Here is a 142,870-nt window from a genome sequence, read left to right on the forward strand (position 1 = left end):
TTTGGGGTCCTTGCCCTGCCTGGCCTGTTTCTATTTCCTGTTCTCATTACTGTACTTTTGAATTGTTAATAGAGGAATATTCAACAAACAGCAGTAAGTCTGTACGGAGTCTTATCTCATACCTTACCCGTTGTTTTTCTGCCTTTGGCCTTTAACTAATAGTCAACACTATTTTGCAATTTCGTTAGAATTTCATGTTAATTTCTTGTTTCTTTTACTAGAAGAAATTCCCTCAGAGTGTGGCAATTGTATCTGTGAAATCCACAAAGTACAGGTCAACAGATATAATACATTGTAAGCCACACATGCTAATTGATAAGTTTGAGGTCAATTATGCTTGAAAAGAAGTTGCATTTAAAATGAAATTTTAATTTAACATTGAACAATTAATTTTGTGTGTATGTATGTGTGCATGTTTATGTGTATGTGCACCTGTGGGGTGGGGAGTTGGGTGCATGTGTGTATGGAAGCCAGAGGTCAACCCTGGGTGCCATCCTTCAGGAGCCATCAACCTTTATTTTTGAGACAAGGTCTCTTGCTGAACTTGGGTTAGCTCCCCAGTTAGGCTCGGTTGACTCGCCCAGGCGTGCTCCTAGGATCCTCGTATTCACACCTCCTCAGCAATGGTGTTAAAAGAAAAATCCTGCTGCCATTCATGACTCTTCACTTGGGTTCTGAGGTTGGGATTCAGGTCCTCAGGAACACTTTACTGAGGGAACCATCATTCAGCCCCTGAGAAAGAATGTAATGCTTTATGGTATATTTGGGCCCTTTGATTCAATCAGGGATCATTCAATATCAGAACATATATTTGTAGACACAGTGATAAAATGCCCCCCATTGCCTACATAGGAATGCACAGAGAATGCTTGATTCTTGTTGCAGAATCTTTTTTGATGAGCTAGATTTACAGCCTTGAGCTAAGAACTCCATACATGTGTTCTTATACAAAGATCAACAGCCTAACCCTTAATATACTTTTCCCAAGTTGAGTTCAATGTGACTCAGGAGGAGATGTTTACTGCCAAGCAGTTTACTGCTCAGCTTGCTTCTTGGTGACCACTCTTTTCCAATAACTGAGAAGAGAAAATTTACTTTCACAGTAAAGCAGAATGTGATGGTTTAGAGGTGTTTCTTCAATGGTGCCCCAAACTGGAAATGATCCAAATATAAAGGAGTAGATGGCTACTTGTAAGTGCAAGGAGCCCAACTGTGAAGCATACATGCTTTTATGGCAACAGCATAGACGTGACTCAAACACTGTGCTAAGCGGAAGAAGCTATCATCCAAAGGCTGAGTGCAGAAAGAGCTTCGGGAACAGAAAATAATGGTTGCCCCGGGGTTGTGGTTAGGGGAGGAGTTGACTCCAGTTGTGGGGTGGGTATGTGCCTGTATGCATTTGTAAAAATGCCCCGAACAGTACAGTACAAAGGAAAAATGTGATATGTACACTATACCTTAAGATAAAGAGATTATTCAAGTGTATAGACTGGAGGTAACTACTGACCGCTGTGAATGTGGTGATCTATAAGAAAGTCCCTTTAGCTAAGAGAGCAAAGGTTAGGAGAATCATGTGAACCTTTTGAGTGAGCAGAAGCAGAGAGAGGCAGGATGGCAGGGAGAGTTTTCAGCGAGCTCCAACGGTATTTGTTTCCTGTTCTAGGGAGGCAGAGAGAGAGCCTCCTCATGGAGGCTCTCCTCCCCCACAAGTTAGTTGTGTGAGGGGAAGGGAGCAGGCCCTTCTGAATCAACTTGGCAGAGTGAAGGAGGCACTCTCCACACAAACAGGAAAAGGGCAGTGGTGACTTTCTAGGCAAGGAACTGGTTACATTTTGTTTATTTGAAGGTGAAGAGTCGTGACATTCTGGGAAATAGGCAAGATGGCCGTTTCCCCTAAGCTACAACCAGCCATGCAGACCTCCTTGCAGGGGCCTGGCTATCTACACTGGAACCAGAAAGGCACGCCCTGCTTTAGCCTCAGGCAGAACGATAATAACAGCGTGCTAGCTCAGTAGTCTGTGTGCTGGAAGGGTTTATGAGGAGGAAGTCCGCAATTACATATTTCTGGGCAAACATTAACCAAGATTGAAACCTAGATTTGAAGAGAAGTAGCAGGCTGGGATCTTGAGCTGCCCTTGGTAGCTGTTCTGCGGATTGTGAACTGTGGTTAGACACTCCTCTGATTCTGAGAGCTAGACGGAAGAGAGGGCAGCACCTACAAGCTGGCAAGAAAATTTTGTCACACTTGTCCCCAGCATGTGGCTGGAATACACTGCCACCGTTGATGAAGGATTATGGGAAACTCTTGCTACTTCCATAACCACGGCGAAGGCGCCACACAGGGCCCATTGTTGCCCTCACACCGATGAGCGAATCCATTCATCCCTGTGGCTTCCCAGCTGCCACTGTGCGCTTGAGAGGCCTCTTCCTGGCAATGTCACCAAGAGCATCTCAATCGCTTCCTACCATCATCTGAACAATTTTGGTTCAACACTGTGGTTTTGTGAATTCTATTTTTAAAACTTCTTAGACCAAACCCTGATGTGCCCAGTCGGGCTAGGCCAACTTAAAAAGAAGCCATGGAGCTAAAGTTAGCTCCAAATCAAGATGGTACAAGTGCATGTGCTTCCTATTTCAGGCAGACCACAGTCATTATATGGAAGGCATCCTGTGTCTTGTTCCCTACCACACACTTTAGGGAGCAGAAGGGCCAGGGGGTGGGGGCAGCCATCAAATAAAGAAGCCAGTGTCTTTCCAGACAAATGGCTCTAACTCCTCTTAGCTTAAGCCGGTGCAGGGGATGGCTTGGGAACTGCCATTGATCCTGAGTCCTGACCAGCTTGATCAAGGGGGATAGGATTTTCGCTCAGGGCTTAGTGGTCTAGAGTTTGACTTCTGATACCACCGCAAAGCCTCCTTTTAGTGTTTCTTCACCAAGAACTCATCTGTGGATGAATCTGATAAGGAAGAAAAACCCGACTTGTGGAGATGTGGTGAAGAAAGTTTGACGAGGGAAGAAGATCAGAGTTCTAATCGAGTTTCAGTCTGTAGCTGGCTGTGTGCTTGGGCCTAATTTCACCTACTGAATTCAGAGAATTGAAGTCAGATTCTCCCAACTCAAAGTTCTGGTATTGTCAACTCTTCTGAGGGAAGAGAGAGAACTATCATCATTCTCATTGTGCACCAAGTAGAAAGAAAGCCTAGTCAGGACCTCAGAGAATCTATAGTTTGGCTTTTTTCAATTCTAGAGTGTTACGAGTAAAATTGCTCTGGGGAATAAGGAGACTTCTGAGACACACCTTCAGGGTACTTGACTTTGAACTTGCAGGCCATAGAGTTTAGGATGTTTTGCCCATTGATGTTAAAAATTCCCAGAGAAAGACATAAAGAACATCTATCCAGAAGCCCTCAGGTCTCAGTGACAAAGGATGACAAGATTCCACCAGAGTTCACACTGGGGGAACATGTGAATTTATTGGGCTTTTTCACAGTGCACAGTTGAGGAATTGCTTACATAAATGTGGCTGCTCATTTGCTAAAAGGCTGCACCTGCAAAGTCTTTACCCAGCAGGGATGAGAGCTTCCTTGTAGCCATTACAGATTGAGCCTCTACCCCCAACCTTCCCTGTCTTATGTACTCTAGGCCTTCCTATAGTTCATGTGAAATTAAGGTAGAGTTGCATACATTTGGTGGATGCGAGCACCTGGGTACTCAGGTGAGGCTCTTAGAACCCTCCCCAGTCCTCCATAAGCGGTTGTAAACAGTCAATAAGTCCATCTGGGGACAATTCTCTTGCAAGGGAACACAACTAAATTCCCCAAGCTGGTGGCTTTTATTTGGCTCAGATATTCACACACACTGTTAACCCTTCATTAGCGTCACTGAGATGATAGGGGATGGGCACAAGACAAGTCTATTTGATGTCAGGCTGTACAGTGGCCTTTAGGTGTGTCATGGGGAGCAGCTCCATGGGTTATGTCATCTAAACTGGCAACACAAAGGTCCTTACAGTCCCTGCTGCTGACTTCCAGGTATGTCATCATACACTTTTATTATTGTTTTCCCCAGAGTATTCATTATTGTGTACACTAGAAAAGGGGTACCTGTAGAGACAGTGGTCAGAGTTATTTTTTTCTGGATGACCTGTTTATTGGTGATGATGGGGGTTGAGAAGTGGGTTGTTGAGAGTGAAACTTCAGGACAAGTCAGAGCTGAATTCTTTGAATTTCCCCAGTGTCTGTTGTAATGTCTCCCTTTTCATCTCCAATTTTATCAACTTGGATTTTCCCTCTCTCCTTTTTGATTAATTTGGCTAGAAGTTTGTCAATCTTGTTGATTTTTTTTTTCAAAAGACCAATTCTGTGTTTCACTGATGTGTGTGTGTGTGTGTGTGTTGTTTCTATTTTACTGAGTTTGATTATGCCTCCCCTTTTGGGGCATTATTCTTGTTTTTGTGGAGCTTTCAGGTATGTGCCTAAGTTATGAAAATGAGATCTCTCCAGTCTTTTGATGTGACACTTAGTGTTGTGAACTTGTCTCTTAGAACTACTTTCACTGGGCTTCATGGGCTTGGATATGTTGTGTTCTCATTTTCATTCAATTCCAGAAAGCTTAAAATTTCCATCTTAATCCCATTTCATTCAGTAGTGAGTTGTTCAGTTTCTGTGAGTTTGTATACTTTTAGCTTTTTTTTTTTGTTGTTGTTGTTGTTGGTTTTTCGAGACAGAGTTTCTCTGTGTAGTTCTGGCTGTCCTGGAACTCACTCTGTAGACCAGGCTGGACTCGAACTCAGAAATCCGCCTGCCTCTGCCTCCCAAGTGCTGGAATTAAAGGTGTGTGCCACTGACGCCTGGCAATACTTTTAGCTTTAATCCATGGTGGGCAGATAGGAGGAACTAGGAGGCATATTGTCTCGGTTGTTTATGTTTGTATTTTGTGGTTGTGATATAGGCATTTGGAATTAGGATATTTGAAGTGTTTCTTGGTGTAGAGATCTGGTCTTGCCTTTATTTCATTCCTTGACTGCTGTTGCCCATTCTGGGCCCAGTCAAGTGTGGTAACTATACTTGTTCTTCAGACCCACCTATGTGGGATGACTGTGAGTCTCTAGTACAGATCTGATCTGTGGGTGGGGAGTCACAAAGGAATGGAAATGGGAAGGGATGGCTAAAATGGAGAGCAAAGAAAAACTAGGAGGCCATGGGTGCTGGGTTTGCACTGAGAGAAGTTCCTTGAATTCTCTCTCTCTCTCTCTCTCTCTCTCTCTCTCTCTCTCTGTATGGGATGAACAAGCCAGAGGTCAGTCTTAGGTGTCATTCTCCAGGTGCAATCCACCTTGTTTTTGAGACAGTGTCTCTTACTGTCCTGTACCAGCTGACCAAGCAAGCCCCAGGTTCCTGGAATCAAACTCAGGTCCTCACCAAATGAGCTATCTCCCAGCCTTAATTATAGTTTAATAACATCAGGCTCAAAGCCAGTAATGTTTCTTATGTTATTTCTAGTTTCTTTTTTTTTTTTTTTGGTCTTGATTTATGGTCAACATTTTATAAACACACCACAAATTCCTGTAGAGCAGGTGTGGCAAGCTCTGCAGGTCTCTGACATCAGAGCTCATCAGTTAACCAAAGCCCAAATTTCACTCATCACTTGCTCACCAGAGTTGTCGCTAATATGTGTCCAGTTGATTTTTACTTTTAAAAACGTGTGCTCATTCGTTCATTTGTTGGTTGGTTGGTTGTGCTTTATTGGGGGAGGTGTGTGTCTGTGGGAGGGAGCTCTTATGCTCTGTTGTGAACTTGGAGGCCATGGGACAACTTGAAAGACTTTATTCTTTCCCTTTACCACGAGGGTCCTGAAGACTAAACCCAGGTGCAGCCTCAGTGGCAGTCACCTTTACCTGCTGCACTGTCTCTTTAGCCTCAGCTGAGCTTTTACATGCTAAAGTTATGGCAGTAAATCTTCTGGTCTTTTACTCCGTATGTCCATACTGTCTGAGCATTGTAGATTTTAGTCTACAATGAACTATTTTGTTCATCAAGGTAGGTATAACCTTATTATGGTTTTCTTTTTCCTCCATTCTTTTCCCTTTCTCTTTACCTCCTTTTCCTTTCACTCCTTCTCATCCCCTTCTCCTCACCCCCATCCCCCCACCCGCTTCACTTCCAACTCTCCAGTGCTGGACTCAAAGTCAGGATCAAACATATTCTCCAAGAGCTCTGTCACTCAGCCACACCCTCAGCTCAAGTATGGCATTCATTCTCCAAAAGTTTCCTATTTGTTTTGTTTAGTAATTTTGCACTTCCAATAATAACATGGTGACAAACATTTTTTTGATAATGTTAGGGACAATAATTATAAGTTAGATGGGCAAAGAGAAATGGTACCATCCATAAAACATCCTCTTCATGCTCCTTTGGTTCTCTCTCTCTCTCTCTCTCTCTCTCTCTCTCTCTCTCTCTCTCTCTCTCTCTCTCTTTCTCTCTCTCTCTCACCTCTGAGGCCAGTTTTCAACAAAAGCTATTTCTGAGATAGGAAGGCAGGAGGCTGTACTCTGGGCTCAGTCCTGGCATCCCAGTGGCTTCTGGATTGAACTCTGGTGTTCAGATTGCCTCCCTTCCTGGCATGGCTTAAGCTGACTGTGCTCTATGAGTTGGCTGACCTGGCACCTAGGGACCTATGTCCTCTTTCCTCCATGGTGTCTGTGTCTACAAGTCTGTGGTCTCCTATGTCCTGGCCTTCTGTCAAGAGCTGTGTATATTTTGAGGTCTCTGTCTTTTCTGATGCCAGGTCTCTGTGTTCCATTAGCCTTCCTAGGTCTTTTGGATCCTCCATAGGGTCCAAAGTTCTTCTGGGACCTCAAGTTCATGGGCCTAGCCCTTTCCCTTGGTCAACTCATGTTGCCCATTCCCTTCACCCCCAGGGCATGTGACCTAGGCCTAAAGGGATGAGAATGATCCGTGAGAGTTTGAGCCTCTGCAGGCTGAGGCCCATCCCAGACCATGATGCTCTCAGGTTCCTCTCTGCTGCCTGGGCTATCCTCTGGCTCTGGCTCTTTCTATGTTCATTTAAACACTGGGACTTTGGTAGTTAATTTGTACCTTAAGTAGGAGATGAGTCTAAACCTAGTGTTAAAGCATGATGTCATCCTAACACCTTCCTTCGCTAAGTGCTTCCTGCAGTTACCTGGGCTGCTGATCGCCAGCACATCCTGTTGATTTTATCTTTAGGAATATGTTCTGGCCCTGTCTGCTTTTTGTCTCCGCCCTTCCCTTCTTAACAGGAGCTAGCTGCCTGCTTGCTCAGTTTGTTTTGTTTGGATTTCTACAGGACTTTCCAGATTTATCTCCCAGATGCCTATCTTCATGGCAGCTGAGTGATTATTTTAAAATGTAAATGAGATCATGTATGTTTGCAAGACCCAACAAAGGTGCCTCTTCACGTGTGAGGTAAGGTTGGCACTGTCTCCTGGCCTCTGCTTCTCAGCCAGCACTGTCCTTCTCAGGGTCTCTTCCTTTCTCTCTGTGAGCAGTCAGACCACACTGACATCCTCTTTGCTCAGGGACAATGCACATGTTGAAGTAGGTTATTGTGTAGCCTAGGCTAGCTTACAGTTTTCTGTGTAGACAAGGATGGCCTTCTGCCGCCATCTTCTAAGTACTAGAATGATAGTCACTTTCACCACAACTGGTGGTTTATAGAACTGGGGATCAGACCTAGGGCCTTGTGCATGTTAAGCAAGCACTCTACCAACTGAGTCACACCCCCAGCAGTCACAACCTTTTCTGTTTCGACCATAGCACACATTATTTCCTGATTAATCATGTTACTATATTTGTTTGTCTCTGCTTGAGAATGATGAATAAGGTGCACATATGTTTACATATGCTGCTAAGCGTGTGCAAATATGTAAATATGCTTAAGCTTACTATGCTTTTTAATTATAGTCATAGTTACCATGGTAACATAATGTAACTCCATTCCTTGGTTCCTGGCCTGTGGCCTTCTCATGGGTAAGGTCTTTAATCTTCATGGCAGTCCTATGAGGTCAGGACTGTTATCCATATTTTATTGTTGACAGAATCAAGGTACAAAGAATTGCAATGACTTTTCCAAGGCCCAAACCAGCTATTAGGTGGTAAAGGATTTGTGTTCAGGCAAACTAATGTCGGGCACTTGAGGGCCCCACTCACAGACTGAGCAAGGCAAGACTCTCCATAGTTAGCTCAAATGTTTAACTGTTAGGGAAAGAGGGAAGTGAAAGAAAAGTCACATCCAAGTAGGAGAAAGGGTTATCAGAACAAAGAAACAGGGAAACCTACGTACATTATTAAAAGAATCTCTTGCTACTAAAGTGTGTTAGAAAATACTGATATGGTCTTCACATTTGCTGAGATGGCTGCTTTTGCTCAGATGAATATTTGGCATCATTTCTGTGGAAAGTAGGGAGCAAGCAGGCAAAATGCTTCAATTATAAAACACACTGATGGTTGGAGATGTGGCTCAGTTGGTAGAGCGCTTACCTAGAACAAAGTCCCAGTGTCTTAGTCACTCTTTATTGTTGTGAAGAGACGCCATGATCACAGCAATTCTTATAAAAGAAAACATTTAACTGGGGCTTGCTGACAGTTTCAGAGGGTTAGCCTCTTATCATGGTGAGGAACATGGTGGCAGGCAGACAGGCAGACATGGTGTTGGAGCAATCTACAGGCAGCAGGCAAAGGGTGACACTGGACTTGGCTTGGGTGTTTGAAAGCCCACAGCTCACTACCAGTGACACACTTTCTCCAGCAAGGCCACACATACTCCAGTAATGCCACAGCTCCCACTCCTTCTCATCCAGTGCTATTCTCTGATGACTAAACATTCACATGTCTGAGCCTAGGGAGGTCATTCAGTAATCACGAGAAAGAATAGTTAAAGGTGGTTTGTGGGAGACTGAAAAATGAACCCACAGTGATCTGTCAACTTTAAAAACTCACTTTGAAATATTTGGCCACGTGGTGTCAGAGCTTGGGATCCACATAGCCACAGTTATCCGTCTGATCCCAGGTCCACCAAGCCACTGTGACACACCATGTGAAAACAGATCAGTAGTCAAGACTGTAAATCAGATACTGGCTGCGATTCCATCCTCCTCGCCCCTCCAGGCTGGTGATGTGGTTTTCTTCCTGGTGAATTTAACTCAGGAAACTTGAGGACCAGATGATTAGTGATCACCAAAGCTGATCACCGAAGTGATCACCGAGTCCTTTATCTCACACAGGAGGAGGAAAATGACTCACGGACAAGAAGCGAGCAGAGTGAGTGTAGGTCTGTTAAAGAAAATAGGGAACAGGGGGATTCCTAGGAAGGGATTCCAGTGTGCTGCCTGCCAGGGGTCTTTTATGGGGCTTTTGGTGGGTGCTGGATAGAGATTGGGATTGTTATTTTAAGATTTATTTGTGTGTGTGGTGGGGTGTGTGTATGCTTATATGTGTGAAGGTACCTCCAGAGGCCAGACGAAGGCATTGGATTGTCTGGATCTGGAGATACAGTGGGTTCTGGGAACTGAACTCAGGTCTTCTGGAAGGCAGCCACACCTGTCAAGCACTGAGTTATCTATCCACCCTCAGGACTGGTCATTTTTGAGTATACTGTGGGCTGGGTCAGTAAATGACCTATAGCCCCTTGCCTGACCCCTCCACTGAGCCAAGGAAGCAATCATCTGCTACCCATCCAATCAGGAGCATGCTCATGCACTGTGCTTACCTTGGCCCACTTTCTCCCAACATGTATTGCTCATTTCATAGGCCATTGATTGAGCCACCTTCTATACCACTAGCTCATGATCTAACACAGGTCCTGCCTTCTCTTCCTGGGAGCTACCTTCTGTTTCACTAGAAGTCAGCCTAAAACTTCCAGAGATTATCGTGTTCCATGGTGAATACCATGGGAAATTACCCAACTCTATTTTAGTAACTCAAGGCCAAGACACCCCAGCTAACTTACCTTAGCTTTGTTAAACTGTCTGCTTGTACCAAATTCTTCTCCAGCTAACTGCTTATCTTAGCTTCTGTTAAACTGCTTGCTTTTGTCACACCTCCCATACCCCTCCTCAGCTGCCTAGTGAGATACTAGCATGCAGTTTTTTGCCTTTAAAAACGTCTTATCCCAAACACTTGGTGCTACATGTGGGTCTCAAATACCTGAGTGTAGTCCCAGCAAGCTGGAATAAAGACATTTGATTGGCTATAAACTGTCTGAGTGGTCATCTCTGGTGGGTTTTTAGTCTCATTAGTAAAATAATTCAAGAATGGACTCAAATGAAAACTTGAAGGATAATCTATTACAGAGTTTTTAAAACCTCAGGGTGGGCAAGCTGTAAATCTTGCATCTAATAGGAAGAGAATGGAGAAAAGAAGGACAAAACTCTTGCTGTTTGCTGTTTGGTTTCAGACCCTGGGATAAGGCACTCAGGTGCATATTTAACATATCAAAGCAGTCCTGGCCTCCAGGTTCTCCCAAAATCATTTAGTCTCTACTTGGCTTACCTTGTCCCTAACCCTGAACTTTTCCAGCCCAGGGGCTAGGCTGCCCTCCCCCCAAAGGCTCTTCAGTATATAATGCAGACATTTTGGTGTCCCAGCTCTCTCTCCTCTCTTTTACTCTCTGCATGTACACTTTCTTTCTCTTCCCCATCTCCTCTCTCTCCCTTCCTATGGCAACTTCCCTGGGGCCACAGAGTGTTCAATACAATCTAATGTGGCTTGAATTGGCTCATTTTACCAGCAGAGAATGTCATTTATGTTAAGAGAGCATGGTAGCTTGCAGCTATGTCGTGGGGAGGAACTTTAAAGAAAAAGTAAGGATGTCCAAAGAGCCAGAAAAAGCACCGTTAGGTTCTGGAGAACATTTTAAAAAATGACAGAAAAAAGAAAAAGGAAAAGATATGGCTCTCAGAGTCAGAAAGGTGGGCAGACCCATGGAGGTTTGTAAAGACTGCACTAGGGAACTCTGGGAAGGAAAACATATTATCTCATTAAAGGCTGATTATTCCACTCATCTAGCATGGCTTAAGGTGAGCCGACCTTCCTAGGGGTCCCTTAGCCAGGTCATTGGAGTAAAAACTGGTCTCCCTGTAACACCCAGTCATTGCTGCTGTGTCATTTACCCCGCCCTCCCAACTCTCCCCCACCACCCCCACCCGCCCCAGGAGGTGATCCTTCAATCATTCAGGAGATGGGGTGAAACTGGGGAATCGATAGAATCCTTTTTGTTTTTTCCATGAAAGCCTAGAGTCCTAAGTTGTAAGTCTGTCCACCAGAAAGTTCTCAGTGTCTGGCAGAAGTTCTGCTCTGCTCTCCACCTAGAGGACGAAGAGGAGGAGAATTAGGAAGAGGAGGAGGAGGGGGGGGGGAGGAGGAGGAGGAGGAGGAGGAGGAGGAGGAGGAGGAGGAGGAGGAGGAGGAGGAGGAGGAGGAGGAGGAGGAGGAAAACCAGACCCCCTCCACCATTCTGGCCAGAGAAACAAAGACGTGGTGGGAACTGCTGCTTTGGGGTCCCTGCCCCTCCTGCCAGTCCAGTTTCTTTCTCCTGTTCTCTTCTTATGTGCTTCCATTGTGATAATATGCTTATAATGTAGAGTCATCTGGCATTTATAGGGTCCAGGATGTGTTCTGGACACTCTACTACAGCATCCAGGTGTCGTCACTGTATCTCTTTATGGAGGAGACAAATGGCTTGAGACACACACTCTTGTCAGTGGCTTGAGGAAGCCCTTGTTGTTGCAATTTTCTGGACAGAAAAAAAGGGTCATTTTAAAGTCTCTTTTTCCTCCCCTGGGCTGGGAGTATACAAGCGGGAATCAGATTTTATTTTTAACCGAATAATAAAAAATATGCTCTCTAATTTTAAAATGGTTTTCTTTGGGAGGGAGATGGTTTGAGGTTGTATTTGTGAGGTATTTCTCCGAAGGGTCTGAAGGACTACTCTGGTTAATTCTGGATGTTTCCTCTTCCCATCTTTCTGTCTTCGGATCTCAGGACAGCCCCCATTAGCCTGTGTCTCTGGAAGGACTGAGTGGGGGGCAGGGTGTTGGGTCTCTGGGAAACTCATTTGCATACCTCTTGTTACAGAGGCGACCACATCCTGGTTAAGACAATGTACTGTCTGATAAACAGACCAAATCTCCGGCGGCGGCGCTGCTGGGCCTGCGCCAGTGTGTGGCCGCCTTTGATACAGGTGCTGTTTATTCTGCCTGGAAGTCCAAGGACGGGACAAACTGTTACAGGGCCTAGGGTCACAGCTTGTGCCCCAGTGAACCAGGTTTGGCAACCCGTCCTTAATACACCAACTGGAAAAGCCAAATTAATAACGAAAGCCAGAAAAAGGAGATTTATTCAACGTAGCTACACAGGGAAGAAGGACAGAAAGATCCAGTGCCACAGTTTCCTCAAATCCATCTTTGGAGTCCGTCCCGACAGGAGGATATGTTTTAAATAGAAAGCAAGAGACCCACAAATCTAAGTAGTCGGACCAAGGTGTGGTTGTCATTGTCTCTGCTCCAAGTCTCTCCTCTTTCTTAGGGAGACAAGCTTCCCTTGGCTGTCCATAGCTTCAGTATCCCCACCCCCGCAGGAGGAGACTCCTGGGACGCTGGGGCGACTCCTCTGGGTCCAATGGAAGGGACACAGGCAGGTGGTCACACAATCAGCCTCCTCCCTTCTCTGGCAGAGATTTCTTGTGCCAAAAAACGTTTCTTAATGTTGTGTTTACGGGGAAGCATTGGAATTCCCCACACATGCTGCCTGGGCTTGGTGAAGAAGTGATAAACAGAAAGGTTTGTCTTCTCTAGCTATAAATATCTTGGGGTTCAGGGAAATCAGGAAAGCACAGTGCAAGGGAGAAATACTAGTCAAGGTTTGCCAAGCTTTTGTTGATAAATATTTATTTTCACATCTGCTTTCTGCATGTCCTCGCTCCTCCTCTCTCCCTGTCCTACACACACACAGATAAGAGGAAAGGAAGTTTAAACAATTAGCTTCGGGCTGTAAGACTTGCTGCAGCTTCAGAGTCATCTGGATAAAGCAGACTGGAGAGATGACTCAGCCATGAAGAGAACCTCTTGCAGAGGACCAGGGTTCGGTTCCCAGCACCAACATGGTCTCTAACTCCATTTTCAGAGGATCCAATGCCTTCTTCTGACCTGTGAGGGAACGAGGCATACATCAGCTGCAGATAGATGCAGGGCAAACCCCAGGCCCATAAAAGAAAAATATGTTGTACTAAGGATCTGGGTAATCTCTTCTCCCTACTCTGAGATGCCATGCGTTTGTGGCAGTTAAGGTAAGAGATCCCTCAATTTCCTGTCCTGTTCAAAAGACATTCAAATCTAAATGTGATCAAAAATGTTACCAGTGCCTGTCACCACTGAAAGAAAGGGTTTCGGTGACTCACAGATTATTTTATCTTGTTCAGGCAATATTTTTCACAAACCTGCATTTCCTCCAGGGAACAGAGGTGCAGTTTCTTCCTGTCTGCACTTACAGTGACCCAGGGAACAGTCCAATCACCTGAGTCCGATTGTGCGGGAGCAGGGGGACCGCTGGGGCTGTCAGAACCTGCTGCCACTGAAGCTGCTGTGGAGGGCACCAATTCACATTCTAAAGGGCCACTGAGGACCTCTGAAAAGTCTCCTGACCTGTGGCTGCTGAGGATCAGTGATGGGACAGAAATGGAGCACTCTGGGACTTAGCTGCTAAGCTGTGGGAATGAGGGGATGTAAGGGTGAAGAGAGTTTAGCTATTGTCAGACTAAACTCTTCACCCCAAGGTGGTCCTAGTTGGCATTATGGGGGCATGTGACTTGTGAGCAGATCTGAGAATATTGACGAGCATTCAATTGGATATGAGATGTGGGGACACATTATATGAAAACCCCTTGCTTTCTCACCTAGGTCTTGCTTTGAGGAGGCTCTCAAGGGTCTCTTTCCTTCAGTGGGAGAGCCCTTCACATTTGGTGACAGCGTTGTATAAATAAAAGGAAAGGAAATCCATCAAATTATCTAAAAAAGGCTGACATCATTTGACAGACAGCAGCCTCTCTGTCAGAAAAGCAAATCCTGCATGTGTACCATGTATTGACTATCTGCGGAAGCTGGGGTCTGCAGCAGGACCATATACATTATCTGTCTCATGATACGAATCAAGTGGTGATGTTCTCCATCTACTCCAGAGACAGCTAGCAGACTGTCTTAGTTACTTTTCTGTTGCTGTAATGTGACCAAACACCATGACCAAGAAAACTTACAGACAGAAGAGTTCACTTGGGGCTCACAGTTCCAGAAGGTCAGAGTCCATTATCATTGTGGCAGGGAACATGGCGGCAGGCAGGCATGGTATAGGAGCAGCAGCCGAGAGCTTATAGTAGGTCCACAAATAGGAAGTAGAAAGAGTACACTGGGAATAATGGGAAGCAAGGCCACACCTCCTAATCCTTCCCAAACAGCCACCAGCTAGGAACCAACTTTCAAATGAAGAGACTCACCTGAAATACTGCACAATGATGGTTATCTGAACTCCATCCCTTACTACCTCATTGGAGGTTGTAGGTCTGCTTTAATCCAGTATCCTGGTGTGCTCTTTACGGTATTCTATTTCAAAGGTCTCTGAGAATGAAGAGCTGGGCGTTTTATCACCATCTAATATGCAGTGCTACGCCGCACTCCCCCACCCTACTCCCCTCAGTGCTTCAAGCCCCTCTACAGTTGTACCCCGGCTGCTCTTGTGGGAAGCCAACTTCCTATTCTCTGCTGTCTCTTGATTGTCTGAAGAGAGCAGCATGTCAGCTGCTTGGAGCCACCATCTCACAGCAAAGGCATGATATAAAGTGCAGAACTCAACCAGGGTGGGTTGCTCCTTGACGGCATCTCTGCTCAATGACTGCATCGGAGGAGAAGGAAGGTGAAGCCCAGGGTTTCCACAGCCGCTTGGCCCATTTCCCAAAGGTTTACTAGCAGGCTTTTGAAGACAGGAAGTAAGTGGCTAGGGTGTGGCTCAGACCTGGGCTTGTCTCTCTCTTCAAAGACGCTGGGAAGAAATTTGTAGGTCTTTGTAGGTCATTCACCTATTGGGAAGAACCCTGGCATTCGTGCTGGGTTTGCAGGCCAGACACGTTTCTGAGGTGAGACACAGCACCTGATTGGCTGTTTAGGGATATTGTTATCTAAGTTCCTTGACATTCAGGAACTGGGACAAAAGTACCTAGTTTTGGTTTGGCTTTCTGTGGCTCTCCAGCTGGGCTTTTTAAAAATTTATTTCTTTTCTTTTTCCTCTTCTTCCTCTTTACAGGTACTTGAAAGTTTAGATTTTCTTTTTTACTGCTGGGTCTTTTGGGGGAGGGGTGCGTTTATTTATTTATTTTTCTGTCATTTAGATTCCAGGTAGGGATGGTCTAATTCTTTTAAGTACTGAAGAGAGAGATGTCTGAATGAAACGTGGGAATTTACTGACACAGTTGACTAGAGTTTTTGAAGTTATTGGTAAACTTTAAAAAATACTACAGGGCATGTAAACATACTACTACAGGACTTGCCAACATGCGTACTTTATGAACCAGCCGTGGCAGGGTCCATGAAACCCTTTGGATAGGTCTTTCTCGGGAGGGATTCTAATTAATAAGGACAGTTTCTGGTCTCCGTCCTGCATGCTTTGTTAATAACAATGTTCCTAATCAGATGGAATCTCTTCCTTTGTGACTTACGTCTCTCCACCTTCTGTCTCTCAATAGCCAATTTGATTGCAGTTACCTTTCATAAAAGCTGTGGTTAGCGGATGATAGCAAACAACTGACATGGCAGAGATAAGAGTGGTTGGACCCTGAGAGTTTTCCAGATGTTCTTACGTCCTTTTATAACAAATTCAGTGAAAATGAATTACAGAGAAACCTCATTAAAGGACATTTGTTTAGTCAAAAGGAATTCTGTAATTTAGAGGACACACTCTTCACCTCATGAATGAGGCCCCCTCTTACTTATTTTTGCAATGAGGATATTGAATAGCTGGCCTGGCTACTCAGAACAATTTATTTATTTATTTATTTCTGTCATTTAAATTCCAGGTTGGGATGGTTAATTCTTTTAAGTACTGAAGAGAGAGATGTCTGAATGAAACGTGGGAATTTACTGACACAGATGACTGGGTTAGTGGTGGTGGTGGGGGGATAAAATTTTGTATTCACGAAGCATGGTGACTTGGCTCCTGATTCTTGACGGTGTCAAAGACCAGTAGGGGAGCCAGGGGTGTGGTAAGGGGTGTGTGAGCCTCTTGGTGCCCATGTGCTGGCACTTCTCACTTGAGACTGGGGACTTATCTCAGGAAGCACTAAGTCAATGACTCACTTCCCTAATTATCTTGATATCAACTGATGACTTAAATAAATATGCATTAAGCTGCCGATATGTCTTGAAGCTATTCTCTGCTGTTGCCTGGAAATTAAGCCACCCTTGGCCCTTTAAGAAAGATATACATTTGCATGAGTGTTGCAGGGGGCTGGGGGGTGAAGATGTGGTGGTGCTGGTGCTTAGTACTCTGTACTTTTGACAGAACCCAGAATCACCTAAGAACCTAGCCTCTGGGCAGCTTGTGGGGAGTTGTCTAGATAAGGCTAGCCCTTGGCCGTGGCTGTTGGGGAGTATCTTGATTCTGTTAACTGATGGGGCAGCCTGACCGGGCAGGGACATTCCCAGGGCAGGAGATTCTGGACTCCACAGAACAGATGAGGTGAGCCAAGCAGCAAGTCCTTACTTGTCTCTCTCTGCCCTTGACTGAGGATCCGTGAAACCAGCTCCCTCCCGCTCCCACTGTTCGGGCTCCTCTCTGTGATGACCGTGATGGCTGAGCCAGAGCAAACCCCTTCTCTTTTGAGTTGCTCCTGTCACAGAAACAGGAGAAGCAACCAAGACCATTACTTCCGATACATCACATTTCCTGAAAGTCTACATTGGCAAAGAATGTAGAGATAAGTTTATTTTGTAAGGATGACCTATTGCTACTAAAAGACATATTGCATCAACTTACGTTCTATGTAATGATAAACACATAACATAGAAACAACATAGAATATTTTCTGTGTATGTTCCTGAGGATTTACCAGCAGTCAACCTGCCCTAGGTCTCTGGCGAGTGAGCGCCAGTGCCTGCCAGCATGGGTGTTCCCCCATGGAAGGACTCTTCCTGGCAGTGGCTGTTTGGAAACTTTGAGAGTAGGCCTGGCTGGAAGAAGTGGATTATTGTGAGTGGGTTTTGAGACTTCTAGTCTCACCCACTTGTTTCTCACTGTCCTGTTTCTGCTTTGTGATCTGTGGAAGTGTAACAAGCAATGTCAGTGTACCAGGCTTTGTTCCTGCCCACCACAGAGTCTACCCTCAAACAATTCTTCCTTTGAGTTGCTTCTTGTAGGTACTGGCTGCAGTGATACAGGCACTAACACGGTTTCTATTGACTGCTGTGGAATCTCACCCTGGTACACCTCTATCTAGGTCTGGATCCACTGTCAAACAGGCTGCTTATGTCTCCACCCCTGTGCCAGTTGACCATTAGCATTCAAGCCCTCCTCTCAGCCAAAAGCTGCTCCTGCCTGCTTACATGTTGTTCTGGTTAACACTGACAGCTCGACACAGCGTAAAATCCAGGAGACAAAGTCTCAGTTGAGTAATGGCCTTTTGTCAGGCTGGTCTGTGGCTGTGTCAATAAGGGGTTGTCTTGATTGTCTTCTTTGATGCAGAAGGGTCCAGCCTACTTACGTGGTATCATATCATTTCCTGGGAAGGTGGTCCTAGGCTCTCTAAGAAAGCTAGCTAAAGGGCCTGGAGAAATGTTTTAGCAAGCAATAGAAGGGGTTAATAGTCCATTCTGCTTTAGCAGAGGACTAGGGTTCAATTCTCAGCACCCAGATTGGATGTTTATAGCTCCAGCTCTCCGGAATCTAACATCTTTCTTCTGGACTCTGTGGTGAGTACCTGAGTGCATATGTGTGCAAGCCTACATGCACACACAGGTACCCATAATTAAAAATAAAATTGAAAGAAAGAAAGCTAGCAGGGCACAAGCCTATGAATGAGCAATGAGTTAAAAAGCAGTGTTTCTGCATGGTTTTTGCCTTAAGTCTAGCCCTGAATTCTCCAAATGATGGGTTGTTAAGTGAGTTTGGTTTGGGGTTAGACAGTATTTCCAAGAATTTCTTAAATGGCCCTAAAAACACTTTTGAAATTTTATGCTATTTATTTATGTGAAACAGTGTTGCCAACATTAATGAATATAAAATCAAATTATTGATCAGCTCTGAAAAACATCAACGATGTTCTGTGTCCTGTAGTATCAAAATCCAGCCAGACTTTATTCTTCGTGGATAAAAAACACACTGGTCTCATTGTTGAATAAACTCACTTTTGTCTCCAATAAGTGGTAAAGTTGTGGACCAAAGAATCATTTTGAAATAAATTTCTTTATGGCTTATGAAATTAGATAAATGTTTAATCTGTATGTCTATTTTACACATCTACATACCCTCAATCATGGAAAGACTTTGCAGGTCAAAAGAGGTTTCAAGGTGAAAACAGAAAAGAAACCCTAGTCTAAAAACATCTGGCTATAAACAGTTATGGCAAGATGTCACAAAAACAGGTTTGACCTTTAACTTGTGTTCTGTGTGACTTTGGACACTGTCTAGGTTCATCGCCCTCCCCCCCGCCCCATCATATAAGGCTCAGTTCTCTGGTATTTAGAGTGAGACATAGCTCTCCCCATAGCCACCAAGGACAGCTTCTCTCCTTCATCAGGACTCAGTTCCTTGAGCTTCTATGAGAGTGACTCCTATGACAGAATGGTTGCATTAGGATTAGATTGGGGTATTGATGCAATGAACACAAACCCTCAAATCTTCCCATCTTGAAGCTAGAAAAGTTTATTTCTTGCTCACACAGCCTGTCCCCTTTGTCTGGTTGGAACACAGATCCACAATGTTCACTCCCAAGGGCTTTGTTTTTATCATCTGATAAAGCAGCCCCTTGGGGCAGGAAGGTAGAGGTGGTGTTAATGAGAGTAAGACTACTACCACAATTTTTGAGCCAAATTTGAAGCAAGCTTTATTAAACACTGTCCAGGACCATGGACACTGTCTAGGTTCATGCCCAGGATTCCCAAAGTTTGGTGTCCAATTACAATAGATAGGGGCTTATGAAGGCAAATCCCATAGGGCTATACCCAACTTTTGTCCAATCCGTGGCAAGCATACATCCTGAGCTTCTTCCTGACCACATATCTCACACCTCTGTGAGGTCCCGCACATCCTGTGCAATTGGGGCAACCATGCTTGTTTACAGAAGTGAAAACACTGGGCTTGTTATCTTACATGAACAGCCATCAGCATCCCAGGAAGTTATCTGTCCTTGGGCAAATGGGACTTACAAGGGTTAGAGGCATTTTGGGGGTGGGGGTTTATAGATCTGTTAAGCATAGTAATTTAAGGCAGGCAGATTTCTGAGTTCGAGGTCAGCCTGGTCTACAGAGTGAGTTCCAGGTCAGCCAAGGGCTACACAGAGAAACCCTGTCTTGAAAAAAACCAAAAAACTCTTAAGCTGAAGCATAAACCTAAAATGTAGCTTTAGCCATCACAGTGGACCAAAGAGAGCCAGCCCAACAGAGTCCTCTGCGTATAGGGTGGCACCAATGGAAGCCACACCACATCCTGTGTCCCCTACTGTGTCATATGCTGCCTAGCTCTGCCCCCTGTAGTCAATCCTGTTTTCACTCTTCTCCTTGCCCCATAGAATACACACAGGTCTCCAGTAAGTGTTTTCCTGAGTAGGAGGATGGCTCATCACCATATATTCCAGTTCTGTTTCTGTTGCTGTGACAGATACCCTGTCCAGAAAGCAACTTAGAAAAGGTCCATTCGTTGTACAGTTTCAGGTTACAGCCCATCACGGAAGGGAAGGATGCCAAAGCAGGAACTGGAGCAGCTATAGCCAGTTTAATGTCAAGGCTCTGTACCCACTGTCAAGGCAGACAGAGACAAAGTGCGTCCTTGCTGTTGCTCGATCACAGGTTCAGACTCCAGCCCTGAAGTGTTGCTGCCTTCCTTCAGGGCGGGTCTTTCCACCTCAGTTGACAATGAAGATGCTCCCAAACCAACCTGCTCTACATAATCCCTCTATCCAGACACCCTCCTCAAATTATTCTGTCTTGTGACAAAGTGACATTTGCATCTAACCACCACACCTGGTCATTTCCTCTTGGTGCTGAGGACAGCTCAGGTTTCCAGCTCCAGGGCTTGTATTTTGCTCTGGAAGATCATAGATAGAATGCATCTAATGGATCAAAAAACCAGGGTGAGGTGAGGTGTGTGAGAGGACTCCCCCTCTTCATATCCCTGGAAACGGACACTGTGAACTCAGGGATACTAGAAAAACCTGGGGTTATTTATTTATTATGCATCTTCTTTGAGACAAACTCTCACTGTGTAACACAGAATAGCCTTTCTCAATCCTCCTGCCTTGGCTTTCTGAATGTTAGGATAGCAGGCAGGTACTACTGTGCTGAGCCAGGAATGCACTCTTTAAAAGTTTCAACTGTTCTTTTGTAGGTATACAGTGAAGATTTATTTCTCATTGGACATAACCAACAGCGTGTAGCCGGGGAGACTGGAGTGGAACACTTGGGAGCTCAGCCCTGCCCAGCCTGAGAAATGGGCCTGGACTATGCCTCTCTGGCTTGTCAGCGAGTGCTGGAGGGGGCTTTTGCTATGGACTGGTTTTCAGCCGAGAATCACAGAGTGTTAGTCCTGATTCCAGCTTCTTACCTGCTTTTTCTTTTTATGTTAGATCCTTACATGGTTTTGATAGTGAAATTAGCAAACATAGGTGGACAGAAAGGAAAAAGAAAAGCACCATAAAAGGAAAATTACCCAGGAGAAAGCATCGTGTTCCCCACTCGGGTTAACAGCTTTTAAGACTGCCAGACACTCTTTCAGGGCTGAGCGGATGTCCCTTGGAGCATAGATCAATTAGCACACTATGTTATACTTTCTGTCGCTACTTTGTAAATTTACAGATAGTAAATTTACATCATAAGCTTGGCCTGATGTTTTCAAAGAAATTCCTCCCTATTAAACAAATTTTAAACAATACATAACAACTGTCTTTCTCTGACTTAGAATTACAAACCCCAGATGCACGCCCGGCTTTTTAAGCATCAGGAAAACAAATCTTTAAGTAAACACCATGAAGTGGGCCACAAGTGAAGCCTTCCCTTGAGGCAGGAAGGGAAAGAGACGTTCCTGAAAGCCGAGAGAAAACTGGGCTGAGGGGATCCTGACGGGTGCCAGTTCTGCTGCTGCTCAAGCATCCCACGGTCCAGGGAGCCACACCATCACCTTTCTGCATCTTGTGTTTTGGTTTGTTTGATTCTTGCAATGCTAAGCTCTGACCCTAGAGCCTCACAGATGCTTGGCAAGTACTACACCAGGGAGCTACATCATACCCCAGTGTGGAACGAGCCAGCTGTGGGCAGATGAGGTACCAACCAGCCACCTCCTGGGACTTTCCATCTGCTTTGGGCTACCTGTGGACGGCAAGGGCTAGGGTAAAGAGCTTCTAGCAAATGTTGTGTATTCATTTCATCAAGCTTTCCTCCCCCCACCCCTAACCCCTTCAGTACTTTCCAGAGTGAAAATTAAGATGTGGATAAAATCAGGCTGTCTACATCTTAATCGTGTTGATCAAACCCTTAGCAAAAAGGAAACTAAATGCTGGTAGCTTTGAGAACCTGCCTTCCCTGAGCACACTCTCTTCTACAGCACAGCGGCATCAGCCCTGGTTTGCAACTGAACATGTGTGTTTCATACAGCATCTGCTGCTTAAGTATTAATCTCTCTAGGTCTGTCTTGAGGAGAGCCCAGGTATGGGGTATACAGATGGTCAGACCAACTGTCTAGGGAAAGGCTGGAATCCGGCTTTAAGTGGTTCCCTTTGGAGGCTGGAATCTCTAGCTCAGAACACAGATTAATAAAATCAGAGGAATGATTTCCCACACCACCACTTGCCCAGAGTCGGGGGAGATGAGCTTGCTATTGGCTAACTGCCTTCTAGCAGCTGCTGTCCATAAGTGAGGGTCAGATGTTATGGGGAAGGGTGAGAGAGGCCAGGATAGGCGGGGTACCTCTCCTGTAGATCAGAGTTCATTATCTATCATGTCTTCCTTTACACACGTCAGCTCATAGGCTAGACATACTTCTGTTGATTTGGGTTTGCACATAGCTCCATCCCTCGCTTCCACAGACCTCATTCCTACTTGACAAGGGGGGTGTGCTTTGTGCCAAGCGCCTCATCTTACAGTAACTCATTATTACATGAGGATGGAGACAGATCTGTGGATGAAAGTACATTGCCTGTTTATGAGCCTGGATCGGAGGGATCCTGTTGAAAGAGCGATTGTTCTTGCTTTATATTAGTGATCCAAATTTAATTTCTTTAGACTCTTCCTGGGTTGTCTTTTCCAGAGGCTCCAACTTGTATGTGTAAGTTCCATAGGGTGGATTTCTTCCTCAGGAGAGAAAGAATACATAGGTACCTTCTGCCTCTATGCCCTGTCTAGAGGGAAAAAACAAACTTCAGAAATTAAAATAGTAGTCCATTTTACAAGGCGATGAATATAGGAGTATCGCCAGTAACTCTGAGGGGTTGAATTCCGTGCTGAAGGAAATGAAGTCCGTTTTCCAGAGATAGGTATCATCCACTTTTAAAGCACGATACAGTTTGTGTGTCCCTGCTTTCCTTTCTTAAGTTAGAGGTTGTTTATTAGGTTATTGCCTTTAAAGTACTTACTGCCTGCATAACAAAACCCCAAACAAAACTAGGAGAAAAACGAACAAGGACAAGTGCGCGACACTGAAATTATTATTTTCTTGAGCTCGGTGGACAAGAAAGAAGATGGTAAATAGCGATTACTGGCTGCTGCGAAAGATGCTGCGTTGTAAATTGAGATGAGGATTTCCCCAGGAAGGTCCCTTTCCTTCTCTTTAAAAAAAGGGAGGCTAGCGAGGGCTTTCCGGGCTCCTGCAGCCTGAGCGGAATGGCTAAGGGCTCCTCTCTGCGCCACAAGCTTGACACCAGGCTTCATTTTACTGAGCCAAAAAAGGGTCCTTTTGTTGGTGATTTTTTTTTCCTTTCTTTCCTTTCCTCCCTAGTGTCATCTCTCATGGTTGCCTGGGTAACCAGTGTGTATCCTTTCAGCATAGGTTACTGGGCCCCAGGAAGGAAGTGCTCCAGCGCTGGCCTGCTATTTTTATAGAACTGTTACATAATACAGTCTATTAGAGCTTCCTCTTGGTGTTTTATTGCACAAAGGGGAAATTAAGTTTGATGACGCCTAAATGTTGGATGGAGGATGTCAGGTGACTCTGGGATTGTTTGGCTTAGGCCATATAGCAACAATGTTCCCATAAGCAGTTCTAGGAGAACTGACATTCAATCGAGCCCTTGGCAACGATCCCACCAGAGGAAGCAGGCTCTCTCTGTGATAGTGTAGCCACAGACAGGCAGGCTCTCTTCCCAGCTGAGGCAGAGGGACGTTTTTAAAGATGCAGCTCATACACTTTTCTGAGACTGGGTGGTTGCTGGCAAACGGAAAAGTTCAAAGACAGGGCTAGGCTGCCTCCCTGACTGCTGCTGAGGTATATGGTCTGGTGGCTAGGTTTGCCTCTGGGCAGCTCTGAAGTGGTCCTGGGGAGGTAGGACTTATGAGGGGGACAGATGAAATAAGTAACCTCTAGCAGACTCACAGGTCTTTGTCACAATATCTAAGGTTTGATTCAATAGGAAATAACAAGCTCTTAGCTTGTTTCTCCCCATTGGACTGCCTATAGTTGGTTACCAAGTTGAAATAATGAGGGTACATATATGTACGGCAGATCAGAAGTTCTGTCCCAACATAGACACAAGCCTCTGTCCACAGGGAGACATAAGTCTACAAGGGTCTGGAACACTCTCATTTCCATAACCTCTGTCATCTTGGGCCCTCCCAGCATGCACTGGGGCTGCCAGGACTTTTCTGTGCTCTGCTGCTTGGTAGAGGTCCTTTGTCTATGAATGACTCTGCCTCTCAACAGACTACAAAACTCCTTTTTCTTGTGTTCTTCCTCAACAGTGTTCACACCGAAGTTTTGAAGGTTTTTTTTTTTTTTTTTCATATCAACCATTTCTCAGCAGACAGGTGGGTGACAGGTATCTTATAGTATAGACTGGGTCTGACATTAGGAGATGGAGGGTACCTTTGGTGAAGGTCTCAATCTCCCATGCTAAGGTCCGGTTCTAAGTGATATGTCCTGGTTTAGCCACAGCTTCTGTCTAATCTTGCTACAGATCAGGTTTCCAAGCTCAGGATGGCTGGAAGAATGCTAAAATCTTTCCAGGAGGGGTTTCTATCTCAAGCAAATACTTACCAGAATGGGCATCTATCTCAAGCACTATCCATTTCTAAAACTTACCTCATTCAGGTAAACTTAGGTGGAGCTGCACGGGGCTTCTTATGATGGTATATGAGCAGCTAGGTAAAGAGGTACATGGAAGTCCAGAGCATCCCAGGGCCAGTGGCTTCTGTTCTTGCAGCAGTTGATGACTGAAGCACAAAGTGTTCATTAAACTCGAAGCCCTGTGAAGCCCTTCCTGTGAAGTGGTATTGTTCATGTACACACGATTTAATCACTGGAGTTGGTCATCAGGTCAACCTTGACATCAGCTGCCCCTCTAAGGAGCCCCGGGTAAGCCTGATGTTTCCCATTCTCTAAGCAGGCTTTCTGTGGTTAAAAGGAGCTTGCTGGGAGGAACTTATAGCTTGGGAACTGAGGCAGGCATGGTGCTGGAGGAGCTGAGAGTTCTACATCATGTTCCAAAGGCAAACAAGAAGATTGGCCTCCAGGCAGTTAGAAGGAAGCTCTCTCAAATCCCACCCCCACAGTGACACACTTCCTTCAACAAGGCCACACCCATTCTAACAAGGCCACACCTATTCTAACAAGGCCACACCTCCTAATAGTGCCACTCTCTGGGCCAAGGATATTCAAACCACAAGTATCTACTAGAGAAGTCTGCTTGGACTTGGGTTTAAGCCAATAGAAAGTCTTTATTAGCAAGCTAGCAACTACACAAGCCTTTTTCAGGGTGGGCTTTTAAACACAAAAACCCCATATCCCGGGTTAGCATACTTCAGTTAACAAGAACAGCTAGCCAGAAATGATGCACAGAAACCGAAAGGCAAGGTTAATACATTTAGAGACTTTCCCAGGACTGTGGACTTTAATGGATTAGGTATTTCTCATTTCAGCCAGTGGTGCTGTTTATTGCTGAGAGTTACAGCCTGCATGGCGCTTCCGTCATGGAGTCAGGTATGTTAAAGTCTGGGGTCCTGCTACATTACTGTCTCACCAACCTTTTTCTCACTACCTGCTGTAATCCAGCCTTCTCTCTCATCTCCACCTACCGCAGCAATTGAGGATCTTCTTTTTCCTGAGTGTAGATTAGCCTAGTTTCCCAGCTAATTGTTTCTCTCAGCGTTGACTTCTGGAAGCAATACTGTATTTCGCCTTTGGAATAAATTTATAGTGTTATCATGTCAGCTTTGATTGTCATACTATTTTAAAGCTTGAATTTCACACTCCATAACCTGATCCCTTATCAATCTTTCTCTCTTTCTTTTTCTTTCTTTCTTTCTTTCTTTCTTTCTTTCTTTCTTTCTTTCTTTCTTTCTTTCTTTCTTTCTTTCTTTCTTTCTTTCTTTCCATCTAACTGTTTTTATGTGTGCCTGTTCATATGTGAGCAGGTGTGCTAGGAGAGGCCAGAGGACAACCTCAGCCATCATTCTTCAGGGGTTGTCTGTCTACCCGATTTTTGACACAGGTCTCTCTTCCTGGATTGGAACTCATCAAGCAGGCTAGATGGGCTGGCCAGCAAGCCACAGGGGTCCACATGCCTTCACCTGTTCTGTGCTGGGATTAACAAGAGCAAGCTACCATGCCCAGAGGTTTGTTTTTTTTTTTTTTCTTTCCACACATTTGTTCATTTTGTGTGCATGTGGATATGAGTGCCTGTGCACATGTGTGCGTGTGTGTCCATGTCTCCATATCACTGTGGAGGTCAGAAAAACAACAATTTTCTGTTTCTACCATTTGGGTCCCAGGGTTTGTGTCTAGTTACCCTGGCTAACCCCTTTTTTCTATTTATTTATTTATTGAGACTGATGCTGTTTACAGAACAAGAATGATGGAGAGGGACTGTTGTACCAGGAATTAACACTTTAGCATCTGAATTGAGGATCATACTTCGTTGCCTGTTACAATGGACAATGGCCCCTCTTGTGGAGGTCTTATCCAAACATGGTTGCATGGCCATTTGCAAACCACTTTTATCTGTAAAGCAAAGTCACCTGTTTTTTATTTCAAAGAAATCATAAAAATAAAGGCAGAGTGTGCACACAGCCTTACTCTGATCAACAAATCCTTTAAAAAAAAATCACATTGTAGAGTCAGGAAGTAATAACTTTGATATTTGTGGTCCAGATTGGACATAAGAAAAGCTGAGTTTAACAATAACTGTTCTCTATGGGGTGGCTTGGTCCTCCACTGGAAACAGCCGAACACTGAGCACATGGGGTCTTGGGCTCTTAGTTACAGGCTTCATTAGGTTTTCTTCCAGAAAGTAGCAATAAAGGAGGACAGTCATCCAGCCATGCTGGGGAACTGCGAGGATTTCCATGGGTGACTTTAGGTTCCTGAAGGGGGAGCATTGGTGGAGTAACAGGCAGCGGTGGGAGGGGCGGGCAGCGGTGGGAGGGGCGGGCAGCGGTGGGAGGGGCGGGCAGCGGTGGGAGGGGCGGGCAGCGGTGGGAGGGACTTCCTGGAAGGAAAGAGTGGGAACTTCTTCCTTCCTTTTTAAAATGTGGGTTCTGGAGTACTGAGCGCCTAACCTCATACTCAAAGATCAAGAACGTTAATTACTAGATACGGTCCTCTTTAATTTTTGCCTCAGACAGGAAACAGCCCCAGCCCTCATCCTATAGAACCTCCAGAAAGAGCAAAGCCATAAGGAGTAAGCCATAAGGAGTTGATGGGATAGTGTGAACATTCCATGAAGATTTGCCCTCTGAGCATCACATCGCATATTTCTGTCACGCTCATGTGGCAAACAACAGAGGAGACAGTTCTTGCTGTCTTAGAATTTATTAAGTGTCAGAAGGAGGTGCCATATAAATATTACATAGCTATTAAAAGTGTAACTGTACAAAAGACCAACTTATCACTAGCTTGAAGGGCTGTGAAACAGAAAAGGCTCACGAGAGCAGTGGGGTGTGGAGATGAGAGTGGGACTCAGTACAGACGAGGAGGTAGGGTAGACGTTCCTTAGCCTCCTAGGCTCACAATCTAAGGGTACAGCCCATAATGGTGGGGAGAGCAGGTGGCTGGGGTCACATTTTCTGGTGACAGAAGCTGGTAGCAGCTGGCTCCTGGTGGTGTAGACAGGTAGCAGATGCCTGGGTAGGAACATGCTGGCTATGATCCTCGAGGCTTGCTCTCGTGGCTCACTCCATCCTCCCAAAACAGTGTCACCAGCTGCACCACGGCAAGTGCTTACACTCATACCCACGCCACATCTTCACAATGCGTATACAATTAAAGAAGTAGTTATTTTCTTAAGTGTGTGTCTATGTGAGTGAACGAGGGTGCCCAGGGAAGTCATTGAAGCCCCTGGAGTCGAGTTATAGGTAGTTGTGAGTGATCTACCTGACATGCGTGCTGGGAACCGAACTTGGGTTCTCTGGAAGAACAGGAAATGCTTTTAATAAAAGGCGGCAGATTTATATGATCTGAAGAGAAACCAGAGTATCAGCAAATGTTCTTAATTGATGAGTCCCTCTCTAGTCCCTGCATGTGTGCCTTTTTTAAAAACCCTCTTAAAAGAAGGCCACTGGGGTGGTACCCCATGTTTCTGCCAGCGTCTCTGTTTTTCTTCCACTCTGTCCCATTCTCAGGTCAGCTTCGTGTGTGTGTGTGTTCCTGTGTTCTTCCTATACACTAGCCTTGGCAAGAGCTGTGCCCTCCTCTCTTTCTTTTTATTTTTAGAACATTCCTCTTTCCCGCTTTCCTTTTTCAGAGTCGAGGGTAAGGCGAGGGCCTGTCATCATCCCGGGAGGCAGTGCTGGGCAGCTGACCTGGTGCTTATGAAGGAGGATCATCCCCCCCCCCCCCCCGTGGACGTGAGACGTGAGACTTCCTTTTACAGTAGCGAGAGGTGCGAGAGGTACTTCTCCCTTCGTCAGCCTGAGAAAAGACCCCCCTGGTCCTTCTTCGGTTCTACCAATTACTCTCTATGCATCGAATTTTTAGCTAAGTGCTGAACGTCATCCTAGGGTGTGAAGTCACTGAGGTTTTTTTTTTTTAATAAACAAAACAACATATTAATTTTTAAAGGCTTTGGGATTTTGAAGGGGGAATTTGTCAGGTTGGACCAAACTGAGGTATCTGGTAGTACTTGTTTTCAAGGAGCAAGAGGAGTAATGTGACTTACCTACCCTGGTACACATTAAGTGAAAGAACCCTCCTAACCCTCCTCCCCCAAACACAATTGCTTGCTTTTATTGGAAGAAGAAAGAGCTTTGTACTGGGGTCCAATTCTCTATGTGAGGGGAAGACTTTCTCCCTTGAGGCCAACAGAGCAGAACCCACACGTCCACTCTTCAGAATAGAAAAGGCAAGGTTCTGGGATTCTGACACTAAGGGGGTACCTGAACGTCCAGGGGCTTGGACTTGTCTTTTGCAGCCTCCTGGCTGGAGGGTGGCTGCTGCGAAGAGTGAGGCGTGCTCGCAGCTGCCTCCGTTCTCTGAGGCCTCGGAGTGTCAGGAGAGCCATTGCAGTAGACCTGGGAGGTGCCATATAGTGAATGTTCTGAGTACCAGGGCTGAAGAGCAATTTCTTCTTTTTTCTTGACAGAAATATGAGGGGGATTTCACATTCCGGTGACAGGTATCATGCCTCTGGCTTCTGCTGTCTGGACAGATATAGATTCACAGATATATGGCATCAGATCTAGAAATACAGCTGCCATTTGGGTTCATTGTGTTTTAAAAATGGATGCTTCTCATACAAGAAAAAGCTTAGACTGTGCACTGAGTTCATATAGCTAGAGCCAGTGTGTTCATGCGTACCTTTGGACAATAAAGTCCTAAGGCTTTCTCTCTCTCTCTCTCTCTCTCTCTCTCTCTCTCTCTCTCTCTCTCTCTCTCTCTCTCTGTGTGTGTGTGTGTGTGTGGTGTGTCTATCCAGGTGCATATCCATATATCCATATGTATGGAGACTAGAGGTCAGCCTTGGGTCACTTCTTAGGAGCCATCTACCTTGTCTTTTGAGGCAGGCAGGAACCTGGGACCAAGGACCTCTTGTATGACTGCTGGCATCACTGCCTCCCCAGTGGGTGGATCACAAGTGTGTTCCTTGCTTTTCACATAGGAGCTTGGGATCAAATTCAGGTCATCTTGTTCCCATGGCGATTACTTTATTGACGAGGCCATCTCTCTAGCCCTGACATTATATACTTTCTCTCTGACTGCCTCTTTGTAGATTGCTTAAGACAAATACTTCCACAGATTTTTTTGGGGGGGAGGGGGCTTTATTATTCACTAAAATCTGTGACTGACAAACATTTCCAAGACCAGCAATTAACTTCTCAGAGCCTCTTAAAGTTTTACAGAGTATGATTATTGGTGCTCTTGTATGCTAGCCAATCAAGATGATACAGGGATGGTACCCATCTTTAATTCCAGCCAAATCCACAGCTTCTAAGAAGTTAATGCTTAATTCTGGATCTGTGAAACCTTCTGATTAATTCCTACTTTTCTCTATTTTATTCTCTTTAACTATAATGCTCTTTAATGATGACTTTAAAAAATTCCCTAAAAGAAAGAAAGAAAGAAAGAAAGAAAAGAAAGAAAGAAAGAAAGAAAGAAAGAAAGAAAGAAAGAAAGACTCACCCATTCTTCAGGAGGTACTTAATATTCAGTATCATAATAAAAGGTTGCTATGAAGAAAATCTTTTGGTAAAGTTGATTCTTAGATGTTAGTTTGCCAAAATAGCCCAAGAAATATTGTGGGGATTTGCACTGCGGCAGTGCCTTTGAAGTTTGGTTGCCTGCCTTTAATTTTGCAGTGAGCCCTAATCTCATTAGATTTCATATAGTCAGTGTTTGTACTGGCACAAAAGCTGTCCAAACAAAGCCAAAATGTTGACACCACCGTCCTCTGATGGCGTTTAGAATGAATACATTAAACACACTTGAGATAGCATTGCATTAAGCTAAGGAATAAATTTTGAACTTTGAACTCAGCATGATTTTTTTTTTTTTCAAAAAAGAGCTTCGCTCAATAACTGAGCAACAGTGTGGTGGAGTTGTAGAAGAATTCACTGTCCTGCTGCAAAAGCCCAAACAGGCAAACATTCTCTGCATGCAGTAGGTGCTGTGTGATTAAAGAATTCAAGCATCGTTAGACCGTAAATCCATTTGTGAGAGGCCCTCAATGGCAGGTAACGTAAAATTCCCAGAATAAACTTGATTGAATTCATTCCTAGCAAGCTGAAAGCATACTTCCTAGATAGTGTGTGACGCCGGGTCTATCTTCAACATACACCCCTGGTTCACATGTTTAGACAATTTTTGCTACAAACCTGGCAGTCATCTTCCTACTGATGGGGTGAACGTTCACAATGGACTAGATCAGTTGGTGAGATTTTCCATGAAAGGAAGGCAGCTACAGTTCTGAAACTGGAAAATGAACGTAATCATGGTTAGGACCATTCATCGCCCCTACATGGGTTCTATATAAAACAAAAGATTTACCCTATAAAATGAGCACTGACCTACACACTTGGGACATGACTATTAGGAAGCCTGTACTGATAGCATTCCATGGGATAAACGCTGACCAAAACCCTATGTGCATGGTCCCTTTGAGCTCCTTGTGACCCTCAGCCCACCACTTTCACTTGTTTGATGCTGGTAGCCTGCACTTTGCTTTCAGCTTGCCCCAAAGGCTTCTCTTTGGAATCTGTCACACCAGCAATAGTCAAAATGGCACCAAGGGCACCATCTAAGTAGTCCCTTTTTAAAATGACTGCATTGAAGAGTACTCTTTTAGGTCTTCATGTCAAGAATGTTAAGAGTGGTAGGTTTTTTTCTTTTTTTTCTCTGAATAGCTGGCTTGTTTTTATTTACACACTATTATCCTGTGACTAATTGGCAACCTCTCCATCTTTCTGTTTTTTTTTTTTTTTTTGCGGGGGGGGGGGCGAGAGTGCTATTTCCTAATGTTAGTAATTAAAAAGACCTATGGGGATGAATTCTATGTATATTATTTCCCTGTGGCTATTTGTCTATTTTTATGCTCTCCCCGGAAATCAGCATCTTTTTAGTTGTATAATGTTTTCAAGCTGCCTTTAACCCTTTGTGGGGTGGGCTAGAGATACCCATGTCCATGAATTCATGTAAACACACCTCAATTCATGCTTGCTCATCAAATGAATGGGTGTATGCTTAGCTATATGGCCCACTTGTTCATAAATTCATACAAACATCCCCCAGTTCATGGGGGTGCGTGGCATGAATGAGTGCATGCTAGACTAGGGATACCCACATGTATACATTCACACATAAATGCACCCCAACTCATGCTCGCACATGGCGTGAATAAGTGTTCTCTAGCACCACAGTAAATGAGAAGTCACAAATCAAGAGTGTGGTGTTGACTAAAGAAGGGACAATGAGAATGTCATCTGACACTACAATGAGGTGGCTTCACTGAGGACCTTGGGAGCTATCACAGAGGGAAGTGAGTGTGTGATCACAGCAAGCACAGCTGCCCAACGCCATGTCAAACAGGGCCAAGGAACCTTTCTCATCTCTGTAAGCAAAGATTTGACAACTGACCGCAAGACTTCAGTATTCTGGATACGTCAGAAATGTGACGGGTCCACAATCCTCCACAGGCTTGTCCAGGAGGATGCGTTCTGCTTATTATCAGGTAAAGCGATGTACGTCCCCCAAATTCAACTCCAGACACCAGAACACCAGGTTGGCAATAAAAACCCTTACTTCTCAGCAAGGCTGGCTTAATGTCCTTATGAAAATAATGGGTTTGGATTGCCATCTTGCTTCTGAAAAGCTGCCGTGATGGGCATGGTCAGATGACAGACACCTGAGCTCAGCTGGTGTCAAGGTCTACAGCAGGACCCTAAGGGCATGAATACGATGTGTCCTCCATGAACAGAGGGCTATCGGTAGTAGACTGAGTGGAAATTTGGCTCACAATAAGTGATACTGTAATTTAAGTGATGGGAAACTAATGTTCTCTTTCTTTCCACTGGCCTTGGCCTTCATGAGGTGAATGAATCACGAGGTGATTTATTTGATTCTTGCTTGTGAGTGACCTCGTAGACAATGGAACCCTTACCTGAGCTAGCATGGCACATAGCCTAAAGGCGAAGACCCAGTATAAATTCTTTTCCTCTCCCTCTCATGTTCTCCTGTCTCAGACCCCAAGCCCAGGAACCCAAACTCCGACGATCTCTCTTCTGTCCAGCTACAGGCTGTAGCATCTTTATTCACCAATCAGGGAGATCTTATATCTTGAGGGGCAAGGTTACACATAGCAGTTGTACTAAGGATCTCCTCCCTGGGGCATCCAGGGCCACTCTTCAGCATTACAGTACATAACAACAGACCAAACCTCAACAGCAAGACACGAATCTGTTTCTCCTAAACTCTTCCACTTATGTATTTTAGGATGTGTGAAAATACCAGAATAAGGCTACTCAGAAACAATACATTCGCAAATTAAATGTTATGTAACGATAAGTTTAACACAATATCAAGAAAATGAGTGGGGCATGAAGAAGGCACTGACTTCATCCATGGCTAGTCCAAGATAGACTCTTGAGTTGAAAATGTTGGGATGGTGGAAACTTCCGGAGCTGTAGCTTCATTGGAGGAAGTAGGCACCTGGGGGTGTTAACCTGTCTGTTTCTCATCTTCCTGCACTTCTGAGCCTCTTTGCTCCACCAGGTCTTCTCTGCTCTAAGGTTCTTTCTCTCCACAAGGTACAGGAAGGAAGGATCATGTCACGGGCTGAGCTATGAGCTCAAATTAAATTGCCTTTCTCAAGTATTTTGCCACTAATTTTTAAAAAGTACCCAACCACGCCCACTTCTCCTTGTTCACTGCAAAAGTGGCATCAGTTCTGAGGGATTCTTTATTTATTCACAGGGTTAGCTTTGCCAGTTTATCTTGGGATTTTTATTTAAAATGTGGCTAATATTCAACTTTAAAAAAAGAATTATTTTGTAATTTTGCTGCCCCAACCCCAGCTGAGAACTGAACCCAGAGGTAGTGCTGTACCACTGTTGGAGAGCTCCAGCATAAAGGAAAATTTATTTTGTTTTGACGTGTGTGTGTGTGTGTGTGTGTGTTGTACAAGTGTTTGGGTACCTGTGGAGGGTAGAAGAAGTCCTTCAGATTCCCTGGAGCTGGAGCACAGGAGGTTGTGAGCCACTCTATAAATGGGTGCTGGGAACTTAATCTATGTCCACCCAGAGAGCAGTGAGAGCTCTTAAGTGCTGAGCCATCTCTCCAGTTCCTGAAGTTCGACCTATATACCCAGGGGCAGGGATTTTTGTTGGTGTTGTCCTGTTCTAAAATGAGAAGAATGCTCACTTGTTCTAGCTTTGTATTTCGTGGGGTAAATTGATTTAGTCTTCTCAGTTGCTGGATGTTTGCTTTGCTTCACCGTACATTCCATCTTGTCACTTTTGCTTCTGTGAGCAGAGTCTCCTGAAGGTCCCTCATGGATGCCAGTGTAAGTAAGGACCAGCCTTCAACAGCATCAGGTATCGCAGAAATGCCCTGTCCTTCTATTTAATACTTCCCTGCAATTTGAATAATCTTTTCTTTCATTTGTTCTTTCCTCTTTATGTGTAGAGTTGGCTCTGCCAGCAAGGCCTTTCTGCACACAGGGTAAGTTTCTATTGTTCTGGACGTGCAGGGAGGATCCTCTGAGGCAGCTTTGTGCAAGGCTTCCTGACTCACTCCTTCGAGCTCAGTAATCCATCTTTTCCCTCTATGATTCATTCTGAGCTTAGCGGTTAATCTTCTAGTTCTAGTTTTATGTCTGTTCCTCCCCCTCGCCTGGGTCTGAGACATCCTTTCCCTCAACCATTCAAATGTCCCAGCTATTCATTTTCTCCGTCGGTTTCCCCGTTGGTTCCGAGAGCTTTAGTTGTCAACTCTTGTTTCCTTGTTAGCAACCATTTTTATTCTTACTGGCTTAGTCAGGCTGTTGGCCTTGGCTTTCTTTACAAGTGTTCTTTTGTAGAATCTTTGCCTCCTAGGGAGCCCACTGTCACATAGCACAATTAAGTGACAATGTATGAGGTGCTGCGTCTTTATGAGCAGTTAATGAATGACTGCGTGGACGATTTATGAGCAAGAGATGAAATCGGAGAAAACCAAATGCTAACGTTCTGTAATTGATAATAGTAATAGAAATAGTAATAGAAATAGTGATAGCAATAGTAATAGTTTAGTGTAGCAGTAGTGATACTGTTCAAGGTATTGTTTGACAGTCACTTGAAGCACAGTGCATGGACATGGGCATGGCGGCAGCTGTGTGCTGTCCAGCACAGTTCCATCTGTGCCTGGCATTTCCCTTCCTGATGTCTTCTGAAAGCCTCCGATAACCTTGTTCAGCCTGCTGCCATCTAGCCCTGCTCTGATTCTTCTTTTGTCTCCTTCACAGTCTCCACAGGAGTGAGGTCAAAGTCTGGCTCCTTGTATATGAAATCAAAAAGCAAGCTACAGCAAGGAGCATAGGGGATGTCTGTCCCAGGAACCTTGGGATTGCGGGGAGATTTCAGTTTTGGAATTCCCACCCATCTGACTCTTGGTGATTAGATGTAATGTCCTTATGTGGACAGAAAGGAAAAATTAGAGCTGATGTGAAAAGGAATTACTCCACAAGCAAATACAGAAGCCCACAGCAACTTCCCCAGTCTATGATAGATTCGGGCCACAGGACAACACAAGTCACAGAGTGTTCTGGTGATGTTGGCTGCAAGCAGTGGGTTTTATAGCCAGAAATGGAGTCATCTGAATTCCTCTTCTTTGTATCTTATGTTCAAGGTTTGTTTTTCATTTCCTTAGAGCTCAGAAATAGGTATGTAGAAAGTTATACTTTTAAAAAAAATGTACAGTTAAATTGGTTCTCTGTATACAGAACTCTGGAATATATTTTTCTCTTCAAGAACTTATCTCCACTCCTCCCTGGTTAAATGTAAAGAGACTTAAGCATCCACAGTAGATTAGCAAAAGAGTTTTATGATTATGAGTCCATTGCTCCCACAGGCTATATCAGATCAGTCATGGTGAATAAAACTGACTAGGGAATGGGATGATATACAGCTCTTCTAGAGTGTTCTAGATTGCCCCTTCCCTCCAGAACCCAGGGTTTAGCACTTAATAGACAAGTACTTTACATTAAATGTGTGTGTGTGTGTGTGTGTGTGTGTGAGAGAGAGAGAGAGAGAGAGAGAGAGAGAGAGAGAGAGAGAGAGAGAGAGAGAGAGAGAGAGGATGAGTGTGGGTGAAGCCTGCAACTTCACTACCTAGATCAGACCAGCTGGCCAACAGGCTTTCAGAGGCTTGCCAGTCTCTGACTATATCTTGCCATGGTTGAGATTTCAGGCACGACATCTTCGTGTAAAAGTATCTCCTGTTGCTAAATTTATCACTTGTTTCCTTTAAACACTTTTTATGATCAACACCTGGCTTCAATGGTCCACAGTAGTTATTTCTTAGATTTCCGGATTAAATGATGTACACACTGAAAAAGAGACACTTATAATGACAAGTACTCTACACTAGACAACATGTCACCAGAAATTATGGGGACACCAATCCTTGTGGATATTCAGCAACATGAAGCATATTCAAATTCTTTGTCAACTTAATGGGACAAAAAAAGGTTTATGTATTTTTTTTAGAATATTCTCTCTCTCTATCTCTATCTCTCTCCCTCCCTCCCTCCCTCCATCCCTCCCTCCCTCCCTCCCTCCCTCCCTCCCTCCCGTCCTCCCTCCCTCTTTTTCTTTTGAGATGGGATTTCATGTAACCCAGCCTGGACTCAAGCATCAAACTTGATATGTAGCTGAAGATGACCCTAAATTTCTGATCCTTCATTATCTCCTAAGTGCTGCTGTCATGTCAGTCTTGTAGTAGTAGTAGTAGTAGTAGTAGTAGTAGTAGTAGTAGTAGTAGTAGTAGTATGTGTGTGTGTGTGTGTGTGTGTGTGTGTGTATGTGTTTGAAAGTAACATATGTGCACACATGCATACACATACTTGTGGAGGCCAGAAGTTGACATTGAGGTGTCTTCCTTAATTACTTCTCTACTGTATGTTTTGAGGCAGTGTTTCTCCCTGACTCTGGAGCCTGCTATTTCTGCTAAACTAGCTGTCCACTGAGCTCCTGGGCTCCCTGTCTCTGCCCTCCAGTCCCAGGGTTACAGACATGTAATGTTCATTCTGGCTTTCATGTGGATGCTGGGCACAGGAATTCAGATTCTCACACCCACATAGCAAATGCCCATGGAGCCAGCCCCCCGGTCACTTGACTTAAGTCTTAAGTTAGAACTCAGTGCCCTGAATGAAGTTGCCTTCTCCTAGCATGAGATCACACTAATTCCTACAGAATTCAAGGAAGATTTTGCCATTTCACAATGCTTAAATTATTGAAATATATGAATACGTAAAACTATCACTCCACCTAACAGAATGCCATCACTTCTGGTCTGGAGAGTTCTTCTTGATTGCCCACATTTCTGGACATCTTTTAAATATTTTTTTTGGGAAATGTTTTTATGAAGAAGTATATGAGTTTTACTCAGTCCTTCATTTAAAAATCTTTGATTTCACTGATAAGTGGATATTAGCCCAGAAGTTTGGAATACCAAGAATACAATTCACAGACCACATGAAGCTGAAGAAGAAGGAAGACCGCAGTGTGGATACTTCGGTCCTTCTCAGAAAGGGGATCAAAATACCCATGGGAGGAGATACAGAGACAAAATTTGGAGCAGAAACTGAAGGAAAGGATACCTAGACTGTCCCACCTGGAGATCCATCCCATACAGTCACCAAACCCAGACACTATTGTGAATGCCAAGCAGTGCTTGCTGACAGGAGCCTGATATAGCTGTCTCCTGAGAGGCTCTGACAAATACAGAGGTGGATGCTCTCAGCCATCCATTGGACTGAACACAGGTTCTCCAGTGGAGGAGCTAAAGAAAGGACCAAGGGAGCAGAAGGTGTTTGCAACCCCATAGGAGGAACAATATGAACCAACCAGTACCCATAGAGCTCCTAGGGACTAAACCACCAATCAAAGAGTACACATGGAGGGACTCAAGGCTTCAGCTGCATATGTAGCAGAGGATGGCCTTGTGGGTCATCAATGAGAGAAGATGCCCTTGGTCTTGTGAAGGCTTGATGCCCCAGTGTAGGGGAATTCCAGGACAGGCAAGTGGGAGTGAGTGGGTTAAAATGTGCTTTGGTTATATCTGCCCCCATTACCGCCTCTTGTGCCCGTTTGTTCTTGCTAGATCCCTTCCTCTGTCTAACTAGTTCCCATCTTTCTTCTTTGATTGCTTCTCCTCTGCTGCACATTGACTCAGTGTCTTAGTTAGGGTTTTACTGCTGTGAACAGACACCATGACCAAGGTAACTCTTATAAGGGCAACATTTAATTGGGGCTGACTTATTGGTTCAGAGGTTCAGACCATTATCATCAAGGCCGGGACATGGCAGCATCCAGGCAGGCATGGTACAGGAGGAGCTGAGAGTTCTACATCTTCATCTGAAGGCTGCTAGCAGAATACTGGCTTTCAGGCAGCTAGGATGAGGGTCTTAAAGTCCATGATCACAGTAACACACCTACTGCAAGAGGGCCATACCTCCAAATAGTGCTACTTCCTGGGCCGAGCATATACAAATCATGACACTCAGAGTGTGGATCAGTTGCTAAGTAACTTGAAATCTTATGGGGTCAGGCTGGTGAAGAACAGGGCACCGGGTGGTAATACACAGACAGAAAGTGACCGAGACACATGAAAAAAGTAGATCCTCCATCAAGGCAATGGAATGCACAGCAATTTGCAGCTTTGAACAATGTTCTGGCTTAAATAATTATTTTAAGAACTATCAACTTATGATGATGTATTTTCAATATCTAAGGCTCTCTGTCCTTTTGTCTGCCACTCTCTCCATCTGCACAGATTGATTTGAGATTATAGAACACTAGTAGCAATTGGAGTCCTGGATCTATTAACCATGTTGCCCATAATTACCCACTGTGCTACTATTGACTACAGCGCTAGTGCCATTGTCTCTGGGTGAGAGGCCCAGCAGAAATGGCTTATGGGAGGGAGAATTTAGTCTGCTCATGTTTATAGATTGCACTTGCATGCGCACACATGCACAGACCCACACATACACATACATGCATGTACACACATGCACATACACATGCACACACACACTCATACATATACATGTACATGTATGCACACACAAATGCACACATGAGCGTACACGCACATAGATGCCCTTTACTACTATTCCAGGCATGTCTCAAAGCATTTCAATTAGCAATGAAGACCATCGCGATGTTCTTACAGCAGGCTTGACTTGGGAATGGGGAAAAACAACAATTGTGGTTTGGGAAGAACATGCTGAGTAGGGGCTTGTGCCCTCAAGGACAAATGTTTGGTTTTCCTCTCCAGGTAAACCTGATGGACCAGTGGAAGTGCTGGCTGTGTGTGTGTGTGTGTGTGTGTGTGTGTGTGTGTGTAGTTTGCAGTGAGTGTAAGAGGGAGCAGAGATGAGTATTTTGTGTCTCAGTTGCACCTGTTGTAGTTGGTGAATTCTTTTCTATTGTATACTTTACCCCTCAAACTTGTGACCAGCCACCATCTTGAAGAAGGCATGGCAGAACAGAGTGACCTCACTGTGACATGAATGGATTAGTTTAGCTGTCCCTGTTGTTTTTCCCAGCTCTTTGCACCCTTGACTAAGGCTCTGAGGTCTTCTGCTCCTAACAGCCTGTACTGCAGACATCCTACGATATCTGCTAAGGCTGGGAGAATTGTTCTGTCCTTAAACATAGCTGGTCAGAGAGTTTGTGTCTCCTGGTGTGGACTGGGCTGGGCAGATTGCTTGAAAGTTCAGCTTCTTTGCTGTCACTTGAAATAAACCCTGAGATATAATTGTGTTCTGGAGTTTTTTGGGTTTTTGCTTATTTGTTTGTTTTTGTTTTTTGTTTTTGTAATAGGAACAAGGGAAGGCCTGTGTATGAAATTGTACTTCTGTTTGGCTTGTTCTTCTCTCCGACCTCATTCATCCTGTGTTGGAGTCTTCATATGTGATTTCTTAGTAAATTACATACAGAAAAATTACTGTCTTGGCCTGGTGTGGTGGCTCACACTTTTGATCCCAGCAACTGGAGACAAAGGCAGGTGGATCTCTGATTTCAGGTTAGCCTGGTCTACAGAGAAAGGTCCAAGCCAGCCAGGGCTACATAGTGTCTCAAATACGTACATTGGCTTAGGGTCAGAGATAACATCGGTTGGCATAGTGGTTGCCAACTACACAGAACCCTGCATCATCCCCAACATCACATAAACCCCAGCACGTGTCTGTAGTCCCACTGACTAGGAAGTGGAGACAGGAGAATCAGGAGTTCAAGGTCGTCCTGGGCTTCACAGTTGGAGGCCAGCCCGAGTTATATGAGACCCTGTCGCAAAAACAACAACAAAAAACCAAAGGACGAAAAGTGTGTCCAGACCCTAATCGAAGTTTTGAAAGATTCCAGAGATCAGAGGACTATGTTAGCATCCACTGAGTGGCTAGATCTGATGGAGGACCTTCATGGCTGAGCATCGATTGTTTGTAAGAGACAATTTACTTTCATGTATATTCAGAATAGTTGCCAAAGGAACCTCCTAGGTTAAATATGTTTTTTTTTTCAGTGGAGGAAGGTCCTGGTTCTTTTGGAGCTAAAAGAGCCAGAGGCAAACAGGTGGAATTAGTTTATAGTGGGGTATCGAGCTTGAACCATGGCAGAGAAATTTTACCTAAATACACACACACACACACACACACACACACACACACACACACACACACACACACACATATATATACACATATATATACATATATATATGTATATATACACACACATATATACACATATATATGTATGTATATATTACATGTACATATATAATTTTTATAATTTTAAGAGTTTCATACATGTATCATGTGTATTTTGATCATATTTGCTGCCCATACTTCCTCCTAACTTTTCCCAGATCCACCTCCTACCCACTCCCAACTTGACGTCATTATTTATTTATTTATTTATTTATTTATTTATTTATTATAACCAAGGCGATTCTCACAACAGAAAGGAAAGTGTACACGGAAGCTCAGCTCTAAGCGAAGGCCTTTGCTCCCTGATTTCTGAAAAGACCAGGCACAGAGAAGTGACCTGCGCACATCAGGACCCCCGGGGAAGTTTAGCTGAAGAGCCAAGTCAGCTCTTGAGGAGCCTGGTGGTTTGAATGAAAGATGTCCCCTAGGGGCTTAGGTGTACTTGTTCTTGTTTGGTGGCTGTTTGGGGTGGTTTAGGAGGTGCGGTCATGCTGGAGGAAGTATATCACTGGAGGAGAGGTCTGAGTGCTCTTAGCCTTGAGAGCATTCCATTCTCTTGATTCCTTCTGCTGCTGGTCAGACTGCTTGCCTGCTGGACTCCAGTGTCCCTGGAATGTATGTCAAAACAAACTCTTCCTTCCTTTTTTTTTTTATTACATATTTTCCTCAATCACATTTCCAATGCTATCCCAAAAGTCCCCCATACCCTCCCCCCCACTTCCCTACCCACCCATTCCCATTTTTTTGGCCCTGGTGTTCCCCTGTACTGGGGCATATAAAGTTTGCGTGTCCAATGGGCCTCTCTTTCCAGTGATGGCTGAAAACTCTTCCTTTCTTAAGTTGCTTTTGGTCACAGTGTTTTGTCCCAAAAACAGAAAAGTTGCTACTGCAGTGAGAAAAGCAAAGTCACTGTTAGCAGGAGCTATAGCAAATAGTGGTATCATTTCTCGGGAGACATGGGTAATAGAGCCGAGACCCGATCCTGTCACCCTGAGACCTGATTCTGTCACTCAGAGATCTGATCTTGTTACCCTGAGACCTGTTTCTGTCATCCCGAGACTGCCCCTCTCACCCTGAGATCTGTCCTGTCACCTTGAGACTGCCCCTGTCACTCTAAGATCTGTCCCTGTCACCCTGAGACTGCTCTGTTACCCTGAGATCTGTCCCTGTCACCCAGAGACTGCCCTGTCACCCTGAGACCTGATCTTATCATCTTGAGATCTGCTCCTGTCACCCTGAGACTGCACCTGTCATCCAGAGACTGCCCCTGTTACTCTGAGATCTGCCCCTGTCACTCCGAGATCTGCCCCTGTCGCCCTGAGACATGATCTTCTCACCCTGAGACCTGCCCCTGTTACCCTGAGACCCTCTCCTGTCATCCTAAGCCATGATCCTGTCATCCCAAGAATTGTAAGCAGATCCTGTCCCCTGTCCTGCACGGATCCTGTTTCGTGAGCCTTTGTTGCTGGAATGTTCGCAGTGAGCACAGAGAAGCACACGTACCTTTAGTCCTCACATTAGACAAAGAAAAGATGCTGTTGTAAAGTTCTTTTATATTCGGTGTGACCTGTTATTAAGGAATATGTGGCTTTGCCTTTATGAGCACATGTAGGAATAGAGAAGAGGGAAGGAGCAAAGATGAGGGAAGGAAGTTAGAAAGGGGAGGAGAAAGGGACAGACAGAAGGAGGGAAGGAAGAAGCACAGGAGGAAAGAGGAAGGCGAAAAGAAGAAAAAACAGGGATGAAAGGAAGAGGGAGAGATGAAGTGGGGAAGGAGGAAGGAAGAGGGAGAGGAGGAGGGAAAGAAATAGAACGAAGTTGGGAAGTTTGGAAGGAAGGAAGAAAGGAGGAAAGAGGAAGACAGGGAGGAAGCAGTAAGGAAGAACAGCGTGAGCTCTCTGCTGTGTTCTGTTCCTGCTTGGTGTTTTCTTAGCCCGGATCTGGGATTGAAATGTGGTAGTTCATGGCACCAGAGGCTGAGCCTGTGGTTTTTATTTCCTGCTCCAGCTGGAACCCAGACTTCCCTAAAGCGGCTGTTTGGGATCTGGAACACAGCCTCCCTGTAGAAGAGCTTTGGACTGCAGGGTCTGCTTGCATGTAGCTATTTTCATAGACTAAGTGGCAAGCTCTCAGAATAATCATGTCTGTGAGGTGTTTCTGGGACATTTCCACTTCCAGCTTCACGTTAATTGCAGAGGCTGAGGATGCTGTGAATGTCGAACTCCTCGGCCGGGCTCCGGAGATGTGGAGCATACGGTGTGGTGGGTGCAGGAAGGGTTTCTCCGGCCCTTTCCTCCCAGCGTTTAATTTCCTCTTCTACCACCTGAGAGGCATTACAACACACTGGATCTCCCGTATCCAGCACAGTTTTAAAATACACATGGAGGTCTGGGGTTAGTTCAGTTGTTGAAGTGTTTTCAGTGTAAGTCTGAGGACCGGATGATCTCGAACCCACTTTAAAAAAGCCACACGTGGTGGTCCTTCCTGCCTATAACCTCAGCATCAGAGAGCTTGGCACAGGGGGATCTCCAGGTCACCGTGGCCAGCTAACCTAGCCTGAGTTGAGGCCCCAGTGAGAGCCCAGGTCCCAGTGAAAACACCCTGCTTCATTAAACATGGTGGATTGTGCTTGGTGAAGGACACATGAAGTTGACCTCTGACTTCCACGTGCGTCACACACACACACACACACACACACACACACACACACACACACACACACTCCACATGGAGTATGAAGTTGTGGTTGGAATTTGGTTATAGTCTTTTGGGTTCACTATAACTTGCTCGGTATATTTGGTGAATCTCCTAACATAAAGAGGATCCTGCTGGCAGCTGTCCTGCCCTGGCCAAGCAGCCTGGTTGCCCACTGCGTTTGCTGGCTTCACACCTTTCCCGACTCACAGGCACTGGCTGCTCAGACCCCTGAGTTCCCTCGTCCCTCACTCCATTTTAATGCAAGCCAGGGGTGCAAAGTCCCCAGCTTAGCCTGTTAGAACTTGATAGTTCTGTAAACACTGAAGTTCTTGTTGCCATAACACCAGGAAAAATAATATGGGATCCTGCGTATAAATATAGCGGGGGCCCTGAGGGGGATGGGAACAGTTCTACATGACTTGAAGCCCGTGCCACAGCCTAATCTCTTAGAAATAGGTGTCAGCGGAGTTCCTGAAATCACAGCGGGTTTTTTGCCGGACTGTGGCGCTCTGCTTCCTAGAGAACAGTTATGCCTTGGGATTATCTTTTACCTTAGTGTAGTAATCTGTCCTGTTTGTTTTCTTTTTTTATTATTCACATAAGCCTTGGGAAACGACAAGCATCTTACTTCGGCCACAGGGGCCTGGGAATGATTAGCTCCTGTTTGTGGGTGGGGACTCTGCATAGCCAACCCCTTGGCTCACATCCCTTTGGCTCAGCAACAGCAGCCCAGGGCTCGGGACCAGTTCTCCCCTCGGAGGTGGGGTGAGAATTATCGAGGTACACATGGTATTGGCATGGTACATGCAGGCTGCTGTCTCTGTTGCCCACTCCTGGTGTTCTCCACGTGGCTGACTGCGATTCTCTTTGTGCAGATGTGCTTGGCTGGCCTTTGCTTTTATATTTATCCTTGCTTCTTGAGTACATTTGAGAATCCAAGTTAGACTTGGCCATAGCCATGGCTGAATCTGGCTTGTGCCACCAGATTTTATGTGTTTCTCCCTTATACCGAGAGAAACCGGGCAAACCTTGGCACATTCCATATTGAAAAATTGGAGTCAATAGGCAGCTCCATTAATGGCCCAAGTTTTAATTATAACTCAATTCAAATTGTGTTGGTAAATCTCAGCGATCCTGGGGTGATATGCTTAAAGCATTAAATAAAAGAGAGAAACCCTACCAGGCCTGATGAGAACATAGATTTTTGTGAGTTTGAGGCCAGCCTGGTCTACAAAGTGAGTTTGAGGCCAGCCAGGGCTACAAAGTGAGACTCTGTCTCAACCCCTTCTCCCCTCAAAGACCCCACCAAACCAAACCAAACCAAACCAAACCAAACCAAACCAAACCAAACCAAACCAAACCAAACCAACAACAGCAATCCCCCAAAGTTAGAAAAAGTGTGGTAAGGATATGAGCCCAGTTAGAACAAGAGTATGCCGAGGGCCCATATATAAGTAGAAGAAATGAAATCAATACCAATTCGTATATTGTTGCTTCTTAAACATCTGTGTAATAAGATCTGTTTTTGTAAAGAACAGGATGAGTTAAAAATGGCAGAAGAAATGAAGGCAAGCTAAGGACACAGGGACAGTGCGGTTGTAGGAAAATGTACCCTAGCTTTGATTGATTGAGCCAGGAGGGCACTTAAATTTAAGTTCAAGTCAATCCAGATGTTCACTTATTAATAATGTCCCCAGTGTTATAGAACCCCAAATCCCAGGAGCCCCGCTTGGACTATAAAGACAATGCATGGTCTTTCTTCTTTTCCGGCTGTCTTAATTCCAGGGGTTTTCTGTAGTAGTGATGTTCCTGTAAATATGTTCAAAAACAGGCAGGCACTCCCCATGCCTTGCAGGTCTGCTCTAAGCTTTCCCTTCTTACCGGTTCTCTTCTTGCTGCCATGGCAATACAGAAAGAAACTTGGCATCAGGGTTTAATCTCTCCAGCATGCTTCTCCTCTGCAGACCTAAGCTTCTGCCATCCCACCCAAGACTTAGAATTGGGGCTGGCACAGAAGAGCTGTCTGTTGACAGGTTTATTCCGGTAGTAACCAATGACAAAACTATTTCAGCTGAGCACCGTCGGCTGCTCTCCAAACCCTCACACTGCCTGGGTCATCCCCAAGAAGCAACTTTTGAGGAAGGGATGAAGGCCCGGTGTTCCGTATAGTTTTTGACACGCTGTGTGTTTGTGAAGTTGAAAGCTTTTCATATTGTTTTCTCTAGGTTGGATGCCTTTGGAGGCAAGGAGGGGTTGCAAACCCCAAAGCTGTGTAACTCTGACACAGAAGCTCAGCAGGGGGAGGCTGGCGGCTGCATGTGGGATGAACCTCCCTACACCAGCATCTGTGGCTCAATTCCGCTTATTGATACCACGTGGGAGTGGAGCACCCACAGTGCCAGGGATCCTGACTTGTCAATAACGTTTCCAATCTTGCTATTTATATGACTTTTAAATGTTGGCGATTAAGACAAGTTAAAGTCAAAACATCTGGAAGGCTGGTCCGGACATGCTCTGGTGTAAAGGCTGTCAGGGCCCAAACCCTAGGCTGGTTCCCACTTCATGTTTCTCAGTTGACGGGTTCTAAAACCGTCAAGTGTCATGTACACCTCCCTCATTACCATGTCTTGAAAGTTCGATGCCTTGATGGTAGGTGAACTTTTCAGAGCTGGATAGGGAGGCCTTCAGTTCTTTGGGAGAGTGGCCTTGAAGGAGGGGCACAGTGGAACCCTGGTTCTTTCTCCATTTTGTTTTTGTTTTGTTTCATGTCCCTGAAGGGACCAGCTTTGTGCCATCCCTTGCTTCCCACCACAGTGTTCAGTCTGACTGCAGGCACTAAACAACAGGGCTTGTCTATCACAGACAGAACCCTCCAGAGCTAGGGGCCAAAATAAACATTTTCACTTTTCAAAAGTTGATTATATCAATTATTTGTCACAAGGATGAAAGCTGGCTGACACGTGACATAATCTATCCATTTCATTTCTATTCTGGTGAGATTCCATGGAAAGTGTGGGTGTTTTAGAGTCAGGGAGGTGTCAGCTTTAGCAACTCGTGCTAGCAGCAGCCCTGATGCTCATCACCCACAGAGGCAGGACGAAGGTTACAGTCTTCTTGTCTATTTCTGTGGGATTATTGACCTTGGAATTGAATAGGTGAACAATATTGAAAATATTTCAATTCTGCTTTGAGAGACTTCTTCTCTCCTAGCTGTGTAGGAAGAGGACATTCTGCCAGTCGCACAGGTGCATAGGGTGGGTCTGAAAGATCACCTGGTGTTTCCTATTTGCTTTCTGTTCAAAGTTTAAGTAACATATTTTTATTCAAAAGAGCCCCCTCCCCCTTCTTCTTTGCCTCCTTTCCTTTCCCTTTCTTAGAAATAGTACTCTGGGTTTGGACCCTTTCAAACATGGCAGGAGGCTATCTTGCCACCAGATCATGCAGACTTTCAGATTAAATGTGGGTTGTTTCTTGAAAACTATTCCTAGAGGCTATTCAGTATCTACTTCCTTCATTTGCCCCCAGGCACTTCTTTGAAAAATTTATTCGATTTATTCATTTTATTTTATGTATAAATGTTTTGCTTTCATGCATGTATGTGCACACATGCATACTTGGTGCCTGCAGAGGTCAAAGGGAACATTGGCTCCCTGGAACTGGAAATATTGATGGCTGTAAACCATCATGTAGGCGCTGGGAATCCAGTTCTGGTACACTGCAAGAACAACGAGTGTTCTTAGCTGTGGCGATCTCTTCAGCCTCAGCCAGTGTTTGTTAATAGCACTTATCTACTGAGCAGGCAACCTTGCAGAGTTGTTTTAGAATTTGTAACATTGTTTTACAGTTTATTTGAACTGGCTTTCAGTAAGGGCTATGAATTCTAATTGTTTGATATATTAAATCTTTGGAATGATCAAATTTTCCCTTTCAATTGGGTTGTTTAGAAGATACTCATTATTTCCATTTTGTTAAGTTTTTCCCCAACTTGCCTTCGGCTCTATGGGACCCCATGGTGATGTGAAACACCCTCCCCTCTCCTCCATGTTTCCTATAAGCTGGAATTAGATCCAGAGGCTTTGCTTTATTCAAGTCAGATTCCTTTTCTTGGCAAAGAGGTATATACTTTCACACCCAACATTTGGTGGGAGCTGACACTTGCTGTGGGGGTAGACTGTCCTGCAGAGATCTCCATGGTGACATGGCTGCTCCAACAAGGCCACTGCTAGCCTGCTGAGCTGCTAAGAACTTGGAAGGTGGATAGGATCCTCAAGAGACCAATTTCTTTCTAAAAAAAAAAAGAGTTATTTTATGTATATGAGTGCTTTGCTTGAATGCATGTCAGGGTCATATGTATCCTGTTACTGGATTTATGGACAGTGGTGAACCACCATGTGGATGCTGGGAATTGAATCCAGGTCTTCTGCAAGAACAACTACTCTTAACTCCTGGGCCACCTCTCCAACTCCAGAGACTTTCTTAATGTAAAACTTTCTAATTACTTTACATTTAAGGAACTGTATATGACTATTGGCTACCTGTTTGACAGTGGGCTCCAGACCATGGATCCAGAAAAGGCACAAAAACCATCACTGTTATTTTTCTTTCCAAATCAGACCCTTCTTGTTATGAACTGTTTATTTATTTACTTATTTACTATGAGGTTCAGTTCCTATAAGAAAGTCAGAATGCACACAAACCATGCACCCTGAGTGCTGGGTTGCTGGTGTGTACCACTGTTTTTGGCATTTAGGTGATCACCTGCTCCTGGCAGGTTACCAGGGCTCCTCATGTTGAACTTTCCAGCAGAAGATTTTGAGGATGCTCATTCCTCTTCTATTCAGAAGTTTTCATCTCAGAGTTTCAATGTGTTATTAGTCGTTGGAGTGATGTTTCTATGCACCGTGTGAAGATGATCCTTGTATTAGTCAACAAATGCTAATCTCTGTGCCACCAGAGAACTGATTATAGGCAAGACTTTGGCACTGTCATTATTATAAAGTGTATCCTGCCTTACTATTTTGTAAACATTGATCTCTGTGCCCTTCTGAGCAGTCAAATAAAGAGCTGAATGGCCAGTAGCTGGACTGGAGAATTAAAGCAGAGTCCCAGACTGAGAGAGAGGGTCTCAGGGTAGGAACTGGAGGCATGGTCACCAGCTGGATGTGGATGAAGAGGCAGGTGCCAGGATGAGACTTAGATGGTCAGGTAATAGACATATAGCAGGTAATGGCAGGACATAGGCCAGGCTCTATTGTCGGGTTAGAATAGCTGGGAATCTGCCCAGCTACAATGCCCAAAGCTTATAATAAATATAATAAGTCTCTGTGTCATTATTCAGAGCTGGGGCAGGCACAGAAAGGCCGAACAGCTACAATTAGCCCCTAGCAGAACATAATGGGATCCTATCCTCCAGGCCTCCAGGGTTGTCATCTTCCTCTGATCTCACTTACAGAAGTCAGGGCTGTGGGCTTTCTGTCATGAGAGGATGCTGAGAGGGCTGCTTTTCTGCTGTGGAGACTGGGTGTGCCACATAAGAAATCTTTAGCAATATTGGGCCACAGCTGCTTGTAAGGGGTAGAATCCAGGGCTTCACCTGTTATTGTAAGAAATGTGTGTATGTGTGTGTGTGTGTGTGTGTGTGTGTGTGTGTGTGTGTGTGTGTCTGTCTGTCTGTCTGTCTGTCTGTCTGTCTGTCTGAGACTGAGCTGGTCTTAAACCAGGAAGAAGAATGACAGTACTTTAGACCAAGGATGGATAAATTTTTCCTATAAAGAAGTAGATAGTAAATATATTGACTGTGGGAGGCTAAACCATCTCTTCTCAACTCTGAATCATAAGACAAAAGCAACCATAAAAAAAAAAGTTCCTCTTTCCACCAGGTGAACAAACCCGTAACTGTGACTCAATGATACCTAATTTCCAAAATGAAGTAGTGGGTTGAATTTAGCCCATGGTCCCTGCTTAGCATGCCTCTACTCTAGACCTTCTGCCTCTTGCTTTGGAATTTCTAGTGTGAACTGGGTGTTGGGGGGACGAGAAATCAACAGCTCTTTGGAAGGCCTGAAGTCAACATACTCGTATGCTAGTGAATTTAGATTAGAGTAAAAACAGGCTATTTTTATTTCCCAGGGCACTGAGAATGTTCAGTTATTCTCATGAGTCCTGTTCAGAAAGCCTACTGTGTGATAGGTCTCAGCAATACTAAGATGAAAGATCCTCAAGATATCTTCCTGTAGGAGAGATAACATTGGGTCACAGCGCACTAGCCCAGGATGGAAGAAGTGGGCATTTGGGTTTGGATAACGTAGGTTCAGAACACAAGGCAGGTGGCATACATGTGATGGGAGCAAGCCTAGGAAGAAATGTTGTCTCTTCTTTTCACTTCTTACAGATGACAGGTCTTGAAGGTTTGTTTTCAAAACCTTCATGTAGTTGCTATGGGGATTTGCTTGTCTTTTTAAAAAATATGTCCCTTAAAAGTTGTTGGGAATTGGCCATGTGTATCAGTGGGTATCAAAACTTGCTGACAAACCTGAAGACCTGAGTTGGTTCACTGGGACCCACATGGTTAAGGGAGAGTATCAAGTTGTCCCCGACTTCCACTCAGGTGTCATGGCATGAGCTAAGAAAAAGTTGTTGATGTCACCTGCCTCATTAAAGCACATGGTGCCTTTGACAGGTCTGACAACACACCTGGGTATGAAAAGAAGGATTTAAAGGACTTTAGCTGGGGTCTAACATGGCTGGAGAAGAAACAATGGAGATGTTCTACTGCTCTCAACCTCAGATCGTAGAGACCTCAAGATGTCCAGCTTGTGTGTTAGGACTGACATTTGGACATCACATGTTCACTACCTCTCCCCACACCTGGCTCCTGAGGGTGGCATGTAAGACAGGCCTCTGCAGGAGAGGGAAAGCGGGCTCAGTAAGGAAACTCGGGCACCTACATGGAATCAAGAGATCTGGCCTTTTAAGAAAACATCAAGTTCAACTCACGTGTGTGGAAGATACTTATATCTTTCTAAGGGGCTGCACTCTTAGCACACAAGCAGCAGGTATAAACTCAGTCTGAGTTTGCATTTTTCCACACTCAGAGATCTGGCCATGGGAAGACAGACCAGACTAAACAGTGAAGTCGTACCATGAAGGCAAGGAGCTCAAGAATGGGTTGTTGTGGGGTTGGCTAGTCCTTATTAATACATCCTTTTTTAAACCATGGGGTATCATCCTTCCTATGGAGACTATTCTCTTACTTTGAGTCTTTGTAATATTAACTTGTGATATGGACTTGTATATTTCAGACAGTTAATATCTATTAAGCATTAAAACTGCTTGCTAAATGCTAATTTTAACGATCTATTATATATAAATTACATGAATTCCTTGAGTTTTAATTTAAGTTTTTAGAGTTTTGTGAGACTGAGATTAGAAAGACCTGAATGAGGTTGGACACAGGATCAAAGAGATCTTCAAAAACGTGGTTAGAAAAACCCTAATGAAGCAACTTAGAGAAACACCGAAAAGAACAAAGAAACTTCACAATGAGCATCATAGCAAAAGTTTAAGGAAGACAGCATGGTAGGGTGGAAAGAGAAGAGAGTCCAGGAGCTGTACCAAGGGAAAGGGACCCCCCACCGGGGGGTCTCTAGGAAGCCTCTGGCTAGCTGAGAGTCAGAATCCTAGCACAATGAACAAGAAGCACTGTGACAGGGTCAACGTATAGACAGTACTCCTTTAGTAAAGGAATACTTTCCAAGGAGGATTAAGATGGCAGAGCAGGTTTAAGGTCTGCGAGAGAACAGCCTTGACCATGGCCCTGCTCTTCTCTCAATATTCTCTGGGAACTTGGTGAAGAAGATGAGTTACTTTTCACAGTGAAAACTCCCTAACCCTCTGACCCCTGGTTTCACCTTATTGGCTGCAATCCTGCCCTGCACCTCAAGAGCCATCCCATAATCTCCCTTAGATTCCTAAGCAACCCATTGAAGCTGTGACTTCAGAACTCACCCAAATCTCATAGGCAACTGCTATGAAGGGAAGGAAGCATGCTTCTCGCTGGAGAAGCCCACACCCTTTCTCCTCTGTGTTTTATTCTCTGGATTTTTTTTTTCTAGCAACTGCACACAAATATATGTTAAAATGTTTCCTTATGATAAGGCCCATCTCTCCTTCATACTGGCTCAGCCTACAGTTCTTTCTCTGACCAAGTCAAGAATCCAGGCTTCCCCTGAGTTAAGGTCTCTGAAAGGAAGGCTGGTTGCTGCAGCATGGGGCTGTGTCTGTCCTGTGTCCTGTAGCCACTGGCAACACCATCAGACTTTGCAATGGAATATCCCTGCTTCACTCACTTGGCTCTGGTTCTTTAAAACTTTATTTTCAAAGCAAGCAGCTTGGGCCAGCAAGATGGCTGAGAGGTTTATGGAACTTGCTGCCAAGCTGGCTGACTTGAGTTCAATCCCTGGGACCATCCATCATGGTGGAAGGAGAAAAAGATACTGCAAGTTGTCCTCTGACCTCTGCATGTGTGCAGTGGCACCCATGTGCCCTCCTACGTGTAGATACACATTTGTTTTGTGTTTATGCATGTGTGTACTCATGCGCTCCAACATATGGAAGTCAGAGGACATTTTCTGGAGTTTGTTTTCTCCTTCGACCATGTGGGTCCTGGAGATAAAAATCAGATTCCGGTCATCTTGGCAGAAAAAACCTTTTGCCCTCTGAGCCATCTCACAGCCCCTAACTCATATTTTAAATGAACCAACCCTTATGATGTAGCGGTTCATTCATGATAGCAGAGTCCTCATAACCTAACCAACTGAAGAATGTCTTACCTCCCCACACTGTGGACTGAAGACTAAACTTGTAAGACATGAACCCTTGGGACACATACTGTAGCTTCTGTTTGTATCTTCTACCACATTCTTTTGTAAAAACCATCCATTCTAAACCAATAGTCTCCAATCTTAACTTGTTTCAGAGTCAACTGAAATGTCCAGATACCAGACTCTAGGCGAAGTCAGACTTGGGAGACACTCAAGCATGATTCACTGAAGCATGGTTATTCTCCAGCTGTGAGCTTGTGAGATCAAAGCAAAGTCCATTGCTCGAAAAATACAACATTGGGTCAGGCACCGGACAGACACAGCAGGTATAGGAGAGGCTCCAGGCAAGACCAAACCTCAACAAGGCAAACATTAAATCTTAGGACCCCAGAAAGATTTTTTCCAACCCACAAGCTACAAGGTATATACACTGGGAGAAGGGATTGGGTTCCAGACCTCAAGAAGCTCCAAATTCATAGTTTTCCTGACCTTGCTGTATGATTCAGCTCTGGGGCTGGGGCCTCATGCCTTCCACTTGCCCAGCCATTGCAAACTGGTGGTTTTATAGTTCTGGGATCTTGGCATACTCCTACTGCGATTGTTCCACTAGGTATTGTTACAGGAGCCGTAAAGACCATTGAGGATGAATCCCCCTCTAATAGAATCTACCCCTGGCCCTGGGTAGAGACATGGCATTCTGATCTTCTCCAAAGATTAGAACACTACATATCATTGTGTCTTCCATTAAGAGTTAATCTACCTGGGCCAATCAATCACCTGGCAAGAGACCATCCCTCAAGGAGACTGTCATTCAAAGGAGGGAGGAATAATTATCCCCTTAATGAGATGTACCTTTCCTATCCTGACATGGTGAAGTGGTGTACTGAGTTTCCATCACGTAGTGCCATGTGCCTTGCCCACTTTCCTGAGTCCCAACTTAGAGAAGTATAATTTCCCATTTCTTTTTCTTTCTTTCCTAAGCATACTTTCCTGAACACTTTGGACTTCCGTGCTCTTTCTCCCTCTTCTTTTCTGCCATGTAGGTGCTTACCAAAGGATATGACTTCAAGATTTTCAGTTGGCCTTCCTTGTTCCCTCTGAATCCATAGTTAACAAGACTAAGAACACAAAAGAGGGAACCCAGTTTCCCCGTGCTGCCTTAATGGGGACTTGCTGTTGCAGCTGGCACTGTAGCACTTTCTGCCTAAACTCCTAGGCTCTCTGCAATATTCTGACATGAGGGTAGAGCCCTTTGTGGCCCCCATCACTTACAAGTTCTGTGTTCCTGCAGAATTAGTGTTAGATGGTTACCTCCAAGGTCTACCATTTGCTCTGTTTAGAACAATGGCCAGAGCAACACTATTTGAACTACAGTTGGGCAATGCTGTGACAGATGGTGGGTCAGACGATGATACACAGTCACACACGCTGGTGCTTGGTCTCGTGTCTTGGATAAGTGTGTGTGTGTGTATCTTTCTGTCTTGCATCTGTATCTCTCTGTTTATCGGTTTGTCTGTGTCTGTGTGTGTAGGTGTGCACTTCTGTACCTGTTTTTGAGTTTTTGATGAGAGTTCTGAAGACCAGTCTCTGGTCCTCATTGCTGATGCAGCAGTTTTCTGACTGGGTCACAGTTTCAGCTCCTCTTATAACCTCATGAGCTTTAGACAAGTGATTTTTACTGTCAGTCTGTGTCTCTATGACATCCCAATTCTGAGTTAATCCAATGGAAAAAAAACCCAAACAAACCAAAAACCAAAAATAGTGGAAAGAGAAATGAACCCTTCTCCTGTGACCAAAGCCCATTTGTATGGCACCAGGTAGATAACTGGGTGCCTAACTGCCTGGCTCTTTTCTTCCCTTTAAGCAATCAGTTTGTGGTTATGTGTAGATCCAGAATAATCTTGCTAATGTTCCAGAAGCATTAATCCTCTTCAGAGGAAGTTGCTGAATTAATCAGTGATAATTGGATCAACCCACGAAAGACAGTGCACCATGCAACCAGCAATTGTGAAACCAGGGGTCAGGATTTCTGCCGTGTGGGAAGAAGATAAGAACCCAGTGTTAGCAGCACACAGCCCTGGGGAGGGGAACAGGAGGGAGGAGCTGGGATGGTGGGGAGCTGTATGTTATTCTGGTTGGACTGAGGGAGATTTGGAGTTCTGTGCATCAGCTCACGTTACTCTTGCTCCCATCGGCTTTGACTCGCGTGGATTCAGTTTCAAAACTTTACAGAGTAAAACAAAGCAGTTGAAAATGCTGACAAGTACTGGAGCCATTGCTAAAATCTTGTTAAGGGTCCAGTCCACCATGGCTGTTGGTGGCAGCGGGCATGCTCCTCTATGGTCGGCAAGCAGAGAGAAATGATCGCTGATGCTCAGCTGGCTTCTTGCCTTCCAGGTCCCTGGTCCGTGAGCCGCCCACGTTCAGAGTGGGTCTGCCATCCCCAGTTAAGCCTCTCTGTAAATACCTGGGTGATTCTAAAGCGAGCTGAGTTGACAGTGAGAACTAATTGCCACATAGGGACAACATAACTTTAACCCTTTGACTTACTGGTCATCAAATTCCATTAAAAATCTTTTTATTGGTTCTTTGTGAATTTCCCATCATGCACCCCAATCCTACTCACCTCCCCCTCCATTCATACCCATTCTTCACCCTTGCAAACCCCCCCCCCCAACAGAGGGGGAAAATCCTCACTGTGGAAGCTGTAGTGTACCACAGTATGTGTCCCACAGTACACCCTTTTGTCCACACTTCTTTGCTTGCAAAGTTTATTGCAATGACTTGTTGGTCTGGTGCAAGGCTTCTGACTTTTGTTACTCTATCAATACTGGAACCTCACTGGGACTCCTCTTGGATATCCTGTTGTTACCCTGTGCCATGAAGATTCTGTACTTTTGAATCTGTAGGACCAGCACCTTCATGCACTCCAGCAGTTCATTGATGGGGTAGATGTTGGGGTGGGCCAATTCAAAATCCTGGATCTGGGCCTGAGAGGTATCTGAGCTCGTCAGTCCACTGTTTCTTTTTGCTTTCATGCCCTTTGGGGACTGGTCACCAGCAACCCCCTAAACCAGGGCAAGCTCTGTTGTGCTGTGCAGCTTGTTCTCTTGAGTGCTGCACCAGAGAGAGCTGTAAGGTGGCAAGAGGCAGGCTGGACAAAGGCATCTCTCCACATGATCACACAGCAGACAAGTTTTGGGGTCAGCTTTCCCATGCTCACACCCTCAGGACGGTTCACCTCCCCGCTCCCTCCAATCAGGGTCAGCGCTACTGTGATGTGCATGATGAGGTACAGAGACTGCTGTCTCAAGTGCTGCAGGTGGTGAGGGGCAGGGGCAGCTCTCCTGCTCTCATGACGTGGTCAGGGCCAGCTTTCCCATCCACTGCAGGTGGTGTGGCCAAAAGGAGAGGAGGTGAGCTCTCCCTTGCCAATGCTGTTACACAATGGACAAGAGTCAGAGCCAGCTTTCCCATGCTCACACCCTGGGGGCAGACTGACCCACAACCCCTATACCAGGGGCAGATCTACTTGCTGCCTAGGTGAGGTGTAGGGCCAGCTCTCCTCAGTGTTGCCGCTGATGAGGGGCAGGGGCAGCTCTCCTGCTCTCATGAGTCCAGGGCCTTGTCTCCTATCTGCCACAGGTGCTGAAGGCAGAGGGAGGAGGAAGCTCTCTCTTTCTCATCCTTGCCAACACATAGGAGATGAGTGGCAGGGCCAACTCTCCCACACTCATATCCTTGGGGCCTGATCACCCACAGCTCCTGCAATATTCAGGGCTAACTCTTCTAAGTACTGCAGCTAGTTAGGGGTGGGGCAGCTCTTCTCCTCTCACAACCTCAGGTCCAGCTCTCCCATGATGCCCATGTGAGGGGTGGAGCCAGTTTTGCACAGGCTTCAGAGGCCTAGGGTGGCAGCATTGTCTGGGCTGGCCTTTGGCGGTAGCACACCCCTGCTGTTGCAGGGCCATGGACACAGATGTGGTCCCCAGTGACATCACAGGCCAGGGACCCACTATGGTTCCAGGTGGTATCACTGGCTACTCATATCAGGCTGTTCCTCACTACCTTTGAGTCTCCAGTTCTGCCTCTCTTCATTGTGCCCACATCCTTCTGTTTCTCTTTCTCTTCCATTTCTCCTCCACTTACTTGTTCCTCTGAGTGGCACCTAGAGTTTCTGAGAGTCTGGGGTTGTCCCAGGAGTGGTCTCAGGAGTACTATGCCCCACTCATACATTATGGAGCTGGGCAGGGGTCATCTTGGGCATCTTTCTCCTTTCCTTCTCCCCTGCAGGCCTAAGAGACACCAGATTGGTGTTCATCTCAGGCTAGCTCCCTGTCCAGCCCTCGGTGCTGGTCTGGTAAGGTTATCTAGAACTCGATCCTCACTCAGGCCTGCCTGAGTGGCCGCCTCATGCAAGAGTTGTTTGTCTTGGGCTCCCTCCTGCCTGGGGCGGGTGAACCCACCTGAGGTTCTTCTAGTCTCTGTCTTGATCCCCTCCCTCCGAGTCAGTCAGACCTTTGAAGTGCTGGACTGGGTGGTTGCTTTTGTCAGGGAGTGTTAGGCTACTACTCATTCAGATGTTGACACAGCCTCTCTCCTCTCTGTCACCTTCTGATGTGCAGGTGATGCAGCAGCCACACCTGTAACTCCTCTAGGGGGAGGTAGCTAATTTGATTTGTAACCCCAGCTAATCACCTGCATCATTGGTACTAACTTGTAGTAGATATTGGCTCCTTTAGTGTCCACAGTGTGCTGTGCTCGGGGCATTTGTGGGATGTTTTAGGAAAGGAAAGTAAGAGCATTCCTCTGACATCAGCTTATATTGGGGTTTGGTGGCACCTTGGCAGTATTCCAGGTTCTTAGTTCCCCAAGCAAGGGGTTGAACAGAGATGCACGGTTATATCAGCGTCAGAGATGGTGCATTAGGAAGAAACATGTGCCTGAGGGAGTAAGCAGTTTGGAGGAAAGAGAGGCAGCTTAGCATCAGAATTGGTCCATAGTACAATGAGTTGGGGCTTATTATGTCACATAGGGGAAGCTTTTGGGTCATTTGCAAAACTCTGTCTCTCTTGCTTTGTCTGTTACATGCAGTTCTACATACATGTTCTTAGCATCTTAAACTTCCACCCAGGGATGTGTGTTTGAATATTATAATAAGTACAGGTCACCTTCAGACACCAAAGGACCTCTGTGCCTATGCTCTGTATGGACTTCCAGCAGGAGGCCCCAACACAATTGTAAATATACATATGTAAAATGTATGTATATCTGTCGAAGACAGACTGGTCCCGCACTGACGCCAGCAAAGAACAATTTAGTTGGCCCTGTGTGGCCTTAGTGTGGTGTGGGGGAGAGGGGTTGTTGGGTTCCTGCCTTTTGCTGCCTCTAGGGTTCTGGGCTCTCCTTAGCCCACTCTCCCCTGGTTTTCTTCATGTAAAAACCACCTTGGAGGAGAGAAGGTAGTCTCTAGGTTCGGAGAATGAGGTGTTAGGTCCCTCTCTTTCTGGTCCACAAAGCCCTTCTTTGCCTTTCTCCCACCGAACCCCTTTCTGGAGGTTCCCTCACAACCTCCCTTCCTCTTTACTCCCCGGTTTACTGTTGTCTGCCTTCCCTCATCATTCCTAGGCTTGCATTTCTGGCCTACCCATCTTCTCACTTCTTAAGGGCTCAGATACCAGACTCACGGCAGATGAACCTGCCAGGACCTCTAAAGTACGTCATCTTACGTAAAATATGGCTTTCATTTTCCCTTCCTTCCTTCCTTCCTTCCTTCCTTCCTTCCTTCCTTCCTTCCTTCCTTCCTTCCTTCCTTCCTTCCTTCCTTTCCCCCCCCCCCCAAAACAGGGTTTTTCTGTGTAGCCCTGGTTATCCTGGAACTCACTCTGTAGACCAGGTTGGCCTCGAACTCAGAAATCCACCTGCTTCTGCCTCCCAAGTGCTGGGATTAAAGGCTTTCATTTTCATCAGTAGGTCCCCTGTGTTCATAAGGACAATGTGGGGGTTCAGTCGCCACTTTCCGTGTGCCTCCGCAGAACATCCCATACTCATTTGTAAAGCTGTCTGCCCAGAAGTTGGTCACGTGACTCACTGAGGCCAAGGGACCTTTTAAAGGATTCACAGTTGAATTTCAAACCATGCTATATTCTCATGTTTGCTTAAAAGTTCTTGGGGGCATAAATTTTAAGTGCAGTCTTTACTTAAAACAGGCAAAGGCACTCTGTTTCGTGGTGTGAGCATCTCTACATTGTATGTCCAGTTCCTTCCGGTAAGAATCCGGCCTCCCATCTGATGCTGCAGTCTATTTACTCTGTCAACTCAGCAGTGCTCACATAACCCAAGATGGAGAGAGAAGAGCTGGGTTTTAGACCAAATGGGGCCATCTACCCTCCCCCATCCACCTGCAGGAAGTAATTCTGAGCCATGTTCAGTGTCTTGAACTGCCCCGTGGTTTTTGCCCACAGCCCAGTGCAGTACTGAGGGAAGGGTCCTGGAAGCACCAGGCCACACCGAGATCCGTCCTGGCTTGCAAAGTTGGCTCTACTCCAAACCTTCTTCCTTTCATGCTCCACAGGAACGTGTTTTATAGTCACAGACTCTGACTTCACATTTGGAAGCATGGTTAGAAAGGGATACTAGGCTGACTGGTTGGCTCAAGTGGGTAAAGCAGTTGCTGCTCAAGGCTGATTGTGACCTGAGTTCGATTCCTGGAAACAGGTGGGAAAAAGGTGGGAAGAAAGAACTGAGTCACTCCACAAAGTGGTTCTCTGACTCCCACTTTGTTACATGCACATCAGCATTTACACATCTCACACAGCACACACACATATACAGTCACACACACATCCACAGACACACATACATCCACACACATTCATACACACACACACACATACATACTCACACACAAACTCACACACACATACTCATACATACACACTCACACTTAGAAATACACAAATTCACACACATACACACGCTCACACATACTCACACAAACACACACTAATACACACACACACACACACACACACTAACACACACACACTAACAAAACTAAACCAATGCTTTACAAAGGATCCTGCTTATTGTAAATGAGCATGCTGTTGTGTCTGTAAGGAGAACCGGAGGGGGATGGTATCCCACGCACCACCTGGATTTACACTTCTGCTCAAGTAAAATTTAATTGCTCTTTCAAAGGCAGGAAAATATTCCATTGCCGGGAAATATGGCATAAAGGGTTTCTGCAAGCTTCCTCTGGGTTTTTCTTACAAATTCTAAATGAGAATTTTCTGCCAATTTCGGGGCAGCAGCAGAGGGGCTGAACAGTTTTGACCATGGTTTTGATTATGATTGTCTATACGGCATCAATAAAAATAACAAGAGCTGGGTCTGATGGGCACTGAGGTTTCTTAAAAAGCTAATAAAAATTACAGGCAGCGGGAATACATCTTAGGTTTTAGCTGTTTTTCTTATACTGCATATGGAAAGTCTATTTCTCAATATTTTAGTGCTAGGAGCACAATAACTGGAGAAGGCTATGTTCTCTTCAAAGTGCCAATAAGAATTCAAAATGTCAGTTTTCCAGCACAACCCAGGCTGAAATCAACCTGTTTTATGGCAATTCTGGGCTCTGGCAGCGGAACACAGCAGAGGTTTAGAGGACTGGGTGAACTGATCAGGTCCCACCCTCCTGAGATGAGCAACACATGGGGTGGCTTGTGTGACTTGTAAGCAGAGAGTCTGCATTTCTGTGGTGTGTGTCTGCTGCCACCACCACAACAGCGCTTGTGGAAGATCTGCAGGTGGACATTCCTCAGGAGGTTGTATGGTGGGAGTTAGTGAGTAGTGCCTTACACTGAGGCGGTCCTGCTGTCTCTGGGAAGGGAAACCCACATCCATTGCTCATAACCACTGTGGCATCAGGCGAGGAGATGCAGGAAGATGACATGCCACATGGCAGTGACAGGAAGCAGCTGTCCCAGCCAAGAGAAACACTCCGTTTTCACCTGCTTCCCCTTCTCTGTAACCAGAGCCCCTTACGACACAGGTGTCTTGGCATGGGGCTGCCGTAGATGGCTATTAAGTGTGTCACAAGAGGAGAGAATAAAAGAATTTAAATCCTTCTGTGGTCATGTGTCTCATATTATAGACGCAGATGGAGTAGTGGCCAAATCTTCTTAAGTTCCATTTCTTTTTTTTTAAATCTAAATTTAGTAGTGGCAAAACCATCAAAGACACTGAGCCAGTAGCTAAGACATTTTCCTACAAGGAAAACTTAAGGAATAGATTATTTTAACTGAAGAATCTTCCAAACATTGAAGTTATTATACAGATCGGGCACATTTTACTCCAAAACATACAAAGAGGAAAATCAGCTACTCACTTTGTGTTTCTGAAATCGTTGATTAATCAAAACAAAACTAAACAACAAACAAACAAAATTAAAAAAAACTGAAAGTGAACAACAAAAACAAAATAAAAACCTTCCCAAATGGACATATTTAAAGTTCAAAAATTCAGATGACACATTTTTAGAATTAATAATTAAATCAAATTCAACAATATATTTTTAAAAATTGTGGCCACGTTGAATTTCTGTTTTTCTGATTTCAGGTCAAAGCCAAGAGCCATCAATTCAAAAAGAAAGGCCTTTGATGAACTTCAGAATCCAGTCATGGCAAGAGCACTTAGTGATTTATAAATTAAAGGCATAATATTGATAAAGGGTATTTGAGGAAAAAAACCTCACTAACTATAACATTGAATTGTGAAATATTGACGACAACCCCAAAGCTACTTAGAATAAGAAAATGATTACTTTAACATTGCTTTATAATCTTAATACAATGGATCCAACCCAGGGCCTTGTGCTCGCTAAGAGATATCCCTCATCTAAGAACTGCAATTTGTAGAGGTTGGAAGGAGGTAAAAATGAGCTGCGCTTGGAAAATGCTTTGGTTGCATGAGTTAGGAAAATCTAGGAGTCCACAGATAATCATTTCAAGATTGCTGGATACCACATGGAGTGGAGGTGTACACAGGCCTGCCCAGGAACCTCAGGCAGAGGATGGCTTCTAGGGGAAAAAGACTCAGCTCTCCCTCTCCCCCCTCCCCCTCCCCTCCCCCTCCCCCTCCCTCTCTCCAGACAGGGTCTCATTAGGTAGCTCTGTCTTAGAACTCTCTATGTAGACCAAATGTGTGTAGAGCTGACAAGATCAAGATCCCCCTGCCTCCACCCACTACGGCTGGGATAAAAAGCATTTGCTGCCATATCTGGAGACAGGTTTGTTTGTTTGTTTGTTTGTTTGTTTGTTTGTTTGTTTGTTTTTTGATGTGCCTCCTGATAGGTGGATCTCCAGGGATACCCTTACATGCATGTGTCTATGGACAATGTATAGGCAGCACAAACTGGACTCTGTGGGTTACAGCATGGGAGGAGGAGCTGGTGAATATGAGCCAAACAGGTTGTACACATGCACCAAATCCCAAAGTATTAACAAAGTATTATGCAAAAAGATAGCTGGATAGAAAATCCTTTAAGAAATTAATTGTTTGTTGGGAGGCCTGGAAGATGGCTCAGTTGGTAAAGAACTTGATGTACAAGCATGAGGAGCCTAGTTCACATCTCTAACACTCCTAAAAGCCCGAGTGTGGTGTGTGCTCCTGTAATCGCAGCCTTGGGGAGGGAGAGGCAGCTGGGGCTTGCTGACTGCTTTCTCTCCCTAAATTGGGAACTACTAGGTTTTCTGAGAGACTCTGTTTCAAAAAAACAAAACAAAACAAAACAAACAACAACAACAACAACAACAACCCCCCCCCAAACATTAAGGTTGAGAAAGACTGAGGAAGATGCTCGATGTGGACTCCTGGCCTCCACAGGTACACACACACACGTACACACACATGTACACACACACATGTACACACACACACATGTACACACACAATAAAATATGTAACAACTCAACCAAGGGTGAGTACTTATCAAATGGAGTCAAAATGTCCTTTAGTGACACTGAAATTACCAGAGACCTGGAAATATCTTAACAAACGTCACTAAGATCTGTAAGAAAACATAGACTTATGTAAAAAAAAAATCCGTCATATATCTTAATGAAATGAGACATTAATATTCAAGGATTAAAAGAGTCAACTGCAGTATTTTGTTTTTTTTTATTATTTTAAAATTTGTATTCATCATCATGTGTATGTGTGTGCATGCACACGCTCACACTCATGAGTCTGCCCGTGGATGTGCTACAGTGCACTTATGTAGGTCAGAGGATGACCTTGAGGAGTCAGTTTTCTCTTTCCACTTTTATGTGGGTCCCAGGGATCCAACTCAGATTGTGAGCTTTGCATCATCAGGTGACAAGCGCCTGTCTTTACACGCTGAGCCACTGGATTGGCTCCAGAAGATTATTTATAATTCGGCAAGTTGGTTCTAATATTTATATAGAAGTGCCAATGGTGATTTGCTCTGCCACACACCAAACTTACTATAAAGCTATTATTGTTGAGTGAGTCTAGTATACTCATAGGAATATAGCAAATACAAGACTGGGATGGAAAGAAAGAATGGCTTACAAGTTGTAGTGGTTAGTTTTACTTATTAACTTCAAACTGGAGAATCACTCCAGTCTCAGTGAAAGATTGCCTGAGTCAGGTTGACCTGTGGGCAAGCCTGTGATAGTCCACCTATATGGGTGGAACAATTCTCTAGGCAGGGATCCTAAACTCTGTGAGAGCAGAAGCTAGCGGAGCACAGACCTGCATGCATTCACTCCCTGTGTTCTGCTTCCTGACTGTGGATGCAGTGTGACCAGAGATGGAACAGTAAGTCAAAATAAATCATTTATCCCCTAAGTTGATTTAATCAGAATATTTATCATAGCAAGAAGAAAAAAAAAGTAAGACAGAGAGATGCACATTATGCATAGATATTTGATTTATGATAGCAATGTATAACCAGTTAGTTGTGATAGGATTTGTTTTTCATAGACACACTAAAACAACAAGTAATTAACACTGACAAATGAGATGGACTATGTATGACCTTACACCATATAAGCAAGCCACTACAGGGACTGTGGAGTTCTGAATGAGACCTCTACAGGCTTGCATGTAAAATGGAAATCTCTGGTTTCTTTGGAGAATCAGTTGTGTCATGTGATGGGTTTGTTGTTGTTGTTGTTTTGTTTGTTTTTTTGAAACTGTCTTATGAGAGGATGTTTTTGCTAAAGCAGACATGTGGGAGGATGTTTTACTGGGAACAGACATGTGGTGTTTTTCTGGAAGCTGCCTGGACAAAGGGCATGTGGTATTTCGCTCAAGTGGATGCTTGAAAGGACGTGTGATGTTTGGAAAGGGTGTAAGTATAACCCAACAGACAGTGGGCAGGACTGTGTGGTATTGATTCGCCTTGCAATTCTTTGCTGGTCATCATTTGTCATGACTTCTTAGAGAAAAACACACCAAAGAACTTCTTATGGTGTTCTGGTGGCTTCTTGCTGTTTCTGTGAACTTGGGCCAGTTGGCAGAACCTTGTCATTTCTTCCCAGTTGATTTGTGAATGGTGTTTGTGAGTGGATCAAGCTACTGCTGCTGATTTGTGTGAAGTGAACTGATGATATCCTGACAATGAAGATTGGAATCGCCCCCAATGAACTATTTCTAAATGTGTACACATCTTCCTTTGCCCCATTAACCTTTCCTTTCCGTGACCTCTGGTGGGTGGTGGGCTAGAAGGGAGGTTAAAGCATTTAAGTACACTTATTAAAGTAGGTTTTGAAAAATATAAGCTTACATATGTATTTAAACATTTGGTCTCTAGTTGACAGTACTGCATTGAGAGGTTATGGAACTTTTAGAACAGTGGTTCTTAGTCTTGGGGTCACAACCCCATTGGAGTGTAAAACTACCCTTTCACGGGGGTCACATATTAATATACTGCATATTACATATTGACATTACAATTCATAACAGTTGCAAAATTACAGTTGTGGAGTAGCAACAAAATAATTTTATGACTGGGGAGTCAACACAACACAAGGAACCACTGGGATTGAGAATCACTGTTTCAGAACATGGAGGCATGCTGGAGGAAGTGCCACTGTTGGTAGGCTTTGAGAGTTCATAGCTGGGTTCTATGTCCAGTTCATTTTTTCTACTTCTTTTGTGTGGTTGAGATGTGATCGCTCTGTTTCCTGCTCTGTGTGCCTGTTGCCATGCCTGCCCTGAATTTTGGACTGCCCCTGTGGAACTGTGAGCCAAGATAAACTCTTCCATACATTGACTTTGGCCATTGTGTTAATCACAGCAACAAAAGGCAACTTACACGGGGCACTTGCAATCCCAGAACCTAGTAGGAATTTACAAAAACAAACAAAACCCCCAAACCAGGGACTCTTGCCTTGGTACTTATCTGGTAGCTTGACTAGGGGCCCGGGAAGCTCCAGGGTCCTTCTGTCTCCACAGGTCCCTATCACTGGGATGACAACTATGTGTCACCATGCATGCTTGGCTTTTTTTTATATTGGTTTTGGAGCTTGAACTCAGGTGCTTGGGGGACAAACACTTTATTTGTCTTCACGGCCAGGCCATGGCTTTTATTTATTCTTTCAGAATTTCATAAAATATATTTGTATTATATTATTTTACCTCTTACAACTCTTTCCTGATACTCTTTCACCTCCAAAACTCATGTTGTTTCTCTCTGAGGAAGAAGCAAATAGCACAATGAAACAGAGACTGATTTGTCTTGGCCAACTACTTCAGAGCATGTGGCTTGCCCTGGAGTGTGCTTGCTACACCCAGTGTTACTCTAGTGACGAAAACTGATTTTCCTCTTCTAGCAGCTATCAACTACAAATAGATTCTTGGCTATGAGTAGGAATTTTTGTCTATATCTCTTCCTCTGTACTGAGATTTTTGTCTGGCTTGAACTTGTGAAGGTCTGGGACATGTTCCCACGGTCTCATGAGTTCATGTGTGCATCATTCCTGCCATGTCTGGAACAGACTGTCTCTTTAGAGTCATCCACAACCTCTGGCTCATACAGCCTTTTTGCCTCCTCTTCCTCATAGATAGATCTCTGAGTCTTGGGAGGAAGAGTTTGATAAAGACATCACATTGAGGGCTGAGTGCTCCAAAGTCTCTCACTCTCTGCACATTGTCCAATTGTGGATCTCCATGTTAATGTCCATCTACTGCAGGAAGTAGTTTCTCTGAGAACTGAATAATGTTCTCATCTATGGGAGTTGCAATATGCCATTAGTAGTTGTCTTCTGGCTATTGTTTAGCAGTATAATAGTAGTATGTCTTCTCTTAATGGCCATAAAGGTTGTGTTAATTTGCATTTTGGTCCAAAGGAGCACGGGGAGTGGGTGGGATATCAGTCTACCAATCTATGCACCAGCACTTTAAAAGGTTTTGCCAACCAAAATAGCTCCCAAAGGCCTCTTGTTTTCATTAGAACCAAATTTATCTTTATTAAAGAACTCCAACTTTTCTCACAGCTTTATTAACTATTTGACTCTCCTCCTTTACTCTTATTTCCATTATAGTAACTGTTCTTTTTCTGTTCTCATAGGGAATATGGCTGCCAGATGCTTTTCTAGCAGAACACAGCCTTTTCTCCAGGGACACTCTCTGTGAGAGGAAAATACTGGATTTTTACTTCCATGGCAACCGTTGAAAGAATATAGAACATAGTCTATAATTGCGTTGTGTTATTGACTGTAATCTGTCTGGGGGATGTGTTGTTACAGTCTACAGTGATTATTGGAATAGCACCACAATTGGAAAAGTACTCTGGGTTGGACCTTTGGACCTTGAGTCTTTCCACAGGCCTAAGCACTGAAGACTTAGTTTGCAGTATTGTGCTTTGGGGATATGATGGAGACTGCTGTCAGTGTTCATGTTGTCCTATGTGGGAGACCTGCATGTGGGAGACATAGGTCAGTCTCAGCTGTCATCATCAGGGGTCATCTACTTGTTTTTTGTTTTTTTGTTTGTTTGTTTGTTTTGTTTTGTTTTTTGTGGAACTTATCAAGTAGTCTAGTTGGGCCTCAGAGATCTGCTGTCTCTGGTGCTAGGATCATATGTGTGCTTCATTATGCTTCTTTATTTATTTGTTCTTAATTAAGAACATTTTTAATGTGGATTCTGGGGAATTAACTCAGGCCTTTATGGCTGTAAGCCTCTGATGGCGTTATCACTTCAGCCAAGTTAATGGAAACAATCAAAGGATGGAATCTAGTAAGAGAACCCCCCCAATTCCTCCCCTACTCTCCCTGTCTTATTCCTCATGGTTCTCTCTCTCTCTCTCTCTCTCTCTCTCTCTCTCTCTCTCTCTCTCTCTCTCTCTCTCTCTGTGTGTGTGTGTGTGTGTGTGTGTGTGTGTGTGTGAGAGAGAGAGAGAGAGAGAGAGAGAGAGAGAGATCAACAAATAGAGAGACTTCTAAGTAGTTCAGACTTCTCAAAAGCATAGAGGGCACTTTAAAAAGGGTTATTGGCCATTTGTGTTTCTGTGAAAACTATCCATTTAGTTTATTTGCCCATTTATTATTGATTGGCAGTTCTTCCGTTGGTATCTAATTTATATAATTCTTCCTAAATCCTGGGTATTAGCTTATACAGAAACTTTTTATTTTCATGACATCCTATTTGTTGATATTTCGGACTGGTTTCTGTGCTATTGGTATTCTATTCAAAAAGTTCTTGCTCCCCCTCCCCATGTCTTTGAAAGTACCCACTGTGTTTTCTTCTAGAAGTTTTAGTGTTTCAGATTTAAAATTAAGGTATTTTACCCCTTAGTTGAGAGTCTCATTTTATTCTTCTCAGGTAGAAATCAAGTTTTCCCAGGACCATTTGTTGGATAAACTGTCCTCTCTGCCCCATGTATGTTTTTCATTTATTCAAAAATTAAGTGGGAATATCTTTGTCATTTTCTTTTCAGATCGTCTATCCTACTCCACTGGTTTTCCTTAGTGTTTTCTATCTTTGCCAAGACTGCCCTTCTCCTTGCAACTTTGTAGTAAAATTTTAGGTCCTGTCTTGTAACATCTCCAGCTGTGTTCTCTCTCCTTAGGATTACTTTGGCTAGTCATGGTCTTTTGTGGTTTTAAATGAATTTTTGTATTCTTTTCAAGCCTGTGAAACATGACATTGGAATTTTGATAGGTACTGCATCAAATATGTAACTTAGTTTTGGCAGTATGTTCATTTTTACAGAATTAATTTTTCCAGCCTATGAGCGCAAAACATCTTTCCATCGTCTAGGATTTTCTATGGTCTCTTTTTACTTCTTTAGTTAGATATATCCTTTTTAAAATAGATTTTACCTAAACTTTCCCTCCCAGATTTCTTTATTCATTTATTTTATGTCCCACAAGTGTTCTGTTTTCATGCACATCAGAATGCAGAGTCAAGTTCCGTTATAAGTGGTTGTGAGCTACCATGGGAGAATTGTACTCAGGACCGTTGGAAGAGCACTCAAGTGCTCCTAGCCATGGAACCATCTCTCCAGCCCCTAGGTATATTCTTAAATACTTAATTTTTGGAAGTCATTTTGAATGGATTTTTCCCCCTAATTTCCTTCACTGAGAGTACATGGTTGCTATAAATGAAAGCTACTTTTTAAATACTGATTTTGTACCCTGCAACTTTATTGTGTTTATTGAGTCCAAGAGTTTTCTAGTAGACTCAGTTGGGTCTTATAACTTAAGACTCATGTCATCTGCAAATAGAGATAGTTTGACATCTTCCCATTGTATTGTTATTTCCCCCCCCCTCATGTCTAAGTGCTATAGCCAGGACCCAGATGGTATGCTGGATAAGAGCATGCATGCCCTTGTCTTGTTCTTCACTTTGGAGGAAATGTTCTCAGTTTGCCTTTCTTTGATAGAATGTTGGCAGGTGTGCCTCACCTCTTTCTGAAGGCTCCAGAACTTCCATCATGGAGGCATGATGAACTTTGTCAAGTGTCCTTTCAGTGCTGATTTGGAACTATGTGATTTCTGTTCTTAAGTTTATTTATATGCTTTATTATATTTGTTGATTTATATATATTGAACCAGCCTTGTCTTTCAGGAATGAAGCCTTATTGGTATTCTGAATTCTGTTTGCAAGTATTTTGTTGAAAAACTTTGCAATTATGCTTATCAAAGAAAATGGTTTGAAACTCTCTCTCTCCCCCTCTCTCTTTTCTTTCTTCCCCCCTCTCTTTCTCTCTCACTCACTCTCTCTCTCTCCCTGGTTTTGGCATTAGAAAAATACTGGCCTCATAAAATGAATTTAGTAGTGTTTCTTCACCTGTTATTGTATGGAACACATTATGAAGAACTGGGCTGAGGTCTTCCTTGACAGTTTGACAGGATGAGCCGTTAACCTGTCTGGTCCTGAGTTTTCTTTGAGTGGAGGGTTTAATGACAGCTTTTAGTTCACTGTTTGAGTAGGTCTGTTTAAGTTATTTACATCATCATGACTTAATTTTTGGTAGATGACATGCATTTATTAATTCTGTTTCTATTGATTTATTCAGTTTTTTTTTTTTAGAATATAAGTTTTCACGGTAACATCAAATGACGATTTTTATTTTTGGAACAAATTTTAAATGAAGTTGTTGACATTTGCCATGTAAGATATAATACTATATACTTCATACGATCTGTTTTTTAAATATAATGCTCTTTTGATAACAAGGACTCATTTACAGATTTTCTGTTACATTTTAGATATTAAATGTCACTCTAAATACATATTACAAAAGACTTGGTCCCTAGATGGTGGCACTATTTGGAAGTGACCAGATTATAGAAATTATAACTTCATCAACGGATTTGATAAGTTGGGCCTAGTGGGAAGAAGCAGGTCATTATGGAAGGTCCTGGGTTGATATATTTTGCTCTTGACCCCCTCCTCCCTTTGCCACCATGGGGCCCTGCTTCAATGCAGATGCAAGAGTCAGCCTACCATGGCCAAAGCCCTGAAACCAACGGCCAAACCAAATCTTTCCTTTTCTCTACTTGTCCCTCTCTGCTCCATTACAGTGACAAAAAGTAGCAGACATCGTAAAAAACAAACACTCCTCTTGGCTTATGAGTCATAGTTATGACCATGAATATCATCGTAATTGCAGAAGTCTTTGTGTGGAGGTTTAATCAAGTTTATAACACACTTTTCTTGTTTTCTTATCCTCACTATCAATGTTTTAATGCTTTCCTGGGGGGTATGGAGGGACAAAGGTAGGAACAAAAGCTGAGTAGTTTACATGCTGCAGAAAGGAACATGGCTTAGGATTAGGGGGAGGGAATGAGTTAATTTCAGAGCCACTGTGCTGGTTTGTGATGTCATGTGGAGCTCTGGGGAGCCCGTCCATGCTGAAGAAACAGCTCTGGTCTGGGAGGAGCTCTGGGGAGTACTTCCATGCTGAAGTCATAGCTCTGGGCTGCAGGGGTGGTGGTGGTGGTGGTGGGGGCTGGACCTGGGAAGGCACCCATTAAGATATCACCTCAGTAGAGCCATGGTCTTCTAAACTTCCAGGTTTGATGAGAATTTTCCTAGTTGGCCAAAATATGAACAATTTCTCTCTTCACATATTATTTAAACAGTGTTTAAAAAATCTCAGGGATATGAAATTTACATAGCTATAATACATAGTTACTGGTTATAATGACCTATAAGTCAGAATAATTAAGTTATAGTCTTTAGGTCGCTTGAGTTAAGGCCAGTAACTTTTCTGAGAGTTTTCCTGGGGTTACACATACGCTTTTGCATCTTTGTTTCTCTGTGTCGTTTGAAACATACAGCCCTCAGAGACCCATTGGGATGCACATAGCCTCTACCAGGCTTCAGGAGTCCACCAGGATTGAGTGGTCAGTGTGGATCCAAAGGAAAGGTTTGAATGCTGGTACTTGTGTTTGGTCCCCGATTTCTCACTATGGGGGCAACTCAGGCTATCACCACACACTGTACTGTAAACTAAACCCTTAGTTGAAGCTAAGCCTATACAAAATAATCACTACGACGCAGCATACAGAGGTCCCACTGGCACATGGCCATTCCACTGGAGACTGTCTGTGGGATTCTGATTTGTGGTGACTCTAACGAAGTGCAAACAGTTCGCTAGCCCCAGATAATCTTTAAACATGGGCAATAGATTGTGTTATTTGCAAAGAGTTTACCTCCAAGCCTACTGTGGTGCTTACGTTCCTGCTCAAGAATGGAGGGTAGTTTTTGTTTGTTGGGTTTTGCTTTTCTTAAGTGGCAATTCCAGTGGCTTAATGGTTAAGAGCACTGGCTGTTCCTACAGAGGACTCAGCTTTAGTTCCCAGCACCTACATGGTGGCTTGCAAACATTTGTAACTCCAGTTTCAGGGTGATCTGATACCTTCTGACCTCCAAGGACACTAATCATGCATTTGGTGGACATACAGACAGCCCCCCCCAATACATGTAGACAGACAACCTCATAGACATAAAATGAATCTAAAAAAGTAGCAATTCTAAACCTATAAAATTAAACTGTGATCTTGATTATTTGTTTGAGGGCTGAGAGTCGGCATTGACAATAACCTTTCAACCATTGTACCAAGACCTTAGTTTGTCGTAATGGTAAGTTTTAGCTTTGTTTGTCTTTACTGTCAAACCCTAAGAACGTTAGTACGTGGTACCCACACTTAAATCATAATAAGAAACCTAGATTTGTTTGCAGTTTTTTAATCCGTTGTTAATAAGCTCCAAGGAACACAGCCTTGTCTAATAAACACATCAAGCTAATGGGTACCAGAGCCGTTCAGAGGAGGGATTGTTGTTTGCTGTTTAGATTCCAGTCAGAATTAATCAACAATGGATGGGGCCTGCTGCATTTATTAGCAGCTCAAATCTCTGTGATTTAATGCCAGGTCTCTTTGACTCATTCCAGTGAGTGCTGGCAGGTTTACAGCGTGGATACATACTTACATCCTCCGGCCTTAAAAAGAAAAGGAAAAATAAGGCCTACACGGAGACCACAGGATTGGCAAGCATTTCCCAAGAGCCATTTTGAATTTAGCCCTGTACAGTGAGCCTGTGAATAGGAAGCAATTGATTCAGGAACAGTGGGGCCCCTTTTTTTTTTTTTTTCTTTCTTTCTTTTTTTAATGCCGAGAAAGCCTTCAGCTGTGCAGATGGCTGGCTGGCATATCCCATCTGCTTTTGTCTTTTATTTTCCATGTTGTTCTACTTTCTTCTCACACTTTACATAGCCTTTCTTTTTTTTCCCTTAGCTCCAAGCTTCCCAATTTGGGGGAGTGGGGGACAAGGAGAGATTGCCGGGCTTAGCAAGGGGCTGGACCAGCCACAGACTCTTTCCCACAGGTTGATGGCCTGCTGCTAAATCTCTGGCAATGCCACCTGCCTGTCACAGTCAACCCCAGGATGTTCTTTGCACAAAAGTGTCAACTTTTGAATGAATCCTCTGGAAGCAAATAGAAAGATTAATCTAGAGAACCCCGACTCCACCTTGGAAGCTCAAAAAAAAAAACCCAAAAACCCCCAAAAAACCATACCTCCTTGTTGAATAGCCCCGTTTCAGGACATTTACTTATTTCAAAGTGACCTCATTTCTCAATCACAAAGAGCAGCATTCTTTACCAGAACCTTCCACAGCCTGTGGCCATCTGTCCTGCTTCTCAGACGTGACTGTGTTGCCAGAACAGATTATTTGTAGAAAGACTTTATTATCAAGAAACTCTTCAGTAAAAACTGGATGGAATCTTTGTTACTCTAAAACCATTCACCTTCCTTAAGGACAGGACTTGCCATGGCTTCCCTCATGTCGCTCCTTGGGGGTCGTGTACTGTGGGCCTGATAAAGGTTTCATGGCCTTGAACTGACTGTACCTGAGGATGACTTTGAACTCAAGCTCCTCCCTGGACTCTCAGCCTTTGGAATGCTGGGATTACAGATATGTGCTAGCATAACTACTTTATATGGTTTTGAGGTCCACCTTACAACCTTGCTCATGTTAGGCAAGTGCTCTTCCCTGAGCTGTATTTTGGCCTGGTACTTGCACACTGAATGAGTTTGAGTCAGTCTCTATTTTTGTCCCTAGAAACAAAATTTCTTTCCTCCTGTTATGCTTCATGGACTTTCCTTCTCATCTAGAAATACATTCTGAAGAACATGAAGGAAACTGGACATTTGTTCAAATATGTCCACATCACATACTTAAGATGTATCTTAAGGTTTTAGTAGTGAATCTGTGTAAAGATGAGAAACCCCAGCCTGTTTGCCACCTGTCTGTCCCTATGCACCCTATGGGGACATAGTTCCTTCCAGGAAACAGAAACTTGGTGGGGATTTTTCCTCTTCTTTCTCATAATTGGTCCAGAAACGGGGAAAAATAGGACTTCGAAATAGCTGCTGGGAGCTGTGGAGCAGCAGCGACAGGGTCCTTCCTGCCTTCATCTGCACCCAGGAGCTGGGGCTGTTCTGCAGCCCTCTGTGCATGGGTCCTGCCAGGGGAGAGTTGGTCTCCCAGGAGTGCTGACGCTGGCTTACAGGCCCACAGGGGTTGTGTGTGTGTGGGGTGGGGTGGGGGAGGGTGGAAAGCTTAAGCCAGAGACAGCAAGACCAACTAACACCAGACATAACCAAATGGCAAAAAGCAAGCCCAAGAACCTTACCAACAGAAACCAAGGCTACATGGCATTATCAGAACCCAGTTCTCCCACAACAGCAAGTCCTGGATACTCCAACACACCAGAAAAGCAAGATTTGGATTTAAAATTACATCTCATGATGCTGATAGGGGACTTTAAGAAGGACATTAATAACTCCCTTAAAGAAATATAGGAGATCACAAGTAAACAGATAGAAGCCCTTAAAGAGGAAACACAAAAATTCCTTAAAGAATTAGAGGAAAACACAATCAAAAAGGTGAAGGAATTGAACAGAACCATCCAGGATCTAAAAATGGAAGTAGAAACAATAAAGAAATCACAAAAGGAGACAACTCTGGAGATAGAAATCCTAGGAAAGAGGTCAGAAGTCATAGATGCAAACATCACCAACAGAATACAAGAGATAGAAGAGAGAATCTTATATGCAGATGATACCATAGAAAACATTGACATAACAGTCAAAGAAAATGCAAAGTGCAAAAAACTCCTAACCCAAAACATCCTGGAAATCTGGGACACAATGAGAAGACCAAACCTAAGAATAATAGGTATAAAAGAGAGTGAAGATTCTCAACTTAAAGGGTCAGTAAATATCTTCAACAAAATTATAGATGAAAACTTCCCTACTCAAGCCTCAGGGAGTTTAGAGGTCAGGTGGGGTTGGGGATGGGGACATTCACATGGAAACAGGGGGTAGGGAGGAGGTATGGAATGTGGAACAGTTGGAAGGTGGACGGGACAGGGAATAAAATATGGAGTGTAAAAATATAAATAAAGAAAAAAGAAAGACCAAAATGTTTAAAAACTGTGCATGCCTGGGTTTATGATGTTTGTAGGAGAGCAGGCATATGTGTATATATGCACACATGGAGGTCAGAGACAATTCTGTGGAGTCAATTTTCTCCTTCCGTGCGTACATAGGTTCTAAGGATTTAACTCTGGTCACCAGAGTTGCATGGCAAGTGACTTTACCAAGCAAGCCATGTCACTGACCAAGAGGAAATATTTTGAACCTTGGCATGGGCATCTCAGTGCCTTTGGCAGGCCAGAGCAGTGGCATGAATTACTGGATCAGGTGTTACACAGACAGTAGCAATGCTAGCATACAGAAAGCAGACAAGACCAAGAGATTGCAGAGGTCAGTTATACTTTGGGGGCATGTGCTGTTGTCTAGGTGCTTGTAGACTATGCTGCCGTGTCAGCTGGATTTTAAAATGTGTTCCTGCCCTCCTGATTCTGTTAGGAAATACCAACTTAGATCTCAGATGCATTTTATTTTTGGGATTCACTCCTCCCAAGGCAGGTAGGAGAATAGAAGAACCTTCAGCCTCAATCATTTTGTCCTAGGATTCTCCAGCAAGTCTCTGGCTAATGAGGTGCTAATGGGGTGTTATCACTGGCCACTAGACTGAAGCATCAGACAGGCTGGTAAATGCACTTTAAAGTGTGCCTCTAATGGTACGATAAGCAGGTTTCCTGCCTTAGCCTGAGCTTTGTGTCCTAACTCTGGGTTATAGGATCTAGACTAACACATTGGCTCTTTCTCACTTAGGGAAGAAGTGGCAGCAGAGAGTGGCTCCAAGGCCTGGACTTGCTGTGCTTGATTTAGTGAGTAAAGCTTCATATAGGCAGCCTCTGAACAATTAATTGCAAACCTTCACACCCTCTCCAAAGAGACAAATAGACGCTCAAGCCATCCCCTATAAGAGGAGCTTATTGTTATGACTAGCTGTTGCTATGACAACCTTGTTAGGGCCACCTTGCAATCATGTCCCTGTATCAGGAGGTGGTTATGGCTGACTTGGGCTTCTGTTCTGCTTCTGTGACCCTGCCTATTTTGCCCACCAAATCCCCCTACCTCTGAGGTATGAAAACCTTGGTCTTCCTCATGTCTAAATCTGGCCACCCGTTTACAAGAATGAAAATGTTTGTTCAAATTAGTTGCTTGCTTTCGTTAATTTGACCGTGATGATTTGGGTCAGTGATCTTTCTTCTCACATCTTTGGGGTTAACAGCAACAGTGAAGCACAGTGGGACCATTACCATCAGACCAGTCCCAAACAAGAACACAAAGGAGAAGAAAACGCTTCTGAGACAGGCACAGGCCCCTTGTTTGCTGAGGACATCAGTCTTGGATTCGCCTGCCTCTAGAATTTAGATTTGTAGCCATTTGGGGATTCTTTGGCCTTGATATCTCTTTCCCTCACTCCTTCTGCCTCCCTTCCCCAACCCTTGCCCTTAGGGTCTTACTCTTTAGTTCAGGCTGTCTTTGAACTCATGATTCCCCTACTGTCGTCAGAGTGGCTAAAATTCAGTATTCTATGGCAAAGACTACATGGCTGAGAGGATGTTTTGGGCAGTCACTTCCTTTGAGGGAAGCCACAGCTGAAAAGGAGGTCACTGTGGAAAGACTAGAAATTTTCAAAGCGATCCACCCCTATCCTCTCGGACAGAGAGGAAAAAGCAGGGGAGAAGGGCTGACTACTCTCAGTCACTCAGTTGCCAACTGCTCATAGAGCTTGGCACCTCGATTCTGTGGAGAGGACAATTTCTGGTAAAAATAGAAAAAAAATTTCTTTTTGAAAACAGTTAAAGCTCTTTAAGAACAACTGTGGGGAGTTTTAATCACAGGGTGGTGGTTTCTTTTCTGAAAGAAGAAACAGACATTTCCATTTTGTAGTAAGTGGGTTTAAAGGCTTCAGTCGTTCAGTCAGTGTGGAACATGCCAGCCAGTGGGCTCTTGACACCACGGAAATTGTGACCAACAATGTAACATTTTCACTTAAAAAAAAAAAGCATAAAAGCAAGTGTTCCCATTATTGTTTCTCCCCCCTTAGAAACTTAGATCATTGCTGCATTTAGAAACAAAAAAGTAAAAAATATCAGGCATAATTTTTACCGTTGTCATAGAAATAGAAGTCTTATTATAGGCTAGATTTCTAAGTATGGTTACTTTTTTTTTTTAAGGAATAACAATCACCCTTTAGAGACAGAAAAAGTGGCTTGCTAATTTATTTTAAAAATTGGTTTCCTGAGGGCCCTGAAAGCTGGATCAGTGGTTATGAGCAATGGCTGCTCTTACAGAGGGTCCAGATTCTGTTCTCAGCACCGTAAGACACTCCACAACTGCCAGGAACTCCAGTGGGCACTACATGCTTGTGGTGCATACACACACACACACACAGGCAGAACGTGTATGCACATAAAGCAAATATAAGTATTATAAAAAATCATAAACAATTATGCTTTGCCTATGAGAGCTTTAGAGGACATGCTGACTAAATTGTGAGATTCTAAGTTTCTGCATGAATTGTAGTTATTGCTTAAATCTTCTTTACAGTTCATTGACCAATTAGACATTTGATAAAGATTTACTGACTGAATTCTGAGATGTTTGGGACAAAATCCGCATTAATCACTTAAAAATATCACACACCAGCAGAGACTAATTAAGATGATTAAAGACACTATCTTTAAGAAGATGGATGTGGACTTTAGGTGCAAAAACAATGACTTTATGGGCTTGCACCTGACAGCATTATATTTTGGATTAAGTGGCAAATCATATCATATAATAATACTCAGGAAAATTTGTTCCATATAGCAATCAGACCAACAGACAGACAAACAGTTTCTAAATATAATATGTGTTCAGGGGTAGGAGGCCATGGAGGATGTCAGGTGTGACTAAAATGGATTGAATAGGTGGACTTCTGGCTAGAGTTCCTGAAAAACATGCTAATTATGAATTTATGTGGGGGGGGGATGGGAACCCTTTTCTAACGTGATTTTTCCACTTGAGCTGTCAGTCCTTCAAGCTGAGCCCCCTCTCTTCTTCAGCCACCCTTGCCATGGAAGGCAGCTCCTTCTTAGCCAGGACCATCATCATGAGCATATGGAACTCATGTCATATTGTGCATCTATCTGTTCCTTATAAACACACGGTGCTGTTTCTTCTCCATAGATCTTCATTGGCAAGTCAGCATGCTTTGGTGGTAGCTTCTCGTCACTTCTGCCTCATAATGCTTCTGTACATAGCATGTGGAACTCAGCGTGAAGGACGGGCTTTCCAAAAGACTGCAGAGAATTCAGTGACTATCTCCTTTCCCTGTGAGACTTATCTGTGGGACTGTCTTTTGCTGCTGTTGCATGATCATAGTTGCATCCCTCGAGTTATCTGTCAGTGGCTTCTTCTGAGGGTCTGGGTTCTGCTGCCTCTAGTCATAGCATCTGGCACCCTGTCCCTTGTGTGATTTCAGTTCAGCTACTCTCCTGTTCACCCTCCCTACACCTCAGTCTCCTCATTGAAAACAGAAATATCAGTAAGGTAACGAACACTGAAAGAGATGCAGTGCAGGTCTCACCTGTAACAGTGTGCCATGTATTCTGTGGTCGCAGAGATGTGTCAGGGCTTGAAGTGTGTCTTTTTCACGTCCTTCTTTTCTCAGAGAAATTTTTAGTCATCTTTGCAAATATGTTTTCTGATTGTCCAGCTAATCTATTTTATGTATGTGAATGTAGAACATATATGAAGATGTGTGACTAGTTTCCATGTGGAACAGATTTCATTATAAGCACAGCTTGACCTGTATTAATAGAAATAAGCATATTTAATCTTCTGCCTCGTCACTCTAACAAAATGCCCGAGTTGGTTGATTTAAAGGGGGAAAGATTTACTCTGCCTCGTGCTTTCAAGGATCCCTCTCTATGGTTCATTGGCTGCATTGCTTTTAGCCCAGGACAAGCCAGAACCATCACATGGAAGGATACCATAGAGGAAAGCCGATTGCTTTATGGAGGCCAGAAAACAGAGAGCACTGGAAAGAGTAAGAATAAGAGGGAGCAGGGGCTGGGACCTAGGAACATGATGTCCCCTTCAAAGGCAAATGCCTCCAGTGACCTTCTTCCTGTAATCAGGTCCTACCTCCTAATATCCCAGTCCAGCTCATTAATAGGCTGATTAATCCATTGATGAAGACAGCTCCCTCATATGTTGGTAGTTCGGTCAACTGAGACTAAAGCCTTGGAGTTGGGAAGGAGACTCTTCACAACACTTTACACAGCATCAGAATATTTTACAAGATGTTATGGTTAGTGACAAATTTTCAACTTGACAAAATTTAGTATCACTCCAGAGATAGGCTTCTGGGTACGCCTGTGGGGGATTGTCTTGATTATGCTATTTAAGATGGGAAGGCATGCCCAATGTGGGCGGCACCATCCCCTGGCCAGAAATCCTCGATTGTATAAATGGAGAAAGTTGGGGCGGGGGGGGGGGAGGGGGAAGGGGCTGAGCAGCAGCATTCGGTCGTCCCTCTCTGCTTTCCGATTGTAAATGCCCTGTGATAGGAGAGCTCCTGCTCCTTGACTTCCTGCCATGATAATCTGTACCCTTGAACTGTGAGCCAGAATGAACAGGAAAGGAAACTAAGACGCAGAGAACCAATGTGGGTATACCGAGAAGAGAGTGTACATGGGAGATGTGACCCCCATCTCTGCCCCTGGATTGCCCTTAGCTAGATATGTCCCCTCACTCCTCTGCTCATGCCCACGATTTCTTAGTCTTCACTGGCTGCCAATATTTCTCCCTTTGTCATGAATTACAATTTACATCTTTACCAATGCAGGCTCTTTGTGAAACTCGATACTGTTCCCTTCTGTGGACGATATGCTATTCTTAAGCTGATGGAGCCGCGTAGTTGAGTTAACCTTAACGTAGCGAGGGCAGCTGGGTAAGGAAGCCTAGGTTAATTCTGCTCTCCTATTTCCTTAGCATTTCTTCGTGCGGTGTCCAGGGACTGGAAGAATTCTGCATTCCAGGTTCTCCCCAGGACATAGCACGGCCATGGATCTCCATTGTCAAACTGATGGGATTTAGAGCCGTCTTGTAAATATGTCTCTGGATGTGTGTGAGAGGGTGTTTCTAGAGAAGCTTGTCTGAGCAGAGAAGACTTGCTTTGATTCACCTTCTCCTCGGCTGGAGTTCTGGACTAAATAGAGGGAGATGCACAGAATCACTTATCTCCCCCTGCTTTCTGACTGTGGGGTGCCATGTGACCAGCCGCCTAACACTCCTGATGCTGTACCTTCCTCGCATGCTGCATGCGACCCTCATACTACAGCCAAAATAAATCCTTCCTTCTCTAAGTTGTTTTTATTAAGTATTTTCTCACAACAACGAGAAATTGACAGATACACCTGCTGTGGAGATAGATGCCCAGGATCTTGGCTGTGGGGCACATGGTCCCAGGACCTAGATCCTTGGGTCATCAGCTCATTGATTCTGAATCTGGCTTGGTCCACAGGCTTTGAAATCTTCATTTGTCGGTCTTCACTTGGCAGATTCTAGGCTTCTAAGTGTCCTTCAGTGTTCAGCCAAGGGATTGTGGGTCCTGGTGAGTCTCCTGTGACAATGTTTTCTTCTCTCCGATACTAGCTGCCCTCCTATTCTCTGTGTTATGTGTGACCATGGCCTTCCTTATAATGCATGGTTGGAGTCTGTTCTCAGTGGATTAAATTCTATGGTAATAAGGTTGCATAATATCCATTTGTTAATGCTACAGATGTGCAGCACCTTGTGTGGTAGGGTATGTGACAGTGTCATCAGGGGACACTTATACCTAGTTCAATGGGATCAGGGGACTAGTGTCAGTGGTGAGGGCCTACGAATCTCTTTCAGAAAACTTGGTCGTTCAGATAGTCAAACTTGCTGTTATTTATTTTATCTATCTATCTATCTATCTATCTATCTATCTATCTATCTATCTATCTATCTATCTTTTATGGTATGAGGGTTTGCCTGAATGCCAGTATGCATAACATGTGCATGTCTAGTGCCTATGGATGCCAGAGCAGGGTATCAGATATCCTGGAACTGGAATTACAGGTGGTTGTGAGCTACCATCGGTGTGCCGGGAACAAAATCTAGAACCTCCGCTAGAGCATAAGTATTCTTAACCATGGAATCTTCTCTCTAGCCCCATGTGATATTATTTTTTTAAAAAGAAAACCCTATATTTTCTAACTTGTAACTCATATCTTTACATCATTTATGTCCTTTAAAAAAAGATGTGGTATAGCTTGCTTGCTGCCCACATGTATTTCCTGTTTGATAATGTTTTTCCTACAGAACATCTGTTAACATGATGAGCTCTCTGAGTACACGGGGCAGATGACTATGAGATGCCTCCAGTAAAATGGTATGCGCTGTGGATGTTCTCATAGTAACCACTAGGCATTTAATAAAAGATTCTGAATATGAAATGAACAAACAGTAGTCCACCTGCTTCCTGTGGGAGCACAGCGCACAGTGCCCATGTGCAGGCTTGTATGACCGAGTCTAGAAGACTTGCCTCATTCCGAAGGCATTCGTTCTATACTTCTCAGCAAGTGCATATTTTATTGTCATGGATAGAATACAAAGTGTATTTTGTTTACCATTTTTACTTTGTTTCATTGGTTTAAAAATGAATATTTTAGATCCATCCATTTGCCTAAGAATTTCATAAATTCATTAATAGCCGAGTAGTACTCCATTGTGTAAATGTACCACGTTTTCTGTATCCGTTTTTCTGTTGAGGGACATCTGGGTTCTTTCCAGCTTCTGGCTATTACAAATAAGGATGCTATGAACATAGTGGAGCATGTGTCCTTATTACAAGTTGGAACATCTTCTGGGTATATGCCCAGGAGTGGTATTGCTGGATCTTCTGGTAGTACTATGTCCAATTTTCTGAGGAACTGCCAAAATTTCCAGAGTGGTTGTATCAGCTTGCAATCCCACCAGCATCTCCTCTCCTTGCCAGCATCTGCTCTCACCTGAGTTTTTGATCTTAGCCATTCTGACTGGTGTGAGGTGGAATTTCGGGTTGTTTTGATTTGCATTTCCTTGATGATTAAGGATGTTGAACATTTTTTCAGGTGCTTCTCAGCTATTCCTCAGGTGAGAATTTTTTGTTTAGCTCTTTACCCTATTTTTCAGTAGGGTTATTGGTAACCCAATCACAAAAGAGCACACATGATATGCACTCAATGATAAGTGGTATTAGCCCAGAAACTTAGAATATTCAAGATACAATTTGCGAAACACATGAAACTCAAGAAGAAGGAAGACCAAAGTGTGAATACTTCCTTCCTTCTTAAAAGTGGGAACAAAATATCCATGGAAGGAGTTATAGAGATAAAGTTCAGAGCTGAGACTGAAGGGAGGACCATCAAGAGACTGCTCCACAAGGGGATCTATCCCATAAACAACCACCAAACCCAGACACTATTGCATATGCCAACAAGATTTTGCTGACAGGACCGTGATATAGCTGTCTCCTGTGAGGCTATGCCAGTGCCTGGCAAATACAGAAGTGGATGCTCACAGTCATCTATTGGATGGAACACAGGCTCCCCAATGAAGGAGCTAGAGGAAGTACACAAGGAGCTAAAGGGGTCTGCAGCCCTGTAGGAGGAACAACAATATGAACTAAGCAGTACCCCCAGAGCTTGTGTCTCTAGCTGCATATGTAGCAGAGGATGGCCTAGTTGGCCATCAATGGGAGGAGAGGCCCTTGGTCTCGTGAAGACTCTATGCCCCAGCATCCTCCTCCATTGATGGTGGGATTACAAGCTGGTACAACCACTCTGGAAATTTTGGCAGTTCCTCAGAAAATTGGACATAGTACCACTGGGAGATCCAGCAATACCATTCCTGGGCATATACCCAGAAGATGTTCCAACTTGTAATAAGGACACATGCTCCACTATGTTCATAGCAGCCTTATTTGTAATAGCCAGAAGCTGGAAAGAACCCAGATGTCTCTCAATAGGCGAATGCCAGGGCCAGGAAGTGGGAGTGAGTGGGTTAGGGAGCAGGGGAAGGGGGAAGAGTATAGAGGATTTTTGGAGAGGAAACTAGGAAAGGGGATAGCATTTGAAATGTAAATGAAGAAAATATTTAATAAAAATAAATATTTTAAAAATAATAATATTTAAATATTTTACTGAATATCAAGTACAAGAGAATGAAGATTATGAGAACCAGTTAAGTGGGGTGTGGGGGGGTGGGAGGTGGATGACTGTGGATTCCTGAAACATCTGGAAGGTTTGGCATGAGGTCGGCTGCATCATCTTTCCCTGCCTTAGCATTTAGCAATAGCTCCTAGAATCCTCTGGAGCCAGGAGAGGCTTAAAATGCAAATATCTTTGAGAGTCTGGTAGAAATCACATATGCAAATATCATTGAGAGTCTGGTAGAAATCACATATGCAGATAAAGTTTTGATATTGGTGTTTTCAAGTCTGTAAGAGAATCATCAATTCACCTTAGTTCCCCACACCCCTGCCTTTTTCTTTGGTAGAAAACTATCCATTTTAATGAAAGGTTCTAAAGTTTTATACTGAAAGTTGAATTTGTCCTTTCAGGAATGGTAATTTAGTCTGATGTAATTTAAAGCATGAGACTGATAACTTTAAAAAAATGTTTATTCTAGATAAAGAAACTTGAGAAAAATGATGGGGTACTGTGTACCTTTTATCCTGAAATGACAAGACTTTAATTTCTGATTCCACGGTTAACATTTTCCCTGTGTGTACTGACAACTGTCTCAGCGATGAGGAGGAAGCCCATTGAGATCTCCCAGTCCATTTGCTTTTATCTGCCCTGTGATCTGTCAGCATCCTCCTTGCTCCTCAACGGGAGAAGGTGAGATCCTTCAGCTATGGGTTAGATACCAACAATTATGCCCAGCCACTGCTTTTAGGGACCGGACAGACTAGGCAGTTTGTAGGAGGGCCAGAGTGGTGAGCTGCAGGTTGTGAGGCTGGCTGGTCCCACACTGGCTGAGGGTCTGGAAGTTGCCCTTCCTCTCTCAGGAAGTCACTGACTCGTGCTGAAGGATGATGGAGACAGACCCTGCACTGGCTTCATGTTCACACACACCCTGGACCCAGGAAGAAAGGGCTTCCTCGCCTCCCTGTGCAGTCAGGGCTGTGTGTTTTCTTTGCAGACTGTCACCAGACTGATCAGTCTGAACTCACTGGATATTACAGTCATGGGGGAAAGGGTGACCAATGTCACAAGTTGTCACTTAGAATCTGGAATTGTATGGATCTTATATGTCAATCTTTGCTTGTTACCTCTTTGTATAAATGAATTATATCATCATCATCATCATCGCTATCATTATTATTTTAGCAGATAGGATCTAGTTATTTAGCTCAGGTGAGTTTAAACTCACCTCCCGGTTCAACTCACCAACTACTGGGGTTACAGATATATGCCATCATTCCTGGCTTAGAACGCCATTGTTCATTTGATAGTTAATTGTATGCATTATTTGCTTTGTAGGCAGATTTGTCTTGGACACCATGATGGACCTATAAGAAGAAGATACAGCAGTGTCCTCAGAACCCTTCCTAAAAAGGCAATCAAAAGCCCCGTCAAAAGCCCAACTCAGCTGGAATGGAAATGGAAATGCAAAGGTCAGTTTTAGGACAGTTAGGCTGTTCCCCTTCTAGTGGATGCTAGTGCAAAGCGAGTTCTTTAAATTATATGGATGAGTTTGAAATGTCATACGGTAGATTGAGCACGAAGGAGAAGTGTTCAGATACTGTGGAAGCTGATAGCTAGCCTGTGTTGAATGTTCATTCCTCTAGACTGCCCAGCCGGAGGACAGACCACGTTTCCCCCACAGTCTCCTGGAAAGGGACCCACACAGTAGTAGGACCCTTGCCACAGAAGAAGTAATTGGGGCAAGTTTGCAATAATAGGCTCAAGTATCATGTCTCAGACTCCTGTTCACACCCTGTCTGCTAGAGGATTTTTCACTGCCCCCTTGCTTCCTATATGTTTCTCCCCCTTTAGCATTCTTGTTATCTAATCTCCTTTTGTTTCTTTTTTAAAGGAACATTTATTTTATGTGTTTTGTCTGCATGTCTGTCTATACACCACACCTGTGCCTGTTGACCATGAAAACCAGAAGAGATGTCTGGTCCCTTAAGAATGGAGTAACAGGTGGCTGTGAGCTGCCACCTGGGTGCTAGGAATTGAACTGGATCCTCCGAGAGCTGTCCGTGCTCCTAACCACTGAGATGCCTCTTCAGCCCCTCCTACAAGATTTTAACCATTCTTTTGCTTTCTGTCAGTTCTGATCTTTTATGTATCTTTTCCATAGACTGAATAGTGGTTCACTGGGTAGGGCTGTTACACTCAGAGTCAAGAGCATGGGTAAACATGCTGCCACTTTTATAGTTCAGTGTAGGTATGGATTTGAAAATCCTGTGGTCTGATTAAGAGTTGAAGGAAGTTGTTGGTTTTGTTTTGTTTTGTTTTTTGTGAAAGGGAAAGAAAGGAAATAATGACATAAGGCATTTTGTTAGTTAAAACATTTGTATAAAAGTATGAATCTATGCACACACAAAGTTCTGGGTCCTTTAGACCCAAGAAACCAGGTATAGTGGCACAGGCCTGTGATTCTAGCAGTTGGAAGAAGGAGCCTGGTAGATCTAGAACGACAAGGCCAGCCTGGAATACAAAAGACTCTAGCTCAAAAAAAGGTAAACAATAAAATGAAAAATTAGGACAGGGCTGTAGGCCAGGAGGTGTTCTTTCTGCTCCATCACATTAACTAAGATCATTGTCGTTAAGAGCAACAAAACCAATTCTGCTTGAAAATCAACCAATTACAGCCACTTCTGGTGTCCCTTAGCTGCTTAGAGGTGACAGGAGACTTGTCTCATTGAAATGAACAAAAGCAGGTTTTCTTTCTCCCCACTCGGCCTGGGGTGGAGCTCGAAGGACTGAGTTATAAAGTGGCTGTGGAGCTTTAGAGACAGGGCAGCCAGCAAGAGTGTGGGCTGGGCCAAGGGAGGAAGCACAAGGGGACAGCTTACAGAACTAAAACACCAGCTTCTTTGTTGAGCAAAAATATCAATAAATTGGCCATTTGTAGGTACCCAGTGTCCTCAGCAGTGGTGTCTATGGCAAGACTGAAGATGGATGAGCCATGTTTTCCTTGATTTTCATTGGAAACAGCAACCACTGAACACAGAAGTCATCCACCCTTCCATGGGTATGGGAGAGGACAATGTAAACTTTAGCATTTGGCACTTGGATATGTCTGGATTCTGAGAAGGTCACAGATTTATGTTGGATGTGTTTGCCCATCTGGTGGGAGTCTCAGAGGTCTTGGTGACTTTGAGTGATTGCTTCCTCTTACAAAGAAGTGATAATAAGTCATAGTTTACTCTTCTGGAACCTAAGGACAGGACCCAGTAGTCAGCTTTTCATAGCTAGTCAAAATGACTGAGGTAGATTAATAAAAAGAAAGAAAGATGTGTGTCTTAGGGATTTACTGCTGTGAACAGACACCATGACCAAGGCAACTCTTATAAGGACAACATTTAATTGGGGCTGGCTTACAGGTTCAGAGGTTCAGTCCATTATTATCAAGGCAGGAATATGACAGCATCCAGGCAGGCATGGCACAGGAGGAGCTGAGAGTTCTACATCTTCATCTGAAGGCTGCTAGCAGAATACTGACTTTCAGGCAGCTAGGATGAGGGTCTTAAAGCCCACACCCAGAGTGACACACCTACTCCAACAGGGCCATACCTTCTAATAGTGTCACTCTCTGGGCTGAGCATATATAAACCATCACAATGTGTTTGGTGGGTGGTTTCAGCCATAGTTGTATGACCCTGACTCTGGCCTGTGTTGAGAGGCAACAGTGATGGTGATATGGAGAGGGGATGCTTACCTCATGGTGGCCAAGAAAAGAGAGAGGGATGCAGGAGAGGAAGGAAGCTGAGACTGGGTTCTTAAAAATCCTACTCATAACCTAGCTTCCTTCCACTGGGTCCCACCTCCTACAGGTTCCACATACCAGGACATTAAAATGTGGGCCATTGGTGAGCATTTATGATCCAAACCATAATAGTATCTCAAAAAGGGCTTTTGAATGTAAGGAACTGGAACATCGAACACAAACTGTTTAACCTTCCCTATTGCCTTCTTCTCTGTGCCCTTTTTACTATGAGGGACTCAAGGATTCAGGCATGGCATCTAACATACCAAGGCTAGATAGCATGAGTTCACAGCTACAGGCTGACTGTCCTAGATACAATCGCCTACGACACCTGTAAAGATAGAAATCTATTACACACGGAGCAGAGAGGGAGGCCACTGCTGTTCTGACAGCAATGAGCAAAACGTACCCCTTGATCTCAGAGTCAGAGGATGACCAAGTGGCAGGTTTGCTGAGGGCCAGCAGCAGATTGTCCAGGCCAGCCACCAGTGGCTTCCAGAGTATAGTGTGATAGGAAGCTGGGTTTGCCATGGTTATAAGCTGGAAACAAGTGGCACTGTTGACTACATCTTGGGTGGCTTGGAATGTACACAATTCTAACCCAGGGGACACAGAGATTCCCTGAACACCCAGACATTTGGTTAGCAGCACCTTTCATCCGGTCGTGAGTCAGGAAGTCAGGCAGAAAAGAAAAACTATTAAGAACACTGAGCACACCAAGTAGTTTCCTTCATTTTCCATTTTATTTTGTAACACAGCTTTTCAGTGAGGAGCCAGGTGGAAGGCAGGAGGATAAAACTGAGCCTTCCCTGAAAATCTCTGACAGTGCAAAAGCTGCTATTAACCGTATTCAACTTTATTAAAATGTTTAACATTAAAGTAACAGTGGGTTTGATGTCAATGAGCAGCGCTGACAACCAGCATTATCTTCAGGTGACAGAAGTCTCTTCACAGAATCATGGGCTAACTTAAAAACAAGGACTACTTTTCTTTGGCCTCCTCCTGTTTGCTGAGCTGTGCCCTGTAGAACATCTGATACCCTCCTCAACACTTCCAGGGATCAAATGATTACCCCACTGAAGGATTAAGGGCCATCCTATCCCCTTGGCTTGGATATTGGAATTTTCATCCAAATGACCTTGGGTGTGTTGAGAAGGATCAGGTTTTAAACATCTCACCTTGAGAACTCCCTGGGGAAGGGCTTTCTTCCAGACCTCCAGCAGAGCTATAAACTGCCCAAGTTTATCTCATGTGGGATTAACCCTTGGGTAGGCACAACACAAGGACTTGAGGGGTCTTCTGTGACAGAATGGGGGAGAGAATAAAATAAAGATCGCTGTCTCTTCTGAGGCTCTGTATCAGCTGGACTAACTCTTTCTCCCTTTCTCATCCATCAACATGAAGGAAGGAATAAAGTTTGTCCCATCTGCTCTGTGTAATTTCAGTTTTCCTTTTTGAAATGGGGTCTCCAGTAGATCAGGCTGGCCTGGGACAAGGTAATGGAGGATGGCTTTGGCTTCCTGATCTTCCTGCCTGTATCTCCCAAATATGTGATGGCTTATTTTAAGGAGTCCCACTCACACAGGGAGACAAGAGAATACGTTTCTGAGACTGGATAAATTTCTGGGGTAGACTTAGCAGGAGGAAAGGAAGACAGAGTCACAGGTTGCTTCTCAGACAAAGATTCACTATGCAGCTCTGGTTGTTCTGGAACTCAGTATGTATACTAGGCTGTCGTGGAACTCACAGAGCTCTGCCCGCTCTGCTCCCACGTGCTGCACTACCTGGCTGCCTAGGAGTATTTTAAAACAACATCAACGATTGCTTCATAGGAACTAGAAATATCTGAAACCTGTGGTAGAATTTGACAGGAATTCCCTGTTGGCCAAAATTGGAAAGAAGTTCCACTGGCCTTTGTCCATACCCCAAAGGGTATGTTTCTTTATGCTTTGAAAATTTCCAGCAGCCATTTTCAGTTCTTTGTTTTGAGACAGGGTGATTCTATATAGCTCAGGACGACCTGGAACTTGTGGCGAGCCTCCTGCTTAAGCCTCCCTAGTCCCTCCGTTCCTGGAGTGTGCTCCCATGCCTGGCCACGTTGAGTTCTTAAGCCATATCACAGGGAGAGCTCTCTTTCCCATTGGTGGTTTTAGTATGAGGATCTTAAAGCTGACTGTGGTCAGGGTTCCTGTGGTGAAACTGGCTGGTGACATTCACAAGTGGTCACAGATATAGCCATAGGTTTCCATCTAGCCACTGCTGCCATGCATCCTGATAGCTACCTGCATGAGGATTAGCTTTATGCTAGACAATGATTTAGATTGTTGACAGATTATGTTTTTCTTATTTGGGAGACCAAACAGGTGAATAGCCCTCCAATGGCTGCTAATCTCAAAAAAAAAAAAAAAAAAAAAAAAAAAAACCTAGAACAGAGGAGATTTGGTGGCCAGCTGTTCAGTCATGTGTACCATCCAGCTAGAGAGAGGCTTTTGTTGGGTATGAGAGGGTAAGGAAAGGCAGTTATGGAGACAGGCAAAGGAAGGGGATTGGGGAATTGTCATGGCTTCCAGAATTCCTAAGTCAGCTACATGAAGCATCCTGTTCTTACATAGGAACAACTTGCCTTTTACTTGAGCTATGCTGGTTTATGTTACCCATGTAAGATATCTGAATAATTTGTGCTAATAATGTTAACTTTTTAAAAATAAAAACATTACCAAGAAAGAATAAGGTGAGTGTTAAGGGTTGACAATAAGAGGGCTTAAGAAAAATAAATGCTGACCTTGTTAGGGGAGATGACTTCATAACTCTCATAAAAACCCAGCACTGGGAAGCTGCAGACAGACAGATCCCCGTGGCTCATTGGTGTGCACGTCTAATTGGTGAGTGCCAGGACAGTGAGATCCTTGTCTCCAAAAACAGTGTGGGTAGCACCTGAATCATAACAGCTGAGGTTGTTCATGCTTCCATTGTATGTACACACACACACACACACACACACACACACACACACACACACACGGACACACACACACACATGGACACACACACACAAATATAATTTAAAAAATAAGATGAAGAGTGATGAAGGAAGATGTTATAACTTGACTTTGACCTTTACACCATGCACATATGCTCATACTCATAAGAATAGGTACATACAACACACACACACACACACACACACACACACACACACACACACAGAGCGATTGAGAGATTATTTTTCTTGTCAATAGCAGGAGTCTCAATCTGTGTTGAGATGAGAACATTTACTAGCAGCTGCAAACCAAATTTAGAAGGATTGTGCCCAGGTCTCTGTTTACAGATACCCAGCTGTGTGGGGCCCAGTAGGGCATGCAGAGTGCTTGCTTTTCTGAGTGTCTATAGTTCTTCCTTTTCAGTAAGTTCAGAAGAGGAAAGAAGTATTTGACCCTTCCCATACTGTACCTGACACCCAAAGCACACAGGAAAAGACTGTTGGATGAAATCATTGTGCTATTTTTAACCCCGCTGAAGGAAAGACGAAAATTCTCTACTGCAAGAAAGCCATCAGGAATTCAGAAAATCCAAGATTGCATGTATACACTACTATAATGTATATGTGAAGTGTTATAATATATATATTCACTACTGTGATCCATGCATGCACTGCTGTAATCTATGTATTCACTTGCAATCCATGCATGCACTATTGTAACCTATGTGCACTGAGACGCACACACAGCAGTTACTGATTCTCTAATGCGTTTCCCTGCTGCACAGATTTTGAGTATGTCTTCAAGGTTTACTGCTGAGCGGTAGGGATCCCCTGTGAGAGTCCTCAGAGAGAATCGCTGACTCCTGGACTCTGTTTCATGTGCTTGAGTTTCTCTTATACCCATCTGCAGTTTCAATCTGAGGCCATGACAATGACCATGTGCTTTTTCTTGAGTCTACCTAATGAATCATTCAGCATAGAGATGGCCAGAACACTCAACTACAATTTACTGTTGTCACAAGAAACAGAAAAGTGATGTCGCTAAGCAATACAATGTTGCTATCTGGTAAACTTTTAAATATGGAGAACTGTTGAAATAGACTTAACTAAATGCCACATTTATGGACTAGAAGATTCAGTACTTGAATTCTGCTGAATTCATTTATAAAGTCAATGTTATAGTGAAGGTCTGGTCGGTTTTATGAGGCTAAAGTTGGTAATATCTTTACAAGATTCACACAAAAATATAAAAAGCAAGGAATCTTGATGAAGAATTGTTTATATTTCTGGCATCAAGATTTATGAAGATACGGTAGAGAATCTGATGTCAATATTAAAGGAGGCAAGTTTCCCACTCGAACTTAGAAGAGAATTACAGTGGAGCAGACCTTATTCCTACTTCAGAAGGTAAACTTGTTAAAAGCAAACATCTGCCATGTAAGGTAATAGCCACATAATCAAGGAAGTAAAGTAAGGCCCTTTGTCAAAAGACACAGCCACAGATTGAGAAAATGGTTTGAGCCAATTATCTAGCAAAGGACTGGTAACCACACTGTATTGGAAAATCCTACAGATAGCAAGAAAGAGACAACTCAAGAGAGTGGGTAGAGAAGCCACCAAAGTGGACATTCCCATACAATTCAGGTTTTGGGGATCTCAAGTCCCCTCCTCATGCTTTCAGGGTGTCTGCTTTGCCAGCTAGCTGTCTGTCCCTGAGACATCTGATGCCTGGATGCGACTGGTGTTCATGAGTGTGTGGCTTCTCTACAGAGACTTCAACATCCCGACATGGGCCTCTCACTTCATGAAAAGTTTTCCCAGTTTAAAAATAAAGGAGAAGACGAATCATTCTGGAAAGACAAAGCTATTTGTTCAAGATAAAATGTCAGTAAAACATTTATGAAGTTCCCAAATTATTCCTTCACATCATGCTATTAAACCAAGAACATAGTATCTTTGGCTCTTAGGACATTCCATCTTTTAATTTTTATTTTACTGTTTGTTTATGTTTATGTGTGTGGAGCTTCCTGTGGAGGCAGGAGAAGCAATCTGATCCCCTGGCGCTGGAGTTACAGGTGGTTGAGAGCTGTCCCACATGGGTGCTGGGAACTGAATCTGGGTCCTCTGCAGGGGCAGTGAGTGCTCTAACCAAGCATGGGGCACCTCACCACTCATGAAATGCACTTTACCTGGGGAAGTTTCTCACTTGTGGTGGAATTTGATCCTAAATCACAAACTACAAAAAGTATAGCACTGTATGCAGAAAATACCATCTGTATCATTTGCGTACATAAAATACTTTTTTTTTGTCATTGTAAAGTTTGTAAGAGCATTGTATGTGCTCAGCTCTGCTGCCAACCCTCTTCCTGTAAGTCCACCTGTTCCCTTGTTATTTCTCTTTCTTCTTTTCCTGACTTTCCCAAGTCTGTTTGCTTGAGTGACAGTTGTAACTTTTTCTCACAGACAGCGTGTCCTCTAGACTGGATGATTCACCCGTTGGAAACTATCTCGGGCTCCCAAGATAATTGTGGAATGTCAGTTCACTGCACAGAGTGCAAGTTCAGCACGGAAGGGTATGAGACATGAACTTCACAAGGAGGCAAAAGTTAAAAGAAGTCAAGTTCAATTACAGGAGGGAGTCTCCAATTCCCAAGCTGGTATACAAGGAAAGGGTCTTCCCTGCCCCCAAGCTGGTAAACACGAGAGAAAAGGAGTGCTGACCTAACCATCTTACTCTTCAAGATTTCTAAGATGTTACAGTCTGCCTCTAAGTTCACACACACACACACACACACACACACACACACACACACACAAAAGGAATTAACCTGCATTATTTTCTCACAGATTAACATAGAAACACCACCTGTCTAAAAAACTACATTGTGCTGATGATAAGTTAAAACCCAAATATTCTTGGAACCAAGAACGTGATTTTAGAAGGTTATAGATTATGATCAACGTGAGGGGATTCTTGACTTTCAGTTTTGGAGGAAATCGGCTAATTACACCAGCTGAGAGCAGAATGTTTTGGTCACTTCAGTACTTAGAATCCCCTGACAAGGAAGTTAGAAGTTTCAGGGAACTGTGAGAATCTCTAAAGAGAAGCACTTTCATGTTGCCTTGTGTGGATCCTAAGTTAGAAAACTGCTACAGTAAGTAGTTCCTAAATAGGGTGTTTTGAATAATCTCAAATATAGAACAATCACTTAAAACACAAGTTTCATTTAATATCTCATGACTGGACAAGTTGTATGCAAAGAAACGATAATTCCAGGATTTTGAAGAAAGAGAAGAATTTTTATGTGTTAATGAGTCTAATTACCAAATTTCAGAGAGTTAAGAGTTAACTTGCTCAACATGGCAGGGCTTAAAAGTTACAAGACAATGTAAAAATTGTCCATCTTTACACATCTATGTCTATGTTTTTGAATGTATAGTTCTGAAAAGTATTGTTACTTCAGTGACCCATATAGAACAATCACAAAAATCACCTATAATCTATGACCCTGGGTTCAGGCTTATAAATTTTGTGGTGATCATAAAAAGAGAAAGAGCTATAAGAATATGTTCTGGTGGGGTGTGGAGGAAGGAGATGCCTCGGTGGGCCCAAGCCGAGGCATCCCTTCCCCCTGAGGGACCACACACCCATATAGTATAGAATAGAGTTTATTTAGGGTATAGGGAGGTGATTTAAGAGGGTGGTAGAGGCAGAGAGAGGCAGAGAGAAGGAGAGAGTAGATAAGGAGAGGTCAGCCGTGGCCATGTGGAGAGAGGGGGAAAGGATAGGGGAGTAAGGGGGCAAGATGTAAGAGAGAGGAAAGTGGGTAGGAGGGTAAGAAGGTAAAAGAGAGAGAGGAGGAGCCAAGCAGCCCCCTTTATACTGGGCCGGCCTACCTGGCTGCTGCCAGGAACTGTCAGGATGGAGTTTAGACAGAATAGCAACGAATTTAAGTGGAAACAAACAAACAAACAAGCAAGCAAACAAAGCCGGAAGTGTGTTGGCCGGAAGTGTGTTGGCCTGACGTATTTCCACCCTTCTGTGTGGTGAAAAGGAGGCACTGGCAGGAAATGAAGGCAGGGCAAGTCACACTCCTTTCTGAAGGGACGGTGGCCTTGGAGGCAGGAAAAACATTATAGGAATCTCTTCACCGTTAAACTCCTAATGGCACTGAAAGGATTCCATGTGTGTGCACAGTTGGTATTTATCCAGCTTTGGACTTAACAGTAGACAAAGAAACATTGGGAGTGACCCTAAGGAGAATCACATGGACAGCCACAACCGTACAAGATCTTGAAGTTATTAAGTGGAGCAGTTGTCTCCAAGCTTGAGGAGTACAGCATCTCAGGGAAAAGGGAGACCAAACCATTTCATTCTCACGGGAGAGCACATGGCAAAAGACTTGAAATGCACCGCGAGGAACTTAATAGAGAAATCAAGATATGACATTGGATTGAATGTTCACCAGGTTCCAGAGCTGGCACAGATCCCTTCCCAGAGGTCTCCGGGATGTATCGTTAACAGCATTCAAGGGGGACCTTGGGGCGTAAACACTGCTGATTGTGGTGAGGGCTGTTTGCGAGAGAACAGTTGGCCAATAGCTACGGTAGCCGAGGGGCGGCTGTGCACCTCCCCACAGCTGCAGAGCAAGCCTCTTGCCAGCTAAATTGAGCTGATTGGACACAACGCGGTTGTTTGTAAGCCCCAGAGAGCCTTCCCACATCCCAGCCCTGGGGCTGCTCACGGTATTTCCTCTGGCCTTCAAGTTTAAACTCAAGAAAACTGGAAAAATCCATCTGGCGTGGGCTGGGTTTAGAAATCTGGAATGCATGGTCCCTTCAAGAAGAGCAGAAAGGCCAAGTTGGTCTCTCAGAGTACTTTGTCCTGGGAAGTTCTGAGGCCTAAGACCTATTTCCCTGTCCGCTTGAACTGAGTTGAGGGGTGAAAAAAGAAATTGATTAGATGAGCTATCTGCTGTGGGAAGTTTAGCTCCTTAGCCAGGTAGTGGCATGTATGAACCTAGTAGGTTTTGTTTTGTTTTGTTTTGTTTTTGGGGCAGGGGAAGGGCAGAAGGGGAGTCAATAAATTAACTATGTTATCTGGATTCAAGCATATCTCAGTCTCATTAAAAATCTAACCTGTGTAAGAAACATGTTATAAGTTTTATTTTAAAACATTGGCTTTATGACATATCTTTACAAGGACACATCATATTTTAGCATTTTTTGTGACATTACAAATATTATACCTTTGAATGCCTATGTGAAATGGATGAACACATTATTAAGAACACACCCTTATAGAAACAGAAAATAAAGTAAATGTTTTTAGTTAGAGTAAGCTTTGTTTCATGATGGCCCCCAAGTTTGAAACTGTAGTAAGCTTACGAGGGTGTTGGTTTTTGTTTTACTTAATATAAATTGTTATTGGACCAGTCACAAGCATGATAAGCAGCTATTTTCATGGCTAACTATGTTGATATGTATATCTGGGTATATTTTCTACTTCATCTTTCTTTTTCAGTTACTTATGCAAATTAGTTATGTTAGGACACAAAAGAGTGACAGTTCTTTGGTTTTGGTTGGATTAAATTTACTGACCACAGGCTTCAAGTCTGGGCTCACTATCCTGTGATGCAGTTACCCAGCTCAGGTACTGGCTCACTCTCTTGTTCATGTGATCAGCAGCTGATGCCAAGATTCGTATTGTGGTGGTTTGGATGAGAGTGGCCCCATAGGTTCATATGTTTGAATGCTTGGTCCCTAGTTACTAGAAATGTTTAGGAAGGATTAGGAGGCGTGGCCTTGTTGGAGGAGGAGTGCCATTGGGAGTAGATTGCCTTTGGATCAGGGTGTAAAGCTCTTAGCTACCGCTCAAGTGACATGCCTGTGTGCTTCCCGCAAGATGGTAATGGAAAAACCCTATGGAACTGTAAGCAAGCCCCCAGTTACATACTTCTTTTATAAGAATTGCCTTGGTTATGATGTCTCTTCACAGAACTGGAACAATGACTAAGACACACACCAAGCCCTGGAGATGATAGTATGTTACTTCTTTTATTACCTGTGATCAAATACCCAGCAAGAAGCAACTTCAGAAACTATTCTGGCTCACAGCTAAGAGGGGCTATAGTACATTATTGTAGGTATGATCAGTCAAGCAGCATTGAGAATTCCCTGGGATCCAAGCCTCTGGGCACGGCTGTGATGGGTTTTCTAGATTAGGTTAATCGAGGCATGAATACCTACTCTAACTGTGTGGCACAATTCCTGGACTGAATAATTTAAAAAAGAAAAAAAGTGACTGAGCCCTAGCACCCACCACTCACCAGTTCCACTGTGGACACAAAGTGGCCAGCTACCTCATGCTCCTTCTGCCAGGACTTCCCCCAGACCGTAGACTCTACTCTCAAACTGTGAGTCAAAGTGAGGCCTCCTCCAGTAAGTTGCATTTGGCATGTACGTTGCCATAGCCAGAAGGAAAGTCACAGATGCAGCAGGGGAGACGTGTTGGCAGGTGCATGAGGTGGTTGGCCGCTTTGCACCCTTTCCCAGGAAGCAGAGAGTGAACAGAAAATGGACCACCTTCAGTGACCCACTGTCTCCAGTAAAGCTCTGTTTCCTGCCACAGTACCACTAGCTGGTCACCAAGTGCGCAAAAGCAAGAGCCTTGGAGGGCATTTCTCATCTGAACTGCAACTGGGGGTGGTACCACATGTCTCTTGCATTCTAGAAGGGAACACTCTGTGATGGGGGAGCCAGGCCTATATATATACATATACATATACATATACATATATATTTTTTTAAGGCAAAATGTTGGGCAACACTATCAGACTGTTGGGGGTTTGTGTGTGACACAGACCCAACTTGAATGAGTTTAAGAGAAAGGAACTAAAGGAACTTACTGCTTACAGAACCTACTCAGTTTCCCGACAGACAGACATAAGAAGACAGCATAGCAAAGCCTCAGGAACTGTTGGCAGCAGGAGTTTCTCATGGGTTCAGGTTCCTGTCCTCACCTCTGTGTTGGCTTCTCTTGCTCCTCATCAGTTTCTGTGTGTGGTGCTCACTCCTGCGATGCTTTACTGTTAAGTCTACATTTTCCACAAAAGAGAGGGACCAACAGAAGCTTCAATTGGGTGGTCTCTGACGGACGTAGGGGTCGAAGGTCAAATCTGAAGTGTGGCTCAAGGCTGAACTCACATCAGAATACTGCATCATTTAACACAGCCTCATGACTGAAGATGTGGAAGGCCGGGGTGGTTCCTGACTGCTGAGCTGTGTGATTGGGGGTGCTGGGGGTACTGTGATGGAGCCCTCGGCACACAGAACATGGAATGATGCTGGAGGGATAAAGAGGAGACAGGAAGTGACTAGGGGGAAGGCAGGAGGTAGCCTGAGAGGAGGACCCAAGACCGACTAAAGGTCCAGGTACAACTTTACATTGGAAATGTATGCCACTTACTAGAAGGACTTTTAGGGAAAGATAAAAACCTGGCTTCAAGAGTGAATATTGAAATTATTCCAGAACCATAAGACTAAACTGAACTTCGAAATTGGATTTGACAGTCAATGACATCAAATTGCTTATTCTTATTAAGCTTTTGACTTGGTGTTCCAGTTGTCAACTGACCAATTAATTCGTCATTATCTAGGATGACAGAAAGTGGGTCCTTTACACCTTTCTATGGGACTGGCTTCATGGTGAGCACATAGCAAGATTCTGCCCTGTAGATTGGTTTCTAATAACATAACATACACATCATACGGGATGTAGTAGATGTTTAGGCAATAAACCTTCAAATGAGCTGATCTCTTGACTGGAAAATTAAATGTATGTAATTAAGGTTCTCTGCAAATAGCATGGTTACCTTTGACATTAGTGCAGCAAGGCAAGGCCAGCCGTCGCATGCATTGTTAGAGATTAATTTCTGATCTGGTGAAGATCAGCTTTGGGCTGTAGCATGCTTCAAGCTTGCAGCACGAGCTCTCCTGGCTCGCTCTGTATCAGGCTTTTGTTTTGGTATGCGTGATTAAGACTTTGGCTGAAGAAACCAAACATAAGGTTCAATCCAATTTAGTTCCTGCTCCAAGCGACTCTCCTTATTTGTTCAAGAATTTCAGACTGATTCTCCCCCCAACCCCCACACACACTTATTCTGATCACTCATCCTTCATATATTTCTTGGACAATAGGCACCCAGGGACTCGGATTTGATTTACAATATGTACTGTTAGAGAATAGTCTGTGTTGGTTCAGCCATTCTTAATAGGGGCAAGTTAGATGGCTGGTATTTCAAGGGAACAAGCTTTTTATGTCAAAGAACCACATACAACACAGATATGTTCCTGTCTGGAAGACAGAAAAGTCATTTAGACTGTGCTTGTCACAGTTTCAACAGGGACCAACACTGCTGACCCTTCTGATAACCTTGGGTCCTTGTAAAAGTCCTTAGATTGGTCTATACTTCACTTTGCATAGCTAAACCAGGATGCTAGAATCTCAGTTTGTGGCCTTGGCTCCAACACCAGCATTGCAGAGAATGAAAGCAACAATACATACCTATAGTCCCAGAGCCTGGGAGGTGGAGGCCAGAAGATCAGAAATTCAAAGTTCTCGGCTATGTAACAAGTCGCGAGGCCAGCCTGGGATTCATGAGACCTTATCTCAGAACCACTGTTTCCCCCCCACAAACAGAAATTCTATTATGTATTAAACTCAGCAATCCATTTTTGGAGAATCATAAAATCATGGAACTGAGAAACAAATCCAATCCTTTGGTGGGAGTTCTGTCCCCACATGTTAAATGATTTTCTCAGAAGCACTGGTGACTGTGTGTAGATGAATGCTAATATACTTAGACTTGACAAAAGTCACTCGACTAGTGAGTCATACGCCAAAGACGTGAATACAAATATGCCATCGTCTCCAGATTTTGAGTAAGAAAAAATAACGATGTATTTTTAAATTATTTTGACAAAGACTCATAATAACAGACTAATAAAATGTTAGTTCACCAAGAGAGCCTAGAAACGACCTACTCCAAAGGCTTCATTTCCAGATGCAAAGGCTGACCTTCAACTGGCCACACCCAGACTCAGCCTTGTGGTTTCCACTTGACAACCCTCATCACAGACACCTTCACCCACTTTTGCATGAATTTTAAATATTGCTGTGTTTCAGACAGCATGGGAGAAAAGGGAGGGAGGAGGGGAGAGGGGAGAGGGGAGAGGGAGAGGATTATTAAAGGGGTGGGTTTACTTCCTTAACTAATAGTCTTCAGCTTTAAAGCCCGACTCTTTCTAACTGTTCTGTCATTCAAGGTAGTACTGAGTAGTACGGCAGTAAGAAAGAGGAGCCTGCTGAAGGGAGAGATCTCCAGGGCTTCCAGACTACATAGACCAACTGAAGCAGACATGACAGGAGAGTTAGTAATGTGAAGAAGAGGAAAAAGTCCTTTGTTTACTTTGTGGAATGATCTCGTATCGCTGGGTTGAGGTACTGTTCTTGAGGGGCAGAGGCCATGTTCATGTGTGACAGTCTCTTGGGTTGGGAGTATGGAAAAGATCCTTCTCTACTTAATACACTCTTAGGGTCTCTCTACTTCTCTCTCTCTCTCTCTCTCTCTCTCTCTCTCTCTCTCTCTCTCTCTCTCTCTCTGGTGATTTAGAAGGAGGACAGAAAAGATAAACAGATGAATACAGCGTAGACCAGGAAGCTTTGCTGATGACTTCTGCCAATAGTTATTAAGAAGTACACACAACAGAAGCCATTTTTGATCTGGTATGGTATACATGAGTGTGTGTGCACACAAGCAAGTATGTATGTGTGCACATAACAAACATTGTTTGACCATGAATGATCTTCCACGATGCTATCTCTTCACACTGACACACACTCTTCTGTAAGCTGTTGCCTTTTGTCCTCAGTAAGTTTTTAGTGAGCCTAGACTGTTGGGTTGGATCCCACTTAACCATTCAAAGGCTTTGTACTTAAGCTGATATTTTAAAAAAAAAAGTTTTCCGAGGACACTGTGGCGGCGGTGGGAATGCTGTGTTTCGCACACACTCTGGCTGTTTGCGTGAATGTTAATCCTGCAGATGGACGAGATCTCCCAGGGTTCCAGACTGGATGAAAGAACAGAGACACATGGCCAGAGAGTAAATAACAAAGCGAGGAAGAGGAAAAAGCACTTCGTTTTCTTCTGCCTGGAAAATAAATATGCAGACGTTTAAAAATCAATGACAGATGTAGACTATTTTTACAGTTAATAGCCATGGAGATAGTTGAGAAAACAAATAAACAAACAGAACCAAATTGCATCTGGAAACATTTTCAGTGGAGGCCCAGTGAAGATGGAGTTGGATGATACATCCGGAGAGGAGCTGGGCGAGAATAGCTCTGAAGCTCAGGAGGAGATATTTTTGTTTTGCTGCGTGCCCAGAGAGAAGAAATAAAAAGCTAGTGTGAAGGCTGATACATGAATCCCCTGGCTTGGTGCTCCATCATACACAGCCTCTATTTATAGGACCATGAAGTGGCCATGAATCCTGGAGAGCTCTAGTATAGCAGTTTCCGGGGAATGGAAGAAGGAAGGAGTTGTCTTTTGAGAACATGTGTCATAGATTGTAAGTATCATTTTAGTTCATATCCAGAAGTTAGACAAACGGCTACAGCTGGCTTCAAAAACACTAGGAGGTAAGAGTGTTTCAGATGGCCCAATTCCTGACTAAACTCCCATTACTGTAGAAAATCACAGACCAGGCAGGAACGACTATTGGGTTTCAACCACAGATGACTCTCACTCCTGTCTCCCTGAAGCCTTGTAAGTCTATAATTTTCAGTCCAGTACGAGCACGTCTTCAATGGAACCTATTCTTCAGACTCACTTCCGAGTTGCACAAACACCTCTTAGTGCCACGGTTGCGGGTGCGAACTAAGGATGTTGGGAGAAGAGGAAAGCCAAGTGGATTTGAACTTGGCTGGCTTCACTGAAGTGCCACAGTTACACTGTGTGATCTCACCAGGACCCATGTGTCTCACAGTGAGAAATTCACAGTTGCAAAACAAACTCCCTCTGGCACTGGAACTTAGGGAGTGGAGGCCAGATTAATTTCAAACTTCGAAACGCTTGGGACCACAGTCCCTGCTTCATGGTCTCCTGAGGTTTGCTCTTTCTGGAGTTTTAATAGGTGTCTTTAGCCCAGCAGGGGAGACTTGGCAAACCTGAGGCAGACTCCTTCCAGAAGCTTCCTGATCCTCTGGACAGGGGCCAAATTTGTCAGTGGGAAATAATCTTTAGAGGTATCATGAACTAAACTGTTTTGCCATGCTCTGAGCACTGGCTCTCAGTAATGAAAACGTAGGCTTGCAAACAGGGCATGGAACTGTCTCTCGAAATGGTTAGCAGGTGGCAGCGCCTGAGGCAAGACTTTGTGGAGCTCTTTAGAAACCTTCAGTGGACTTAGGCACACTGGGAAAAAGTGAGTCAAGACAGAGGCATGCCCGAGCTCTCATAGGAACGTGTTGAGGTAATTTCCCCCTGTGATCCTGTCTGTGTGGTTAAACAGGAGGCTGCATCTTGAGTTGCCTGTAGAGATGACACTTTTAACAGACACTCTTCAATCTAAATAGTCCTTACATTAGGGGTCTTTCCTGTTCTTCAATTACTGTTTCTAGACGCTTTAAACATGATCTATAGGTTTCACTGACAGAGGTGTGTGTGTGTGTGTGTGTGTGTGTGTGTGTGTGTGACCCAGGGTGGAAGCAGGAAAGATGGACAGGAACACACAGGACACAGGTCACCTCAACCCTGCTGCAGAACAGGATTGAAGTACGTGGGCAGACTTGTTCCTGCCTTTACCTCAAAGACATGCAGCCACTTTCTGTTTGGCTCAGGACTTGCACTGTGACCTAAGGTTGTCGTCAGGTCTTCTTGTACATGGGAGACTGGGAAGACAGTGTTAGCTCTAAGATGTTAAGCAGTTTTCTGAGGGTTGAAAAGTTTGCCCTTCTCTTGTTGTGCAAGCTCCATCCCTTGGCCTTAGCAGCTACAGCTGTTAAGTCACTTTCCAGAGCCCTAACTCTCCATGACTGTTTTACAGCCTAGGATGGAGGAAAAAGAGACAAGCAACTAAGGACAGCACAGTGCCTCCTAAATGTTCCCTCACTGAGAAGAAACCCTGAAAAACAAGGCCACAAGAAAGTCACTGTTTCTGGGGACTACCTGCTCTACAGGATGTGAGCAGGGGCATGTGGGTACCTCAGATGCACTCTCTCCTCTTGGTCCTCTTGGTCCATGGCTTTCTCAGCAGTGCAGGGCTCTGCTGTCTGCACGTTTTCAGTGGACAAGGCTCATCTGGTCCTTACTCTGTGACCAGTTGCAGCTGAGCCCAGCTGGCTACAGCTGTGTGGGAGCTGTCTGAGAATGCCACTAGTCATGGAAGGTGTTTAATATTTGTAAGGGGAGTAAAAGGCTTGGTGCCAGGCTCAGCTAGCCACTGGAGCTTTCTATCTGCAATCTGCTGGTCACTGAGGGTCACTTGTGTGGAGTCATAGTGAAAGAAGACCATGCCCTACCGTGATGTGGCTACAGCTGGGCCTTGGTCCCCCAGAGATGAATGTGTGAACCGTTCTCACGGAGGCTTGTCATGACTTCTCCTGAGAGCCATCTCAGTAAGGCCCTCAGCTCTTCATTTATTTTGGAGTAAATTGTGGACAGGTTAGATAATGTGATTGATTGTGAGAGTTGTCTCTTGGTAAGGAATACTCCTCCTTATGGTGTGTGTGTGTGTGTGTGTGTGTGTGTGTGTGTGTGTGTGTGTGTGTGTGTGTAACTCTCACTGTATTATGTCTCTGGAGCAGCCTGAGATCAGGAAGAAGTGAGATACTCAGGGAAAAGGGCACAGGTTGGCAGGAATGGCTGAAGGATGTTTGGCTGAAGATAGATGAAGGGGGGGAGGTTGGTTCATGATGTTCACGCTTGTGTGTGTGTGTGTGTGTGTGTGTGTTTGTGTGTGTGTGCGTGTGTGTTTGTAGGTCAGAAGAGTGGGTTATCTCCTTCCATCATGTAGATCCTGGGAATTAAATTCAGGCTGTCAGTCTTGGTGCTGGTGCAGTTACCCATAGAGTCATCGCCAACCCTATTGTAACAAGTGTGTTATGCTTAATCCTGATTACAGCCGTGCCTGACTTCTGTGGATCAAAGACCAGGAAATCTATTGCCACAAGACTTGAGAAACTGGGAAACAAATTACCGTTTGAACTTACAATGTTTAATTACACCAAGTTTATCACCAAACTTCATTTACATGCTTGGTGAACACAGTCCATGACCTCTGGTAACTGTTTAATAGTGGAGATCTAACTCTAACAGGTACCATTTATTACAGACAAACTATGTGCCTATTGCTGTTAGGCACACATGCTAGTGGCTTCTTTCAGTTGAACCTTTGTCTTATTAAAGGATGCTAAAAATGGCCTATTCATATAACATAAACAGGACCTTCTGTATGTTTCTACCTACTTATTAACTTCTCATAAAGTCTAATTTCCTGGCACATATTTCTCTTGAGATTTTATAAAATATGACTACTATGGGTCAAGCATTTTTTTCTTATGAAGCAGAGAGAAAAAATAAAATTAATATTGTCTTTCTTCTTTTCCTCTAGATGCAGCTGCAAAGAGTGAGTGAGACACATGCGCAGAGCCCTGGATGGAAGCATGTCAGCAGCTCAGGTCCCATCACCAAGGGGCCTGGCTTAATGTCACATTTTCTTTAATCTCCGTAGCCCATAGACTTGATTGGCTCTCGACATTATACTTCCTTCTGTTTTGATATTAAACCTACCACACTTGATGTGGGTCAGGGCTTTTGTTCTTGACGTTGTATTTTCCACATTTCCAAACTCTCCTGATCTAGAACACAAAGGCAGTTAATAGTAACAAATGCCAGACTAGCTAACAGAGATGGGCCCATTAGATGTTACTCAGAGCCTCATATCTGAAGTATCGGCCATGTTATTTAGTTTGATCATCGCTGAGATCAAGTGCTTGACACAAACTTTCTGGGGGAGGAGAGGTTTATTTTGCTTAGCCTCACGGTGGGGACAATGTGTGCCAGTGACTGAACTCAGGTCTCCAAGGCTTGCATGACAAGCACCTTTATCTGCTGAGCCATTTTGCTGTACCCGAAAATTACACGATCATGAAAGAGTCTGAGAATGCGATTCCATCCAAGTTTACTTTCTGTTCTGTGCTTTATTGGTTAAAACACCATCATTCTAACCAGAAGATTAAATGGCAGTCACTTTAACCTTGAACTATTACACTTCTATGCCTCGGTGTCCCTGTCAGTCACCTGATTTGGAAGTCAGCAGTGTCAGGCTCTGTGGCTCTGGTTGTATCTTTCTGATATCGAACATCTTTTCATAGACTCACTTGTTTCTTTGAAGAGATGTCTGTTCAGATTCATGAGCCATTTGCAAATTGGGCTACTGGAATAATTGGCGTAGAGAGGCAGGAGAAGGGTTTGAATTGGGAGAGTGGTTCTGTACCATATGTAAGCTGTGACTATATGCTGGGCTGCAGGCTGTCGAGGCTTGTTCCCTCCTTTGCTGTGAAGAAGCTTGCTGGTCTGATGTGGTCCCACCAGTTATGTCTGCCGCTGGTGTGCATACTTTTGGTGTCACTGGCAAAATCACTGTCAGGACAAACTAGAATTTTACAGCTTAGCACTTAGTTTTCTTTTTCTGTGTGGTGTGAGATGCCTCCAACTCTGGTCTTTTGCATGTGGACATCTGGTTGTGCCATCACCATTTGCTGAGTCTTCTTTACTGATTGTGTATTTTTGGTATTCCTGCTGCAGTCAGTTGACTATTTGCCTGTGGGCTTAATCCTGTAGCACTCTAGGACGCTTTAATGACTAGGGTGTCTCGTCTGGGATGGCTGAATATTTTGATATAAAAAAATCAGGGGATGCTGACGTGTCTTTATTTTCTTCTAAGATTTTGGGGCTTTACAGGATTCTTTGTGACTCCATAGAAACTTGAAATTTACTTTTCCCCAAGACTGGAGGGATGGCTCAGAGGCTAAGAGTCATTGCTTTTCTTGCAGTAGAACCAGGTTTCATTCCCAGCACTCACATCAGGAGGCTCACAAGCACTTGAACTCCCAGTTACATGGGATCTGACATGCTCTTCTGACCTTTGAGGTCATCTGCCAAGACTTGTACATACACACAAGAACAGAGACACACCCACACCCTCACATACTGACACACACACACACCCCAATTGGATAAGGATTATACCAGCTCCGCAGTTAGCTTAGAACACAGCATAGTATATCTTTACTTATGTCTTTTAAACTATTTTTCATCAGTGTTTTCTAGTTTTCAATGTGTATGTCTCTCACCGGAATAGATAGGCTCAACTCCAAGTCTTCATTGTTTTCACGTATTCTTTCTCTACTTCCTCTCCAGAGAGTTCATCACTAGTGTGTAGAACATGATCTGACGGTCATTGATTTGTCAATTCTGGGATTCTCACCTGTGAGGAACTTGCTTTTTGTACAGTGTTTTGTTGGTTTGTTTTAGTGGGATCCTTAATATTTCCATATATGATGTCCTTCTGCTAGAAAACAGAAACTGTTCTATTTCTTCCCTTAGATGTTTTTAATTCCCTTTTTTGCCTTTTTGCTTTGCCTTGGACTTCAGCATCTTGATGACAGAACGTGACAAGGGTTTGTTCCTTTCTTGCTTTGTTCGTGATTTCAGAGCTAAAGATCTCAGCTCTGCGTTGTTGGGGTTGATGCTTTCTGCAGGCTCTTCAGGTCTGGGCTTTGTTCTGGTTTCTCTCTTTCCTGCCTTTGTTGAGAGCTACTTATCTGGAAAGTGTGTTGACTTTTATTAAGTACTGTTTATCTGTCTAGTGACACACCAAGTGATTTTTTTTGTACACCATTCTGCTAATTATAACTTCACATTAACTAGTAGCTCTTATTATCTATCTATTGAACCATTCTTCTATTCCAGGACTAGATCGCTTTGGTCATTCCGTGTGGTCCTTTTGGTGGTGTTATATTTGCTGTGTGTTATGTGAGTATTCTTGTACCTATGTTGATCAGGAAGATTGTCTGGTGGATTTCTTATCTCATAGTGTCTTTGATTTGAGCACCGTAGTAATGTTGGCTTTATACAACTAACTAGGAAGTATTCTTGATACTTTTGAAAAGTGTAAGGAAAGTTGTTAGTTCTCCAATAAGTATTTGGTAGGTTTTGCCAGGGATACTATTTAGTTCTAATTTTTCCTTTGCTTTGAGCTTTTCTTCATTTTTGTTTAAAAAGAGATATTTTAAAATTTCTGATTCATTCTCCATATTGGATCTAGGTCAGATAAGACTTAAATGCTTCTGAGTGGGCTGCATCTTCAGAAATTTATCTGAGAACTAGGTTGTCTTGTTGGTATGTATTGTAGTAATCTTTTATTTTTTTTAATTAAAAATTTTTTACTTACATTTTTTTCTCTTATCTATTACACCCTAATTGAAGTTTCCCCTCCTTTGTCTCCTTCTAGTCCCTCCCTCCTCTCACCTCCCCACAACCAGGCCTCTTCCACTTCCCTTCAGAAAAGGGCAGGCCTACTAGGGGTATCAATCAAACATGGCATACCAAGACCTTCCCTCATATTAAGACTGGATGAGGTAACCCAGCAGGAGGAAGAGGGTCTCAATAGCAGGCAGAAGAATCTGAGACAGCCCCTGCTCAGATTGTTAGGAGGCTCACAAAGAGACCAAACTACAGAAACATAACATACGTGTAGAGGACCTAGATCAGACCCATGTAGGCTCTGCAATTCATGAATCAGTCTATGTGAGCTTCGACTAGCCTAGGTTAGTTGGTTCTATAGTTTTTGGTTTGTTTTGTTTTGTTGTACTTGACCCTCCCCCCTCCCCAGGCTTCTACACTCCGTCCACCTCATCTTCCACAGGATTCTCCAAGCTCTACCTAGTGTTTGTGTTTGGCACCAGATCTCTGCATCTGTTTAGTTCAGTTGCTGGATGAAGTCTTTCTAATGATTACATTAGGTACGCGTGGACAACCACAGCAGAGTATCATTAGGGAATCATTTCATTGAATTTTTTTCTGGTCATATTTGGTTCTATTCTAGGTCCCTGGGCTATCCAGCCTCTGGCTCCTGGTCCTCCAGGCAGTGTCACCCATGGGCTTCCCCTAGTGGCATGGGTCTCAAGATGGACCAGTCATTGGCGGGCCACTCCCCGCAATTTCTACCCCACTTTTACCTCAGCACATCTTGCAGGGAAGACAAATTGTAGGTCAAAGGATTTGTGGCTGGGTTGGTGTCCCGATCCCCCCACTGGAAGTCTCTCCTGGTTACAGATGTCCAGTTCCCCCTTCCCCTGCTCCCTAACCCACTCACTCCCACTTCCTGGTCCTGGCATTCGCCTATTAAGAGACATCTGGGTTCTTTCCAGCTTCTGGCTATTACAAATAAGGCTGCTATGAACATAGTGGAGCATGTGTCCTTATTACAAGTTGGAACATCTTCTGGGTATATGCCCAGGAGTGGTATTGCTGGATTGCTTTGCTTTTTACTAGGTCAATCCTACCAATCCATGAGTTTGGCAGATCTTTCCATCTTCTAGCATCTTCAATTTCTTTCTTCAAAGACTTGAAATTATTGTCATACAGGTCTTTCACTTGCTTAGCTAGAGTTAACCCAAGATATTTTATATTATCTTTGGCTATGGTGAAGGGTGCTGTTCCCTGATTTCTTTCTCAGTCAATCATTTGTATGTAGGAGGGCTACTGATCTTTTTGAGTTAATCTTGTATTCAACCAACTCACTGAATGTTTTTTTTTTCTTTTTAATAATCAGTAAGAGTTTCCTGGAAGAATTTTTGGGATTGGTTATGTATATTATGATATCATCTACAAATAATAACATTTTGATGCCTTCATTTCCAACTCGCATTCCTTTGGTATCCTTTGGTTGTCTTATTGCTCTAGCTAAAACTTCTAGTACTATATTGAATAGTTTTGGAGAGTATCTTAGTTAGGGTTTTACTGCTGTGAACAGACACCATGACCAAGGCAAGTCTTATAAAAAACAACATCTAATTGGGGCTGGCTTACAGGTTCAGAGGTTCAGTCCATTGTCATCAAGGTGGGAGCATGGCAGTATCCAGGCAGGCATGGCGCAGGAGGAGCTGAGAGTTCTGTGTCTTCATCCAAAGGCTGCTAGTGGAAGACTGACTTCCAGGCAACTAGGGTGAGGATCTTATACCCACACCCACAGTGACACACCCATTCCAACCAGGTCACACCTATTCTAACAAGGCCACACCTTCAGATGGTGCCATTCCCTGGTCCAAGGATATACAAATCATCACAGAGAGATTGGACCAACATGTCTTATTTTAGTGGAATTGCTTTGAGTTTCTCTCTATTTAATTTGATGTTAGCTATAGGCTTGCTTTATATTGCCTTTGTGTTTGGTATGTTCCCTGTATCCCTGATCTCTCCAAGGCTTTTAACATGAAGGAGTGTTGGATTTTTGTCAATGGCCTTTTCAGCATCTAATGAAATGATCATGTGTACTTTCTTCATTTTTCTTTATATGATGGGTCACAGTGACAGATTTTTGTATATTTAACCATCCTTGCATCCCTATTTGATCATAGTGAATGGTCTTTTGGTATATTCTTAGATTCAGCTTGCATGTATTTTATTGAGTATTTTTGGATGAATGTTTACGAGGGAAACTTGTCTGTAAATCTCTTTCTTGGTTGAATCTTTGTGAGGTTTGAGTATCAGGGTGACTACAGCCTCATAAAATAAATTTAGCTGTGATCCTTTTGTTTCTATTTTGTGGAATAATTTTAGTAGTATTGGCACTAGTTCTTCTTTGAAAGTCTGGTAGAATTCTGAGCTAAAGTTCATGTGGACCTGGTTTTTTTGTTGTTGTTGTTGGGAAACTTTTAATAATTACTTCTATTTCATTAGTGAATATAAGTCTATTTACACTGTTTATATCTGATCTTGATTCAACTTTGGTGAATGTCATCTATCAAAAAATTTGTCCATTTCTTTTAGGTTTTCCTAAAGTACAGTTTTTGAAGTATAACCTAATGATCCTTAGGATTTCTGTGGTTTTTGTTGTTATGTCTCCATATTTGTTCCTGATTTTGTTAATTTGGATATTTTCTCTCTGCCTTTTAGTTAGTTTGGCCAAGGCTTCATTCTGTCCATTTTTTCCAGAGAACAAACTCTTTGTTTCATTGATTCTTTGTATTGTTACCTTTGTCTCTATTTTATTGATTTCAAGCCTAAGATAGATTATTCCCTGCTCTCTACTCTTTCTTCTTGGATGTGTTTGCTTCTTTTTGTTCTAGAGCTTTAAGGTGTGCTGTTAAGTCACTAGTATGAAATATCTCTAATTTCTTTATGAAAGCATTAGTGCTATACACTTCCCTCTTAGCAATGCTTTCATTGTGTCCCATAGCTTTGGGTATGTGGTGCATTCACTTTCATTGACTTCTAGGATGTTTTTAATTTCTTTCTTTATTTTTGCCTTAACCCAGTAGTCATTCGGTAGACAACTGTTTAGTTTCCAGGAGTTTGTAGGCTTTTTGTTGCTTCTGTTGTTGAAATCCAGCTTTAATTTGTGGCAGTCTGTTAGGATACAGAGGATTATTTCAATTTTCCTGTGTCTGTTGAGACTTGCTTTGTGACTAAATATGTGGTCAATTTTGGAGAAGGTTCCATGAAGTGTTGAAGACAAGGTATATTCTTTTGTGTTTGGGTGAAATGCTTTGTAGGTATCTCTTAGTTTCTTTGAGTTATAATGTCTTTTAACTTGTCTTGATGACCTGCCCATTGGTGAAAGTTAGGTGTTAAAGTCTCTCACTATTAATTTGTGAGATTTGGTGTGTGACTTAAGCTTTAGTTGTGTGTGTGTGTTTTTCCCCCAAATGTGGGTATTTGGTGCATAGATGTTTAGATTTGAGATGCTAGCTTGGTGGCTTTTTCTATTCATAAGTGTGGTGTATCCTCATCATTTTTTGTTTAATTTTGGTTGGTAGTCTATTTTGTTAGATATTAGAATGGTTACGCTAGCTTAATTCTTGTGTCTATTTGCTTGGAAAATCTTTTTCCAGCCCTTTCCTCTGTCTAGTTTTGATGTTGAAGTGTGTTTTTGTGTGCAGCACAATGACAGATCCCATTTTCACATCCTTTCTGTTAGCCTGTGCCTTTTTATTGGGAAATTGGGTCCATTGATATGGAGAGATATTAATGACCAATGATTCTTGGTAAAAAATCTTATTATTTTGTTGTTATTGTTGTTGTTTTTGGTGCAAGTGTGTGGGCAGGTGTGTTTCCTATTTTTTGGTTTTGCTGGTATGAGATATTTATTTCCTGCATTTTTGTGACTGTATTTTGCCTCCTTGGGATGGAATTTTCTTTTTATTATCTTCTATAGGGCTGGATTTGTGGATAGATATTGTTTAAATATAGTTCTGTCATGGAATATCATATTTTCTCCATGTATGGTGATTAAAAGTTTTGCTGGGCATAGTCTGGGCTGACATCTGTGATCTCTTAGAGAGCATCAGACATCTGTCCAGAGTCTTCTGGTTTTTAGAGTATTCATTGAGAAGTCAGGTATAATTCTGATAGGTCTGCTTTTAATTGTTACTTGGCTTTTAGTATTATTTCTTTGTTCTGTATGTTTTGTGTTTTGGTTATTATGTGGTGATGGGACTTTCTTTGTCCCAAATAGATGGGACCATCTATTTGGTGTTCTGTAAGCTTTTGTACCTTTGTAGGCATATCCTTCTTAAGGTTAGGAAATTTTTTTTTCTATGATTTTGTTAAAAATATTTTCTGGTTCTTTGAGCCGGATTCTTCTCATCTTCTACTTCTACTTCTATTTCTATTATTCTTAGGTTTGGTCTTTTCATAGTGCCCCAGATTTCCTGAATGTTTTATATCAGGAATGTTTTAGATTTAACATTTTCTTTGACTGATGGATCAATTTCTTTGATTGTATATTCTATGCCTGAGAGTCTCTCTTCCATATCTTGTAATCTTGATGCTTGCACCTGTAGTTCCTGTTTGCTTACCTATACTTTCCATTTTCAAGATTCCCTCAGTTTGTGTTTTCTTTATTGCTTTTATTTCCATTTCCAGGGTTTGAACTTTTCTTTTTTTTTTTCATTTCCTTCACCAATTCCCCCCCCCCTTGGCTTTCTTTAAAAGATTTATTTATTTCTTCCCACTGTTTATTTGCATTTTCCTTGATTTCTTTAAGGAACTTATTAATTTCCTCTAGTTGTTTGTTTGTGTTTCCTGTATTTCCTTAGGAGATTTTATTAATTTCTTCTTTAAAGGCCCTTATCATTTCCATAAGATTAGATTTAATGTCATTTTCTTGTACCTTAGCTTTGTTGGACTATTTAGGGCTTTATGTAGTAGGATAGCTTTGCTGTAGTGGTGGCAGATTAGCCTGGCTGTTGTTGACTGTATTCTTATGCTGGCCTCTAAGCATCTGGGTTTTGGGTAATTATAGGTTTAAGTGCTGATTTCTGAGTTTATCTTGGCTAGAAGTTATGCTTTCTCCTTGTTTTTTTTTGTTTTCTTTCTGGTCTTCTAGCCTGAATGGCTTATGGTGCTGATGACTAACAAGACCTTATGTCCAGTAGTGTGTCTCTGATGGGGTTTTAGGTGCTCTCTTAGTTTGGATTTTATTTCTGTGAAGAGAAACCATGACCAAGGTTTAATTGGGGGCTCACTTACAGTTTCATGATAGTGGGAAGTATGACAGTGTCTAGGTAGACATGGTGTTGAAGAAGGAGCTGAGAGTTCTGTTTCTCGATCTGCAAGTAGCACAAGGCAACTGTGCTACTGGGCACAGCTTGAGCATATATTGTCTCAAAACCCACCACTATAGTGACACACTTCCACAACCAAGACACCTACTCGAACAAAGCCATACCTTTTAATATTCTCACTCCATATGGACCAAGCATTGGAACATGTGAGTCTGGGTGGGGTTGGGGGGAGGTCATGCCTATTTAAACTACCATATTCCATTCCCTGGCTCCCATAGGCTTGTAGCCATAACATAATGGAAAATGTATGTAGTCTAACTTCAAAAGTCCCAGTAGTCTATCACACTCTCAACAGTGTTCAAAAGCTCAAAGTTCAAAGCCCCTTCTGAAGTTAATGCAATCTTTTAACTTTAATCCCATATAAAAACAAAATAAAAACACCCAGATCACATAATTCCAACATAAAATGTCACAGAATATATATATATATATATATTAATTACTGTTCCAAAATGTAGGGAAGGGAGCATAGCAAGGAAAAACTTATTCAAAGCAAGATCAAAAACTAGCTGAGCAAACTCAAATACTGCATCTCCATGTCTGATGTGAAAATGCTCTTCAGGTCTCCAACTTTTTTCAGCTTTGTTGGCTCTAACACACTTGTTTCTCTTAGGCTGGTTTCCCTCCCTCTCAGCAGCTTTCCTTAGAAGGTATCCCATGGCTCTGGCATCTCAAACATCTTGAGGTCTCCAAGACAATTCAGGCTTCATCTTCACACTCCATTCAATGGCATTTCTAGGCATCCTGGCAGAAATACTCCTGCCATATATCTGGCCTCAGCAGCTCTCCTTAGCCGTGGAAGGAAATTCCATCCTTGATTCTAAAGCCCAAACCTGGCAAACCTACCATATTCTTCTGCTTGCTGGGACTGGAAAATGGCCCCTTCATTCAATTACATCTTTACAGCTTCATTTTTTTTTCCCATGGTTCCCTTCACTGCCTAAGCTTGACTGTCCTGGAACTTGCTATGTAGACCGGGCTGGCCTTGAACTCAGAGACCTGTTTGCCTCTGTCTCCTGAGTGCCGGGAGTAAAAGTGTGTACCACCATGCTTGGACATGCTTTCCTTTAATGCCTTTTAAGAATATGGAGGCTTAGATAGGTGGATCTTGCACCAAGGTCATCATTCCTTTAATCCCATTTAATATCTTTAATATGTTCATCTCCTTGGACACAGGATTTAGCTCTATTCTACTTCCTGGTGTCCCTCTAACTCTCAAACTTTACATTTTGTATTTTCCCTTTCTAAGCTTGCTATGTTTTTTCAAAATTTTCTTCATAGGAGTGAACCACAGGACACAGTCTATATGAGGCTGTTTTGAGGTTTCCCTTGCCAATGCAATTAATCTCACTCTTTTCACCTTAGTCTCAGGCACACTCCTTGGACAGTGGCAAAAACCAGCCACATTCTTCACCAAAATATCACAAGAACAATCTCAAGGTAACATACTAAAAAATTCTTTTTCTCTTACTGTTAGGACTCATCAGATTCTTTCTTTTTGTAGTTCCCCCTGTTGAAGGCATCTCTCATACTGAAATGAGACAGAGTTGTGCATCCACAGTTGTTTCTTTATGTCCTCATTTCCAGATGTTTAACATTATCTCATGGTTGTTCTGGAAACAATAGGAAGTTTCGAAGTAAATGCATGAAAAGACAGACCAAATACAAAATGTAATTGTTTACTAAAATAACAGAAGGGGTTTTCATTTTAGGGCACCAGGAAGCTGTTGCTCAGAAAATATGCTATATATGTCTCTAGAAAATTATTTTTACACTCATCTATACTCAGTCTAGAGCTAATGTCAAAACAAAAATAGTAATTCAGAAGAATAGTGCAAGTTTCTTCTGCAAAGCTGCCCAAAGAAATTAATGTACAGCCAATAAATAGTGTAAAAAGGTGCAGAATGACAGAACCAAGACTGGGTGATCAATGATTAATTGATGATTGAGGAAGTAAAAGCCAAGGCTTCAGGGATCAATGTGTGCTGGGACAGCTACCTCACCACACAACAGTGACCTTGACCCTTACTTGACCTCACAGTCTACTATATCAGAAATTCAAACCACGATAGAACATACTTCATATAAAATGAAAATATAAGCTTCATTTAAAAAAGGGCATAAATAAGATCTCTTTGATCATGGGTTGTACAAAGATTTCTTATACAGAACATTAAAGGAATGGCTTATAAAATATTAATAAATTGATACCCATCAAAATTAAATGCTTATGTACTTCAAAAGAAATAAAAGAAATGTGGTTAAAAAATAGTTACAAACACAAAACTGTTAAAATAAAAGAAAAGCAAAAAGCCTGTGTCCTGAGGAAAGACCTACAGGCACAGGGATATGCAAATAAGTGTTCCTTTAAATAGAAGATAGTTCAAGGGAGTTTTCTGTAGGGCAGACATGGACAGCGAGTGTGTGGTCACTGCCATTAGGACAGGGTAAGTGTTATACAGTGCCCAGTGCTGTGAGGACCACAGTGGGAGCACAGTCACCCTCACCCTGCTGGGAGGCGGGGGGTGGGGGGTCGGAATCTGGAATGATACCCTACTTAGGAAACAGCTCATGGGTGTCTTCCAAGGTTGCCTGTTCCCTGACACACAGACCTGCAGCTGGAGGAGCAGGTGCCTTCCTGAGTGTGGTTTGAACAGTTCACCAGGCAAAGTTTATAGCTTTTTTAATAATCACAGAACACTGGAAATATCACTGACACCCCGCAGGCTTCCCTGCAAACTATGACAGGCAGCTTTGAGGACTAGACCAGGTGGTGATGGTGACAGCGTATTGTCTAGTGTTCTTTTGCAATAGAAAGCTTCCCAGGGAACACATGGTCACTGGGAATCCATGGGCGATGTAGATCAGGCTGTCCTAAGCCCACAAAGATGCCTTTGCTCTAAAATTAGGACAAAAGTTTGCCATCAACATACTCTGCTAAATGCAATTTTTTTTAAATTCTCAAATTCTTGAGCAAAGTTTTCTGTAATTTTTTCATTAAACTTTTTGTTTTGTCACCTCTTGTTAAGGAGAAGATTCAGGCAAAGGAGTATCTCATTTGAAAAACTGACCCATGAACAGCCATGAACAATCTTTCGTGAGTTGGTGACAGATCAAAAATCTCTGGTCGTGAATGGTAAAGAATATACAATCTATAGAATAACATAGACATTGATGTTTTTTATCCATTTTTATGTTGTAAAAATCTTCCACACCAGCCTGTGTGGGATCACCTAAGGGAAGTGCACATGTGACCACACACACACACACACACACACACACACACACACACACACACACACACACACACACAGAGACACAGAGTATCTTATCACATCTATTCAGCTATTCAGTATTAAGAAGGCAATTATTTTCTTCTTCTTCCTCTCCTCCTCCTCCTTCTCCTCCTCCTCCTCCTCCTCCTCCTCCTCCTCCTCCTCCTCCTCCTCCTCCTCCTCCTCCTCCTCCTCCTTCTACTTCTTCTCTTATAAAATCATATGTAATCCAGGCTGGCCTCAAACTCCTATGCAGACAAAAATGACTCCCGATCCTCTTGCCTTTACCACTCCAAATCTGGGATTACAGGTTTGCAGCAGCAACCCTCCCCACCCCCCTACTCCCAGATAATTTTATCTGGCAATGGGGGCTGAAGCCAGGATTGTGGATGTAAGGTACTCTCCTTTTGCCCACGGAGCTCCAGCTCTGGCTCTACCATGTGAGCAGTCTCTAAACCCTTAAAGAGTCCAGAGCATAGGCAGAAGGACAGATTAAACACTTCCACATCACTGTCTTCCACTGTGTTCTGAGTATGTCGACTTCTCATTATCTGTTTGAAGTCAGGCATGCTCATTAGCTTGTGTTATGAGCAGATGAATGTCGAGGTGGCTGCCTGCCAGGTAGCCTTGTGCTCACAGCTCACTCCCACGCACTCCTACAGCTCTGTGTACACAGGGCGACCTATAAAGGTCTGAACGGTAATGAGTAAAGGCAGTTGAATGGAGCATGGCCCGGAGGTGATGCTTAATCTTTCTCTCTTACAACAGATGTATATTTATGTAAATTCCAAGAAACTCAGAGAACATGCAATGCTGTCTGTGTCTCAGGGTTGTTTATATAGGTGAGGAATTTCAGTGAGAGGCAACCCAGTCATGCCCTGTCTTGGTTCAAACACACCTGTCACTCTAGCTGAAAACACCGCACGCCAATTGCAATGTTCTCGCTCCTGATCAGTGTCTGCTTATGCCTCATCTCCGGAGAGCCGACACTGGCTGTGTTCTTTGAAAGGCACAGGATACCACCTTGTAGGTAGTTTTTCTCTTTCTTTTTTGCTGAGTGTAAGCAAAATAAAAAAGAGAGACGTATTCTATTGGACAACAACTTATATTTTTTCCTTCTAATTTTAGAGCACATTTGTTACATGTTAACTTCAACTTTCCAATTTTTTTCTTTATAAAGACTTATAATTTTTTTATACTTCAGATATTCACTTACTGTGAACATGTGAGGTCTCCCAGGTCCCTTGGTTTATGTGATGCCAACAGGTGGCCCTGTAGCTAGTCCCCGCCTCACAGGGAGCTTGCTGTGTAGACTACAGCAATTGCATGAGACTGCACACATAACCACACAATGGGAGGGATTACAGGAGGACAGAAATGTCTGTACTTTATTTATAGTATCATTGTGAGGAAGAAAGGCTGTAAGTCAGCTCTGCCTGGGTGTGGGCTTGAAATAATCCACTCAGAACGATGTGTGTTCCCTTGACTTTGCCTTGTCAAAGCTTCCGTGTCTCCCGTGGCTTATTAGTTCACAATGTTTGGACAAACATCAATTACCACGAACCAAAACGTTTCCAGTTGTGTGGGGCTATGAGTGGCAGAGACCAGAAAGACACAAGAGGCCTGGGAACAGAGCCATGGAGCGCACCAGAGGCTAAGGAGGCAGGCGACAGAGGTGTGTTGCATGCTCTGTATGGAGATAGTGGGTTCCTTGTAGAGTGTGGGGTATTATTAAGCATTTAATTATTAAGCAGAGTGATAAAGGCCAGCTTGTTGGGAACTGAAGCTATCCATAGGAGGTTTTACTCTAAACCTAGGAGATTAGTTGTTGGGATAAAACGACAGGCTGTGGAGGTGGCACAGTGGATGGAGGGCTTGCTGCCCAGTCTGATGACCTGAGTTGAATCCACAGGACCTACAGGTTGGGAAGAGAGAGCAGACTCACTTGTCTTCTGACCCCCACACTCAGGCCTTGCCCCTCCCATACGTACATACAAATGAACAAATAAACGTGGTTTGTTCTCACTACAGAAGAGAGAAAGTAAGCTGAGTGCATGAATCTGCTGTCCAAATTACAAGTGGCAGAAAGTCATGAAGCATTGCCCTGTCCTCTGAGAGCTTCAAAGGCTGTTGGAAATCTTCTCAGAGGGCTTAAGACTTCCTCAAAAGATTACTTATTTAATTAAATACTTTTTCTTTTATTCTTGAGATTATAATTACATCATTTCTCCCTTCCTTTTCCCTGCCCCCCCCACATGCCCCTCCTTGCTGTCTTTCAAATACATGGCCTCTTTCTCCATGAATTGTTTTTATGTGTATAGATGTATGTGCACACATAGCTCTGCACAACCTGCTCGGTTTGTATGTTGTTTATTGTATGCATGCTTTCAAGGCTGGGCCTTTGGGATTAGATAACTATTTGGTGTGTTCTTCCCTGGGAGAAATTATCTCCCTGGCTCGAAGCATTCCTCAGTTGCCTGAGTTCTTTCTGTAGGTTTGGGGCCTAGGGGTCTTTTTCTTATCTACTTTAGCAAGTCTGTTGGTTTTGTCCCTGTTCAGCTCTTGTTTAGGCAATCATACTGGTGAGATTTGATTGGTGTAGCTTCTGACATTAGTGTGAGACACAGTCTCACAGCAAACTCTCTGACCCTCTGGCTCATATAAGCTTCCACCTCTGTTTCTGCAGCGTTCCTTAGGTGTGGGACTGTTTTGTAGATGTAGATGGGACTGAGCTCTGGAACTCTGCATTGTGATCGATTGTGGTTTTCTGCACTGGCCTCCATCTGTCTCGAAGAGAAGTTTCCTTGATGAGAGATGAGGACAACATTTATGTGTGGCTTTTTTTGGTTTGTTTTGAAAAGATTGTTTAATGTACATGTGCACCCCATGCACGTGAGAACCGGTGGAAGCTAGAGAAGGGCATTAGATTGCTGGAACTGGAATTACATGCAGTTATGAGCCATGTGAGTGTCCTGGATTGAGGCTGGGTCCTCTGTAGGAGCAGAAATCACTCTGAACATCTCTAGCCCCCAACAAAACTTGTTTTAAACAATAAAAATGATAAATTGATTCTTTAATGTGAATGTTTGAAAGTATTTAATTTGCAGTTAATAATGCCCAAGGAAAATAGCTGCAAGATGGTACTACATTGTGAATATATGGCGTTTCTTGCTTTGGAGATTAGTCTACTGGGGCATTATCTACTACGCAGCCTGGGCTGTGAGAAGCTGGAATTGATTCATGGACAAATCCATAGCAGTTGTTGTCGCTGATTACCATGGCAATAGGACAGTGCTCTGCTCCAAACCCCTCTCAGTGCGCGCTTGTCTGATAGCGCCCGTGTTTGTAAAACCAGTTGATCAGAATGGAACTAAAACTCGACTGTTTTCTTCAGTCGCCTTTATGTCAAACCAGAGGCTGGCTTTTTGGTGAATTTCTTCTCTTTTTTTATATTTTTATATTTTTATTTTATAATTATTTACATTCCAGTCTTTGTTCCCCCCCTCCTGTCCCCAGTTTCCCCTCCCACAGTTCCTCATCCCATTCTTCTTCTCCCTTGCCTCTGAGAGGGTGCTCCACCCCCAAACAGGCCTCCCCCTTCCCTGGGATCTCAAGTCTCTGAAGCTCATCTACTCTCATTGAGGCCAGACCAGGCAGGCCTTACATATGTGCCAGGGGCTCTGACCAGCCTGTGTATGCTCCTGGTTGGTGGCTCAGTCTCTGGGAGCTCCCTAGGGTCTGGTTTAGTTGAGAATGTTGGTTTTCCTATGGGGTCACTTTTCCTTTCAGCTTCTTCAATCCTTTCCCAAATTCAACCATGGGGATCCCTGAGTATCTGCATCTGTCTCAGTCAACTGCTGGTAGGGCCTCTCAGAGGACATCCATGCCAGGCTCCTGTCTGTAAGCACATCATAGCATAGTAGTGTCATGTCTTGGTGCCCATCTCTTCCCCTCCCCCCATGAGATGGATCCCAAATTGGGCCGGTCATTGAATCACATTTGTCTCAGTCTCTGCTCCACTTTTGTCCCTGCAGTTCTTCTAGACAGGAATAATTCTGGGTCAGAATTTTGACTGTGGGCCAATAAACCTGTCCCTCCATTTGAGTTCCTGTCTATCTACTGGAGGTGGAGTCTTTGAGTTCCATTTCCCCATTTATGGGCATTTTGGCAAAGGTCAACACACAATGAGTCCTGAGAGTGTCTCACCTCCTGAGTCTCTGGTACTTTCTAGAGGGTTTCTACCTCCCATTCCCTGAGGCTGCTTATTTCTATTCATTCTTTAGGCCCTCTGGGCTTCTCTCCTGTCCCCTCCCTCCCATATCTGATGCTGTTCCCTGTTCTCCTCCCCTCTTCCATCCAGGTCACTCCTTCCATCTGACTCCTGTGATCCTTCCCTCTTCTAAGTGGAATTGAAATATCCTTACTTGGGCATTTTTGCTTGTAACACTTCTTACAGTCTGTAGGTTATAGCCTAGGTATTCTGTACTTTTTGGGACAAAATCCACTTATCAGTAAGTACATACCATGCATGTTCTTTTTGGTCTGACTTACCTCACTCAGGATGATATTTTCTAGTTTCATCCATTTGCCTGCAAGATTTATGATGTCCTCATTTTTAATAGCTGAGTAGTATTCCTTTGTGTAAAAGAACCACATTTGTTTTGCATACATTCTTCAACTGAGGAACTTCTAGGTTGTTTCCAGCTTCTGGCTATTAAAAATAAGGCTGCTATGAACATAGTGGAGCATGCTCCCCTGGGTCATCTTTTGGGTATATGCCTAAGGGTGGTATAGCTGGGTCTTCAGATAAGCTAGTTCCGATTTCCTGAGGAGCTGCCAGACTGATTTCCAGAGTGGTTGTACCAGTTTGCAATCCCACCAGCAATGGAGGCATGTTCCACTTTCTTCACATCCTCCCCAGCATCTGCTGTCACTTGAGTTTTTAATCTCAGTCATTCTGAATGGTGTGAGGTGGAATCTCAAGGTCGTTTTGATTTGCATTTCTCTGATGACTAAGGACTTTAAATATTTCTTTATGTGCTTCTAAGCCATTTGAGATTCTTCTGTTGTGAATTCTCTGATTAGCTCTGCACTCCATTTTTAATTGGGCCATTTGTGTTTTTGGAGGTTATCTTTTGAGTTCTTTATATATTTTAGATATTAGCTCTCTGTTTGGATGTAGGGTTAATGAAGATGTTTTCCCCCCAATCTGTAGGTTGCCAATTTGTCCTACTAAAGGTGTCTTTTACTATACAGAAACTTTTCAATTTCATGACATTCCATTTATCAATTGTTGATCTTAGAACCTGAGCCATTGCTATTCTGTTTAGGAAATTTCCCCCTGAGCCAATGAGTTCAAGGCTCTTTCCTACTTTCTCTTCTATTAGATTGAGTATATCTTGTTTTGTGTAGAGGTCCTTGACCCACTTGGACTTTATCTTTGTGCCAGGTGACAGATATGGATCTATTTTCATTTTCCTACATGCAGACTGCCAGTTAGACCAGCACCATTTATTGAAGATGCTTTCTTTTTTCCACTGTATGTTTTTGGCTTCTTTTTCAAAGATCAAGTGTCCATAGGTGTATGGATTTACTTCTGGGTCTTCAATTCTACTCCACTGATTGACCTGTCTGTCTCTGTACCAATACCATGCATTTTTAAAAAAATCACTGTTGCTTTGTAGTCCAGCTTGCGGTCAGGGGTGGGGATTCCCCTGGAAGTTTTTTCATTGTTGAGAATTGTTTTGGCTTTTTTTTTTTTTGGTTTTCCATAAGAAGTTGAGATTTTCTCTTTTCATGTCTGTGAAGAATTGTGTTGGAATTTTGATGGGGATTGCATTGAATCTATAGATTGCTTTTGGTAAGATGGCCATTTTCACTGTGTAAATCCTAACAATCCATGAGCATGGGAGACCTTACCATCTTCTGAGGTCTATTTCCTTCTTCAGGTATTTGACGTTCTTGTCATATAGCTCTTTCACTTGCTTGGTAAGAGTTACATCAAGATATTTTATACCATTTGTGGAAAATTTGAAGAATGTTGTTTCCCTAATTTCTTTCTCTGTTTTTCATTTGTGTAAAGGAAGGCTATTGATTTGTTTGAGCTTATTTTATATCCTGCCACTTTGCTGAAGTTATCAGCTGTAGTAGTTCTCTGGTGGAAATTTGGGGGTCACTTATGTATGCCATCATATCATCTGCAAATAGTGATACTTTGACTTCTTCCTTTCCAATTTGTATCCCCTTGATATCCTTTTGTTGTCTAATTCCTCTAGCAATAGAACTTTGGGTACGGTATTGAGTAGATAGGGAGAGATTGGGCAACCTTGTATTGTCCTGGATTTTAGTGGAATTACTTCTAGTTTCTCTCCATTTAATTTGATGTTGGCTGTTGGTTTGCTGTATAGTGCTTTTATTATGTTTAGGTGTGTGTCATGAATTCCTGATACTTCCGGGGACTTTTAATAGGAAGGGTTGTTGTATTTTGTTGAAGGCTTTTTCAGCATCTAATGAGATGACTGTGTTTTATTCCCTTGAGTTTGTTTATATAGTGTATTATGTTGATGGATTTTTGTATATTGAACCATCCCTGCATCCCTGGAATGAAGCCTCCTTGATTGTAGTGAATGATGGTTTTGATGTGTTCTTGGATTCGGTTTTCGGGAATTTTATTGAGTATTTTTGCATTGATAGTCATAAGCGAGATTGGTCTGAAGTTCTCTTTCTTTGTTAGGTCTTTGTGTGGTTTAGGTATCATATTAACTGTGGCTTCATAGAATGAATTAGGTAGTGGTCCTTTTGTTCCTTCTGTTTCTATTTTGTGTAATATTTTAGGGAGTGTTTGTATAAGCTCTTTTATGATGATCTGATAGAAAAACATTTTTTTAATTACACTATTTTCACCCCATACTCTTTCTTTCTGCTCTAACTTCTCCCATGCTTATCCCACAACTTCCTCTCAAACTCAGGACCTTTTATTTATTGTTACACATGTATTTATGTAGAAATATAACCTCCTGAGCTCATTTAGAGTTTCTCATACATACACGTGTTTAGGGCTGACCATTTGAGCTTAGATAATCTACCGGGGGTTTTGTCCTGTACAAGACTAAGTCTCCCTCTCTTAGTAGCCCTTGACTGCCTGTATTTCTTGGTGTAGAGGTGAGGCCTTATGAGAGTTTCTCAATCCATGTTGACATGTGTGTTGGTGGTGTCACTGTGCAAGCCTTATTTTTGTGACCATATTTCTGAGATTTTTCTGGGTGCAATTCCTTGCCATGGATAGATGTCAGTAGCTAACAGAAGATGCCCTGGTTTTCTGACCCTTACACTGCTCCCCCCAGCCCCCTGTGCCACCAACGTTCCCTGAACCTTATGTGTAGGGGTTGTTTGTAGATTTATCAACTGGGGATGGGTACCTACCTCACAGTCGGTTGTTCCCTTCAAACTGGCCAGTTGTGGGTTTTTGTAATATGCTCTATCTGCTGCAGAATGAAGCTTCTTTGATGAGAGATGAGAGCTACATTTACCTATGGATAGAAAGAAGGACAGTATGTAGAATGAAGCTGGGAATTATCCTGTTGAAGAGTCTGGCATCAATAGGCTTTCCTATGAGTTCTGGGGTTTCGGTAGCTATAGGATTTTGGACCCTAATTGGGTGGGTCTCGAGTCCAGTTAGATGACTGAAAGTTATCTCCATTGTAATTGCCTTAAAAACATACATTGTAGTGTTAAGGAAATTGAACGGGATATACTCTTTCTTAGTTCACAAAGAACTTTTAGGAAGAGTCAGTTTTGTTTAATTAAACTAGTTTACTTTTCAGATGGCATTTCTAGTGTACACGGAAACAGTGACCCTCTGAAGGGGGGAATAATGAGCAGGGCTAAGTATTTGTGGTTTGTGAATAGTGAGGATGAATCTGACCTTCAAGACACTTGTGATTCTCAGGTGAGCAGAAGTATGGCATATTTTACATTCAACTGATATTCTTTTTACGTGTGTGTGTGTGTGTGTGTGTCTGTGTGTGTCTGTGTGTGTCTGTGTGTGTCTGTGTGTGTCTGTGTTATGTATTTGGGTGCATTCATGACATGGTGGGTGTGCAGAAGGAGGTCTTTCTTTGAAAGTTGTTTTTATTTAGAAGTTAGTTCTCTAGTTCCACCATGTAGGCCCTGAGATTTAAACTTGGGTCATCAGCCTTGGTGACAAGTGTTCTTATGGGGCTGAACCATCTTGCTAGTCATCAGCTGATATTCTGTCACATCAGGAATGGGTGCAGTTGAAACCCCATGCTTTTGTAAGCATAGGTTGCTGTCTTAATCATTGTTCTAATGTTGTGAAGAGAAACCATGACCATAGCAACTCTTATCAAAGGAAGCATTTAATGTTGGCTTGCTTATAGTTTCAGAGATTTAGTACATTATCATTATGGTGGGAGCATGGTAACATATAGGCAGACATGATGCTAGAGAGGTAGTTGAGAGTTCTACATCTAGATGGACAGGCAGCAGGAAGAAAGAGCAACTGGACCTGGCTTGAACATTTGAAACCTAAAGTCCACCCTCAGTGACACACTCCAACAAGGCCACACCTCCAAATCCCTCTCAAGCAGTGTTGCGCCCTAATGACCACACAATTAAAGATATGAGCCTCTGGGGGCCATTCCTATTCAAATCACCATGGTTGCCTACCTATAATGGGTGATTGATGCAAACATCTCTCTCCCATGGTTGCTTATGCACCCCAGATCTTCCATGTTGCAACACCAGAGACTGGCTTTCTGCTTTCCCTTTATGGGTTCAACTGAAGGCACAGAGGCTGTCTTTAACAAGATTCTGAAAGCCAGTCATCTCCTGTTACCTATGTAGAGGGCATCCCCCGTTATATAAAAACCACTGTAAGGCATTTTCATGGAGTACAACTGACGTTACAGCCTGTGCTTCCTAACATGCAAGGTCCTGGCTTCTGTTTTGGCCTGTGCTGGAGTGGGAGGAAGGCTCTGATGCATCAGTTTAGCTGTAGCACTGGAGCCTTAGGACTCTCCTGAGAACTGGCACAGGCCCAAAGGAAAGGAAGTTGCAATGGTGGGAAAGGCCTGGCTTTCTGCCTGAGAGACGAGGAATTCAGTGCTGCTTCTGCTGTGTGTATCCATGTTATTGGAGACAGGAAGATTTGTGCACAGCATCGTTTTGGAAATTTATAGATGCCCAATAAAGAGAGGGTTGTTATGGAAAAATAGCCTACTTGGCTGTTTTATTCTAGTTATACACTTTTAGCTCTGTTGCATCTTGAAGTACCACGTGACTTGGTGCCTGTCATTTAGTTGTCTGGAGACGTGGAAGCAGAGTGTGGAGAGAACTAAGATGATGTAGCAGAGAAGTGGCTATGACCAACAACCAGTTACCTATTCATGAGATTCTTGTCAGAGCTTTTGCCTGGGGATGTTTCTTGGAGTCACTCTGCAGGCAATCATGTTTCTTGCACTTTTGCTTCAGCACATTTATTGCATGACAAGGAGGCTGCTGTGATCATCCCATGCCTGGCAAAAACGTTTCCATGCATCCTGAGGAAGATGCCCTGACCTGGTTCACTTCAATCTATTTTGGGTGAAAACTTATTTGGAAGAATATTGGTCTATCGTTTCCTGTCAGCTTGCTTTTACTGGTTGTCTGTCACAAGGCTGTGTCACTTCTAGCTGCTAAATTAGAAGCATGTGTTAGGGAGCAGAGACATACTACCGTCGCCGTCACCATGGGTAATGTCCAGCATGAAATGTGGGTTTTCTGGAAGCAGAAACACACTACTTTAATTATTACATGCAGTTTGGAAGCATGAATATTTATACAATTAGAAACTTGGAAGCCTAACACAAATTCTTTCTGATTGGACTGACACACACATTCTTCTTCTGATCCAATCTATAAATGCAGAGCATGAGACAGAGGACAGCCTTGAAGGCATTGGTCTTAGAGAAGCATACAACAAAACTAGTTATGAGAAGTAGAGCCCGTGATGGTCACTTCAGGTGTGTTTGCACTCAAAAGTCATTGGGTCTTTTGTTACTTGTGTTTAAGCTGCTCCATCCTGGGTGATTAGAATCAAATCACACTTAAGGAGTGTGTGGCTTATTAGAATATTCAAATAGCACACACATTTAAGTTTCTGGCAAGGACTTCTTATAACTTCTTCATTTTCTTTTTACACATCTGCCCCTGCTGTAATTTTTCTGTACAAAGGTATCTTACACATTTCCAAATTAATTTAACTCATATGGAGATGAAGTAAACCTATCTTTTTTACTTCACATACACACACACACACACACACACACACACACACACACACACACACACACACACACACACCTGTATTGTCTTTAGGAAGTGTTATGACTTCTATTGTACACATGTATTAACATATCACATGTACCCCCATAATATGCAAAATTGCCACGTATTTGTAGAAAGAGAAAACATATTAAACATGTACTCGTGGTCTAATACAGCCATCCCACTTCTGAGTATTTATCCCAAAGGAATAAAAGCGTGTTTAAGATATCAAGAAGAAAGGGCCTCTGTTGACTTTCAATTTTCAACTTTCTGGATGAAGGCAGACATTTGATGATTTAGTTTTTAGGTTTTTTAGTTTTGTTGTTTTTACTTGTTCACTTATTGACGCTAAATTACTAGAGTTCTTGTCATATAAGCTATTGAGTTTTTTTGTGCAAGGGAGGTTTTAAGATTAGTCCCCTGTTGATGGCACTGTTTGAGGACAGCGAATCTTTAGGTGATGGAGCCTTGCTTGAGGAAGTACCTCACCTGGGGCAGGGTTTGCATATCTATCTATCTATCTATCTATCTATCTATCTATCTATCTATCTATCTATCTATCTATTTTTGCCTGATTTCTGTCTCCCTCATCCCTTCCCATGTGTGGAGCAATGAAATGTGACCTTTACTGTCTAACACTCAAAGCTCCTGCAGCCACACCTTCCCTACAGTGGTGGACTGTGCCCCTTCAGGAACTGTAAGCTTAAACAAAACCTTTGTTCCCTAACTTGCTCTGTGTGTGGTTATTTTATCACAGCAACAGAAAACTAACACACATTGCAGTAGATACATCTCTGTCTCTTTCCTCCCCTGTGAGTTGCTAGTTAATAAGGGAAACAGTGTTGTAGTACCGCCTACCCCAGAGAAACTAAATAGAATCTGTAACCAAAGCTGGAATTGGAAATCTTTTCAATTATGATACTCAAGCACAAATCCTACAAACATAGTTTATCATTCCCATTGATTGATTCAATAAAAATTAAAAAAAATAAAACAACTAGATACATGAGAAATTACATAAACTCTGGTCATTTCCCCTCCTAGGGCTGGGTTGGTTGAACAATGGAATACATTTTCCTGGAAAATTATGTCATCAAAGCTTATAACAATCAAAGCTGGTGTGGCTTTTGGATATCAAATCACTCTGTGTGTGTGTGTGTGTGTGTGTGTGTGTGTGTGTGTGAGAGAGAGAGAGAGAGAGAGAGAGAGAGGGAGAGAGAGGGAGAGAGAGGGAAAACATTTTGATTGGGGTTCTAGGACACAGATTTGCTGCGTGCAGCTCATAAGCACTCTGGGTAAAGTCCCTATTGTCAAGAATGTCTTCCTTTGTTGCCCTGACACCTGTGTGATAAAGAGCTTAAAAAGACAGTGAGAGGAGCTGAGAGCTCAGATGCTAGCATCCGACCCTCCAGGAGCGTTGTCTTCCTGAGTCTGTCTCCCAGCTTTGTGGAGACACAGGTCTGGAGCTTTCCAGGTAGGCTGTGCTGTCCAGCAAGCCCTAGGGCTCTGCCTGCCGCTGCCTCTTCAGTGCTGGGATTACACGTGCATGCCGGCATACTTGGCTTTTAAAAACTGAGCTATAGGAATTGAGCCGAAGCTCCCGTGCTTGCATGGTGAGCATGTCACCAACTCAACCATCTCCCTCATCAGGGATCTGACTTTTTTTTTTCTTCCTTTTTTGGTAAGCGATTTTGAGAAAAGTCATGAGTAAAGTGACTGAAAAGATGTGGCATGGAGATGGGGGAGGGCGATCTGCTACCATGTCAGTAGGACAGCGGCATGGAGCATGGAATTCCTGGTGTCAGGTTGATGTTGTCCTCCATACCTATGCTCCTTGGGAGTGTAAAATGTCACTCACCTTCCAGAAACTGACAGGGCGCTCTGAAAATTCTGAGAATGAAAGGAAGTTCCCTTAGTTTCCTCACTCTCTGATCACACCTTCTGAGTTCTTCTCATACTTTCTCAGAGTGATCACAGCTGCAAATCGACGCAGTCCAATTCAGGGGACACCAGACCAGAAACGGCCTCTATCAACCCCCTAACTACTTGTGATGAATAATCTTGGTTGTCAACCTGAATGGATCCAGAATCAACTAAACTAGGATTCGGGTGGTGTGTGTGTGGGGTGCTTTCATGATAAGATTATTTGAAGCAGAAAAACTTAACCTAAATGTGGGAAAGGCAAAAGGCTGCACCTTTTGGTGGCAGCCAAGGTAAAAGAACATGCAAGAATGAAACATGTGCTTGCTTGCCCTCACTCTTTCTAGCAAGTTCATCTATCCTACTGCTCCTGAATCCCATCACCAATATTAGAACTAGCTTCTTTGGGTTTTGAACATAGACTGAAGACCAGGAGTTTTCCAGGAACCCTTCAGGCCTTCAGTACCAGATTGGGACTATAGAGATGTGCCTGTTTCACTGGCTGAGCAGCTATGCGATTCTTGGCCTCTCCAAACTTACAACCACAGTGTAGTAAGTCATATACACGCATCTATTCCATGAGTTCTGTTTCTTTGGAGAGCCCTGACTAGCACACGTCTGTATGGCCTTACTTTGCCATGGTGTATGATTTCAGTAATCAGGCTTAGTGCAGACCTGGCCTGGAGAAAGGGAACTTATGGCAATAACTTGATTAAAAACATCTGAAAGGGAGAATTTCAGAGGGATTCTGAATTTGCCTCTTTTTCATTTCTCCCTGGTTTTTTTATATGCTGTATTAATCTGATTGCTATAGAAAATGCATTGGAACTTCAAAAATTGTTCTTTTCATTGCTAATATCAGTTTTGTTTATAATTACAAACAAAAAGCTACTTGAACAATGCATTCTGTAGCCTCCATGGGGGAGGGAATAAAACAGCTTTCTTTACTTATTTTAGTTGGGACCAAGAGTAGAGTGGGGGCTTCTAAGGGTGATGCCCATCTGTCTGTCTGTCCATCAATCGATCGATTGTTCCATCCATCCATCCATTGTCTGAAGAAGTAATTTTTGATACTTGGCTCTAAAAGCTATGTTCTAAATGGTAGAGTTCAAATAGGGAATAAAGACCAACACATAAAACCTGTACACTTTTGCAGGAGAAAGGCATCAATAAATAATTATGTAGTTAAAAATAAAAGTAAGTGTATTAAATGAATCTTTGCACAACTAGACATTAGCCTCTAGAGAAAAGAACAACCATTTTAGCCAGACATGTGACCCTTCACCCCTTAGTCTTATTGAGTTGTCAGGAGGGGACAGTCTTCCTGTCATTAGTCTTAGTAATTCCTCCTGCCACTTTTGGCTTTTTCTCAGTGCCAATCATTCATGGGTTCATCTCTACCTTTTACATCCTGCTTAAAGCTTTTAAGGCGCAGTATTTTGCAGGCAAACTTTGCCGGGTGACAGAGAAAAGGGAGTCTGTACTGTGACCTTTTCTTATGAAGCAATGAGTCTGGGAAAAGGTGGTCCCAAGGTTGACTCATTGCTAAATGATGCCAAGGGGAAAATTATCTAGGATTCCTTGAGCAATCCCACGACAGAGTGGTGGCCGAGGAGAGGAGAGTCAAGGAGGATTTCTGTTTGTGTGAATTTTGTGTGAAGAATTCTCTTACCTGGAGGCCAATAATGTTATAGGTTTATGGATCCCAAATCTGATACAGTTTTGGAATGCACTTTAAGAAAAATGATCTAAAGCACAGAATCTGGGCTAGAGATGGCAGTCAAGGTCATTGAGAGGATGAGGTCCGCTTCTTAGGATGACAGTAAGCAGGTTGCATTTCTTCCTTTGCATCTGTGACCTCCCTGAATCACAGGAAGGCAGGTCACTTGAGCTGCAAAGAGGTAGGAAAGCAAGTGTCTGCTGTCTGTGGTGCTGGGGAAGGGGAGAAGGATTTGTATTGGATGAGAACCACTTTGTCCCTACTGATGTCTGTGGGTGGATGCCTAATATCCCACAGTGGGACAGAAGTCCGCTGTCAAGCATGTTTGACTTGGTGGGATGCAGTGAGTTAATGCGTTCTCCCACTCATGTTCCTCTAGGATCACAGTATAATACTGGTCATCATGTGAGGGAAATGCTCATGAGCAGAGCACCTGTGGCCTCCCAGAGAGCCTCGTCAGGGACGCTGCTTCCAGTTCTGTGGGTTGTGGAGACACAGCAATTCTTTCTGTGCTTCTATACTCCCAGGCATCTCCTTTAGCTCATGAGGGGCCCCATGTCATCTGTACAATTCTCTGTAGGAAATTCTTTCTCCTTTCGAATGGTTTCTCCTGTCATATATGTGTGTGTGTGTGTTTAATTCATTTTAATATATCAGCAACACGATATTAATTGCACCAACAATTCTTTAGTTTTAAGGCCCCATCTAGGAAAGTTATCATGGCTAAAGTACAGAATATTTAGCCAGTATATTGGGGCAAGTGTGTAGGTGGGTGGTAGAGAATTTGTCTAAGATGTATGAGGGCCTGGTTCTCTCTCTCTCTCTCTCTCTCTCTCTCTCTTACACACACACACACACACACACACACACACACACACACACACACTCATACACACAGTATCTTGTCAACACTGACACAAAGCCAACTCTGTACTTGGGGTTAGCTAGCAAAACTTGATTGTGCCCAAAGGCAGCAATTTCAACACAGGCAACAGTGACAAGTGTCCTATGCTATTTCCTCACTTACAAGTCTTGTCACGGCATATTTGAATCTCCAGGTACTATTGAAGCCAAAATGTCTAGAGTCCAGTTTCTGAGGCTGGAGTCAGCTCTGTAGTGTGTCAGTCACCTGGCTTTGTAGGAGCAGTCTTGGAGTGATGTCCCAACTGTCGGCTCCTTCCCTGATTATTCTTGCTGTAAGGTAAATGGTGAAGGACCTCAGAGTCGAGGGCTCAAACCCTTAGAGTCATAGTTGGACCGTTTAACAGGAAGCTGACTGGAGAAGACAAGAGCTTCCCCAAGCCCTCTGAGCACCTGGCTATGCTCCTGAAGAGGACTTCCAAACAAGAGTGTGCCTTAGGCGGCTTCCCAGCTTCCAGCTGGATCCTGGAAAAGGCTCTTCCTCAATTTCCTGTTCTTCAGCATCATGGAAAGTGGTTTATTGCTCACCCCAACCCTGCTGCTGCTTTTCACATGGAAGGAGAATGTGTTACCCACAATTCTTTGCCATGAAGAGCACAGGAAACCGTTGGAGATGAGACTGCGATCCAGCTCCAGAGTGTAAGGAATGAGTGATCTCTCTCTCTCTCTTATATTCACACATGCGCACGCATGCACGCACACACACACACACACACACACACACACTGATGAGGGTGGGGAGAGAAAGAGGGAGTAAAGGAGGGAAGGAGGAAGAGAGAGAGAGAGAGAGAGAGAGAGAGAGAGAGAGAGAGAGGGAGAGAGAGAGAAAGAGAGAGAGAGAGAGAGAAACAAGAGTCAGGCTTGAGTCCTGCAGTTATTTCTGGCTTTGAATTGTGTCCAAGTCTCATACATTCACAGACGGCCTCGCCAAGGCCCACAGCTGTCCTGCATTTTCAACAGATCCCACAGGGCCTCGATCAGGCTGAGAGACATTCCTTTGCTCTGACACAGGGCCTAGAAGGAAGGGCTGTAACCTCTGAGGCTGTGGAGGTGGGAGCCTGCCACCCTGACCTTCCCAAAGTGCCCAGACATACAGGTGCAAGAGTGTGCTGGATGGCACAGCCCAGAGTGTGGCAGGACCTGTGGGTGATTGTCCTCAGAGCCCACAAATCCAGTGTGCTCTACTTTCTGTGGCCGTGGTGGAGAGACACATGCTCCTGTTGCTGTTTGGGATGCTTGTCACAGGAAAGGCATGCTCCTCTGGAGATCTTCCCAGCTGTCAGTAATGTGCTGATATACCAAGGCCAGTCCTGAGCAGGCTAGCCAGATAAACAGGATGTCCACAGTGTGTGAGAACACATGAGTGGAGCGACCCTCTCTGCCCATCTGTCAGCCCCATAAGGGACTGTCGTGCCTTGCTCCATCTGCCTGTCTAGGGCAGGAAAACAGGCAGCATGGAACATATGTGAGAAAAGCCCTCTCCCTGGCTACAGGGGCCATTGGTGAGACTGGGAAATCTGACCTAAATGGGAAGGAACATGGCTTTCTTGTTAGTTGCTTACTTGTCGGGAAGTACTTTAAAGACATCCCAACACACAGGGGAAGACATAATTAGATCATCAGTGGCTGTTGTGGGAGACAAGGGGGCTGGTCTTCAGGAACAGCTCTGCATGCCAGTGGAATCAGCTTCATGTTTTCTTCTTGTCAGACACACACTGGTTATTTATGTGAATATACAGAGACAAGTGACGCCTGTGTCATTGTCCTTCTTGTTTTGGAGACACTGTGTCTGTTGACGATCAGTGTGTAAACACGCTCTCAAGGCGGCAGGAGGAGGCACAGAGGCCCCTCCAATAGTCTGTGCAGACTGGGCCCTTGGAGGAAGAGCAGCAGACATCCTGGTGTGGGCTCTTCTGTGGTTGAGGGTGTCGAAGGTGAACCCCACAGTAAGAATGTGCTGATAGGACATTAGAGTTGAAAGTGAACCCAGTTTCTCTTCTGACCTGAACTGATGGATATGGGAACGATTGCTGTGATTGCACAAGATCTCCCAGGAGTGTGGCCAGAAAGTCAGATATGTGATTCTAATTCTCGGGGGCCCTGTGATGCTCTCTGTGGCGTGGTACATGTTCTCTACTTCCGGTACATCAGACGCAGCTTCGTTTACGTGGATTCAGTGTTGTTACTTACTGCTTTGATTTGAATAGCAACTGTTTTAATTCTCTGTGTTTTAAACTACAGTAGAAAGAACAAGAAGAAAACTCCTTCCACTTTGTCTTTTATTAGCTCAAAATTTAAAATTTGAAAGAGTTTAATGGGGGCTGGAGAGATGGCTCAGCGATTAAGGGCACCGACTCCTCTTCCAAGGTCCTGAATTCAATTCCCAGCACCACATGGTGGCTCACAACCATCTGTAACAAGATCTGACACCCTCTTCTGGTGTGTTTGAAGACAGCTACATTGTGCTTAGATATATAATAAATAAATAAATAAATAAAAGAAAGAGTTTAATGATGTAAGTAAGATGAGGCTAATTGCATAAGAAAGCAATTTTACAGTCTGACTTGTTAGAGGGAATCAGTATATACTTTTATGTATATATGTTTGTAACTGCATGCTGGATCACACATAAAACTTTTGTGTGTATGATTTTTTACTTCCATGTCTGTGTGTTCACCATGTGTACATCTGAGGGTTCTAGCAAATGAACCCAGGTCCTCAGTAAGAGCAGTCAGTGCTCAGGGATCTTCAGGCCTGCAGAATCACAGGAAACCGCTATATTTTCATATACATGTAGATTTACATGTCTGCCCTCCCTCTCGCACGCTTGCTCCCTCTCTCCCTTCTTCCTCCTCCTCCTGTCTTATCCCCCCTTCTATTGTTGCTGCTCTTATTTAGGACAGGGTCTTGTTCTGCCTCTCAAGCTGGTCTGAAACTCACTGTGTAGCTTAAACCATCCTCAAACTCATATAATTCCTCCTGCCTCAGCCTCCCAAGGGCCAGTTTCAGACACCACACCTATCAATGTGAGATGAACATTTTCAAGGTAAACAATATATCTGCCATACTGCTTTTGGTGGCACAGTAAATCGGTCCATCTTATATATTACAATATTTGCTCATCTTTAGTTGTGTTGGGTGCTTGAGGACAATTTTCCTCTCCAATAAGTTACTACATTGTGAAGTTTCACTGAATTGTACACTGGCTCTTGTCATAACCCCCATTTTCACGAGTAGAGTTTCTAGGTCAGAGGCTGTGCATGTCTGCAGAGCTTGCTGTCCATCAGATCTCTGTGCCCGCTTCTCTTTCCCTGTTCCAATATCCGTGGTTTGTATTTGGGGATGTGGGACTTTAACATCTAGCAAGACAGACAACAAACGGAAACAACAGAGCCTCTTCAGCTAGTAGCAGGGGCTATGCCCTTACCCATCAGGGCCTTCAGTTCCTAAAAGATACTGTCTGTGGAGAGCACAGGCACTGTAGAGACAGAGATGATGCATGCTTGTGACAAGGGTCTTCTCATTTGTATCCTCCAAGGGCAAGAGGGTGGTGACTTTCAAGTTCACAGGGTCCTCGGAAGGAGTCCCTGCTCACATCTCAGATGTTCATCCCAGAGACCTCCCAGCCATGTCCGTTTGACTTGAGAAGAGGGATGAGCACAGTTTTGTAACAGCCTGGAAGTTGTTAATTAGAGAGCAAGCATGTGGACAGCCTAGGGACACTGAGACCTTCGGTTCTGTGCTTGAGTTGCTACCCTCACCTCTGATGTGCAGTTGCTTTTAGTATGGAGAGTGAGTGCCAGCTATGTTCACTTACCAAAGGATGGAAAGCGAAACCGTTACATTCTGAGAGATTGGCGTCTATCTAACTCTATCTACTGCACTATCACGCTTTGAAGACAACTCCAGAAGGAAAAGTGCCTCTACGTTTCATTTTTGCAGTGTGACCCCGTGACATCGTGCTGGCTGGTTTCCTTGCATCAGAAAGAGTCATAGCTACTCTGTCAGAGCAACTGTGGCCTTTACTCATGGTGACAGTGTTAATATCACTGTTTTTTCCTCATTGGATGGGTATCATATAGTCACTATATCTTTAAAGGTGTAATTCTTCCAGGCAGGTATTTGATTATCAAAGTAAATAATGATACAGTTTCAGATTGTACTACAATTGAGTTAATGTTCTCCATAAATACGAACAATAAATTTTACTATCATTATTCAGTGTCTTAGTTCGTGTTTTAGGAAGTAAATACTTTGGTTAGATAATTTTTAAGTCACAAATCGAGCTTACTTTGAGTGCTGAGTTCTAGAACACTCCAGCAAAGCTTCCTGAGGTTTTTCTTGACAGTATTTTAGGGAGTGAGGAGTTGAATTTTATTAATACTTCCCTCTCATATTAATTTGTAACTATCCTGTCACCTCAGGAGAGGCCATTGCAGGGTTGGAGAGCAGAGCAGGCACATTTAGATAGATCAGGGAGAAAAACAGAGTAAAGAAAAGATCTACCTAGGAAAGACAAGGCTTATCCTGGGGGAACATTTGCTCAGCGTGGGCTCACATCCTGCCCATCAGACACTTCGGGGTGAATTCTACATGGAATGAGGGCCTGGTGGGTATTTGCCCCCAGATCATGCCTTTAACCCAAGTATTTGTGCTTTAGAATGGCTCCTCTCAGCTTCATCATTGTCCACCTCCTGTCCGAATTCCTGTCATTCATACCCTGTGACCTCTGACCCACCAGCTGATGCCAGATCCTCTTAGCCACTCATTACTTTTGCAGTCACCTTGGCTTCTGTCTCCAGAGACGGGGTCTGTATCTCAACCACTTCCCCGTGAAAGCAGAATCATGGATCTGGAACTGTGTCCATGGCGGACTGTCCTCTGAATGCCAAACATGGCACAGTGTTATGTACATGAGTGCTTCCAAATCAATGGAGCAGGAACTTCGTACCAGACCCTTGAGCAATAAATGGGTTACCTTTTCATTTTACTTATATATTCTAATTATACTTTAAAAACAAAATATTTATCTTATTATAGGTTGGACATCTTCAAATTTAAAAAATTCTGGATTCTGAGGTATCTTAAAATCTGCAGCTCTTCTTGTTTACACGATGCCACAAGTATCAAAAAGCTCTGTCTCATAAACAAAATTATTATTTTTAAATTTAGTCTTCTCTCATATATTACACCTGGAACACAGTCTCTCACCCTATGCTCACTCCCATCCCCACCCCACCCCCAACCACTCCTCTTCAGAAAAGGTCAGGTCTCCCGTGGATATTAACCAAACATGGCATATTGAGTTACGATAAGACTGGGCCCCTCCCCTCATATTAAGACTGTATGCGGCAACACAGTAGGGGAAAAAGGATCCCCCAAACAGGCGAAAGAATCAGAGACAGACCCTGTTAGTGGTCCCACACAGAGACCAAGCTACACAATCATAAGGTATGTGTAGAAGGCCTAAATCTGGCCATAGAGGCTCCCTGATTGTCAGTTCAGGTTCTGTGAGCCCTTATGAGCCTAAGTTAGTTGTTCCTGTGGGGTTTTTGCCTGTGTGTGTGTGTGTGTGTGTGTGTGTGTGTGTGTGTGTGTGTGTGTGTGTGTGTCCTTGTCTCCTCTGGTTTTTACAATCTTTCTTCTGCCTTTCCTACAGGATTCCCTGAGCTCTGCCTAATGTTTGTGTTTGGGTGTGGCTCTCTATATCTGTTTCCATCAGTTGCTGGATGAAGCCTCTCTGATGACAATTATGTGAGGATACACACACACACACACACACACACACATATATATATATATGGTCCTGATTATCTTGGGTCTCTGGGCTGTCTAGCCTTCATTCACAAAATTATTTAAGAATATTGAGAAAAATTCCCTCAAGGCTATATGTATGAGGCTCACACAACACATAAATGAATTTTAGATGACACACAAATGTCACCTTTCCATCACTGCCATCCCTAAGCATCTCCTAAGCAGATGCTGCACTCTGAAAACCTCCAATCTGAAACTCTGGTACCAAGCATCGCTGAGGAGTGGCCCACAGTCTCTAGGTGGGCTGAAGGGAGAAGACAACAAATGCAGCTGGATCTCAGCAGAAGATGGATAGGAAATAGCAGCCATGGGAAGCATCATGGCAGGCATTGCATGAAACCTGTCATTACACAGTGCCCTATCAGGACATACTATGAAGTTCAGAGATGCCAAAGTGGACAGGGTTTCTCTGTTTAGTCACCAATTAGGAGACTTTATCTAGGGCACATAGGAGCCAGTGGAAGTCTCAAGAGACAAGAATCCCAAGCTTATATGACATGGCAAGAACATCATAGCCAGCCAAATCTAAGTTATTTGCATTTGTGTTCTACTGGACCTCTTCTAATCAGGAGATCTACTGTTTTGGAATCTTCTCTGTTTAAACCTGCAGACTCTGTTACTTAAGTAATTGATCCTATGCTGTGAGCTGAGGAATTTAGAGTAAGTTAGAGCATGGCAGGTTTTTTTTCTCTTCCCTGTTCTAGAAATATGGGTCACTGCATCTATAATCTGGAAAAGGCTCCAGCTATCCACTGAGTCCTAGTTAGCTTAACTGTTAACAGAGAGTCATCCGAGAGAGGTTTCATTAGAGGAATTTCCTAGCTGAGATTGGCCTGTGGGCATATCTGTGGGTGATTGTCTCAATTGTCAATTGATGTGGGAAGACTCATCACACTGTGGGTGTATCATCCTTATGCAGGTGGTCTTGGGTTGTGTAAGAAAACATGAGTCTGAGACCCCAGTGGCATCTTCCGTGGCTTTGGCAGTGCATCACTGACTGAGTTAGTTCCCTGGTTAGAGGTAATGATGGGTGGAGCATCAGATTTGACTTTTTGTTCCTGCCTCAAGGTCCTGCACTGATTTCCCTCAGTGATGGACTGGGACCTGTTAGTCTAAGACAAATAAACTGCTTCCTCTCTTAGTTACTTTCAGTCATTGTGTTTTTTTTTTCCATTATGTACACATTAAGGCTCTTCAAAGGAGCAATTAAAAAACTCATGGAAATAAGCAGCCACCAAAGGCTTTCACTATACTGTAGTGTTTGGGAAAAAAATCATGTTACCATTGTTACACTTACTATGGCTTAGTTTTGTAGATATTCCAAACCCTGTCTTAGTCAGGGTTTCTATTCCTGCACAAACATCATGACCAAGAAGCAAGTTGGGGAGGAAAGGATTTATTCAGCTTACATTTCCATAATGCTATTCATCACCAAGGAAGTCAGGACTGGAACTCATGCAGGTCAGAAAGCAGGAGCTGATGCAGAGGCCATGGAGGGATGTTCTTTACTGGCTTGCTTCCTCTGGCTTGCTCAGCCTGCTCTCTTATAGAACCAAGATTACCAGCCCAGAGATAGTCCCACCCACAAGGGGCCTTTCCACCTTGATCTCTAATTGAGAAAATGCCTTGCAGTTGGATCTCATGGAGGCATTTCCTCAACTGAAGCTCCTTTTTCTGTTATAACTTCAGCTGTGTCAAGTTGACTCAAAACTAGCCAGTACAAGTGACTTCTTTGAGGGAGCCAAGACTAATACGTTATATATGTTTTTTTTTTTTTTGCATTATGGTAACTGAAATTTGCTTTCCAGTGCAATCTAATTCTCTCAAATCGTTTCAAGTGACATCTAAATTGTAATATTTGTCAGGAATAAGCAGATTTCAGCTAGCATGGTAGAGCCTATGATATTTAATGTCATTGAGGTTCAAGCCATGACAAAGGAAGCTGGCGGCTGCAAAAAGATGTCATCTAAGGCCAGACCAAATGAAAGGATGCAGTAACTTCCTATCAAATAAAAACATCTTTGACTCAATAGAAAAAAAATCCCTTCATCGTGCAGTGAGCGTATCCTTCCCTGGAGCAGTGTTGAGAATTAGTGCCGCAGACTCTGGGTTAGAAATACACATGAGTTTGGTCATAAATGTTCTTGGGCATTTTAAATGTCAGTGATGTGAATAGCCTTGATTATTCCAGAATGATAGCTTGTTCCCAGACACCACTACTTTGCAGGGAATGATGACCACTTTGGCACACAATGAGGCATTCCGGGAACAAGCCTGGAGGATTTGGAAGGCATGCCCATAGTTCTGAATCAGTGGAGCAGAGGCAACATATCCAGGCACACAGGAGGACATTCATCCCCCGTCCTGTCCTTGCTTACACTTGGGTGCTCACGAGTCAGTCTGTGAATATCTGAGGCTTGGAAAGCATTTGCTGTTTTCCGTTTTGGACAATGGTCCTTTCTTTGACCTCCAGGGCTCTGTGCTGTATCATAGTCTGCTTTCTAGACACAGAGTTTGCTTGTTATGTTAGAAGATATTCAGGTGCTTGAGTTTTGTGGGTGACAGAGAAAGAAAGGACTGCAGGCACTTTAGGAACACGGGAGAATCACACACAGGTTGTTCTAAGAGCAGCCAGAACACAGTGGACTTAGCAGCAGCGTGAAAGTTAGGTTTGTAGCTGTACCTCTAACATGGAGGAGCTTAGAAGGTTTGCACTAGCTTTTGTCTCAAGAAAAAGCTAAGTCAGACTGAAACTTTATGGGCTGGAGGTGGGGGTTAGGTCACCAAAACAGTTAGTTTTGTGCATTTGTCTGATTTTGATACTCAAGGTCTCCTGTAGCCCAGGCTGACCTCACTGTGTAGCTGAGGGTGACTCTGATTTTCTCACATTTTTGTCACCCCACCAGGAGCTATGATTCCAGGGGGCTCCATTCCACCTGGTTAATGCAGTACTGAGATGCTCAAACCCAGGCTTTGTGAAAGTAGGCAGATGTTCTCCTATGAGCTACAACGCCAACCCTGCTTTTCTTCCAGCCTCCCCGCCCCCTGCTTTTGAGACAGGGTCTCATGTAGCTCAGGCTAATGCTGGACTTGTGTAGCTGAGAAGGAATGTCCTTTAATTTCTGACTATATATCCTCTACCCTCCAAGTGCTAAGAATATTGGTGTGTGTCACTATGCCTAGCACCAAACACGATGTTACACCTCATGTTTTGGACCAGGCAAAAGTGAGAGTCCCAACTGAGATTTGCTTACCTGGCGTGGATGGTGTTTGTGCTAGTGTGTGCTAGCTGCAGCTGCATGGTCAATGGAAGAACATTCAAGTGCTGAGGGACCTACAGGAGAGAAAGAGCTTACATTGGTACAGTTTCCTAGACAGCTCCATCCTTCCTACTTCCCCACCTTCTGACTTCATGAGCCATGAAAATGCCTTTTGTGGCTATGTGGTGAGGGGAAGAGCAGACTGTGTCATGCTCCCAGAGGAGTCTCATAAGTCTCACTCCAGGAAGGGGAGGGGGTGGTTCTCATCCAGGTTACTGCTAGATTTCTAGTGGCACTTGAGGGCAAAATAATACCATGAGATCAACATCTGTGAAGGGCAGAGTCTGGACCACTAAGTACTCAGGCAATTCTAGAATATTCCCCTTCTCCACAATAACATCACACCAACAGGATTGGAGTTAATAAAAGTTGATTATAATGGAGAAGGCTATAAGACACAGACTCTCTTTAAGAAGAGTGGTTAAGGAAGCCTGAGGTCGACAGAGGAGGATAGAGACAAGGGCTTGGGACATTTGGATCCTGCATCACATATAGTTAATGACAAGGAGCAGGCTATGGCTGCCCTCTACAGAAATGCCCCATGGAAGACAAGAATCAATAAAAACGTGAAGAGAGAAAGCAAGAGGAAGAGTCACACAGACTTAATATGGCACAGATGTTAGGATTCAAATCATGACTGATTTGTTTAAGGTCCTGATGAAAACATAGGTAATGTGTAGAAACAGACATGCATAAGCAAATTGATGGAGACTGTGAGAAAGTTGAGACCAAATGTGGGCACTGAAAGACAGAAGTGCTAAGTGTCTGAGGGCTCATCAGTAGGCTCAATACGCTGAGAGACTAATGGCAATGAAGATAGGCCAGTGGAAAACCACAACGCAAAAATTAAGAACAACCGAGAATCCATGTAGGACTGGGTTTAAAATGTGGGACAATAGGTTGACATAAGCTTATTTCTCGCTCAATGGAAGTTGACAAGCTATTCATTTCCTCCAAGGTTAGGGATGTCAACTTTCACAGGCCAGAGATGAATATCTTTAAACCTCATGCCTAGCACTTCATTGGTTATGAAAATAGAGGGAGGGGGAGGAGCCAAGGGTGATGGAAGAGAGAGAGACAGAAGTAGGGAATGAACGGAAGGGTGATGGAAGAGAGAGAGAGACAGAAGTAGGGAATGAACGGAAGAGGGAGAGGCAGAGGAATGGAGAGAAGGGGAGACTGAGGGAGAAGAAGAGGAAATGGAGAGGAAGAGAGATTGGGGAGGAGAATGAAATTAATGGGGGAAGAAAGATGGGACAAGGCAGAATAGAAACTATTCACGTATAATTCATGCATCTTTCTCTAAAAGTCACTGAGAGTGCACTTTATGAACTTTATTAACTTAATGAAAACACACACACACACACACACACACACACACACACACACACGTTTAAAGGGAAGATGAGCCACTGAGGCTCTGAGAAAGTCATCCTTGTAACATCAATTCAGGGTGCTCTGTTACATCAATACAGACTCTCTCATTGGGGAGTTTCAAATACGCTCACACATGCACACAAAAAACCTTTAGGGCTTAAAGAAATGAGAAAGAAATCAGATCATATAAAAATCACTTAGGTAATTTCTGGAAACTAGTTTTCACAAATTCTTCTGTTTATTTTAGCAGAGTGTTTTGCTTTGGATATTAACTGGTCCACTTAAGCAAAGTCTAAAGCTAAACTCATTAAAAGAAAAAAATACTGGCTTAAAATACTTGGTTTTCTCCTAAATTTATGACTTTTGCTTTCATTCAGTTAGCACACATTTCCATGTGGATGGGCTAGTGGGTGATTAAAGTCATATGTCCAACATGAAAAGAATTCACTAAAAGTACATCCATATTGAGGAATCTGAAGATAATATAATCAATTATGAGAAACTGGAAAATGAGGAGATAGAGGCTTAAAATTAAGACAAGATAGTAGAGAGAAATTAAAATAAATAAAATCACTTCAGTATAAATACACTGATTAAGACAATCAACTAGATTTATATTTATATTTCCAATTTTATATTTCATAAATTTTTGTATTTTTAATAAAAACCGCAAAATGATAGAAGTGCTATAAACAGAAAAATATATCAGATAAATATATTGTGGTAATGCTAACTAAATATGAACTTTAAAAGTTAGAGAAGTTAGAATTAGTTCGCCCTGATGAACCTGCAATTTTGCAAGATGAAGCCTTCTTGGATCTGTTTAGAATGAGTCACATTATCCTCACAAACTTAAGGCAATGCTGGAGCACAGTAAAAGTGAAATTAATGAGCCAGAAGATTTAATGCAGCTCTGACATGGTGATATGCCAGGCATCCCACTTTTATTTCCTATGTAGACGGACTGAATAACTACACGCTTGGCATGATGTCTCAGTGGTTAGTCCCTCCCAGTGATGAGACATTGCTCTCCATGTACTTATGGAGTAGCTGTAAAGGTAGACTACACACCAGACAACAGAAGAACAATCAATGTCAACATGAAGTAGCCTGGCCGTGGGAAATACACTCGCACATTAGTGTTTGAAAGACGCCCTGAACTCAGGTGTTTTAAAGCACTCCTATAGGATAGCCTATGAATTTAATTATCCTATGTGCACACAGAAGGTCATGGATGATGTCAGTCTGTGATGATCGTTATTTACCAAAGATCACGGCTCTGTGTAATATATCTCTTTCAACTGTAGGGGTGAGTCCTACCCAGGGGTGAGTTCTAGTCCAGGGGTCCTGATACCAATACTTTGTGAGTCAGTTTTCTAGAAAAATAGTGTTCTTATTAATTTTATTGTCAACATTTCACACCTGAAAAGAGAGGCCTTCAACTGAAGAATTGTCTGGTTCGAAATGGATCAAATGGGCCCGTGGGCATATTTGTGAGGTATTTTCTGATTAATGGTTGATGTGGAAGGTTCCAGTCCACTGGAGACAATGTCATCCCTGGACACAAAGACCTGGTGAAGCAAGCCAGGAAGCAGTGTTCCTCCTTGGTTTCTGGTTCAACCTCAGGTTCCCTGTGACCTGTAATTCAAACTGACCCTTCCCCCTCCCAGACTGCTTTTGCTCTTACTATTTATCACAGCAAGAGAAGGCAAGTTTGAGTAAATATGTATTGTTAAAGCAGATATCACACACACACACACACACACACACACACACACACACACACACACACACACACACACATGCATGTGTGTCTTTAAACCTCTTAATTCTTGTAAAACCATTGAAGTTCCTTAACTGATGGGTGAGAACTTGCTTGCACAATAGTCACAACAAAGCCAACAACTTTAGTTCCTGATTTAACCAGACCTTCACATAAGAGTCAGTTTCCCTCTTAGACACAGTTTCAAAGTCAAAGGCTGGGGAATGTTCCTTTCAAACTCACTGAAGTCAAAGAGAATGGGAGAGTGCAAGGAAAAACAAAAAACAAAAACAAAAACAAATCGATATATTTTATCTGAGAATAAATGCAAAACTTTTACTCTGTTAGCAAATCAACAAACATATATTCCTACAAACCAGGTGACATCTGGTTTTCAAAGTCTGCAGGTGAGAAAGCTCAGACTGACATACTGAAAGTTTTCTCTGGATGCAATTGCATAATCACGAGGTCATTGCCAAACATCTGTTTAAAAAATTCTGTCTTGATAGTAGGAATTATTTTCCAGAACAATTATTTTCTCACTTATTAAGATATGCCTCTTTTACATTGGGACTTATCGTTGGATGTCTGCATTTAAATACAGTGAAACAGCCATGTCTCATCACAGCAAGGGCAGAAACTTGGGACTTCTTGGGGTTTGTTGCTTTATTTTGTTGTGACTCTTTGTTTTATTTTGCTTTGTTTAAACAAATTAAAACAAAACAAAACAAAACACCTGCAACTCACCCTCAGATTCTCCAATGTGTTTGGAACTTTACCATGAGACAACCAACAGATGCCTAGAGCACATAGAATTTTCTTGTTAACTCTCCATCGCAGTGTAAGTGCTTCCAAATATTATTTTCTGTGCAATGTATGGTGTACCCAAATCGTTGTACTATAACCCCAAGGATTTTAGGCCTATAAGCTAAATGATAGGACCAGTTTGAACCTGCCCATTAATTATTACCAAGTCAAGTCATCTTATTTTTCATGAAAAAAAATTTATTTAAGAGTCCACCTGTGTCCCCTTAGGATGTGTCCCTAGGAGACTGGGATTCTGTTGTAAAGGTCATTAGAAATGCTTCTGTCTCCGATGTGGCCCAGATTCTGACGTGGAGCTGGTGGGAGGACCTCTCAAAGCATTCTGAAGACTCATGAGCTATCTCATCCAAGATGATCAGCCTGTCCATGATCTACTCCAAATGGTTGCCTTGGCAATCGTGATCAATGCTCTTGTCCAATGATGATTTAGTAAAATGCATTTGGATCACTAATAGGGAGGCTTTTCCTGAACTCAAAGTATTTCTAGAACCATGTTACTCCCAACTGATTTGGGCTAAAGATATATTCTCCAGGAAAGAGAAAACTCGGGGCAGTGGTCGTAGGACTACCCATTAAATTACAAGGCAGAAATAGTACTTAAGGAAATGGCTTAACAAAACAAAAGAGTTTCTAAACCTGACCCGGTCCTAGCTGGAGTTCCCTGGGCTGTATAAACACTAATAGAAATTTCAGTGGTCAGACATCAAACCCCTCAAAAAAGAGCCTTTAGAAGAAACATCCTTTTCTGTTTTAACAGCTAGCAGGACCAAGCATATTATACATTAGAAAATCAGTCTCTTGTGTTTGCCCACATTAGTATTGGGATTGCAAATAGTTTGTCTGAGGGAAGAAAAGGAGATCGAAGTCCTTCAGATCGCTTCTCATTAATTCTTTGAGCAAACAAACTCCAGTTTGCTATGAAGCCAGATAACCTACTGGGCATTTTGCAGAGCGTGTACAGTCACTTTGTTTAACAGTTAACGTTTATCAAATGAGATGAACCAAGACGGGCCAGGCAGAGTTTTCAGGCTGTAAATTTCAAAACACTCTTCAAACACCCAGTGGCCAGGCTTCAGCTTGGAAAAGACTTGAAAAGTTGAAGGTCATAGTTCTTGCAAACAGAGGGAACAGCACATGGAGTTTGTGTTTACTTTTGTGTCTCTTAAAAAAAAATTAATTACAGCCTCCAGGGACGGAAAACAGTGATAACCATTTCCTGGAAGCAAAAGAGAGGTGTGTGGGTATCTTTTTCTAACTAAGGCAGAGAGTGGATCATGTTCAGGTTTTCTCTATTTTGTTTTTAACAAGTGTTTGGATGCATTTGTTTTAAACAATAGACATCTGCAAGGAGGGACACATCGGGTCAGTAGCTCAGGAGCAAACACACATCTGCACAC

At 43.4% G+C, this 142,870-nt stretch overlaps 2 long non-coding RNA genes and 1 pseudogene across 3 annotated transcripts; 2 read left to right on the plus strand and 1 right to left on the minus strand.

Moving 5' to 3' along the window:
• The first annotated feature begins 7,065 nt into the window (after nt 1-7,065).
• Gm42210 lies at nt 7,066-28,263 on the plus strand. Of its 2 annotated transcripts, XR_880782.2 has the most exons (4): nt 7,066-7,446; nt 25,356-25,416; nt 25,928-26,051; nt 28,178-28,263. It is a non-coding gene; the product is annotated as a predicted gene, 42210 (long non-coding RNA). The 2 variants fall into 2 exon arrangements; XR_880781.2 differs by lacking the exon at nt 7,066-7,446 and having other exon boundaries at nt 25,084-25,416.
• Nucleotides 28,264-56,408: 28,145 nt separating this feature from the next.
• Gm26404 lies at nt 56,409-56,517 on the minus strand (annotated as a pseudogene).
• Nucleotides 56,518-82,082: 25,565 nt separating this feature from the next.
• On the plus strand, nt 82,083-102,165 carry 4930556A17Rik. Its single transcript, XR_880780.3, has 3 exons — nt 82,083-82,211; nt 82,857-82,990; nt 101,969-102,165. It is a non-coding gene; the product is annotated as an RIKEN cDNA 4930556A17 gene (long non-coding RNA).
• The last annotated feature ends 40,705 nt before the right edge of the window (nt 102,166-142,870 follow it).

Source organism: Mus musculus, chromosome 3, assembly GCF_000001635.26.
Source record: "Mus musculus strain C57BL/6J chromosome 3, GRCm38.p6 C57BL/6J".
NCBI lineage: Eukaryota > Metazoa > Chordata > Mammalia > Rodentia > Muridae > Mus > Mus musculus.